Here is a 144,179-nt window from a genome sequence, read left to right as displayed (position 1 = left end):
GGGAAGTCACTGCTCTCCTCTTGACTTTTCTTATTCAGGAATCACTATTCTTATTCATCTTTTTGTATTCCTATGTTCATATCTTATTTTTTACCAATGTAGAGTTAAATTAATAATAGATGTACGTTGATATATTTTCAATTTTGATTTTACTTTCATATGATTTTCCTTAGTCACACTTTTGTTTCTTATGTCTGTTGCCTTTTGCTTTTCATAACCCAAGGCCATGAGACAACTGAAAGAGAAAGTGTGAAGACAAGACAGATTGAAGATTGAAGTTTTTATTCTACACTTCTTTTAATTTAATAGAAGTAACCTTACTGGCAGTTTATTTTTCCAACTGAATAAAAAAGCTAGTAGTGCTTCCCCCCCCCCCAATCTCTTTACAGTAGAACGAAACAATGTCCAGAGATATGGCTGTACACATAAGCTAAGCTCGAAGCACTGAGATGTTTATTTGATGGAGAGCTGGGGTTACATGACAAGCATCTTAAAATGTGATTTGAAGTGTGGCTTACTGACTTTTCCCTGAAGGAGGATTCTACTAATAGGAGGGCAGCTTGTATCAAGCGTTCTTTGTCGGCTATGGACGCAGGGCTAGCTGTAAGAGAACACCGGCCTATTAGAAACCTGGTACCATGTTATTCAAACAGTCCCTACTGTGGAGTGAAAAGTGGAAAGAGATGAGCTCAGCAAGTCAGAGGGAAGAAATCCTTCTGGGTCCTTTAGGATTAGGAATATATTTTCTTTTCTTTCTTTTTTTTTTTTTTTTTTTTTTTAATATTCTGAAAATACTTTCTGAAAGCAGTGGAGCCAAATTTGAAATTTTATAGCTCCTTTATAACGAACTTGATTTTAGTAAGCTAACACATTTATTTTGAATTTCCGTTTCTCATAATCTCTAGGGACTTGGTTAAAATGTTAGGGAAGTGGACAAATGCCTGTCCTATATTTGAACAAAAGTCATGTGTCTTTAAAACATAAATCAATGTTGTTGTTTTTTTAAATCTCATACACAATGTATTTTGCAGAAAACAGATTATCCCCCCAACAAGAATGAGTTTAAATCAATGATTTTGGATAAGATACTATAATGATCAAAACAAAGCAATGAGATTCTGATATTACCGTGTTTCCCCTGAAAATAAGCCCTAGCGTGGTTTTTTTGTCTTTGGGAGCAAACCTTAATATAAGACCTGGTCATACTTTTGGGGAAACACAGTAGTCTATCTGAAACTTCTGAACTTTGCAATAAAGTGTTCCATATTTGGGAAATCAAGTTATGCTATGTCTCTTAATAATAATAAAGGCTGCATGTATCTTAGTTAAATTCAAATAGAGTTCATGCAATACAAGGCACTGAGTTTTTAAACAGTAATGGCCATAAGCTGTTCGTCTTAGGAAAGGTTCATTGGAAATACCATGGTAATACCATCCTGGGAACATGATCAATCCTGTGCTCTGATCAGAAAGTAACAATTTCTTTCAGCGGAGCTTAAAGGTCCCTTCTCATTCCCATAGAAGCAGAAAGAATGTTGATGCTATTTAGCAAGACAGACACCAAAGAAAAGCATGAGCAAGGATTGTCTCATTATAGAACTGAATGATACAATGATGTTTCTTAGATATTAAAAAAAAAAATCTACTATTTTGCATAATGCAAGGTAGAAAATTGAAGTTTTGAAAAGAAAAAAAAGCAAAAAAACAGGACTGACTCAGTAGTTAGTTAGCCATTTCCTTTACCATAAACACATGTTTATCCAAAGCTTGCATCTGTGTTTGGTGTTAAGACCACAGTGATGAAGCAGACAACCAGGTAAAGCTGCTGCCTAGAGACTTACACCCCATTAAGTCGAGTTACAATGAAGGAAAATTAAATAACAACAGAATGCCGAAGGTACTACCCTAGGCTTCAAAGGGTATGGGATACCAGTCAAGTCTATGTTAGACTGAATGGTTTAGGATTGAGAAAGAGGAAACGAAGAATTCTAGGAGACAAAAGCTGCTCTGTGTGGCTAAAGCATAGGGTATAAAGAGTGGGAAAAGGGGAAGAGCAATGTTGACAAAAAGAGAAATACCTTGGAAGGCATTGTATGTTGTGCAAAATAAAATAAGAGGATGATGTAGAGTCACTAAAATTCCAAATCAGGAAATTGACCTGAATGAACTTTAATATAAAAGACTATTCTTGCTGTGATTTGGAGAAAGTAGTAGTGTGTCAAAAACAAACACAACAATAACAACAACAGAACAAGTAACAAAAATAGTGTAATGTCAGTGAAGATAGAGAGAAATGAAAAGAATAGTATCATAGAATTTAGTGAGTGATTGGATATAGGAATAGGTAAAAGGAGAGTCAAAAATGAAATCTTGGTTTCTGAATTGGGCAACTCACTGGATGGTGGCATAATTCCCTGAAATAGGGCACACGGGAGAAGCAGCTTTAGTTTGTGGCATGTTGAGTCTGTGATGCCTGTAGTTCTTCCAACATGAATTGATCTAAAGGCTCAAGGCTATAAGTACGGACCAAAATCTCAGTGAATTAAAAAGACAGAGGTGTATTGTTCATTTGTGTTACACCCTCATTATGGATAAGTTGTGTTCTCCGAATTCCAGATGCTTACTTATTCCAGTGGGATCCATCCTGAATTCAAATGTTTCATGGAAAGACAATCAGAGGCTGTAATTAATCCTATAAGAAGCATGCTTTCAGGAGCACCATGATTACTATGTTTGTGTGTTGTGTTTCAGAAGAAATTTGACGTGGGAACACCTATTCTTATAAACTTCGATTCTAGTCTCATTGTCATTATGTATTCCTGTGTAAATCACAATAGTTTTTAAGAGAATGAGACTGTTCCATCAACATCAAGCTCAAATATGCTTCACATTTAAATGTCCAACAGTATAATTTGCAACCACAATTTCAGTCATTTGTCTAAAAGTTTGTACTTTCATTGTATCACGATGGCTGCTCAGGCTCCACCTTAACACTTTTTGAGAATTAGAGTTAGATCAATGTACCTAAGTGCAAGAACTCATGTAGAATTACCAGACAAGAATTTCTTATCCTTCAAGGTAAATTTTCCTTTGCAGTGTTCTTCTATTCCAGTGCAATGGACTTGAAACAAACTCAGTGCAGAGGAGCTATTATTAACGTTGAACATTCAAATGGAAGCTTTCAAATTTTAGAGAACTTTGCTTCCATGACTCTTCTAGACTGCTATATGGGATTTCTCACCTCCTCTCCAAAAGCCAGCTGTGTGTGCTACTGAGCAGGGTACCATGCACCAGTTACTGTGCCCCATTTACAGATCCAAGGTAGGACTTCAAAAAATTCTGCCCATTGTATGTTGGTATTGATGTTGCCAAGGAAAACATAACACGTAAAACCCTGGATGGAATAGCACTTTACTCACAAAGAGAAGAGACAGCAAAATGTGTATCAGTAGTGGGAGCTGGTCCCCCATCACTTGCAGATCCATCCTGGCAGCTGACACAGGGCAATTTGCCTGTCTGCCTACACACACCCCTCTTGTTTCACACTGATAGGACATCGACCTCTACCCTTCCTAAGGAAGCATTTCACATCCACGGCTCATTTTTATGTGGCCATGCAGAGGCTGAATGACTCTACATGAGACTGTATTTCCCAACACATTCCAAGTGAGTTCTAAGACAGTTTTTTAAGACACATGGAAGACCCCATGCAGAATAAAATTTCTGTGGGTGAATTAAGATCTGCCTGATCTGACAAGTTAACTAAATTCTATACCTCAGTTGTTATTGTTTCTGTTATTGTTTTTAAATTTCTAAAATAGCAATAATATCCAAATTCAAAGAGTTGTTGTGAAGGCTACATATGCTAACTCATGGTAAATGCTTAGAATTATGACTGGCACATAGTGAGTACTAAATACATTTATTATTATTATTATTATTATTATTATTATTATTTTTATAACTATTGTTAATATTAAATGTGTAGTCACACGTGTTTCACGTAAACACTAGAATATCTCAAAAATATTCTTCCTGGACCAAACGACATCTGCTAAAAGATACTTGGCTATAAATATCAATGGGAATGAGTAGTTGCCAATTTTATATTATAGTATTATTATTAGTCATGAACTTAATAGCAGTGCTACTACTTACTATACTTTTTTTTTTATTCACTATTTTACCCCTTTGTTCATGGTAAAGCATCCCCCATGCTGTCATATCATCACTCACAAATCCGCTCCAAATCTTGAGTCTCTAGAGCTAAGAAAGAAACAAACAAATGAAAAACGAAACTTCAAATACATCTCTAATATGAGTTATTGGTAAAGAGTTTTCAATGTGAGATGTACAAACACATTTTAGAAATTAAATTGCTTGTCCACATACTTTAAGTTTTCTCTGTTTTCTTCTGTCAAACTAAGAAAACAGTTTATAGAAAAATGTGATGTATAGTTATGACATATAATTTTGCTTGTATCACTTAATTTAAAAATATTCAGTAATTTGATTTTAAAATGGGAGAAAAAACAATAATTATGTTTCATCATTGGATATTAAAAAGTTTAATTTAGTAAACATGGAATAATATTTCATTAAAATTTTGTAATTAAAAGAAAATACAATATTGACATTTGAAATAGTTTTAACAAAACGACTTAAACTGATTTCAAATAGTATTGTTATAAACTGATTTCAAATAGTATTGTTAATTCAAAGTGCAAAGTATTTAAAAATATACTTAAATTCAGAACTATTTGAGGCCAATAGAAATATAATATTTCATTAGATAGAGAAAAAGAGATATAAAAATGTAAAATCATGTCTTTCATATAAGAAAGATGGGAATGATTATCAATAAAGTTTATGTATTGATGTGAAAGGTGAAAAGAAATATGAGGCAGAAAAAAAGCAAAGTGTGAAGAATATTTCACAGTGGAGTGAAATGTGATTTTTGAATGAGTTGCAATCGCAGAAGACAATGAGAAAATGAAGTTACTCATAATCTAATTGCATATTGAAGCATACGCGAGTCTTATAATAATCTTCTTCTTGTACCAATGGATAGATTAGTTATCATCTGAGGAGACCCTGAACTGTCAGGAGAAATTCAGTGAAGAATAATTTTTTTTTTTTTTAACCTTTCAAAAGCAGACACAGGTCTTTCAATGCGGCATGCTTATATGGCAATCAAGTAAAGAGCAGGAGACTCCTCAAGGAATAACTGCTGGGAAACTAACTCACTCAGAATTTATAAGAGTTATCTAGCAGCTTGGTAAAATTTAAACTCAAACAATAAATTACAAGTACAGAATGCTGAGCCATAAAAGAAGATACATTGAGTAGACATCATAAAGTACCAAATCGCTCACATTTCTAATGACATTGATGGCTGGTATCAGCCGAGGAAACCAAGGTCATTTGACTTCAATCTGGGAAAATCACTGGTCAATCAAGGCAGTACATAAATGTTCATCCATCTTCCCCGGTCAGTAAATGCAGCCACCAAGGGGGAAATATTTCATATATATAGTCACTATTTACTCAAAGATGAATATTTGCTGTGATAGGTAAAATCTTTACTCTCTCAAAGACACAAAGATTTCATTTTAACTAAAACCAAAAAATAGTTATCAGGTAATAGGGAATGTTTTTGGTTTTAATGTGGGTTTAAGAAAAGTCCGTTTTCTACCCTAAGAAAGAATGGCTTATTGTGTAAATATTAATGGGTTCTTAGAGTTGGCTGTTATCTGTTTTGTAAAATTTTAGAAATTAAAAATTAGAAATTTTGTAAATTGAGGCTACAGTTTGTTAAACATGAAGTAATTCTTTTAAGACAAAAGCACAATCCACAGATTTCTAATAAGTAATCAAATAAAACCTGCACTTTATAATAGAGGCATCAGGAGAAAAGATGAAATGAATCAATACAGCAAATAATAAAGCAAATAATTAAACAAGAAAACCTATGCACAAACTGACAAGACATGAATAGATATGGGATTATAATAAAAGGTCTTGATAGGAAAATATGAGTAAAGAATCTGTTACAACTAACTGTCACATGTGCTGCTATTTCTACATTTAAAAACCCTTCTGATGGTATCAGTTTACCAGAATAATCCAGGAAGATTACATTATTTTAAGGATTAGCAATCTTAATTCCATGTGTGATCTTAATTCTTTCTTCCCATATAACATAACATATTCACCAATTCTGGGGAGCAGGGCATGGGCATCTTTAGGGGGTGGGAAGCAAGTAGTGGCATTGTCCTATCTAGCACAATTATTTAGGATTGGTAAAACAAGAATGTTTTATTGAAAAAAAAATGGAAATAAAGAAACTGACTATTTAAAAAATATGAACAGCTAATTGAGTGAGATGATATTAAGCACAGAGATGAAGGGCTTATTCATATAAAGACTGGAATCTATTCCTTAGGGATGTCCGTCATATATTCATAAAAATAGCTCAAATATCACTAATTATCCCAAATACAACATTTTCATTTTCTACTACAGTAATAAATAAACATTAATTATTAATCACTTAATTAGATAATCAATTTTCAAAAAAACATTTATTAATTAAACATCTGCTGTTTTAGGCTAAATGCTTGCATACAAGATAAGTGAGCCATAAAGTTTAGCCTTAAGAAAATTACAAGTCACAGAAATATGATTTAGTTAAAATAAATATGTGAAATCACATAAAGAAGAAATGTCACTTCTATCAAAAATTTCAAAAAGCTACAACCCTAAATTTTTAGTCTTCTAAGAAAGGAGATGCATGGCTATCATTATAGGCAATTTGGACCATTTCAAGGTGCTCACTCTAACTCCTTATACATAGCATGTAAGGTATAAAATGATGTGTGCTTCAAGAAAGTCCTGCTGTAAATTACACAGACAAAGCTTTGTGGTAGGCCCAAAAATGGTTCCCGGAGGTATCTGTGCCCTAATCCCTGATGCCTGTGAATATGTATGATACATGGGAAAACGTACTTTGTAGGTTTAAAGTTATAGGCCTTTAAATACAGAGATAACTCTGGGCTACCTAGGAAGGCCCAATCTAATCACATGAACTCTTACAGGCAGGTAAGTTTCTTAGACTGGAGTCATGAGACATGTGGCATAAAGTGATGTCAGAAAGATTCCATGTGTGGAAAGGATTGGATTTATTATTGCTGAATCTGAAATAGAGGTCCACATGTAAGAAGTAGAATCTTCTAAAGCTAAGGGAAGCCATTAGTTGACAATCAGCAGGGGAGCAGGGAGCTTCAAGGAAACAGATTTTGTCAAAGCCTAAGTGAGCTTGGAAGGGAGGAAAGTTTGCCCAGAGCCTCTCTCTACCAACCCAGCCAGCCAACACGTTGATTTTGGCCTGTGAATGATTGAAGAGAGAAATTAGTCAGGCCGAACTGGACGTCTGACTGACAGAACTGTGAAACAATAAATTTGTATTTTTAAAACCACCAAGGCTTAAGGAATAATACTAATCTTAATAGAAAAGCAAATGGAATGAAATGAAACAAACATAAATGCAAACATCCTTACAGGAAGTATAACCATCAAATTGAATAATATTCAGCAATAAAAGAGAACCATTTACTGATGCAAACATCAAAGGAGATTAATCTCAACATTATGTTGAATGGAAGAAGCCAGAAACAAGAGTGCATATGATATAATTCCACTTATAAGAAATCCTGGCACACACAGAATTTATTTATAGTGATAGAAAGCAGATGAGATCCTAGGCTGTTAAGGCTGGGGGTGGGACTGGGGGTTGTTTGCAAAAAGGCACAAGGAATATTTGAGGTGATACATGTATTTCATATCTGCATTATGGTTCTGGTTACATGGGTGAGTAGATATTTTCAACTCATCAAACTGTCTAATTACAATATATGTGCTATAGTTTATACATATATTATACTTAGGAGTGTCTTCTTTTCTTTTATTTTTTGTTGTTTGTTTGTTTTGTTGTTGTTCCATCCTCCAATCTACTCTCCCCATGGAGGGGAAAAAACATCTATTTTAAACTATAAATTAGACCATCTTAATTTATGATTTAAAAGTGTGCAGTGCCTTGTTTCATTAGCTTCTAAAACAATGGCATTATTTTTAATCTGCTCACCCTATGCTTGAAACATTCAAGTAGTACATGATTTTATTTATGTGAAATGGCTGATGTCACCTTGTCATTTGTGTCTCCTTACTAGACAACCAAATGCATAAGAAAATTGCTTTTCTAAAAATTATTTATTTTGTTTCTTTTGACCCTTCATTGAATATATCATGGATTGTATCTGTTTCTTTGATGAACTTTATACCTTTGTGTACGTCAATGTAAACTGAGTGAGTCAAAAACAATATTTTTACATTTTTCTCATCAACATATATGCAGTGCCTGACGCAGCACTTGCCATAAACATTTTCAAATCATATTTGTTGATTTAATCAACAAAAAGAGTGAATTAAAGAAGAAATATATTGACATAAGTACACTCTATTATTTTAATTATTCTCAACTTACTCTTTTTAGCTATCATCTTATTTATTATTTACCTGTGGAAAATAAAAAAGAAGCTTTAGGGCAGGCAGAGCTTATGTCATACATCTTCATCATTCTATAACCAGAATGAACAACATAGTATTCAATTCATATTTTTCTAATGAAAATAAATTAATGTAAACTGTAAACTAAAACATAAACTTCTAAGCTGTAATCATTTTCCTTTTTATAATCTGCTTAATTACATTTTTCAAACTCCCTACTCTCTAACATGGAATTAATTAAAATGTATTTAAACCAAAAACATTTCTAATTGTAATTATAAGTAGCTTACATTTTAAGATTAGTTAATAAAAATGGCTGTAAAATATATACAATGTTTGTCATTTGTTGGTGTGATGCTCAAATTTTTAAGCAGCATCAATTTAACATAAACAAGTTATCAATCTGCTCGTTCATATTGATATAAAATATTTTTTGTTGCTCAATGAACCATCAGTAGAAATTAATTATCAATCTCAAGTGATTTCTCACCAAGAGAATGATGGAGTTGGAAAGTGATAAAATTAATCTCATTGTTTTAAAGAACATGACTATCATTATAAGGCCTTAAATACTGGAGTAAGTAAAATGTTGTCTGCCAGTGTCCTAAGAACATAAGTTTTAGAAATATTTTTTTAAATTTTTTAGAAAGAAAAGGGAAAAAAAAATCAGCCTAAATTTTTATTATGTTTGTAAGGGTTGTTTAATTAGTTGTCTTAAAGCAATCTATACATTACATTTTCTAGACAGAGTTATATTGTCAGGTGTCCAGGATATCTTGTTCATATAGAAACTAAGTTTCATTAACATCCACCTTCAAGTATAAGGTGTTCATGCATTAGGTAACAGCAATATTCCCTGAAGAATCTGAGAGATTATGCAGGCAATGATAATGACTATAATGTTCTTTTGATAAGGAAATGTCATACCATAAATGTGTCATTTAGAATTCAACATGAATAAGGTCATCGCTGAGAGAGAATTTTTGTTTCCCTTTTTAGAAAATGACCTCATAAATGTCTTCAAGTTTCCATGTTCTGATATAAATGGCACTTCTTACTAAAACATGAACTTTTAGTAGGTCATTCAAAGTAAGTAAGTCCTGCAAAATGAGGGCTATGGAGACCATGGCCATAAGAGGTTCAGCACTTTCCTAGGAGAAAACAGTCATAGAAAGGGCAAAAATGTCAATCAGCAATGGTTTAAAAGTGTGTATATACTGTAGTATCAATTTATTATTTTAAAACTGTTAGTTAAGTCCTTAGTATGATCCAGGAATGATTTCAGGTGCAGGAGATTAAAAACTAATAATAAATGAACAAATGAATAAATACATAAATAATTAGTTGCATTTAGAATAAGTGATGCAAAAGAGATGTGGAGTGTTCTCTGAGAACGTACCTAAGGTAGCCTTAAGGGAGATGCAACAAACTTATAAGGGAATCCTACTCTAAAGTATTATGTAACCTGCATCTTACATGATGAACATAAATTATATAAATGGAAATGAGGATGGAATGGGTGCCACTGTATGTGAAAGTCATGCAGCAGAGTTAAAAATGTCACAGAAGTGTTGGAAGTATCAGATCATCTAGAGTTAAATTCAATAAATGAATTATTGGAGCCTTTAGGCACATTTGATGTGCACTGTTATTAAGAATCAGTTAAGTCAATGCTGTGCACACTTGTAATGGTGATACCTGGATTCTGTTGTTCTCAGCTCCCAATTCAAAACTTTCATTACATACAATTCTGAAGCTCGCCTACTGGATGGTTTTTAAATATAACTCCCAAGGTATAATTCACACATAATAATGTTCATCTGTTTTAAGCATACTGTTTTATAATTTTTAATAAGTGTACATATTTAGGTAACCACTAACCACATTCACAGTGTCACATTTTCATTACAAGTCATGCTTCCTCCTGCCTTATGGTTTTATATTAATAAGTCCGTGGGAGAGAAATCTCCACAGGATTCTTACATTTTTTCATATCATGTGAGTGAGGCACTGACTGCCCTTTGTTCCAGATTAAATTTTCAAAGATGTTGTTAGAGCAAAAGGCCTTGGAGAAAAGAGAGAGTACCCCGCTTCACAGTAAATGGCAAGCATGCTTACTGTCCAGTACAATAAAGATAACATATCCCACCAGGGGAAAAGACGGACATGCACATTGCCCGTTATAAAAGATTTAAGTTCCTTGAGCTCAGGCTGCCTCTCCTTTAACACAACTGAGAGTTTGCAGCTGTAGTCTGACCCACCACTCATGGCCATGTGGGAATTTGGGCTGAGGAAACTTCAAGGTAAAATGCTGATACTCTTCCTATTGCTATTTGAGCATGGTGAATAATAAACTGAATTTCAATTCTGACCCTGGAGATTTCTCTCTCCTACCAGTATTCATGAAATTGTGGCAGGCTCAATTGTTAGCTTTCAAATAGATAAGACCCTTCAGAGTTTTGTTTGTTTGTTTGTTTGTTTGTTTTGGTTTGGTTTTAAATTTTATTGGGGAATATTGGGGAACAGTGTGTTTCTCCAGGTCCCATCAGCTCCAAGTCGTTGTCCTTCAATCTAGTTGTGGAGGGCGCAGCTCAGCTCCAAGTCCAGTTGCTGTTTTCAATCTTTAGTTGCAGGGGACGCAGCCCACCATCCCATGTGGGAATTGAACCAGCAATCTTATTGTGAGAGCTCGCACTCAAACCAACTGAGCCATCCAGCTGTTCCAGCCCTTCACAGTTTTGGTGATAAATGACTGGTATTGGAAAAAGACAAGACTTTTTGAAAAGCAACTTTGAAGGTCTTACAAATTATTGGGATTTGAGAACAGGCATTTGAAATAGGTAGTGAACTTGTTGATCAAACTGGATGTTCCACCAGGCAATAAACTGTCCTTTAATTCATTGTCTTCTAATGAGAAGGTATTTGGGAAGTGGAAGTGGCAAATTACTAGAGGGAAGGTTTAGCACAAATATCGCCAAAGGTTATTTTGGCTATGCTCCCTCTCCTTTTGGTTGGATGTCTTTCTTGATAATATGGTTGTCAATCTCAGGTCCACCTAATTTTATCAAATAGAACCAAAAATTTTCCTAAGTGTGGAGAAGTTCCTCACCCATTTTCATATCAAATTGCAGATACACATCTACATTGCATGCAAAAGGTAGAAAGTTCATGAATACTATGGGCAGATACCGGGGCAATTATTAGAATTTTGACTGGTTTGTTTGGGAAATAAAGAGGCAGAGTGTGTAATATATGTTAAAAATGAATGCAACAACTGGGAAGTCTTACTGCTTAATCTCTATTTCAGTCTATCACACCCAACAGCATATCAACTGAAAGGAAGAATGAATATACCAGAAGGGTTTGTTTTCTGTTTTTCCTTGGGTGTTGTGTGTGCATGTCTGTGTGTGTGTATGTATGTGTGTGTGTGTGTGTGTGTGTTTTCTTTCCTAGTGGACCTAGTTCCTACAAGTGAGCTTTTGTCTTCACTGAGACATATCTCAGAGATAAACTAACTCCTGTGGGGAAACATAGACGAGGAATTGACTAGTTAGTGTGTTCTTATTGCCCCAGACTGGGTTTACTATGCTGATGAAGTTGACTCACTGAATAATGTGAAACTGACCAAATAAATCTGGATAAAATCTTATAGTCTCCCTGCCCTAAATACCCCTACCTCCCACCCCTGCAACATACACACTGTTTTTACTTTGTCATGAGGCAAGAACTTCAGAGATATGCTTTTAGTAATGGCTGGCAAATGGCCTGGATTTATCAGTCACAAAGTTTCTTCAGCATAGGCCAAGTTCATGTAGTGACAGTGCCCTTCCCTGTGGCTCCAGCCAGAAAACAAGGTAGCTATGGCTGTTGTTCCACAAGGTTCCCAAAGCTAAAATAGATGGTGACAGTCGTGAGTACCTTACCATTTGACAAGGAGTAAATGGAAGGTCAAAAACATTTGGAAGTTTATTTCAGTTATGAACCTTCGTCATACCACTTGAAACTAAAAGTATATCTAAAGCCTCGTTGAAGGGCATGGAGCTACTCTCTTTCTTCGCACTTCCTTATTTTTTCTTTCCCCTCTATCCTGATTTTAGCCACTTCAAGGGCAAAGATAATTAGAAGTATGGCTGAGGTCACTATATGCTCAAATAAGATTGAAGATCATACGGACTTATCTGAGTATGTTGAGACAAAAACCAAACGTAAGGCTCCATTGGATAAGAGCACAAAAATCAGGACTATGAAAAGAATAGGGAACTAAATTAAGCAAACAGCGTTTGTGCAGGGCTCACAGAGGGCCGGTCAAATTAGGGAGAACTTGAGGGTGAGGTCTTTTAGGTCATGCATATTTTTGTTTCTCCTACATCTTAATGTATATTTGGAATTGATGCATACATTGTATGTGTGAACTTCCCAACCCCATAATTGCCAAAGGGAATCTCCTGATTAGGAAGTGTCCTATATAGACAACTGAGGGTGAAACACATGAATTGTTCCCCAATATCCTCCCTGTCCCCACCCAGGTCATCAAATCAAATTAGTATGGGATCTTGAAAAAAGAAAGGGAAATCACAGGCTTAACACAGGGTTTAAAGAAATGTAATGTGTTTATGTGGCAGTATTCTCTGGCTGGTAGAAAGGTTAACTAAGATCTGGAGGTTTACAGTAGATTGTCTCCTATGGAATTCATGTGTTTCTTTTATGTTCCAGTCCTTGTGACTGTAACTGAACCATTACAAAAATTGAAGATACTTGTTTTTTTTGGTGTTGCCAACATCTTCTTTGTCACATCACTAGCAACATGACTATCACTTTGCATTTACTTGGCAAAATTTCCAATATAGATGCAGAAGGGTCAGGATTTAGTGTAAGTGACTCTACACTCAAATATCCAAAGTACTCAAAATTAACTGATAGGGTTCACAGTTGGAGATGGAGGTTAAGATGACTTTGGGTTGTTTCCTTTTGGCTGATTGAATGCAATTCTGTTGTTGCTTCTATACTTGAATGTTTTACAGACACTTCATTGTTCTTGGCAGTTCTCTTCTCTGTCTTTCTAGGTAGGAGATAGACTAAAAAGAAGTCTGAGTTGGGCATCAAATTTTTTTCATTAACTTCATATGTTATTACCATGCTGTTCTCGTCAGCTAATCTTTAAATTGCTATCACAATATAAAGATTTACCTCGTTTCTTCCTATATAAATAGGGGAATTTTGGAGGGGCATGGAACAAAGTCACATAGATAGCTAGGGAGGGGTGCTGAGATTAATAATGTCATATTTTCATATTTTGAGGCTTGTGGGTTTTAATGACATATGCTATGACAGTCAGAATAATGCCTCCCAATGTTGCCACCTCCTAATCCCTAGAACCTGAGACTATGTTACACTACATGGCAAGGAGAATTAAGGTAGTAGGTGGAATTAAGGATGCTGTCAACTGACCTTAAGTAGATAGAATATTCTAGATTATCCTGGTGGAGCCAATGAAATAAAAAGAGTCCTTAAATGTGGAAGAGGGTATCAGAAAAATGCAATAAGAGAAAGACTTGACAGGATGACGGTTGCTGACTTTGAAGATGAAGGAGGACATGGATATGAGCTGCCTGTAAAAAGTAGAAAATGCAAGAATATGGATTCACCTCTAGAAACTTTGGAAAGGAGTGCAATCTGGCTGATACTATGATTATTGCCCAGTAAGGCCCATTTCAGAGTTTTGACTTCCAGAATTTAAAAATAATGTAATTGTGTTGTTCTAGGATACTAACTTTGCAGTAACTAACTGCGGAAGCAATAGGAAAACCACATGTATTCCTACATGAAGGTAATAATACTCAAATCCAACCTGTGCAGCTCAATACCTATTATAAAAGTTAAAGCCAAATGAAACTTGCATTTGAACATTTTGATTAAGCTATAGTGTGTGTGTGTGTGTGTGTGTGTGTGTGTGTGTCTGTGTGTCTGTGTGTTCATGTGCAGGTAGCATTTGGGTTGCATATATAATGTCATTTATTTTGAGCTATTTCAGTACAGCAGTTAATGATTTTTTCCTAGTGTGATAGCTGTGGAAATAGGAGTATATATTTATATTACATGTATACATTATTAATATATAAATATAAATATATAAAAAATTAATATATAAAAATAAATATATAAAGTATATAAATATATTACATATTTACGTATAGAGTTGTTATCATTAAGTAAATTTTAGATAGTTTCTCCAAGTCCTGCTGTCCACCAAGTTGAAGGAAAGTTGTGGGGGTGAGAAGTATCAAAGGTGATTCCTGTGCATCTGGCTTGAACACTTGCATTAATGGATATTCAGTATAGAGGCAGACAAAAGACTAACACATTAATCAAGATAGCTTAATAATTGGATAATTAGGACTAACAGCAATTCAATATCTTATTAAAAAGTAGCATGCATTCAATGCACAAAGGCTCATAACCCTATACTAGATGGTTTGGGGGTATTCCAAATGTTTTGGCTTTCCTTGATGGAAAACAAAAAAACTTCACCTAAACTCACCATACTCTAGGTGGAGTTAGCAAAAGAGATGAGATCCAGGTGAAATTTAAAAGGAGGTAGAATCCTGCATAAATCACGAATATATGGGATCTCTGTCCACATTTAGCTCATTAAATACACCCTAGGAGAAAAATATGCCAGAACACGTGAGGACAAATATATTAGGCCCTCAAATCATTACAGTTCTCATTGCATTATACTAATTTGTAAAAATATCCAAGGTGTAGGGGAACAAGCACTGGGCTGATTGAAAGATTATCAGTTATGGAACTAAGTCTATGATTGAATATGGGAAATATTTTAAATACTGATTTCCTAACCTATAAGTGCAAGGAATAAATAAAACTGCATGTAATATTCTTTAAATTCTGCCACACTTTGAAACAATGGCTAGCTTGTTTAGATCAATAAAAATAAACCATGCCCTGGAATTATGTAAAGCACTTCTAAAATGTCTTATATATAAAACTAATATTAGAGTACTAATATTTAAGGTTCTGTGAAAATGATCCAATGTCATTTCATTTTAATTAGTGAAAACAGATGAGTAAAATTTCACTTCCAAAGTATTTATTTATTTTAGTTTTCACTTTTTTGGAAGTATTTTTTAAACTATAAAATTCCAATTCAATTTAAGATGAATTTCATTTTCAAAGCATCCATCTTCACTTCCTATGGCCTTTCATCAGAGGATCTAAGAATATTTCACATCTTTTCATGATTTGCCAGAGGCTGACAATGAGTCTAATTTCCACTCACTTCTGTGTCACAGTCTGCCCTTTTTAAAATGAACACCTGTAGCTTTACCACTGTGGGGCAAAATTCCTGACGTGTTATTCTAAAAACAAAGCATTCATTTGCTCAGCAGTTACTCTGACAGTTTTTACTGCCCCAGCTGGTTAGGAACATATCTAAATCCAGAAAAAAAAATTGCCTTTGTAATATGATTTCTAAAACCTCAAATAATCAAACACACTGTTAAATGGAAGACTGTGATCATTTTAATTTTTTTCCTTAGGACTCTTTTATTATTTTCTGATAGTTGATCCTTTTCATAATTATTTTCATTTAAATTGACATTCAAATGCAATTTTCAAGTATCTTTGGAGTCACCTTAACCGCTGTCCTGAGATGTTTATTAATAACATTTCATCCTTTCAATGTGTAAAATTAATGCACTGGAACAGGAAAAAGAATGAGATTCTACTCTACTCTCACTTCTCCAATTGTATCCCCAGGAAATACAGGGGCATATACTTGTTACTGTCTGTCAACCTGCTCCATCGTCTTGTTTTTGTTTGTTTGCTTGCTTGTTTGTTTTTGTTTTTTTGTTTTTATTTGTTTTCTTTTTTGTAATTTAACACATTTTTTGAAGTCTTGCTAGGGAAAGCATAGCAATAGAATCTCTGGTGTATATTAAGTGCTTGATTCAGTAATTATTTATTGTTACTCATGATATACAGAGATTATGATGAGATAGGGTATGATTCCCTATTCATAAGCAGTTGATATTATGAGGTAGGAAATGGTGGTACAGTGTTCTGCCACATATAAATAAAAATCAGGCAAGAAAATGTTCGCATTTTATAAGAATGAGAAAATAGTAATAGTTACGGTAGTGAATATATAATCTAAGTCATTATAAAATTAATTGTGTGTGTTAGGAACCATGCCACTACTTAGCACACCTTTGCTTATGAATTATACCCATGATAAAGGAATTTAATTAGGAAATTGAATTATATATTTATTCTTTATATCTGTACTGAGAATTCAGGTAATCCAGTAAATCTGAGTCTTAATATGACCTAGTTTGTAAAATTGGTTATCAGTAATCTCTGCTTTAAGAAACTCAGATGTATTTCATGAGAAATCAGTGGTTTTATGTGAAAGTACTTCACATACTGCAAGGTGATACAAATTTTTTAAAAAGCACTCGTAGGGTTATTAACAATCATTTATGGGACCCCTCCTGTTAGATGCTAATATGAGACACAAAAGGAGGGGTGCATAAGAATTGATTATATACTGAGTTTATTTAATAGGAAATTCCTCTCAAGGCTTTACACATACTGCAAGCTTTGTTAAATTCTATATGAAAGATGTTATGAGAATATATTTCTCTTAAAAATCAGGAAGTCATATTTTAAATCATGTAGAAGAAAATGGGCTGAGAGAAGTCAAAGCTTAAGAGAAAGGGCTTCTGAGAGAAGCTGAGAAGACATTAAGGACTAAAGCTGAAAAGAAGAGATATTTAAGTGGCTAATGTGAAGTAAGTTCCTCATGTCCAACTTGGAACTCAGGGATTTCTGGAGCAGTTAACAAGTCTCAGGATGAGAGCTTGAGGTTAAGGCAGTGAGTGGAAAGTAGCCTGTCAAAAACTTTTGTAGTCCCTTTGTCCCAGACATCTGTTACAGACATAGTCACATAGTTATCTTCAAGTAACTTATAAACTAGATCACTCCATATTGTGAGGTCTTTGTTACATACTGTTAAAAACAACCTTCTTTAAAAAGCAGCTAATATCTACAATAATATAAAAAGAGCATATATGTGTGTGTACACCCACCCCCTGCATTTACTATGTGCCAGATAATGTATTTTATATAGATTATCTCATTAACTCCTAATAACACACTTATAAAGTAATTGCTATTATTTTCATTTTAGAGACCAGGAGAGGAAACAAATAAGCAAACAAAAACAACAACAACAACAAAAAACACTGAGTGATTTTCCTAAGTTTAGGCAGTTAGTAAATATTTAAAACCAGGCAGTCTGGTTCCAGAAATAGGGATCTTGAGAATCATGATACACTGCTTCTCTAGATAAAGTCTAGTTTTACTAACCTCTGAATGTTCTTTACTTACACACTTATATTATGATGTTGGGCTGATTATCTTACTGTCTCATTCAGTGAGATTATACACCCACAAGCACACGGTATGTGTGTGAGTGCGATGGCAATAAACCTCAGGCAACTGCAACAAGAAAATTGTTTAAAAGAGTGTGGCAGGAATTACACATTATTTGAATCAATAATTTATACGTAAGGAACTAGAATTCAGGAGTGTTCTCCCTGCATCTAACTGAAAGTTATTATTTTCCCAGAAAATATCAGTATTTATTGTACAATTCTTGACACTCAGTGGAAAAAACAGAGAAGAAAATAACAACTTTCAGGTATGGTACAGGAATGAATTAAACACAGATACATTTCTTCGATTCCAACATTTTATTTAACTGTCAAGAAGTATAATAACAACAAAAAAGGCAATGACCCTTAAAATGTAATGTTGAGCAATTTCTAATGAAGTAACTCTGAACTCAATGTAATTGCTGTTTACACTTTGATAAAATGGAGAAAGCTTTGCTGATGGTAAAGAGTGTGGATCTTAAGGGCCATTTAGTTTACAGTGTTTGATGCAAGGAGACTAGGACATGAATTATACTAAGACAGAAAGTTTTCCATTAACAACATATGAATGAGACTCTCCAAACCTATAAATTTAAGAGATTAAAATATAATAAAATACGTGTACTATGAATAAAAATTGCCAAGGTGGAATCATTTGTGTCAAGAGAACTGAAAAATTCAGATGGGAAGTCATGAGGAAGTTTGTGTTATACGTGTTCCACCCAGCATGTGTTTTCATGAACTTTTGAACTTCTCAGCTGTGCTTGAACTGTATCTTCTCCACACTATGAAAACCAGCCTATCTGTGTCCATTACTTTGAAAGGAACCAACTCGTTTTGCCAACTGGCATCCTTCGTTTGCATATTGGCCTCAACCAATCCCTATTGATGAGAACAAAACCCTTCATTTATTTTAAGAGGACCAGATTGAGGACAGCACATGTAGCCCAAGCCTTTGTAAGTCCTGCTTTTCTTTCTTCTACCTGGAGCACTCTTTATGTTGCTACCTGAATCTGTGTCTTTGGATTGTAACCTCTGACCTCAAGGAAATGCTTTTTAGTTCTCTTTTAACTTAAGACTTTTTCTCGGTTAAGAGTAGTATATCTATTTTATGACTTGTAAAACTTTTTCTATTGATTTCTTTAATATTTCTTGAAATAGTGCTGTTTCCTTTTTGTCCTACCCCAACTTAGTCTTTCACTTCATCTTAACATGCCCTATCAGGGTGCTGTTAATGGGAATGTGACATTCAAAGCAGGCATGACTATCTTAAGTTCTTTACTCTTTCTGTATCCCTATCTATTCCCAGAAAGAAAAGTTAAAGCTATATTGTTGAAAAACATCCCATATTGTGTGTGTATATCACGGACAAATGGAATATTATCATTGACATTAATGTTCTTTCTATAAATTTACTTAGCAGTGGTTGACAGAAATATAAGTGGGTGTACTAAACAAGCACATTTCTTTCTCAGCATATATGAAGTCAGAGAAATGTTAAAGGCATTAAAAATTTGTTCCATAAAGAAGAACCTAATTCCTATTGCCCAAATATAACTGGGCTGCAATTCTTAGATATATGCTTTCCTCCCCTCCCACTTTACAGTGTTTGCTTTAATGAATGTAACTTTTAGAGGGACCTGTTCTTTTGAAATCACACACACACACACACACACACACACACACACACACACACAAAAAACACCCAAAAAACAAAATAATTAAAACAAAAACAAAACAGCACTACCTTAGCTACTTATATCAATCTAATTAAATTTTAATAATTTTATGGAATGATTAAATTAAGGAACAAAATAATTCTGAAACATTTAAAATCTTGATTGTGAATTTGTACATTTTTACTTATAACCATTTATTTACATATAAATCTACACATTTTAAATACAATTTTTAGAGCACACATTTGTGAAATACAAACTAGAGCAAAGTTGTTGTTTTTTATCAGTAGAAAATAATTACAACTAAACTTGCTACAAATTGTTAAATATTTGCATCTGATAAACTATATGTACTCTGTGTATGCATACTATACATGATGCACACATATACATTACTCAAAGGTATGTATTCAGACACATACACATATGTAGAATAATTCAGACAGTCTCTCTCATTGGTTTAAACTCCCTTTTGAGCAAAAGGCTATTTCTGATATTCAGATATGAGGATATGAATGTTACCTTATCTCTTGATAAATGCACCATGATAAAAGCTAACTGCTTCTGGGAAAAATGATAATGATAATAATAATAATAATAATAATGTTTATTTTAATTCTATATTAGTAAAATTAGAAATGTACATCTAGTAGCTTTTCAGTAGACCTATATATTGACCTATCACTAATTTAGCAGAAAAATGTGTTAATGTTGAGATACAACCTGGGTTCCTGAATAACGCTGTTTTATATTTTTAGAAAAGGTATAAGATTATGTCCAAAAAACAACTTCAAGAACAATGAGCTCTTCTAAATTTACTTTATTTTTTAAAGTTGACATAACCAGCTAATTCTATTTGAAAACTTGATTATGTGACTTGAAATAAAATTAGAGTGTTAATTTGGAAAACTATCAATTTTATTATCTCCAGCATTGGGAAATTCCCTGCCTTCCACTATTTTTTTGCTAGACTAAATGTCAATGGACAGACGTACATTGACACAAGGAAAAGTATGGCTTCGCTGAGAAGTCATAAATATTATCTTCAGTGAGGGCATGGATTCATCATTGCCCAAAGAATGTGGAAGTCCTTAAAGAGACAAAATTGTTTACTTGTTTCATTTATTACATTTCATATAATTTAGGTATGTTATAATTTATATAATTTATACATAATTTACTATATAGTCATTTAACTTGCTTAAACTAAATGTTTGCGTATTTTTAAAAATGAAGATAAAATAATACTTCAAGAAAGGAAAGAAAGCTACATGTTCAAGATTTAAAACTTCATTTCAAGGCTGGGCCAGAAAATTGTCATCTTTGCTCGATAATATTTATTATCATTTAAAATCACTGAGTTTCCATAATTAAGAATATGATTCTGGAGAGTCTAGTCTTGAGAATTAATGAATTACATTAGCTGTATTCAGAGCCTCACGAAATTAGTAAATGGAATTTGGAACATTAATATGATGAAATTTGGAAACCTAAATATTAGACTGGAGAAGTTTATTAAAATTCAGGTTTTCTAATTACTCAGAAGTTCCCTAAGATTAATAAGATTCAGTTGAGGACTAATTAGCTCTTCTCTCTCTCTTATGATGATATTTCTATCTTGCTTAAAGAATCATTAGCTACCTCACCTGAGATAAATAACTCCTTTACAACCTCAACACCCTCATTTTGGCAAACCCATTAAAGGAAGTAAGTGGCTCTTAGCCTATCCCAGAGGACTAATGACAAAGCATTACTCAAAACCAAAAGTTCCATGCTTCAAAAATTTCAACATTTTCATAATTTCCATTAGCAAAACAAGATCAGGGAAATAAATTTAGATAATTTACAATTTATAAATATGTGTACATTTTTGTACAGTCTGTTTTCAAAATGTTAGCTTAAGCAGATTGCATCTGAATCTTTGCTTCTATGAAAGAAATACTGTATCCCTGAAGATACTGCCAATATAAGCATCACTATCAAAACATGAAGGACTTAGGAGTGGCAGTTTCTATCCTTACCCAATTGCGTTGCCCTGATTTGGCCTGTCCTGATAGCAGATGGTCTTGGGATTCCGGCAATGAACTACTATCATCTGAACTACTACATATCCAATGTAGTAGCTGCCATTCTAGTTATGTCCTCTTTGCTGGAGAAAATCAGAATAGTTCCCTGGATTCTGCTTTGCAGCTATCAAGTGCCAAATGCTTTTGCAGATAACAATAAAATAAGTTTAATTTTACCTAACGGTGTAGGAAGTATACCTTAATTGCTTTGTCTCTGTGTCCAAATAGCTCTCCTGATATATACTATAACTTATTCACAGAGACTTTGAGAAATCATGCTGGTCCACTGAGTGATTAAATTATGTTTACAGAACCAGCTAGGCAGAAAGCATAAGATACACAGGATGTGTCTGTAAAACATCTTTGTCCTAGAGGGTGGGATGTATACCCCGTTAAATTTAGAATCTTCCCATCTCCACTACCGGCCTCTCTGGAGGATCAAATTGTCTAGAGTATATCAGGTTTCCTTCTCAAAAAGTAAGTGAACTAAACATAACTCGTATCCCCAAGACAGTGCTTGATGGTCTCTGAGCTTTGTTGGCAACATAACTATATTCAATTTTGTGATTCTATGCTCCATTTCACGTACTCTTTAACATAGCCCTTGTTGGTAAAGACTGCAATTTAGTTCATGGATTACAGGTAACATAGCAATTTTTAATAGATATGATATGGACATTGCTGAAAGATAGATGTGGTGACTAATAACAGTTAGATTTTCACTCTTAAGGAGTTAATAAGCATGCTTAATTTCAAGTAATATGGTTACTTGAAAGAACACAATGTTACACTGTGTGTGAGCATGCGATTGGCTTCTCTCTACAGTGGGAGACTGCAAGCAGGAAGAAGTCTGTCGGTTTCAGAGGCAGATATTTGGCCTATTGCTGATTACTGCATATTGACTCACTTCATATTGATTCTAGCTGTCTATATTCAATAAATACCTAGCAGCTTGAATTCACGTAAGTTTTGCCAAGCAGAAATTCAAGAGTAAGACAAGAAGGATGGAAGTGAACGATGTGCTTTGTGGCCACATATACAGAGACAGTTTCTTGCAGCAATGGTATTTGGTGACCTTGGGTTATCTGTGGTAAAGGGATTATACCTTGGTCCCTAGTATTACATTAGAAAGATGGTAAATCAGTAAGACTCTAGAAATACTAATAGTTTTTATCATAATTAGCAACATTTAATTTCTTACTGCTACAGTTATTTATTTATCTTTCTATGTGTATTTGTATCCCTTGAGGGGAAAATATTGCATATATATTTTACACTAGTGAAAATTCAAATCGATGAATTTCTAGCACTTTCTAGGAGATAGATATGCATATATTTGTGTATATACACAATATATCTCTATCTATCTATATATCTATATCTATCTATCTATCTATCTATCTATCTATCTATCTATCTATCTATGGAATGTTGGTTGGCTGTCTACATTCTAGTACCCCTATTATGTTTTAAAATAAAAGTTTTTATTAAATATTTCAAAGACTATATTTTTCACATAATTCCCTTCATTTACCACTTCGCTTGCTCACTAAAAGCGTTAAAAATTACCCAATGCTTTATCTGCATTAAACTTAAATGTGATATGTAGATGACGTATTACAGAATTGTACACCTGAAATCTATGTAACTTTACTAACAACTGTCACCACGATAAATTTTAATTAAAAAAGAAAGCTTACCTTCTAAATTTGATATTTAGTCTTTTCAACCCCAATTCATTTATCCTAGTTGAAAATTCTTTAATTTGGGACTTATCTACCATGTTTCCCCAAAAATAAGACCTGGCCAGACATCAGCTCTAATGTGTCTTTTGGAGCAAAAATTAACATAAGACCTGGTTTTATATTATATTATTAAAAAAGACCTGGTCATCTATTGTAGTAAAATAAGACCAGGTTTTATATTAATTTTTTGCTCCAAAAGACGCAGTAGAGCTGATTGTCCAGCTAGGTCTTATTTTCAGGGAAACACGGTAATAGCTATGAAAATATTATTCTTTTGAAGCATAGCGTAACTAAAAATAAAGTGAACTCTTTCTGTGCCAACTATGAAAGAGAATTTTTGAAGGAATGACGTTATTTTGTAAATTCTGTTCACTCTGTCTTAAATCACATTTATCATTATTACTTCAGATTACCTTTTAAAAATCTGCCAAGAGATCTTAAAAGCTAATGAGGCCTTTGATGGAAGATGTGAGACAAGAAGATTCACTCAATTACACTGTAATATAAAATGACAAGGCCAAACTTTTCTTGTTTTATTCTCGTGCCCTTGCTTGCCTGCTAACTTACTCTGTACACCCCCACACATGTGCATACACATACACGGATGTAGTTATGCCTACACACAGTCATAAATATTTGTAGTAACACTCATTATTATTAGGCAATACCTTCAAACTGTCCTGTAATTAAAAACAAACAAATAAAAAACGTGTTCACTGAAAATATTATCAGCTATCATTTATCAGACTACCATGAAGAAAAATGCGAGAACATATTTTGTGACTCAGAGTATTAGATTGGATTTGAAGGTGTTGAGTGAGGTATTGCACTTGCTTCTAGAAACAAAAGCAATGAGAAAGAAAAAGATAAAACAAGAAAACCAGAAAAGTTAACTGACATTTCCTCCATACCTAGGCGGTGAGTTTTTAAGAAATGGTCATTTTGTCCTTGGGCCGCCCTCAGCCACGGTGCTCACCCCTAGGTCTGGGTAACTGGGAGCTACTCACTTTTCTTTCCTGAGGTCAGAGCAAATCACCCCGATGTTCCCAAACAGAGCCCTGATAATAAACAAAATCCTGAAGTTCTGGTAGGTGAACCAATGTTGATCGAGCACCTAACACAGGGTAATACTTGACTTTATACTATCTCCTTATATTACATTACACAGTAACATGACACTGAATGCCAAATTCACACATTTACCTGCCACCTGATGTGGTGGCACTGCTTGTCACGCACAATGCTGGCAGAACCAGGGGAGATTGGCTTACTGTGTTATCTTCCTGCCCCAGGGTCACCTTCCATCACCCTCCAGCAGCCAAGCTCCGATGAGCTCCAGCTTCACCCAGGCTGTGCCCCCCGCTTTGCTAAAGAAGACAAAGGGTAAAAATTACCATGGGTGAGAGAGGTGCTGCTGGGCTTTTCCTGCCACTTAAAATGTTCAGATGTGATGTCAGATAGAAAAATGCCTGTATAAACCCATAAATAGCGCTTTTATAAAATGTAGTTCACTGGAACCTGAATTCAATATTTGACTTTAGCTATTTGTCTACACAGTTTACCAGTCTGCTGGGGACTCTTTGCTCAAATCATAAAGGCCACACGTTTCCAAATGTGTTTCAGTGAAAACATTCTTCTTAGTAGTTACTGTTTATTTGGTACTTCATGCTAAGCACATTATGTACATTGCCTAATTAAATCTTCAACAATTACTCTAGGTAATAGATATTATTTCAATTATCTTGCCTCCCTGTATTTAAAATCTGAAATAATCCTGCTCACGTGAACGTGTGTTGTCATGTACCCACAGGGATTAATCAGGAAATTCAAAAGAGCATGTTTGGTGACTTTCTTTAGTTTGACTCTTTATTCTTATTAACAGTTAAAACGATGTATTTGCTCCCATTTAGAATCTCTGCTTTTGGTGCTCTAATGCTGAGAGAGGAAATGGGCACTCAGTGGGTCCTGGTGGTAGATGCACATTGTATACAGAAGATATATGGCTCATCTATACTCTGCTGGGTTACAGGATCTTGGGAGGCAGCTGTATCTACCTGATGAATTTCATTTATTACCTTTCATTTAACAAAGACCATATGTTTTTCTTCATAGTTAATTTTGCCTGAAAGACAACTCATATGGCAATCATGTTCAAAATATGGCATTTGTTTCCCCCTCTATTCTCCATTTTTTGTAACTCCCTTGTCTATTTGGCATGTCAAAAAATGGACCCAGTAATGGAGGCTTCTTTTAATATGGGACTGTGTTCTGGTCATCTAGTCAGTTATCCCTTTCTGTATATAACAGACTCAGTCTGCTTTCCGACGAGAAATGTGTAAGACTCAGATGTGGGGAAACCATAAAGCCATATATCAGCTATGAGGAAAAATCTGCTCCCTGCATCTGTTGTGATATATTCTAATTACAATTGTTTATAAATGCCATACCTTATCTTTCTTTTAACAAACTGCACAATTCTGGCCAAAATAAATGGCATTATCTGTATGCTCAGACAATTCCCCAATTTCATTAGTGTGTATATAAAAAAGGGAGAGAAAAAGTGGTAGAGAGAGATGACTAAATATTTCCCAAAAGGAGAAAGTTCTTGCAGGGCATGGATATCCCTTTCTTCCTTGGTGATAATTAGGTTATTCCAGGAAGCACGGTGTCATTACTGAAAATAAAGACTTCCTGTTTAAAACATTTCAAAGGAGCAGTGCACATAGATAATTCTCCCTGGGGTTAGTGTGTGTGTAACTCCATTTCACTAAACATTTATTTTCTTCACTTTAAAGCTTTGGCTATAAGGTAAAACATGTACTAAACAACAATAACAACAACAAATGATTTGTATTTAATTTAGAGAAAATTGAAGGAGGAAAAACAAACGCTCAGTCTTTATGTGAGCTCCATTGTGTCAGGCTTTAGAGGGCTTTTCTAATTTTATGACAATTTGTACTACCAATTTTTATATACTCTTGTTGTTGAGATGAACAGATCTCTGAGGAAAGTGTTGAGTTACAATGGCATTTCACTCTCATTCTTCTCATATTCAAATCAGTTTTCTAAGCTAGTGACAACTTGCCTCTTTGGTTTACTGTTCTGCGAAATGTCAGCTCTACTTTCCTAGAAGTCGTGTGTGTATGATGAGCCAATGCTTTCCCTCAGTGTGAAAGTTATTAGTCCCCTTGATTTGGGTGCACGCGCTCATTAATTCAAAGTATCTAAACTTAAACTATAAACGCCCTCCTGTTAATTGTGTTATTGATTATTTTGATTATCTTTCTTGAAAATTATTTGTACTTTTTAATTCAATGGAAATAAAGTTTATATATGTATACACACACACACACACACACACACACACACAAAGAGGGTACCAAAAATGTATACATATTTTAAGAAAGGAAGAAATTATTAAAATTGTAATACTCAATATATACTGATAACAAAAGATGAATACAAGTCATGTTTGACTTCTGCAATTACAGTAAGTGCTTAAAGTGATTACCATCAGTGCCCAGGCACTTCTGATTACGGCAAACTACTGCTTGAGCAACGTTGACCGAAGTGTCCACTTGTATATATTGTTTTGGCACCCTGGTATAATGAAATGATCATTCTGACACCCTTGAGGGAATTGGAAATCTAGAAAAATAATAACTTTTCTACTATCAGTTACGATTAATTATGGTCATGAAATATAGAGCATTATGATGATAATTTTAAGTTTATACATTCAATCTTGAAATTTTAAAAACACACACACATATTTCTGCTCTGAAAGTTTATGCAATGTGGACTGAAATAGAAAAAAATTCAAAGTAGGACTCTGGGATGTCTTTAAGAAAAAATAATCTATGTGTGATAGTCAATCCAGGGTCTTATTACATTGACACAAAACATACTATAAGAGAAGCAAAAAACAAGTCTATTTCTTTCTAAATGTACAATATATTTTAATTCTTTCAACAACACGTATTCATTAAGCACTGAATATACACCATTGTTATAGGTGCTAGGGATCCATTTGAAATCAAACAGTCTCTTTTCCTATTTTCATAATGTGTGTATTGTTACAACAGAGGGAGATTTAACTATGCTGCTATAGTCCTTGTGTATATTATTCACCCTAAAAAGAAACACACACACACACACACTCTTCTGCTATAACTTTGCTTTGTAAATACGAACTAAAATTGCAATCTATGCGGTAAGATAATTAACTACTCTGGGTGAGGGAGAGATTTGGAGTCATTATTTTATGCAGTGTTTACTCCAGTTAGTTATTTCTTGCTTCCCATTTTTCTAAGTTGGCACCAAGAGTGAGCTCCTCACTGTGGACTTACCCATAGTTGTCAGCAGTTGTTTCCTTCCAGCCGCACAACCACTCATAATAAGCAGTTTAACTGTCTCTAGATGACTGTGAATGGTGCCCTTTGCCTTCATGTGGAAGGTAGACATGTGGATGGACATTCAAGTGTTCAGATAAAGGTTCAATTCTGCATAGGCCAGTAGCTGAAATACCAGGATATTTTCCTTCTTTTCGTCTCCAAATTTTGACAGAAAGAGTGCTCTCTTTTTAACTTTAGATCTACTTTTTCATGGTAATTCAAAAGAGAAAAATGGTTTATAAAAAATGGTTCTGGTGCAATGGCACATCAATAGGGAAAAAAATGAAATTTGATCTCAACCTCACATCTTGTAAGCAAAATAATTAAAAATGCATCACACGCATAACACTTGAAACTAATTTAAAAATTTGTATCTCAGTCTAGACAAAGAGTTCTTAGACTTGTCACCAAAAATATGACTTATAAGAGGAAATTTTAATCAGTTGGACTCTATTAAAATTAAAACAAAAAAAGAAGGTGACTGAGTGGGAAAAAAAAATTTACAAATAACATATCGAGCAAAGGATTTCAACCTATAATATATAAAGCGCACTTCACACTCATCAGTTAAACAAACAAAAAATTTACTTAAAGGTTGGGAAAATTATGAACAGACATTTCACCAAAGAGAAAGTACACAGCGTCCCAGTGCCACAGTAGCCACTTAAAGCAACAAGCACAACATCAAAGTGTTAAGTCTTTCTTAACTCTCTGTGATAGTGAAAACCAGAGTCTAAAACCTGAGAAATCACTGATTCTCCTTTTTCCATTTTCCTCTGTGGACCCCATGTATGGGTTGAGGCTCAGTTGGTCAGTGCAGACATGGGAGTCTCCTCACTGCTGAGCGAGCTCAAAAACAAAGTCCAGGCAGTTTTGTGGACCATAAGTTTGCAAGAAGGGTGAGGGGAAAGAGCTAGGGTGGAAAAGTGGTGGGTACTGAGACAGAGTCAAGAAAAGTATCTTCAAAATTTCCCCCTTCTCCTTCTATAAGATGGCCTCAGTAGAGGTGCCTGAAGAAGACTTCTGCTGGGGGACTCAGATAAAGAAACCTAGCAGTTAAGGCACCTGGGCTGGCAAGGCAAATATGAAAGAGTGAAAGAGTATGACTTGCCAGGGGGGTTTGAGTACTTGACTGCAGCTCCGTTCAGGGAGTGCACCGAGTCTGGTGTAGGGAGGACAGCTTTCCTATGAGCACTATCAGGAAACGCCTTACTAATGTCAGTAATCAGACCTGGAAAATCACAGTTTGTTAACCAGGAGCCCGGCTTCTCAATTTTTATGACGACGGATGAAGACTGTGTTGGGATAAGGCTGGTGAAGAGTTGGGGTACACAAAATTAACTCAAAATGGATAAAAAACCTAAACATAAGACCTGAAACAATAAACTGAATAGAAGAAAACATAGATACTAAACTTATGGACCTTGGGTTCAAAGAGCATTTTATGAATTTGACTCCAAAGGCAAGGGAAGTAAAAGCTAAAACAAATCAATAGAACTATATCAAAGTAAAAAGCTTCTGCACAGCAAAAGAAACCATCAACAAAATAAAGAGGCAACCAACTGAATGGGAGAAGATTTTTGCAAACTATGCCTCTGATAAGGGGCTAATATTCAAAACATATAAGGAACTCATACAACTCAACAACAACAAAAATAAACAATCGAATTAAAAAATGAGCAGAGGGCCTGAACAGACATTTCTCTAAAGAAAACATACAAATGGCCAATACACATATGGAAAAATGTTCAACATCACTAATCATCATAAAAATGCAAATAAAAACCACGAGATATCACCTCACACCAGTAAGAATGGCTATCATCAACACAAATAATAACAAGTATTGTAGAAGCTGAGGGAAAAAAGGAACCCTCATACACTGTTGGTGGGAATGCAGATTGGTGCAGCCGCTAAGGAAGCAGTGTGGAGGTTCCTCAAAGAATTAAGACTGGAATTACCATATGACCTAGCAATCCCTCTCCTGGGTATCTACCAAAAAATTCTGAAAATATTTATCCATAAAGATATATGTGCTCCAATGTTCATTGCAGCTTTATATACGGTGGCCAAGACATGGAAACAACCAAAGTATCCTTCGATACCTGATTGGATAAAGAAGTTGTGATATATATACACAATTGGATACTATTGTGCCATAAGAAAAGATGAAATAGTACTATTTGCGTCAACATAGATGGATCTTGAGATTATTATGCTGAGCGAAATAATTAGACAGAAAAAGTCAAGAACCATATGATTTCACTGAAATGTGCTATATAAAACTGAAAACAACAAGACAAACAAGTGAAACAAAAATTCATAGACACAAACAATAGTTTAGTGGTAACTAGAAGTTAAGAGGGGAAGGGGTTGTACATGAGGGTAAAGGGGATCAAATATATGGTGATGGAAAAAGAACTGACTCTGGGTGGTGAACATTCAATGAAATATATATATATATATATATATATATATATATATATATATATATATATATATATATATGATGTATTACAGAATTGCCTCCTGAAGTGTATGTAACTTTACTAACCATTGTCACCCCAATAAACTAATTTATTAAAAAAAGTTATATTACAACACTGAATTTCAGAAAGAGAAAATACAAGGTGTGACAATTAAATTTGCGAACTTTGTTGCAACAAAGTTGCTAACCTTGTGTTTGATATCAGAGGGATTATTCATTATGAATTTATACCAACTGGACAGTTAACCAAATTTACTATTTGGCAGTGTTGGAAAGGCTGTGTGAAAAAGTTAGACAACCTGAACTTTTCACCAACAATTCATGTCTCTTACATCATGAGAATGCACCAGCTCACATGGCACTGTCTGTGAGGGAATTTTTAGCCAGTTAACAAATAACTGTATTAGAACACCCTCTTTACTCACCTGATCTGGCCCACAATGTCTTCTTTATTTACCCAAAGATAAAGGAAATACTGAAAGGAAGACATTTGGATGACATTCAGGACATCAAGGCTAATACGATGACAGCTCTGGAGGCCATTCCAGAAAGAGTTCCAAAATTGCTTTCAAGGGTGGACTAGGCACTGACATTGGTGCATAGCTTCCCAAGGGGAGTGCTTCGAAGGTGACCATAATGATGTTCAGCAATGAGGTATGTAGCACTTTTTCTAGGATAAGTTTGCAAACTTAACTGTCAGACCTCATAGATATGCAAATTACTGAGCCAAAATAATAATGATAATAATGAATAAGAGTAGTAGTAGTAGTAGTAGTAATGAAGAAGGAGGAGGAGGAGAAAAGAAAAAAAATGTTTACTGAATGAAATAAAAAAGGCTAGTAATACTGGAGGCTATTGATCAAGTGAGAGCTAAGCAAGGGGATGATTAGAATGGCAATAGTCACTGCAGACATTGTTTCCTTAAAGGATCAAAATGGTTGGAAATTTTTCTATGAGCAACAGAAATCTATAAATGACTGCTAAGTAGGACAGTTACATACTTAACTTCACCATTTTAAAAGTTACTCCAACTGACTGTGGACATTTAATTCTCGTTTCACAACCAGTTGGAGTAACTTTTAAAATTGCCTTGCAGTGACTGCAGGGCAAAATTAGAAGTGGGATAACCAAGATAATACTTTAGGAGACATGTTGGTTCCTTAGAAGTAGGTGGAAAAAAAGGGGGGGGGTGAGTTGAATCAAGAAATATGTTTTGAGGATATTCTTTATTTTTTGGTGTGCAAGATTAAAGGACAAGACATGAATGATGACTGGTGTTATGGCATGATCAACGGAGTATGTGAAACTTTTTTGTTTGGTTTGCTTTTTTACTGATTTTGGAACAATGAAGGGAAATCAAATTTGAAAGAAAACAAACATTTTATTTTGGCCCGATTAGGGGATTGATATAGAAATCAGAAAAGTAAGGGAAATAGGCAATGATGGAAAACATATCTTTACAGTTAATACTGAATTGTAAAGAAATGTTAAACATATATAAAAATATTGAATAGTTTAGATTCATCTAATTTGACTTAGGACAGACAACTACAAAGTTTATTTCTATTTATAAGTTAAGGAATTTTAGAGCATGGTTGAAGCAATGGATTTAAAATTAAAAGTGAAGCTTAGGCCAGATCTTCATTTATCAACGATTAAGTTCCTTATTCAGTAGGGCAGGACATTGAACTTCTGTTAGATTTAAAGCTCCCAGAATGACCATTTTGAGAATTAGTTCCAAACAATAAATGCTTTTCGTTATGAGGTATGTACAAGGACAAATTTAAGGTGTGATTTAGTTTTTTTTCCCTAAGTTTTCCTTGTAGCATAGGCCATATACTGTGTGAAGAAAATATACTAAATCATCCGTTGATTACCTTTTTTCATGTGTCATGAAAATATGTAATTATAACAAGACGTTCGTCTTTGAGATGTGTGTCAAATAGTTTTATGGGAGAAAGAATGTAAGGTGAAAAATGATGAATTTCAAGGTCATTTTCTTCTAAGCTTACTTGGCTACTGATTTTTATTTTTATAGGCAAAAATTTTTTATGGTTACTCCCACTAATTTGGTATAAATTGCACAATAATTTAATGATGTGTATTTGAAACTCTGAAACATATCCAATTTTAATAACAATCTTGATTGCTATATGGTTTAATACTTTTTGACTGATGAAGTATTTGAATCTCAGAGAGAGTAGACATCTTGTTCAATACCATAGAAAATGCTCATCACATGGTATGGACTCACATTTAACTCTCAGATTCTGAATCTCACATTCTTTCCACTATTCAATTTTATTTAATAAATAAAATAATGATAATGGTAATAATAACAACAATAATAATTTATTTCCAAGCTCATTTTCAGAATTGTATATAATTTAAATTTCTTAATGGGAAATATTCTTATACTGAATTTTATTACTGAATATTTTCTTCTAAATGTTTTCTAAAGAAAGTTAACTTTATATGCAGTGATATTCATGTATGTATTGTGTGTGTGTGTGTGTGTGTCTGTGTACATGTGTATCTATAAAATTAATGATGTGGTTAATAAAATCTTTAACCATATTAAAATTTGTGGAAAATTTCATATATGATTTATTCCAAAAGAATGTAGAACTAAAAGGAAAATGTCTATTGAAATATATATATATATATATATGTAAAACATATCTCTACAGTTATGTTTTCCATATATATATTTATATATATAATTATATATATAATTTTTCAGTAATGTAAATTGGGCTCCTAATATATAACAATCAAAGAAAAAACATAAATGTTTCTATTTCTTACATGCCAGTTGAGTTCAATAACTAAACTTGGTAAGACATATAATATTAATTGTGAAAGACTCACATAAAAAGATTGCTACAAATCAGACCATAAAGGATGACCAAATGGACAAGCCCAATTAGATTTCCATGTGGACAATAGTAAAAGCTGGAATTTTTGTGTCTATATTTATTGCCTATTTTTAGTCAGTAACTTTTGTCAAGCAAGTATTTATATTATTGTGAATCCATTTTGTTCTTTGAATAATATCATTTTATAAAGAAAATAATTGGAATCTTGGAAAGCATTTGTTACTTAATGAAATATTTATAAAATGTAATATTAATAAATTATACAAGTAAGTTTTCAAAATTATACTGTAGAAATACTTTACTTAAAAATAACCATATAATTTAAGTTAAATAGTTCTAAATGAGTAAGTCAGGGAGTAGTCTGTTTCACAGTGAATGTGTAAGGTACCTTGACCTATCAAATCTGCCATTCACAAAGTAACCATGACATACCATCTCCTCCAACACGTGCATTTCATTATTTCCCACACTCCCATGCCCCCAAGTTGGATTTCTATGTCATATGTGCAATATCCTTTCAGTCATTTTATGAAATGCATATTTAATTGGCAGAAGATGGAATCAAACTGCTGCTCTAATGGTCTCCATTTAGGAAATAAAAATGGTAGTTTGCAGAACTGAAAAATGAAATGCAAGACCTAAGCAAACCCAATATAATTAGCAATACTTAGGAAATAATTAAAATGAAACATAGATATTCACCAATTATATTCTTCTTTTCTTTGCAATAATCTCTTACATTCATAATATGTCAAATGTAAAGTGACCTAATAATATTTTTCCAGAAAATAATTTATTTGAAAAGTGGAAGATATATATTAGGACACAACTTCTTTGATATTATCAATTTCAAATTATATATGAAGTATCCTCTGTGATTTTAATTTTCAGTTTATTTTTGACTCAGTATTTTTCATTTATAAAATCCCATGTGGTATAAGAGAATAAAGAACAAAACTATATATTTTGAATTAAGTATACTGGACATAATTTTAGATCCACATTTTGCTTACTTTATAAATGAAAATACAAATATTTAATTTTTATTGACAATATTCTACAATATCATAACTGTAAAAGGCCAGTCTCAGTTTACCCAGAATATCTTACAGAAAGCATTTTACGGTTTAACATGTGTCCTTTTGAATGATAAATGAGAACCTTTAGAAAGTCGCCAGAGTATGAGGCGGGGATTCGGCTTTATGAAATTCAGTAAAAATATGCATGTCTGTAGCAACAGAAAGGTAGACCATTGCAATAGCTAGTAAAACTTCAATAACAAAGATTCAATAGCAAGTTTGACATCTTCAACAAACGCAACTGACTCAATAATAAGGGACATTATCACATAAATTAAGAAAGGTTATGAAAATGGGGTGCCATTGGGTTTGAAGGGATAGAGCAGAAAAGAAAATTGTCTTAGCTCACATTGCTATAATGATATACCATAAACCAGATATCTTGAACAACAAATACCAATTTCTCACATTTCTGGGATCTGGAGAGTACAAGACTAAGGTATGATCTGGAGAGTACAAGATCAAGGTATGGGTGAATCTGGTTCCTGGTGAGAACCGTCTGCCTGGCTTTCAGATAGCTACAATCCCAATATGCCCACACACAATATGCCATGCCACAGCAGAGAGAGAGAGAGAGAGAGAGAGAGAGAGAGAGAGAGAGAGAGAGCTCTGTTTCTGTTCCTCTTCTTATAAGGACACTAATTCCATCATGACAGTCCTGACAGTCCCTACTCCCATCACTCCATATAAACCTATTTATTTCCCAAAGGCTACATCTGCAAGCACCATCACACCGGAAGTTAGGATTTCAACAAATGAAGCTGAGTAGTGGGAGAGAGACACAAACATTTAGTCTATGATAAAATAGAAATGTGTGCAACACACCATAAACCTTCAGATGGACATCCTCACAAGTAGAGTCAAACTTTATCCAGATTCAAAAACACACTGGAAGCATCCAGATTCGAAAACCCACTGGTAGAGAGGACTCTACCCCTGTTGCAAGCTTCAGACATGGAAAATGGGGGTCATGGGTCAAGAAATGTGTTGGACTCTAGGGGCTGGGAACAGCCCTCAGCTTACAGCCCGAAGGAAATGTGTATCTTGGTCCTATAATGAAAAGGAACTGAAAATCTGACAAAAATCTTAATGAGCAAGGAAATAGAGTCTTCTTTTGAAACTCTAGAAAGGAGATCACTAGCATCTTGATTTAAGCCCATTGAGATCCTAGTCAGAACATCTAGAAAAACATAGAGAATGTGAGATAATTAATTTGTGCTGATTTAAATTCTTAAATTTATGGTGGTCATAGAAACTAATACATATACTCACAGAAAAAATAAAATGTGGTAAGCTGTAAAAGATGCTTAATAACAAAATATGATGGTATTGTTTGCAATGTTTAAGAAAATATTTTATTTATAAAATAAATACAGGCTTTTATGGAGAAAGACATATCAGACAAGAAAGGACTTATAAAAAGACATAAATGAGAATTTTCTTTAGGCATTTTTATAGTTTTGCTCTTTTTATCCTGAGATATTTTAAAGCATAAGGTACATTAGTAAAGAATATAAGATGGTTATATATCCACCATCATGCTTTGCTACATCTTAAATACTGTAATATTTCCTTTATTATAATTTAAGTAAGAAAGTTTTCCAGATATACTTGAAATCTTCAAACAAATTTCCGTCCCGTATTTCCCTACATGTATCACATCCTGAACATGGTGTTCACTATTCTCACGTATGTTTAAAATTTAACTAAATATGTAGTTAGACATCGGAACTAGTATTATATTTCAGTAAAACTTTCTCTCCTCACCCTCACTATATTATTTGATAACACATATATTAGTAAATATGCTTCCATTTTGTTGATTCATGGTTAATAATATGGCCATACCATCTTCCACTGATAAACAGTTAGAGGGTCCCTTCTCTCTCTCTCTCTCTCTCTCTCTCTCTCTCTCTCTCTCTCTCTATCTCTCTCTCTCTCTGTCTATGTCTATATATCTATATCTATATCTATATCTATATCTATATCTATATCTATATCTATATCATCTATATCATCTATATATATGATTATTGAAGATAGTGCTACAATAAACATTCACATACTAGGTTTTCCTCTTTTGGCACATATGGAAGCTTGTCTGTATGTTTTAATAAAATAATATAATTGAAAACCAGGTGATATGCTTATCTTCATGTTACTAGATGTTGGCAAATTGTTTCTCCAAGAGGTTTTATTATTTATACACCAAACAGCAAGTATAAAAGTTCTCACTTTTACAACACGTATTCATTTGATTTGTCATTTACTGTAAAGATTTGTGTTTAAAATTATGTTAGAATGCTTATTTCTTTGAAATAAATTGAGGTAAGTTATACTATTTTATTTATGTTCTAAACATTGTCATTTCATAACTAGTATTCATTCTATACTTTATTCCCATTAGATAGATAGATAGATAGATAGATAGATAGATAGATAGATAGATGATAGATAGATAGACAGACAGACAGGTAGAGAGATTCTAGACACCTACACTTTGCTGTTTAGATGAGTTGCAATTGACACCTCTAAGTACATTTTTTATTTGACTTTATCTGAGGTATATTTGTTGAATAGATGTTTTTAATAAAGACAATTCAATGCATCTGTGCTATAATTGTTTTTATTGTTTTGTTTTATTCTGTGCAATGTATTTATGGATGAGAAATGCAGGATATTAAAATGAAAGTGAATTGCTAGACTCCTAGTCATCCTACAGAGAATAGGTGCTGATTTGAGAAATGCAGTTACTTTCAGATTGTAACAAAACAAAGATTATATGTTCCCTGTGGGTCACAGAAGAAACTGATGCCAGAAACTGCAGTTTAAAAAAATTGCCTCTTTAAAAAAATTATCCCACTTGTGGGAGCCATTGCCTATATCAAAGAAACTATAAGTGAGAGACCACCTTGTTAGAGGTCCTCTGATATACCTACAGAAAATACTGCATAAAAGGAAAAAGAAATAATTATTTGAAATATGCCATAACTACAAATAAACAGTGAGGAGTTGACTATCTCAGTCAATTATTATATTCCCTAGCTCTCCTGGTCCTCTTGTTCCAAATGTGCTGAAGCCCAAAATAACATCTAGAATAAAGAATGAGCTTAAGTGAGAAAAGTGAAAAGACCAAACATGTTCACCTCCCATGATGATTTTTCAGGCTATGGATAGCTTTGAACTTCACTTAAGTTAAATGAGTTCAGAGTTTTCATATTTTCCTGGACTATTTTGTATTATTTGAACAACAGACTATGTCTTCTATTGACTTGCAAAAACAGACATTTCATCCTAGATGAGAAAAACAAGTTGAAAGAGTAATTTTGGAAAAGAATACAGCTGCTTTATGCTTACCCCCTATGTAGTTCAGATCAATCAATAAACTGAACTATATGCTTGGGCCAGGAAGACCTCATAGAGTGTAAACAGTCTTTCTTTTCCAAGCAGAATGTTACCCGCATGTTTAATGGAATTCTTTTAACTCTCTTAGGATGCAATTCCCACTGGGAATGAAGGGGTTATTTGAAGATACTTTGCTTCCTCCTCCTTAAAACATGTGCTTTCAAACAGACTTTCAAAACATTTCTATTGCTCATAATGAAACTTAGCATGAAATACATGAAAAATGAGCTTTCCACATGAGTCATACCACGCTTGATTTTACACTTAGTAGGTTCTGGATATAATTAGTGAAAGGAGTTGTTATTAGTAGAATTTTGTTTGTATTGTCACCTTCTATTGGAAACATATTAAGTATACTACTACTACTAGGTGTTGCGGCACAGAATTATTTCCAAATAGATCAATGCTTTTGTGTCACTTTTTCCCTGAGTGTCCGCACGTATCTTGGATCATTAAAATAACTTAGTTGATCCTCAAATGTCCTAATAATCACTTTAGAACCTGTAAATGGTATTTCTGAGGCCAAGTGCTACATCAACTTATTTGTGAGACACTATGAGGCCGTTCATGTTACCACATTAACTAGTGATTATTTCTGCCACTTCTCAAGAATCTCATATATCTTTGGAGAAACCTCACATGTGTTACAAAAATGCCTGTTTTGCTAATATTATTGTTATATCTAATATTGCTACCTACACTTATTTATTTTATATTGTATTCAGTACGCATGTAACTTTGAATGTTTCCCATGAAATGCATTGATAACTGGGTTATAGCAACATGTTAAATATTTCATAGTAACAACTACTGTGGTTACTGTCACCAAGTAAAGAGTTGAACATATTCTCCTCAGATGGCTTTTCCACATCATGTAGAGTGTGGATGTGATGCAATGGTCATTGGGCTTAGACACAAATCCAAATGTTGAAAAACACTCCTTCAATTTTTCTACTAAGTTTTCGGTTCACACAGTTCCCTATCTAATGAACATCAACATGTCTCTTCTCTCTTTGTCGTCTCATGTCTTTTCTATTTGTTCTTTGGTTTCTGCTACATATAAGCCCTCATTTATTTCTCCAGCCATGATAGACATTAGAACTCTCAGGCCTAATGTGCAACTAGAAGAGAGATGACATTCTCCTGAATTGAGTATGCAAACACACATACGTTTTCTGCTAATAGTAATTGCCCCATATCATTAGAAGGCATACGTGGAACGCCAAGAGGTAGCCACATTTTATGCTCTAAAAGTTTCTACATTACAAAAACAAAAAACTCACCAAACCCAAATTCTAAGCAAGCAGTTGTGAGAAAAAAAAAAAAAAAAAAATCAAAATGAAGATGGGAAACATTTCTATGTGGCATAGATGCACAGAAACGACCCTACGCAATTGATAGTACTATGAGTAGAAGGTAACATTTCTTGGAAACTATCGTGCAATTAATTTATTTCAATTTCTATAATATCAAAACTGTAAACAAATTCTGTATCCAAGAATATAATGCAATGAAGTAACAATGATATGATGGAATTCTATCCAGCCTCCAGTGTGTGTTGAATTTGCATGGAGAAAAATGACCACAGCGTGATCTATATGAAGGAGACTACTAAAAATCATGTTAATATAAGAAAACTTGGTGGGAAAAATTGTCTGTTTCTTGGTGTCGCATAAGGATTTTAAGCCAAATTTTTTACTTTATGCAAATATTTGGTAAGTTTTCACTCTATCTTATTATTCTGTATTCCCTCAGTTTACTTAATCTAAAATAAAAGTGATGTTGTTTTTATTAAATAAAATTAATTCAAAGATCAAGTAACTGAACAGAGAAACAAAAGGCGAGTTGGCACAAAATTATGAGAGAAAAAAACAAGAATCATATCTATTCTACTCTTTATTTAAATATTTGGAGATATATTTATTATTTCAAACACCAAAATATATGTAATTAATCATAAATTTTGCTGAGATAAACATAATTAACTTCCAAAACCAAATTTGATCCATTTTATTACTAGTTCTATTCAGGGAATCAATTCTACAAGGTATATGTATTTAAACTTCAGGTGCAAACAGCTATATATAATTATATGTTCATATATATTTTGAGAAGTCCTCACATAGAAAACATGTGTATTAAATTCAATTTATTCCAATTATTATCAAATCAATATTTAGTATGCTGTATGTACCAGGCCTTGTTTCTTTGCATCTCTCGTAAATAGATTGGTGATATTTTATTTTGAGCATAAATTATACTGGTGGCTAGAGGTGTGAAAATTACATACTAATAAAATAAAGACTGTAAAAAAATTTTTGACAAGGATTGTGTGGACATTTCTAACGTAAATTGTATGAATCAGACAAGTCTGGTAAACAGTGATTTGAAAAAAAGAACATATAATGCTTATTTGATAAAAGTCTGGGATATTTTTCTCTGTTCATTCCTTGAATGTTGGCAGTATTTTTTCATATTACTTTATGATCATAAGGTATCTTCCTGTGTTCTAGGTATATCATTTACAGTAAAGACAGGAAGAATTAGGTAATTGCAGAATCAACTCATTTTCTGCTCAAATCTGTCCCTTTTATAAGGCAACAGAAACTTCTTTAAAGCACTTCCATGACCTCACTAAGATGCGTGGCCTATTCAGAAGCCTATTCAGAGTTGAAGAAGAGTAAAAGGGAAAAGGATTGGGATTGAAGAAAGCTGTGTGTGCACACAGACACATATATGTGTATGTGCAATTACAAAGGATAAATAAAAATGTATATTGGTTCATGTATCAACCTAAGCCTACATTAATCTTACATATGAGAAGAAGGAACATCATATATATTTATGTGAAATTATATGTGTTTTTATGAAAATTTATGAAACATATATCCTACGTTAATTTTGGGTAATTTGTAAAATGGAAGAAATGTATTACAGCCTCTCTCAGCATTATGATTTGAACTACCATACTTTATTTTAATACTTTTCTCATTATCATGAAATGAATAACATCAGTTTAAAGCTGCTTTTTAAAAAATATTAGAATTTGTTAATTATTATTATGTAAATTAAGAAAAATAGGGCTGTTTTGTTTTATGCCATGCTATATGATCACCATTTACAACAATGCCTGTAACAAATAAGTATGTCTCGGGTGAATAAATGAATAAACACAAACATATCAGATAATTATCTTGTTGCTGGGACCTTATTATTAGTATTAAAAGTGTTATCTATTTCTCATTTTACTAATAGTTCTATAACTGTGTTTAATCTATAACAGTAACCAGAGGACATTGGCAGTAAAGTTTTTGAAAGGAAATAATAGAAAAAGAAGAAAAAAGAATAGTAAAGAAAACAGTCACAATAAAAAAAAAACTGATTAAATTATGAACTTAAAAATTTTTGACAACCCAATAAATTTAATAAAGAAAAAAATATATGTTGGGAATAAAAAAATACCAAAAAAAAGTATTTAAAATTTTTACTGTGAAGAAAAGTCATATACATTCAATAAAAAGTCAGTTCACTAAACTGATTATATTGAAGAGAAGGCAGTCATATTTTGATAGCTTACATGATCTTTGTATGATAACTAGTGCATTGTAATAGCATTTTGAATTACTGTGTTGCTGACAATCTGTGCAAACCTTTGGAAGATAACTCAGTGTGTGTCTCCTGTCATCACTGAAGGCTAACAAGAGAGATAATACTTCATAGCTCTATAAATGTGAATACAAAATAGTAATTGAAAGAAAATTTCAGAACCATGTTTTAAAAATCTTTGCTGAAAAAAATATAGTTTTCATTTAATTCATGTCTTCATCAGATGTCTTTAAAAGAGATACACATACATGACAGCGAGAAAGAGCTAAATGTCTACAAAATATTATCCTCTCAAACAGAATGCATCATTCTTTTTAAAAATGTTGCTTTACTATACATTTGATGCTGTATATAATGAACACATCAGTACTCAAAATACAGCAGAGTGGTATATGCAGTGACAGATTAAAGAAAAATAATAAACACTACTAATAGCAGATATGTAGAAAACATATACAGGACATATAATAGACAACATTATAATTTCTTTGAGAGAAAAGAAAACAGAAAATACAAGAAATCTTACATAAATAAAGGCTTGAGTTTTCCTTTGTGATAATGCTGCACAGTGACCTAGACAAAATTAATGAAAAAAGAAATAGCTCTAGAACAATGTGGAAGTCATTTCTGAATCCCATGTATGAAGAGGAATGTTTAGAGCCTGTATACATAGATAGTGGTACCTAATAAAGAAAGACAATGAAACTCACATAGGATTACATCTTTAAAAATTAAAACTGAGAACTTAATTCCACAACATTTTTGTTTCTATTAAAAAATAATTTATAATGTCTAGAAGTGTTGAGACAATTGTACAAAGAACTTTTTTCTTCATCTAGTTGAAAATAAGCCACTGAAATTAAGCTCTGTCACCTCCTATCTCTTTAGTGGGATTTTTCTACAAACAAGAGGGATTTTATACAACGACAATACACTAAAATGAGGAAATTAGATTTATCCATTATACATGCTTATCTGCAGATCCCAGTCAAGTTTTGGTGATTGTTCCACTCATCTCCTTTATAGAAAAAGGAAAGAAAAGAAGGAAGAATAGGAGGAAGATAGAGAGGGAGGAGCACAGGGACAAAGTCAGGGCTGAAATGTAATAAAATTAAAATTTTTTGAAATAAAAAGACATACATATTAAGAAGAAATATACTCAGCCAAGGTATAATTCACCTGCCAGAGCAATGGTAAGACATCTCTGTACATGCAAGCATCAGGTAACTACATAATTACCTGATGCATTAGAACCAAACGAAGATCAAATTTCAAAGAGGGAGTAAATTGATAAAACAATATGTAAAAAAAAAAATGATTAGCATTTCTAATATCATGGGCTCAATCTAAAGACAAATATAAAGACAAAAATTATGACTATAAGAGTGTACACTGTAATATAACTGCTAATAATGGACACCTTAAAGAAAAACATCCTCATAAGGGAAAACATAATAGCATTTTAAATTATGTCTCAGAGATAAGCAAATAGATGTGAGTTGGGCTGGCCAGGAAGAAACGCCTTCTAACTATTTCATCTTAATTAAGAGCAAGGGCTATATCGTAATACTGTACTGGCGTTCTGAAATGCTTTGATTGGGAGACATGTTTGTTATTTAATATTAGATTCTTCACATAGAAATGTTGATTGAACCATGTCTGTTCTCTAGGAGGGGGACATTGTAGGGGTGGATGAAATGTGGAAACAGGAACAAATATGATAAAATCTGGGACACAGGGAAATACAAATACATATATTAATCTAGGATGGTACAGATAATGATTGAAAAGAACAAGAGTAAAATGCAAATATATATATATATTTTATACTAAATGAGTATATATACTAAATGAGTGGAAAAAAGTAAAACACTGAAAACTAAGAGCTATGAAATAAACAATATATATTCACTAGCATCACTTTTTGCATTCTGTGGTTCTAATGAATCCCTCAGAATACTGTGGTTTGCTGGTGAATAGGGCTTTTCAGCCACGAGAATTCCCATTTTCTAAAGCCCTTAATCCAGTCCTTTTCCATAGTCCACCCAGCAGGTGCAACATCAAATGGTTGTCACTTTGATTGACAAACACCTGCCCCAAATTTTCTAATACATCTTCTGGAACTTGAAAATAAGAGACGTTCTCCAATTTATTTCTTGGAGTTCTCAAAGAGTAATTGAAAAACACAAGCTAATTTGGGGTGCCTGATATGCACTGAGAAACTTGCTTACAATGCTCCAAGTTTCTGATTTGAGTTCTTCCTCTAGTCCACTGACATTCCTACAAGTTCAATTCTTCCTTCATCACGGATGTTTACCCGTCACTGACTGGAATCCCTATTCTTTTTGACATACAAGCAAAGAAAAAAGTTTTAGAAATCATTCATCAATGCTCCTTTTTGCTCACCACATCTCTGTCCAAAATTAGGACTTAACCAAATCCCACTGATTTAATCTAATAGGTGACAAATTCATGTTATATCATTTTGTTCTTTATCCTCTACAGCTTAATAACTGTAGAGAATGGTAAAAGATACTTAAACACTGATTGAAAGACTGTTTAGAGTAACTTTAGTGAAAAAAACACTACTTCAAAATTTTCTTTTTAATTAAGTTCATTCTCTATAACTTGAAAAAATAAGCCGAATAGGGTGATATTAAAATGATTTTATGAAATTTTCATTAATATTCTTTTTATTTGGACTAGTATAGTCCTTGAAGTTAGAAACTTTTTTGTACCACTTTATATGCAGTGATAACTAGATTATTTTTCAAAGAGAGTTGACTGAGTTAGTGATTGAATGCTCATATGAATACAGAGTAAATTTATGCACAGTGATTGATAATTACATAAGGATAAGATAGGTATAGGAAAATGGCAGTCTACTTTTGAAATTTTATTTGTCATTTTAATCTTAATGGAAAATAAGCATTGAAGTAGTCTACTAGGTAGTGCAATTCAAGTCTTAGAACATTTAACTTTTAATAATTTTGTTTTCTTATTTGATAGATGACTATATGTTGTCTTCCATGAAATATTTTTAAAATTCAAACACTGTAATGCATATTAAAAATGAGTGTAAATAACTATAAATGTGAAATAGCTTACTTTTTTTCTTTTAAAGAACTGAGAGTAAATATATTTACATCTATATGAGTTTTTCATCAACCACATGTTCAATCAACTAAAACAACGGGAGTCCTAAATAACACCATACTATCTTGTATATTTCTCAGCAAATAAGAAGACATTTTTTGAATATGTTCTTATTTTTCAATACTGTTAATTAACTTTAGGATATATAAAATATTTAATTTTATTATAAAAATACACAATAAGGCAAAAATACTTTTTCACAAATGATACTGATTAAATGTACATATATATAAATCCCTTCATTTAGGAATACAAATCTATAACTAAAATTATTGACTATATTGTAGAGTCTCTAGTATATTGTTTTTCAATTATACAAGAAAATTATATGTACCACATAAAACCCATACATGACACACACACGCACACCCTCTCCTCTATCTATCCATCCTTTCTTTTTTATTTCAAATCTACTTAATAAGCTATGTTGACTGAGTTTGACCCTAGGATCCTACTCTGTAGGTAGAGTAATGACTAGACTATTATATGCACTCATACATGGTTTTGTGATATATTGTTATATGTACTGGATAAAGCAATGATCCCCCAAAAGAAAGATCTACCAGGACAATAAAAGGATGGGACTTGTACTCCAGGGAGACATCCATAGGAGGAAATGTAATGACCTTATTGCTGTCACATGGGTAGGATAAAGATTAATACTGATGAAGTATTACTGATTCAGGTGAGTGGAAATTGTTTGTTTTTTATACTAAAATATTACAATAAAGTAACATTAGTAATTTTACACTACACACTATAATTGTCTATTAGAATATTTACTATTTCATTGATTAATTAACACAACTCTTTCTATTAACATATAGAAATACATCACTTTCTGATTACAGACCAAGTTCTGCATTTTGGAACTTTCAATATTCTCTGAGTATAATAACATTGTTATTAATTTCCATTACTTTAAAGACATTTTGTACATAATGTTATATAATTCCTATAACAAACTAATGAGATAACTATTCACAAAAGAGAAACATCTAGTTCAATATAAGAACTTTGTCCCAAGTCACACAGTTTTTGGGTTGTAACTGAGTTTAAAATCTTAGGCGTGTAGAATTAGTAGGCAGTTATAGCAGCATGATTACATTGTTTGGTAGTAGAAACACCATATTCAGATGTGGTGTATACAGATTGTAAAGGAAAACGAAAAAAATAACACCTAGTGTGGGTTTCAATTTCCTCCAATTTCCTCTACACATGACTCACTTTGGGCTTTACTCAATTCTGGGCTTCAAGATTCAGAGCTATCTAGGGGAATTTTCCTGTGTGGAGCTACTCAGAGGGGGTTCTTATCTTTCCCTTCATGAATAAATATGAAACAAATAGTATGTTTACTTGTGAAACAGTTCAATGTAAGCATCAAAGTGAAACACAAACGATGAAACAAAAACATACGTTTTAGTAGCAACATTTCACTTTTCTATTACATTTTTGTTTTGTTTATTTTAAATAAAATTGGATTCATTTACTTTATGTTAATAGAAAAACTCTCTAAAGAACACAATTACTTTTCATGTCTTGATGATGGTTGTTAATATAATAGCAGTGCTTTACCAGGGAAGCAAATGACTCAAAGAGAATTCCATGCCCCCTGCTGAAATGGCACTTTTTAATAAATAAAGTTGATTTCTGAGTTTGGATCCTTAGAATCTTCCACGTAAATTAAAAGTTGATGTCTACTTCCTTCTCAAAAGCAGCTTGATATTTTTAAATTATATTGAATCACCACCAATGCCTAGGACAAATATAGCTATGTTTTCATTTTAATAAATTTCACTTTTTTGTTTCTTTCTTTTTGTTTTTTGCTTGAAAAGAGCTCAACTTGGAAAAGTCAACCATTTCATTTAAAAGACATGCTAGTTTTGAAATAGTTTAAAGATAACATTTTACACTTTTTTCATTTCATGTGAACATAGGGATAATATATTTCTATGAGTAATGATGGATATTGGATATGATGATGGATGATGATGAGATGAAGGATTATGAGATTGATACATTTCAGGGAGTAAATTCAAATTTAAAATACTGATTTTTTTCCCCTGGAGAATAGTCTACAGAGCTCCTCATGTGACTATTCTTGGAAGTAAATACCTCCAAGTGTTTATATATGTATAAGTGTTTATATCTGCATAATTATATATATATATATGTATAATTTTAAAAATATATCCTTCATAGTAGCATCTATACTGGTGTTTTACCAAACACCATAGCCTAGTCAAGTAGATGCATAAAATTAACCATCCCATTTTTATAACATTTTTGCTACTTATAGCACAATTCTGTCTTTGATGACATAGATTACCTTCTTTAGTCCTTTGCTTATTTGTCATTTAATGTATTTTTTAAAATTTTAGTACCACTCCATGCTGCCTTTCATTTTTTTCTATAGGTTTGTATTTTTATTATTTATTTTAGGATTACTTTATATTGTCTTAATATAAGCTCTTTCCCTTTAAGTTACTCACAGATTCAAAAATATATTCAGCCACATTATATATTGCATTGTCACTGTATTAATCATATCTGTTAATGAACAGGCATTCTTTATTTTTTATGGCTATTATTTTATTAGACATATTTAGGCAAGAACACCAAATGGTGAAAAAAGGAATATATTTCCTATATTAATTTTCAGAATTTTAATAGTTTACCTTTCACATTTTGATCTACAATTTACTTGGAATTGATTTTGTTTATGGGATGATGACATTGTCATGTTTCCCATTTCCCTGGTATTGAAAACCCAACTGACCCAACACAATTTATTTGACAGTTTTTAATTTCCTCACTGTTTTTCAATGCCAACAGAAGAAAACAAAGAGTTCCTTATGAAAACATTATTTCTAATGATTATTTTGATAATCCTTCCACAATATCATTTGCCTTCATTTCTATATTGCCATAATTAATGTTATTTTTTCTTGAAATTATATGTTGGTATAACACACACTAAATCATTCTTCAACTTGACAATATTTCTGGTTATCACTGTCACTTTGCATTTTCATGTAAATATTAGACTGGCCTTCCCATTTTCCACAAAAATGGGAAATTGACTGGGTTAACATTTAACTTAAAAATCAACCTGGAGTGCATTGGCATCTTTACACCTTAGAATTATTAGTACGACTCTTCCTATGAATATTTTGTATGCATTTTTCTTTTAACAATTCATATATTTCTACTTCTTATAGATTAAATTATATGTAAGTAATCTTGTCTGTATGTTTTTTTTAATAGAATGTATCAAGATGCATCTTACTGTTTGTTTGAAGTTGCTGCTTATTCTCACTGCTTTATAATTTCTCACTGAATAATTAGATTATACTTTAAAAACTATCACTTGATGGGAAAAGAACTGAGCTACTATCCATACTATCAAGAAAAATGAGAGCTGTATGTCCAAACAAATGTTCCTAATCAAATCACCTTTATATGAATCTTTGAGTGACTTGATCTGGGCTCACACTTACAAATTTAATGAAACATTTTTATCTCATAAAACTTCCTTGCTTATTGTATGTAAATGTTGTCAGATTTCAAAACATATTTATGAATTCCTAACATTTTAACCTCTCTTACAGTCTTGTTTAAGTGATATTCTTAAATTGATAAAATGATTAATTTACAATTTGTTACTTGACATTACAATCAATTTTGTGTTCGATTGCTGATAGAGGTATTTACTCTTTCCAACATTTAGATCTAGTATTCTGGACACTTCTCAATCTTTGCTTTATTTTCTGTTTACACATTAAGATCGGGCAATAATTATAATGTATTTCCAAATACTCATTACAAATCTTTCTCTTCTGCTCTTGCCATACATTGATATTGCCACAGTGTATGTAGTGGAAGAAGAGAAGGTAAAACAAAAATCTGTATTAATTATTTCTGATAATTCACTGAAAATTATTTGCTATATTAACCTATTATCAAAAATCTTACATTTAAATGCACTGTGAAATATTATAAAAAATGAGCTTGCTTATTTAACAGCATAAGCTGATGTCAATATTTAAAGTGTTTGAGGATATTAAATTTAACAAGAAGGGAAAAGTGAATAACTAACTTTAAAATAAATTATTTTAATAATTATTAAACATTTCACACTGTCTCTTTTAGTGAATTTGAGCCCATTCTACCACTTTGAATATTTTATTAAACAGTTATCTTTAATAGTACAATGTGCATATCTTTTAGTTAATAAAACCACAATTAGACATTTCAAATCCCTCAAGTAAAAAAATAGACACAAACTCATATAGTATTGAAACATTTGTTTCATAGTCTAAATCCGTACCTAATTTACTCAAATACTAGAAACTACATTATTGTGAGAGCCAGTGGTTTAAATCTAATATGAAACTTACCCTTTCTGGTCTTACTTTATCATGCTTCCTCTCTTCCTTTACTACATTTAAACTTGAAAATGCCAAGATAAATTGAAAAATCAAACACTGTCTAACATTCTAACATATCCTCAAGAAAAACAAAAATTTTACCAAGGTGGAAATGGGAGTTGTGATTTGCTGGATGCTACAATTTCTACAATATATTTACAGGTATCATTTTTGGCCTTATTGTGTTATTTTCTGAGGTATAAATCTTTGAAACTACTTGAGGCATTGAATTCCTGGACAATTGCAAATTCTATTCTCTTTGTGATACAATCTATTGCCTGAAACATAAGTGTTTGAGAGATTTCAATATTTCTTATAGTTTTCAGCATGATTTAGCTGTTATACTAGAGGAGGTATTCAGCAATGAAAAGTTTTAAAAAACACGGTATTTTTTATTTTTCTCCAAGGATATTACTTTGTGTTATTTTTTATTTATTTCAACATTTTAATCTTATCATATAAGCCTGCCACAGCATTTGAAAGCAATGATGAAATTTATATATACATTTTATTGAAATAAAAACTATTTAAATGCACAAAGCTAAATGTCTAAATTACTACACTGAAGTTATAAGAAATTTCCATATTCACTTTGTTCAGTTTATCAAAAATAAAATAGTTTTACTCTGTAATACTTTCAATTATAGTGAATATCAGTAATATTCATAATTGCTATTGTCATGAAATATCTAATGTTTAATGACACTCAAAATAACATTTTCTTTAAAATTGATATAATTTGTTAATGGCAGTTTTGAGGACTTTGTTTCAGCAGATATACTACTTATTTATATGAAAGAAATTGTGAGAATAATTTTATTTCAAAAGCTTATTGGTCGTAATATATTTTTAATGGTTTTATTAATTACTTAGAAAACATGATGCTATTTTAACTAATTCTTGCACTTTCCCATTTATAGTGCTATTTGCATTTTAATCAGTCTTGATCTTAATCATATTAAATCATTTTCCCCCACAAACACATATTTATTTGAAATAGAGGAAGAAGACAGCTCTAATGAAATGTGAGATATGCACCTGATATAGCAGTATGCATGATGCCATGACATTTATTTTATACTTTGTTATTTATTTTATATTTGGGGATAAAATCTAAGACTTTTTCACTTCATTGCTCTAGCTATGGCTTTTCTTCTCTATGACCCCTTACAGTTGGTTGAATGGAGAATGGTATCAAAGCCAAAGATCTGGGTGCAAGGTGTGCTCTTTGCCATTTGATTGCTGCTGTTTCTAGACTTTCAAATGACAGAGCATGAAATATGTACGTAATATAATGTGTATATTAATATTACTATTACTATATGTAACCACCTGTATCTATATTAACCTAAAGAAAAGTACACGCTAATGAGTGAAACTCTAATTCATAATTGCATGGGTTATTCAAGCCTCTACTCCTTTCTTTTTTGTGAATCTTGACCCCAATGATGAAAAACCTAGCTCTTACCAACTGCCATTCATTAAAAAAATAATTCAATTCCAGTATGCATGTATAGCGGTGCGAAAATTGTTAGCTTATACTCCTATAATAAACATATATAGCAACTAGACTACAATGCTTATGTGTAGTTCTTTTGTGTTTAGTCTTAGACTCCACTCATTTCCAAAGTTGGAAATGACTTAGGTCAGCACTTTCCCCCACCCTCTTCAGTGAGGCTATATATAAAATTAATAACACAAGTAAATTTATATATATAAATATTTTAGAAAATATAAATTATTTAAAAAGTTAAAAATACATAAATAATTTTTAAGGAATATGATTAAAATTAGACTAAAATGAAGTGATACTATATACCATTTTATAAAAAATGATGTTAAATATTAGGTAAAATGGAATTAGTTATTGAGTTTTTTCTATTTGTGTTACCTAATGCTTTCACTGCAATAGTTAATATATTGAGTATTTTATTATTTGCCTGAATTTAACAGATAAACTTCTACTTTCACACATCAATTTACTAGCTCATAGTAAAGGGAGGAAAGGGGGGAGATGGATACAGGGAGGAAGAAAAAAATCAGGGAGGTCTTTTACAGAAAAAAACACGTCATTCATGTAATTGAAATATTGAAGATCACCATTTTGAAGATTTTAATGCAATAACTATATAGTGAAATAATTATAAATGGAAGCTAACAGAATAAATGGAAAGCCACTGAGGCATAGGTTATTCACATTGTTTAAAATTATCACCTCACAAGTTACTTTTTAATAACAGAGGGTAACATTGCCACACACGATGAAGAGATCTGGCATTATCATAATCCAGTGAAAAAACATTAGTTAAATGTGTGTGTATATACATATATATGTGTGTATATACATATATGTATATGTGTATACACACATAATTACATATATATATATATACATACACGCACACACATATATATATATATATATATAACTGGAGGTGCCAAAACATTGTATACAAGTGGACACTTTGGTCAATGTTGCTCAAGTAGTAGTTCCCTGTAATCAGAAGTGTCTGGATGCTGATGGTAACCACTTTGAGCACCTCTTGTAATTGCAGAAGTCAAACGTGACTTGTACTCATCTTTTGTTATCAGTATATATTGAATATTACAATTTAAACACAGTTTTCCTTTTTTAAAATGTGTATACATTTCTTTGGCATCCTCTGTGTATACATATATATATTTTTTCTTTTTTTGCATTATTTTTGGAATGATTTTGGGCCTTTTTTTATAGCCTGTGTACTGATAACATTATAGAATGATGTTTGATATTTCAGTTGTGATAATGGCAATGTCATTATTTGGGAGAATGTTCTATTCTTAAGATACATATGCATACATATTTATTGTTGAAGTATCATATTATATGTCAGCTATTTTGAAAACATTCAAGAAAAATACTAGAGGAAGGCTTGGGGAAGTAGGACAGAAACAGAAAGACAGAGACATAGGAAGGGAGACAGTGTCTGAAGATGGCTTGTATAGCAGATTTTGCAATTTTTTCAAGTTTCTCCATCCACAAACTAAAACAAGTGAAACAACTATCTAACAAAACAAAATTGCAAAACATGTCTACAACAAAATTAAATGGTTAGGTAGTCCCAACAAAAAAAATGCAAGCATATGGGTCAAACCACTGAAAACAACCAGAACCCTGGAGTATCATCATCTGTTCAGGAGAAACTGAAAGGAAAACCATGTGACTATTAACGATCCCCAAAATTACCAACAAACATTCACCCTGTCATTTCCGGGATCACTTCTCCTAGTAACCATGAAAATCCAAACAGAAAATAGCAGCTGAATGGAGAGGGGGCTTTAATGGGTAGGGGAAATCAGAAGCAGTAAATATGTTAGGTTCCTGGGTACTAGGGACTTTCAAAATTTTTGAAGGTTACGCCCAGATCAAAGATTTACACTGAGGAGAACCTTCTAGAAGTGTATAGGTAAGGATACAGATATAGATATGCAAAACTTCAATTTATATTTGTATTGTTCATATTTAATCATTATTTTCCAGACATTGGATAATAGGCAGCACAGGGCAACAATTAGCTGAGAAGGGAAAATAAACAAGGTAAGCCCTATGATTGTGACACATGATCAGTGTCTTGTTAGAGTTTATACAGGTTGCAGGGCAGGAAGGGGAAAACAACAGGCAGATGTCAGTGGTCCTTTTGTACTGCAGAGGCAGAGTCAGGTTGAGAGGGCAAGGCTGGTTGGAGTTCACAGGATATAGAACGAGAAGGTAGAGCGATACATGCAGAAAGAGTGCTACAGAGATTTTCAGAAAATCCCTCTAGATTCTTTATTTGAGTAGATATCAGCACATGGATGTGAGGAAAAATGCTGACTCCATGTGAAGAACCACACAAAAGCAGTAGGTGAAACAATTCCTTGTGCCCACATAAGGATCAAAATTGTTAAGGTTTTCATCTAACCAAGTGGAAAACACCTCATAATACAAGGGTCTTCAAGTAAATACTCAGAATAGAAATGTGCTATTAGTAGGGCAAAATTATTACTGAAAGACTATTCTGGTCCTGTCTAGTAAATCTTGAAACAATCGTAAGAGAATCAAAGTTTTTACAATAACTTAAATCAGAGGAAAAAACAAACAAATACACAGACTCGTATGTTTAAAAAAGAAAAAAAGGATAGATACGACAAATAGATACAGATGATAGCTAGATAGGGAGATAGCTAGAAAAACGGGTATCCAGAACCTAACAAAGGTGGAAATTTACAATGTTTGACATGACATCCATTCAAAAATTATCCTGCATATACATTGTATAAATGCCTAACCACTATGCTGAAACTAATATACAATATTATTGAACATCAACTGTAACTGAAAAGGAAAAAACATCCTGCATATTAAAAGCAGGACAATGTTAAGTCATAATAAAAAAAATAAAAAAAAAAAAGAATTACATTCCCTCAAAACTGACTTGGAACTGACATAGATTTAAAAAGTAGACAAGGGGAATTACAAAACAGTTATTATAACTATAGTCCAAGTGTTTCAAAAAGAACAGGAAAAACGTAGGTAGATATGGAAAGTATTAGAAAGATCACTGTTCCCCCAAAAGAAAACCTCAATGCTTGAGATAAAGAAATTCACCACTTGGGATTAATACAGATTACATTACAGAAGAAAAGATAAATTGGCTTCAAGATATAGCAAAGGAAATTCCATAATGAAATATCAAAGAAAAAAAAAAAGATTGAAATAAATGCATAGAGCATCCCTGAGCTATGAAACAATTTCAAGCAATCAAATATAGGTGTAATTGAGGTTGGTCACCAAATAGGAGGAAATGGAACAGAAACATAATTGCAGAATAATGATAAAACATATCAAATTTTGTGAAAACTATAAACCTACAGATCAAAGCATTTTAATAAACTGCGAAAAAGGAAAAGTTAAAACAGAAAAGGTAAAAAACAAAACAAAACAACTATGGTAAACAACTTCATAATCAAAATGCTTAAAACCACTGGTATAGAAAATGTGTTGAAATTAGTCAAAAGGAAAATAGAAGATATATAAAGAACAAAATTAAGACTAACAATAGACTTTTATGGAAAAAATAAAATCTGGGAAATAGTGGATAAACATACTAAAAAACAACAACAACAATAACAAAACTGTTAACATAGGCTCGCATCTCTCATACTTAGCAAAAATAGTTTCCCAAAATAAAAAAAAAAAATATATATATATATATGAACTATATAGTTATAAAGGGAATTGTTATTAAGAAGGAATGACAGTCTTAACCATTTAGAGCATTAATAATAAATTTATATTTCATTAGGCAACACTTGCTAGAAGCTAAAGTGCTACAATTAACAATTACAGTCAGAGGTTTTAAAATTCCTCTCTCAATAGTCAAGAGAAAGTCAGTTAGAATGTAGGAGAGATGAAACATATTGATAACCAAATTGCTTTAATTCACATTAATATGTCTCTACTCAAGAACAGAAAAAAAATAAGTTTACTTTTTAAGTGTATACAAAGTATTTACCCAGACATACTGTATTCTGGGCATTGATTAAATACCAATAACTATAAAATGTATCACATTTTACAAGTATATTCTCTACAATGAAATTAAATTAGAAATACATATCAGGAAAGTACCTGGAAAATCCTCAAATATTTGAAAGCCAAATAACACACTTTTAAATAATACATGGGTTAATAAGAAACTGAGGAAGGTATTATAAGGACAAATTAGGATGAATTTTTAACTAAATAAAATTACAAACACATATGAATAGTTGTATGACATGGCTAAAAGAGTGCTTACAGGATAATGGATAGTGCAAATCTCCTAGGTTAGAAAAGAAAAAAAAATATCCAAAGCCAACCGCATAAGCTCCCACCTTAATAACAGGAAAAGAGCACACTGAATCCATAGCAAGCAGAATAAAGAAATATTTAAGATAAGAATACAATAAATAAAACAGAAAATGTTTTAAAAATCTACTAGAGAAAAATGAATTAATCAAAAAGGTGGTTCTTAGACAAGATGGATAAATCTCATACATTCTAGTCGGATTTGTGAACAAAAAGGAAGAGAAGGCACACTTTACCAGTATCAGGACTGAGTGAGGGAACAACACTGCAAATCCCACAAACAGTAAAAGTATTATAGACATACTATTTAACAAATGTATACAAATAAATTTAAGAACTTAGGTGAAATGGACAAATTTGTTGACAGACATAAGCTATCCAAGTTCCCCTGAGAAGTTATAGGTAATCTAAATAACTACAGTTTTTAAGAAAATGAATTTGTAGTTAAATTTTTCCAGTAAACCACCAAATACAGATGACTTTACTAGTGAATACCAGCAACTATTTAAAATGGAAATAACGCCAAGCATACACACCCACACAAACTGACACAAACAAATATACTGAGGGTGCTAAAAAAAACACACACACGTGTACACATTTTAAGAAAGGAAAAAAAAAAGACGGTATTAAAATTTTAATATTCAGTATATACCAATAATAAAAGATGCATACAAGTTACATGTACACATTTTTTTGGCAACCCGGAAATTTGATTTAAATAACTATTCAAGTATAACTGAAATTCACATAAGTTTTAGAGACATGAAGATAGAATAACAACAGCTCACCAAATATTGGGTTTCTGACACATTTGTGTCTCCTATTTTCTTAGTTTTTTTTTTTTTTTTTCAACTCTCTCTCCTACTACTTCCTTCTCCCTCTCAGAAGAAATCCAACTTGTTTTCTTATTTGTTGCTGTTGTTTGATTTGTCTGTTACCATTTTATTATCATTAGAATGATTACCAATCATTCTTCTGGCTCAATCATACCTTTACAATCTTTATTCTCTTTTACAACCCAGTTATCAGATTATCCCTCCAAATAAGTGCTGTATTCTGTAAGTATAAAAAATGCAATCTCAACTAGATACCTTCCTAAAATTATCAAATCTAGAGAGCAGGAAGAAAGAAGGGAGAAAGAGGGAGGAGTGAGAGAGTAAGAATGAGAATGACAGAGATTTGATATTCTGCCTTTTATACTTGCATACCATATGAATCGGATATAAATTTATATTGTCCACTGCCTAGTAAAAAAATAAAGAGAAAACCAACCTTCAATAGAGATATTTAAAACTTTTACATACAATTTATTATTTATAATTATCATGTATATTATAATATATTCAGATTTAGATGTACTCATTTGTTTTAGATTTTTATTTTCTATGTGTTGTTAATCTTTGATAATTTTTCTGGGTAGCAATTGTTGAAAAATATTATATTTTCAGTTGTTGCTTATGGATTAAAGAATGCTCTGTGTGTATGGAGGCACATCAAATTATCATGTCTATTTATTTAAACACCATTTTTTTCTTAATTATACAGGTCATAGCTTCTAAAGTTCTACTTTACCTGAATGCATAAACAGTATAATCGGATTCTGTGATAAGTGTTAAAGCATTAAAAAAATGACAAGACAACATTTCCTGAACTATTGAAGCTTAAAAAATTAACTCTGGGAATTTTTGTTTTGTTATCTTATGACAACTCCAGATGACTAATGTGTCAAATAATGGTGATGCTTAAATCCCTGGTGTCATATATTTAACAAACAAAATATGTAATCAGCCCTCTAATGTACTGATTTGTGCTGTTTGTTTTATGTGATTGTGTTGGTAGTTTAACATTATTTGATGTTAAACTTATGAATTTTTGAATAGAGAGCTAAATTTAAAATAAGTTTTTTGAGTATATGAACAGGAAAATAAAGCATAACTAGAAACAATACATATTTCAAATGTGATAATATATTCAAAATCTACAAAAAATAAGAGACATCACAGTCAGAAAATATATAGTTTCCTACATATATTAGATTCTCATTTCTTCTGTATTTGTTAATCTGTGTTATTTTATTAGGCCTCAACTCCCGTTTCAGTACCTAGAAAATAATCAGTACTAATATGTACCTGTTCAGTGAAGGTGATATTAAAGTGCTGATGGTGGAGGGGCGCACAAAATGTGACTCCATCATGGAATCTCGGGTGTAGGCATCTCCACTACCAAACCCATGTGCTCCACCGGCTGGTGTCCATGGCACAGAGAGAGTCAGAAAAGTCGATGGCTTTCTCCAGCCACCCCATGCCTAATAGCTGTGGAAATCCACTAGTGCTAGACTCACCAGGTGTTAAATCCCCTTGGCCATGACCCAGCTAATTCTCTGGGGAACTGCATTGGAGGAAAAGCTCCATTGCTCACCCATCCAGATAGAGATCCAGTAACTAGTCTATGTATTTTTAGATTTTTTTTCTTTTTCTATGATTATTGAAAGCTACTGATTGTTCTCTAAGTACACGTTTAGCAGCAACACAATCAAGGGGACGTGTAAAACCTTTATTTTATTTTTATGCTTTCCAAATACACTATGGTCTTTAACAATTTAGCTATTTAGAAATACTTGTATGATTTAAGTAATTAATGATTGTTTCCTTCTGAACTACTTGTAGTTTAGAGTGAGAAATCATTTCATAGAGTATTAATTCCTTAAAATTTGTAGATTTATGGCCTTATATTTTATCACGTGTAGTTTTTGGCTACACATAGCTGAAAGCAATTGCTAACCTATATACTGTCTGTATGGGCTAGAGGCACACTTGCTATGAGTAAGTACATCTGAGCCTTGGTTTCTCCTTTTAAAGTCAGGTATTGGGATTTGTACCATATTTACCAGTTACTTTAAACTGAGGACAGGCACAAAGACATCTGCAGAATTGTAGTGTGGTTTCTCCAGTTCCAAAACTACTTACTAAGAATCTTTAATTAATAGGGTACACATCAATATAATTTTATAATTCCCCATAAATGACTGTGATGAGAAATCCTAGTTATATACCACCAGAACAAGCAAACCAGTATGTTTATTTTTCTGCACTTTTTATTTTATTATTCCCTTTGCTTTGAAGGGAACTAATGTTTCGTCATCCTAAAACTGCCTTTTGGGATATTGATTTTAAGCTGCTTATGAAGAAAAAAGACTCATAAAGAACTTTTGAGCCTCCTCCTTCCTACCTAAGAGATTCCATTCCGATTCCAGGAAAGGAGTCTTAGGATGCTGCTTTATCCTAATGTGAATTAAGTGCGGTAAATAGGAGGGCTTCAGGTAGGGTCCTGCTACCAGGATAACACCTGTGTCCCAGTGTTCTAGAATTGCCTAGGAAGAATTTGCCTGACGTGTGTGTTCTGCTCTTCCTCAGCTACCTATACTTTGCCCATTCTCAATCCCCCCACCCTTTTCTACTTTGTCTAAAATGTAATATATACCCAATGTTGCCTCACAGTCTTCGGAATTTTCATGCTTATGGGAAATCCCCACATGCATGCATTAAAATTCTCACTGTTTCCTGTTAATCTGTCTCTGTTAATTGATTTATTCGCTCAGCTAGAAGAATTTAGAAGGTGGGAGGAAAAGTAGCCCCGACAACTGCACAAAGAAAAATCAAATTGAGTCAAAGATAAGCATATAAATTACATAGGAATAAATATCAAGAAATATTCTATTACATGAAGAAATTAGTGACCTTTTTCTATTGCATATACAAGGAAAACAAGAAATGGATAACTTTGCATCCAAGCCACGTTTCTGGATTATAAAATATATTAGGAAGTTTATATTGTAAAATAAAAACTACGATCTTTTCTTTCTCTTTTTTCCCTGAAGACTCACTGAAATGCATTGGCTTACCAACATTAAAAAAATATAAAAACATAGTCATATAAAATGCATGGCATTGGTATGACATAACATATCAAAACTACTGGAAAAGAATAAACAGAATAGAAAAATAATAAGGGTATCTAAGTGTATCTAAACTTAATACATATTAATCAAGTACCTCATATAATTTGTCAAAAGCATATGCAATCATAAAATATATAATGTAAAGAAATAGCGTATCAGAGAGAAATGCTCAGTTTCCCACTCCATCTTGCTCAAGCCTGCCTTATTCCCATGGCCTTCAGACTAATAGGGAAATTCGCCTCCTGCTTTCTCTTGCACATATACATGCTAATCATTACTGGGATTTTGGTTGGGGCTTCAGTTTTACAAGAACAGCCACTACCATTTCTCCTTCCCTTGATGTAAAAGAAGGCTGAACTCTGTACTTTTCTTAAGATGGATTTGAAGATTAGGTCTCCCATCTTCTCGGTCAATAAAACTTTCCTTACTCTAAACTCTGACATTTTGAGTTTTATCCTTTCAAAGTGTGGGCTTTGGAGCAGTGACAAGAGGACTGAGAAGTTACCTAACCTAATAATTTTTTTGTATCTAGAATGATAAGGCACATAAAGTGGAATAGATTTGCCCCAAATCACATTATTTAATACTTAAATAAATGAAGAAAACAAAAGTCTTCTGATACTGTTAACCTAGGCAGAAAGCACAGGCCATGGGAAGACAGGGGGGAGAAAGGGAATGAGGAAGTACAGGAAACAAAGAAAAGGGGAGATAAGATCATTCTTAAGGAAAGGATAGCATTGTGGGCAGGAAAAAAAAATATCCGCCCCCTGTGTTGCCATGACAGTTCTTACAAGGGAATCCCACCCCACAAAGGAAAGGAGTGGTCACAACAACCAGGACCTGCCCTGGGAACTCCTGTTAGGCCCCCCCTGAATATTTTGCACCCTCATTTATATATAATCCTGTTTCTTTGCTTTTCTATGCAGTTGCCCTTTTCCCTATCCTGTCCTTGCCCATTATTTTTGGAGTGTATTCTTTTTTCTTTTTTCTTATTTTAATAAATCCTCTGCTTCTTTGGCTTTGTTTGTGTGGCTTTGTACATCCTAGAATGCCTTCCTGATGACACAAGAACCCCCTTTTTCTCCAGTAACAAAACTAAGCACTACCCATAATATCACTATAAGCTTCTTAGTTTTGTATTTCATATTTATTACTTAAAAAATAAATTATTATTTTGTAACAACAATTGCATTGTAGCATATTGGGATCTGATATTTCAGATCTTGTCAAAAACTTCTTTAATCAATTCAAACACAATTGCTAGAAATATGCATTGTTCCACAGGTGAAAAAAGATGGTGTAGCACCAAAAAGAAATAACATGAGGAGACTCAGCAGCATCCTTAGACCTGAAGGGTGAAGGGGAGGGAACGGTGTTTCTAGAATCTGATATTTTTCCTGGTATTGTTAGACTATTTCATTTGGGATCCATGTCATAATTTTTAGTTTTGCATCATTCAATACTAGAAATTTGGTTTCTAGTATTGGTTTCACCCAAGGTGAGTGCTTAATATTTAATGATGTAGTTACATATGTTAAAAACCACAGGCTCCAAATGGTGTCACTTTCACTATAACCCATAACAAACCTAGATTAAATACCTGACATAACTGCAGTTTCCATCTCTCTTAGTAATATAACCTTAGTCAACCAGTCTGGAATTTTCTGGCCAACACCAATGAGGTGATCTGTCATATGGACCCTCTCCATTCCCCAAAGAAAGAAGAGGCAGTCTGCATACTAAAATCCCTTGCCATTCCCTTCCCCCCACAAAGATGTCCCAACTAAACACAAGCCTTCGTTGTTGTTGATAACTCCCTTGCTCCCCCCTTCGTCATATAAAAACCTTCCATTTTGTACAACCCCTCAGAGCACCCTTCTATTTGCAAGATAGGATGATGCCTTGATTCATGAATTGCTTAATAAAACCAATTAGATCTTCAGTTTACTCAGTTGAATTTTGATTTTTAACACCTATTAGATATACTTTATATTTACATTGATCATTTCAGAAATTATATTTCACAAAGCCTGAGTTACCAAAGTAGTGATTATTTTGAGAAATATGACATTAAACAGATACATTCCTTACAGTTCTTTTCAAATATATTATTGACCAAGACAAATTGTACTGAACAAGATAAACAGGCAAGGGAGACTTTATTCAAGACTATTGCAAGAGGAGGGAGAGACTGATCTGAACTCCTCTGAAACAAAAGGACAGCTAAGAGATTTTATGATCACAGTTGAGCTAGTGAAAAAGTTCTGGAAGACACAGGCAGGAGGTTGGCCGATATCACCAGACCCTTTGCCTTTGATAATTGGCACTGATCACTTTAGGCTCCAATTCTCTCACAAAGACTGAGAGACAGAGGCCCTGCTGTTCTCGGTACACACATTTCAAGAAATGGTCCCCAGGTTCTTGAAAAAGACATTCCTGTGTTGTAAAGCTGGAGAGAGCCTGAGAGAATATTTACAACCCAAAGGGAAAATGGTCAGTTGCATGTTTTCTGAAGTAAATGTTATAAGAAAAGTGATATCAAAGACCTAGAGTCAGGAGGAATCCTGTCTAAGGTTTAGTTAAACTGAGGGGAATTAAGGCTTTCTTGGTCATTATACCATGTATGGAGTTAATTTCAAAGCATGCAATCATTATAGTCAAAAATCTCTATTTTTGAAACACATAAATATTAATGCAGAGTTTTTTAAAGAGCACTAATACCTCATGGTGAACAATTTGGAAAATTTTGACATGATTTATATGGTTATTGATAAAATGTTACAGATGCTATGTGAAGGGGATAGTTAATATCTTCCAGGAATAGTTTAAAAATGTAATGCTTAATAACACTAAAATAAAAAAATACTCTGAATTAATTTTCATTAATAGCATAACGTTAAAACCTACATATTATGAAAAATGTATTAATCCTTCACAAAAGCATTTTTACCACTGTAATGTCATTTCTCATTTATTCCATTATTACCTATATAATTACTATTTTGCATTAAAAACAAAAACATACCTATAAATGGAAAGGAAAGTGAGGGATAAAGTAGGAAAGAACACATTTGAGAAGACAGTATTATTAACACACAGCTGATAAGGAAATGAATAAAACAAACACATTTATTTCTTAATTCTTACACACTCTGCTAGTCTGCCAGCAGTAATTTGAAAGAAAAATTTCAATCCTGAGTAATGGCAAATTCATACATATACTCATACAGAAAAGGATACCTTACCTGTAATATACACGATCTGTGCTCTCTCATGTGTTAAAAACAAATTTGCTTGCTAGACATGCTTTATAATGGCAGTTGAAAATATAATTGTATTGAAATTGGAAATATTTTCCATAAGAACTTAACATGCCAATGAATGCACTAAAAGGAAACTATCTTTAAAAATTTAAATGGTAGGGTTACTAGAGAAAAATATTATATAAATATATTTTAAGATGCTTTTATTGTCTCCTAAAGATATCTCTCTTTCTCAGAGAACAATTATGTGGTGTTGTAATGTTAAGGTAGAACTTGGATATGAACAAAAAATATACTTATTTTATTATTTTTTTTAAAAATTACTATCATATAAACAATAATTTGCAGAATTAAATTTGATTAAATACAAATTTTAAGAATATGGACATTTCAATATAGTACAATACAGACACTTCACCTTTTTAGCTTTAATATTTCTCCAGTGGTCTTATCCATTCTCTTTTCCAACTAGTAAATAAATATACTCTGAAATATATTTCCATGAATATATGGTCTAAAATGTCTTAGTCAAATAATTTTCTAAATTGGACTTCACAATTTTAGGAGCATGAAAATTGGTCTTAATTATTGCAATGAGAATATAAGCATGGATAGGAAAAGGGTGACCAAAATTTATAAGAAAAAACTAACAAAAATTACATGGTAAATTATGAAGTAAAATTATTGAAGTGATAATTACCTGGGGGAAAATTACTACTATAATCTCAGAAATATGTAGACAAATGAGTGTAGGAATAAACATAGGGAAAAAAAATCAAAATTTTAGAAAATTGCCAGAAATAATCAATATCTGATGGTTCAGTAATTTGACAAAAATAAATAAATAAATAAATTGTCTACTATAAAAACTATAAAATAGAAAAATGGCATAAAATATTTTATGTTAACATTAGCTAGACACACAGCAAATCTAATATTTTTAAAAGCATGCTATTCTATGAAGCAGAAGGGTAATTTTTTAGTAAAAATGTCAATTTTACAATATTAATTATTCAGTCTATATTATTCAATAAACATATTGAAAAAAATTTATATAAAATTATATAAAAATTATTTACATTAACGTTGAATAACAATATGGAGTGATATGTGCAGATTAATGTAAAATATTCATGTTATTTTCAGTTAAAAGATTATAATGGAGATATGCAGTTACCACAGCTGAAAAAACTTACACCATCATTCAGAAATGTATATCTAAGAACAATATGAAAAACTAAACTACAGAAATTGAGTTAATTACTTATAATAAAATATGAATTCATTGGGAAATATCACATGTTCCTGAATAGGAAAATAAAAACAAATGTAAATATATGATCAATATTCACCTTCCAGACACAAACACAGATCCACACATACACACATGATTTTAACTATACTACATTACTACTCCTGTTTCTAAGATTACATTTTGATGATAACAGAGAGATTTTTCAGTTGTTAATACTTTAAATAACAACAAATTGCCACGAACTGGTTGGAATTACAAAAGCAAAACTATGAGATCACTGATTCAATATACTTTACCATAATTAAATTAGTATATGAGCTTCATTGATACTGATTGTACACAAATTGATTCTTTAATCAAGTCTATTTAGTGTATTAGTTATTTAGAAAAAAATGTTAAATAATAGTAAAATAATTGAATTATCTATTTGGGGGAAAAACATTGCTACTATAAATATTTTAATTCTGAGAAGTTGTGAATGAGATATTTGAAAAGTTTTCTTAGAGATAAATATTATTGTAATGAACCAATAATCATTTTTTGAGAATTTGCCTAATAAATGAGGCTTATAAGTGTGTACACGTGTGATATTTTGTGCATGTTTATATGTATGTATGAGTATACATATGTATTTATAGCATTAACACTTTACACAGCCTTTTTGAAACCAAATCACGGTTTCCTGTTCTCTGTGCTTTCTCCATGATAATGGAGAGGGCTGCAGTAATTTAGATGTAGTGGAAGAATAAAAGTAGGGTAATTCATTCTTGCAGGTCCCTCTCAGGAAGGTTTGTGTGAATTGGGTGTGTCATAGCACTTCTCAAGTTGCCCAAATAATTTCTTCTGGATTCTTCATAAAATAGTTTTCTTCTTTAATTGCAGGACATAGGGGTTATAATAGTTCTCCTGCTACTAACCTCTGGGCTTACAGCTCTGTCTCTGAAATATCCATACCCATACTTTTGTAAATAACCTGTTTTAAACAAATTCTACTCAACTTTCCTTCTTTCAAGTATCCAACTTATTTTTTATTGGGAGCCTGAGCAATGCAGTTACTGATACTAGAAATGGCCTGAAAAACAGAACACCTGAGCAGGATTTTGGAATTGTCTTAAACACTCTTAGTAGTTTGTCTTGCTGAGTCTCTACCTCTCCCTTAATGCAAATCTTTGGCTGCAAGGGTAGGCCTCTACTCACAGATAAAGCAGGAGGAAAATTCATGATCCTGGTTCAGAGAAAGATCAAGTAAGCATGCTGGCTAGAAGCTTTGAGTGGATAGCCACTGAATTATAATAACATCTCGATAATGCTTCTGAAATTAGTCTTAAAGAAGCATTCCCCAGTTAGCACATATTTGACATGCCTAACTGTTTTTTCTAATTTATGTGATAGGAGAAATGATCTTTTTAGAAATAAAATTATGGAGACTGATTGATGGATTAGCTGTCTTGTCAGAGACCTAGAAGGAACAAAACTGGAATTTTTTTTTCTTTTCTTTTTTTTTTTTGTTTTTTAAGTTTTGGGAAAGAGGCTTTCAGAGTGAGCACTCAGTTTAAAGTAAACACTCCAAATTTGTCATCCATGTCAGAATAGCCCCTAAATACTTAAGTAGACAAAATTACTCCCCTGTGAATATATATGAGACTTCTTCCCTAACCACCTCTTTCTTCATGATTGGGCCCAGACAAAAAAAGACAAAAAAGAAAAAATAGCCATGGTGAAAGGAAAGGCATAGATTTAAAAACCTTTTCTTTCCATCAACAAAGAAAATTGGGCTTTGTCACAGCTGCATTCTCAACACAATAGAGACAAATCCTGTGCTGTTGATATGACACCATCCCCCAGAGTGATAAGTTACCTTGTTAGAGAAAGGTGGATTCTCTTGGATTTGCTTTCTCTGCTTACAGTGTTTCTGCGAGCACTTATGTTCCTTGGCTGACAAAATTTCATATTTATTGCCAAAATGATAACCTCTACAATATTTTTACCTTCCATATCGAATATTTTTGGCTCAATGAATTTGGGTATTTTAGGACAAATGTTCCTACTAAAAAAATAACTAGAAGCTAAGACTAGTCCATGAAGATCTTCTATTTCTCATGCAGCTGAATTATGAAGCACCTTAACAGGGTTACTGTGGTACATGAAGTGATCGATCCCCTTTACCAATGTTGTTTTGCTAAAATACAGTTGGAACCAGGAGAACTATATTTGGAATCTGAAATTACTTTAGGTTTTTCTCTTAAAAGCTACAGTAAATAAAGGCAGTGAAAACTAGGGTGATCCGATAAAGACCACATCACTAAGTCTCTAATCCTGCATAAGTGAATGAGTGAATTTTGCCCTTTTTAACTAATGTGCCAATGGAAGACAGACGGATATAAAAATGGGTGGTGGAAAAAGTCAGGTGTGATTACCAAGGGTTGTGACCAGAATTTAGATGGGTATGTAAAATTTACGTCTTACATCTTTAATTATTTTTATATATGTATGTATGTATGTATGTATGTATGTATTTATTTACAATAGTCAAATTAGTATATGTTTAACCCTATTTGAAGAACACAGTGATGGTTAATATGTTAAGTTTTAATTGGAGTGAGACTTGATTGCTATTCACCTGTCAATGAGATTGATAACAATGTATCTTTGTGACTTCTTTTCATTGGTAATGCTTTATATTTACCTAAAGTAAAAGCAGCATGGATAATAAAGGGAAAAAGAGCGTGATTATTCCAGATATTTTTCATTTCACTTTCTTTACCCACTTTTCACTCTCCTTGATCCTGCTCTCTTGTCTGGAATACTGACTTTTCTGAACCACACTGATATGTTCCCAGGTTTTTTGACTTCACTTTGGTGTTAACCTTGGACAGTCACATGAGAGTATCAGAAAAGGAGGGGAGAGAGTTCCTGCATTGATTTCCCTGGCTTCCTTCCAAATAAGGATTTAATAATTATGCATTGATTAATGAAGCAAATAAAACTATAGGCAAATTATAAAGTTGTCTTAAATCAAGGGTTATTTTTTACAAGTCCTTTGGTTAAAACATAAAGAATATATACTTAAGAAAAATAATTGTTCATAAGTTACCAATCATTTGTTATTTATCATCTATTTTCATATTTAATAAGGACAAATTCATCATCAATCTGTCAACATGATGTTTAAACCAGTAAGGGAAACTGGTTTATCATTGATTTGCTTTTAAAATAAGATGGAACTACTTCCAATAAAATTAGTTACTCACAAGTCCCTCTAATTTATATTTGTCACCTGATGCATATTAATCTAGACAATATTTTAAGAACGCCTTAACACTACTCCAGTAGGGAAAACTATTAATAATGATTTAGTTTGCCTTCTTTGTTCTGTTAGCTTTTTTTTTTTTTTTTTTTTTTTTTCCAGACAAGCTATTTCCACATAGTTTGAAACAGACAGACATGTGAAGTTCTTAGAAGGGAATACCTTTATGGATTACTTCGGGGACTATCCACTATAGACAGTGACCCCGGGTAATATAATTAAAAGGCACAGTTAAAAACTTATAATTGGAATAGGGAGGTGGGTTGGAAAGGGGAGTAGTACCGTATTTCCCCCAAAATAAGACCTAGCCAATCAGTTGTAATGCGTCTTTTGAAGCAAACATTAATATAAGACCTGGTCTTATTTTACTATAAGACCCGGTCTTATGTAATGTAATATAATATAATAAAATAAAATATAATATAATATAATATAATATAATATAATATAATATAATATAATATAATATAGGGTCTTATATTAATGTTTGCTCCAAAAGATGCAGTAGAGCTGATTGTCTGTCTAGGTCTTATTTTCGGGGAAACATGGTAGCTCTAAAAAGAAGAGATGGTTCTGCTCTCAGAAAAATGGAAAATTGCTAGTCAGAGTCAACAAAGAATTAAAGGTGGACAAATATGATCAGTATATATATATATTTTTAAAATAAACAGTTTTAAATTTAGGAAAAATGCTTTACAATATAATATAATACCAAGCATATTGGTATTTTGTACATGTAAACATTTAGAGCACTGATTCAGTTATTATCTATCGATATCTATACCTTGGCAGTATAAATTATTTTATGTTTCATGTGGAGCCAGTGGTAAGGAGTGAAAGTGGATGAAATGACCTTCAGGGCAATTTATAAATACACTAGGAAAAATATCAAAGATAAACAGATGAAAATAAAACACTTTATCTTACAGAAGCACATTTGCCCTTTGCTTTACCTGTTTTGTTATAAGATATTCAGAAAGAAAATATTTTGTTTTGAAACGTTCCTCTTGATACATTTGTAGGTTTTGCTGATGTCAAAATGATGTTTGGCCTTTTCTCTTAGTTGAATGGAGACTTGACGAAAAATTACCCCACTTATCTATAATATTACTTTATACTAACTTTCAAAATTTTGAGGGAAAAATAAACTTTTTTTTTAAAGATGCAATCATGTGTAAGGTTGAATGATTGTTGAATTATGGTTTTGATTCAGTTTATTTTGTAAACTGCTCAGTTTGCAACAAAATGCTCAATACAGAGATGGTCTATCTCTTTTCATTAAAATCCATATCTTTAAAATGTTGTGATTTTATGCCTTCACTGTTCCTTAACTTTTCTTTTATGTCACTGGTAACAGCTTACATGTGGGATAAACTGTGATACCAAAAATATGTCATGATGTTGTTCTATTTCTTTTTTAGATAATCAGAAAATATGCTCTTTTTATAATCACTGAGTTCCCATGCATTGTAGCTTTTAGAAAGTCAAGTATTGTCATATATATATATATATATATATATATATATATATATATATATATATATATATATATATATATATATATATATATTTATATAACAAAAACAATTTCATAAGAATAAATTTCTAAACAGCTTATTTAAATGATTATATTTGACATACAAATGCTGTAAAGAAAGAAGCCATTGGGGGCCAGATCAGGTGAGTAGGGAGGGTTTTCCAATAGAATTACTTGGTTAATGGCTAAAAACTCCCTCACAGACAGTGCCCTGTGAGCTGATGCATTGTCATGATGCAAGAGCCATGCATTGTTGGTGAAACGTTCAGGTCGTCTAACTTTTTCACACAGCCTTTTCAGCACTTCCAAATAGTAATTTTGGTTAACTGTTGTCCAGTTGATACTAATTCATAAAGAATAATCTCTCTGATATCAGAAAAGGTTAGCAATATCACTGCAATCAAGTTTGGGAACTTAATTGCCCCACTACACACACACACACACACACACACACACAGCACATACAGATGGTGCTAAAAAATTTATACTCATTTAAAAAAAGGAAAAAGAAAACTGTATTAAAATTGTAATTTATATATATTCAACTAAGAGAAAAAGCATAGCCTCTTTCTGAATGTCTTATAACAAAACAGGTAAAGCAAAGGGCAAATGTGCTTCTCTAAGATAAGATGTTTTAGTTTCATCTAGTTATCTTTGATATCTTTCCTAGTGTATTTATAAATTGCCCTGAAGATCATTTCATCCACCTTCACTCCTTACCATGGATCCACATCAAACATAAAATCATTTATACTGCCAATGCACTTAGAGAGGGTATATATATATATATATATATATATATATATGGCATCCAAACAAGTACTCAAGATAGCAGAGCAAAAAATAAAAGTGAAATTGAAGAAAGGCAATACTACTGAACACACTTTTACATTTACTGTGAAATCTGGTACTTAAGAAGTAATTTTCAATAGATAATTAGATCTATATAAATATACAGATGTTGTAAGAAACCCCCATGATATGTGAGATTTTTAAAGATACTTCTGTTTTCTCATATGTATTTATATCACTTTTGACAACTGTAGTTGGTTGAATTGTGGTGCGGTGACAAATAGAAAACCAAGGATTGGTGGCAACAACCAGAAGCCTAAAAGAGGCTAAGAAGATTCTTCCCTAGAGCCTTCAGAGGGAGCATCAACATGCTGACAACATAATTTCTGAATTCTTTCCTCCAGAAATGTGAGACGATAAATGTCTGTTGTTTTAAGGCACCGCATTTGTTGTAACTTTTTATTGCAGTCCTAGGAAACAAATACAACCATCATTATGAAGGTTGACAAATGTATAGATAAATAATTACTTTTTGTTTTTGAGAAAAAAAATACCACATGTTATGTTAAGTAGTGATCTATTTTACTCTGGTAAGTGAAATAGAAGAGGAAATTGTGAAAATGCTGTCACTAAAAAAAATGTGTGTGTGTGTGAGTGTGTGTGTGTGCGCGTGCACATGCACATGCATATATGGATGTATATTACAAAACAGACATGATAGGTGAAATAATTCACGCACTTAGGTTATTTGGGCTAATTTTATTCAACTTGAAAAATGAAACTTAGTCATCTAGGGATATATACGTGTGTGTATATATATGATATGTATATATAATATACAAATTTAATGTTTAACTTGCTATTTAAATATTGATTATTACAGGCCAGTTCTTAAAATTTTAAGTTTTGATTTTCAATGTACACCCAGTGAACATCTCATGTCTAGTACAATGTAAGGTCCTAATAAATATCAGTGGATTTTTACATATAGTATCTATTAAAATAAATAGGAAATCCCTCGTGCACAAATAAAAAAGAAAACAGAGAAGCAAACATGCCTACCCCATCAAAGTTCAAGTAAAGCCAAGTTTTTAAGTTTTCCGTTTATTTCCCCAATAAAGGAATATGTTTTCTCCTTCTTCTACCTTCCAAAAACACAAAGATGCTTAATCAAATGGGAATTATTCTTGCCTGTTGTTTTCACAGATCATATTCAACTATTTAGATTATCCCTGCCTCTGGAATTTAATGTTGTAAAACCAATTCATGCCTCCATCAACATTAAATTCACACAAGCATTTCATATAACCTGTACTTAATATATGTTGATGATTAAGGTAAACATTAATAACAACTTTTATAACTGCCCTCTAGAATCAATACATACATATTCCAGATATTTCTTGTGTCCAAAAGATAGACACTTTATAACTGAACAAAATGAAAGTGATTAACAATGTGTAATAGGCATTATCAGGGTCATTTTAACAATAAATTATTTCCAAGTTTATTTAAAAAAAAACGTGAATGTCTATATCATAAAATTCACTTAGGCTCTCCTACTTTATCACCGATTAGAATTGGGTCATGTTTGAAAAGATACACTTTTTTTCCAATCCATATTTTTTCTTTCTCAAATTAATAATTATGAAAACTAGTTTAATTATGGTTTGCAACATGCAGAATGTTGTATAAAATATGACTTGCTATTTATAAAAATATCCTTGTATAACCACTACTTGCTATTTACTACCTCACAGCTGGCATTTTCTAGTCTTTTGTATTTTTTTTTTCCTTGGAGGTATCAATTTCAGTGTTCTTAATCTTTTTAGTATCCAAAGTATATGGTTAAAATAAATGTCAACTAGTAACAGGGCGACATGTTTTTTTGTTTTTTTGTTTGTTTTAATGACAAAAACACAATGGAATTTAAAAAATGAAAATGAAGCATATCAATTTCATTTAATAATTGATTTCATTTCATAATTTTCAAACTAATTCCTAGAATTGATGAGAAATAGCATTTATATTTCAAAATCTGAACATATAGATGCCAAACATGAACGGTAAGTATATATAATATTCAAAATAATTTGAATGAATTCCGAATTGCAGGGATTATTTGACTCTACCTCTTCTTGCATTTTGCTATGTGTATTTTAACGTTAATGTGAGTTTTTTAGAATTAGAACATGTTAGGATAGAAAAATATCATAAATGTCTTTGTAAAAGTTTTTTCTGTCTAGTTTGAACCAGAAGGTTCCCAGACTCCAAGATCATTGTGGAAGTAGTGTGGCTAATCAGAATTATCACTTACAAATCAAAAATTCAATGTTTGTACATTTCATCTTGGAAAACTATGAGGAAAAACGAGGGGCTGGTGGGGAATGATCCTAGTACCAGTAACACAGAAGTTTACTTTAAGGATCAAATAATAATAAATTATATGTTAAATAAATATTAAGGACATTTTATGTTAACAATAAGTATCATACAGTCTTTATAACAATGTAGAAATCTGATAGAAAAAACAACCAAGACTATTTCTTTTAAGTCATACATTGATTCATAATATTTTAATACTTTTACCCTTATTAATGCAATTGACATACAAAGCTTTAGAATGAGATATTTATTGGAAGATAAAATGAGATATCAGGCTTTCTTGTATTTGTTAGGATGTATTTTGTAAAATAAAAATCATTACCATTATATGTAATTATTTTTATATGCATGCAATTCAATTAATGTCATAGAAAAATTTAAATGTCAAGTACTTTTTTAAGTCAATATGCACAAACATATTGATACAGATTTTGCATATATATGATTGTTAAATTCCTACCCAAAGAGTTATGAATGCATCCTTAGCAGCTGCTACTTCTTTTTTGAGGAAAGTGTGAGAATACAGTTTGACATGTTGCAAGTCACATGATCCAATCCAATAAGGTTGATTAAGGCATGAAAATGAGTCACTAATACCCAAATTAGTAGATTATTAAGGGATATGAATAAGCATGATGAAGAGTTAAATATATTTTCAAGATTTCCAAAGCTTAAAATATCTTGAAAGCTGTCGATAAAAAATCTTTACAATATTAAAAATCCACTTAATAAAATATTTTATAATGTTGGCAATTTTCTTTTCACTAAGCTTTTCACTATGACTTCAAAAATATTGTTACAGCATTGTTCGAACACTGTAGACAACTAAGTAAGTGTTAAAACAGTCAATGTTCATTATTTTAAATCTAATTTTTAAAACTCAAGAATATGTAAAAATGTACCTCAGTTTTGTTACTGCTTCCATATATTTGATTTGAAGTTATATTATCCTTTATATTTTGTGTAAGTAAAATATTTGTGGTTACCACTTATCTTTTTAAACTGGACATTAAAAATATATAAGCCATGCATTGTGTATATAAAGTGTGTATATCACCTGAATATATAATATTTAAGGTTTTTGAGCAATTCACTTAACATTAAAAAAAAGTGTTTGCATAATTTGCATAACTTTAAAATCACCTAGCTTTCTTTTCAACTCATAATCATTTTACTTACTTTATTTCATGATTCATATACCTTTCAATTACCTGTCACATTGAGTAACAAAATTCAAGATTTTCCAAGATAAACTTTAGTACATTGTCATTTTTAAAATTTATTTTTGAAACATTTTTCTTAGTATTTTTCCTTTTGCCTGAAGAGTGTATCTTACTTCCTGCTTTCTTTTCCCCTAGTTACTCATCATTACTACAGAAAATCACAAATATTTGCTGACAGATTTCACTATTAATTATAGTTGTGTGGCATATGAACTCAGCTGACTGTAACAGCCAACAGCTACAGCTGACCGGGAACTAATCTGTCTCTGTTATTCTCTCTCTTTCCCCTCCTTTTTCTCCCACCCTCCCTTTTACTTCCTCTCCCCTTCCACTTTCTCCCTCTCTCCCCCTTCCTCTTCTCCGTCTCTCCTCCTCTACCTCTTTCCCTCTCTCTCTGCACAACATACCCAAGCTGCCAGTATCCATTTGGAGGAATGTTTTTCTTTTGCTGGTATTTTTGATGGTGATAAAGAAATACTAGAATAATTTGTGATAGTCATCTGACCAACAGTGATTAGAAGATTTTATGGAAGATACCTATGTTTTCTAAACAAATTGTTTAAATAAAAATGTACAGATGTATTAAACATTGTTATTTTTAAATGGAATTGTAATGACATTCAATGTCGCGTCCATCCATCCATCCTCCTATCTTCTTCTTCTTCCTTCTACCATTCACTCTTCCCTACCTTCCTTCCAATCTTTGTTATATCTTTATTAAATTATTTTTTTCTATTTGAAATATCTATGTATTAAGTTAAACTCTTGAAATATTTTGCAATGTAACATAACTATAGTTATTTTTAATAATCTAATGTAACAAACTTCAAATTCTCCTTTACATGCTAAATCATTTCAAACAATTTGTGATATCTCACCACTTTAAACACCAGCAATATGACTCAATTCTTCTTACTTTCCTACTTTTTTCCCCATCTTAACTCCTCACCGCTTTCCTTCTTTCCTCCTTTCCTGCTTTCTTCCTTTTGAATAATTACCAAAGTGTGCTGAATGTGTTTTACATGCCCAGTACAATGACAGTCAAAAATAATATTTATAAATTACTTAGCATTTGGGCTAGACTTTAAGTAATTCACTCTTATGATGATGACATTATCAATGGGTAGCACAAATGAATCTGGTAAGGGTGTAGCAGACAAGTTTAGGTACATAATAACTACTATGTTAATATTGAATCTCACTACCCTTATTTTTAAAATATATAACTTATTGTCTTTTATAATAGGAAAGGCTGTGTTTGTTTATATAATATAGATAATTTATTTGCAAACAAAATTACAAGTAACACAATTTTATATGTTTTTATCAGTGCATGTTGATTATTTATTTTATTGGCAAGTCAAAATCAGATTTCTAAGGCATGATCATCATGTATTTATGCATAAAATAAGAAAATCATTCTATTGCTCCATCATGAGCTCTACTTTTGTTGGCCTAAAGAATCACTGTTCTTCATTCTTACCCACAACTTCCTTTAGTGTCCCAGCTGAAAGTGACACTCAAGACTGGCAGGAGTACTTATATTTGATATTTTGGTTTCTGAAAAAGACCCTCAAATTTTTTCTTCATGTGTTTAAAAAACAGGCTCGAAGCTCCATGGAAAAAAAAAAATGGCTTTATAATTCTGCAATGTTGCAAATGAACAATATATCTTTAATATCTAATGAAAATAGAATTTTATTTGTTCTCATCTGATAAATAACTTCCCTAATATTTGAACTGTGTTTACCTTAGCATAAAATTATAGGGTGATAGCATGATTTAATTTTCTTAGCACTTCAAAAAAATAATTATGTTGTAACTGATCTACCCTTGCTACTAAAATATGTTTTCAGTCTAATTGTTGTTCTTTCTTAGGTACTCAGATTTTATGAATAGTTAATTTTTGTGTTTTTTTCCCTTCACTCGTTGTTGTCTTACAGCTGCCAAACCGTTTATTCCCCCACGCTCTTCCCAGGATTTCATGAGGGAGTGCCTCAGCAAACTGAGGCCCATTGGAGAGATATCAGAAAAACTCCTTTGCGGGGAAGTCTCAGCAAACTGAGACCCAATGGAATCATATCTGTCCCTCCCCTTCAATGGATGCCTTGGAGTTGTGCGCGTGTGTGAAGGCAAAAAGTACAAGCTGGAACACAATGGGAACTTTCGAAAAGACAGCCAACAGGCTATGTCACACACAGATCTTGAGATTAACAATCTTTCACCTCCTTAGAAGTTAACCAATAAAATCTATGTGTTGGCCCGATTCGGCGCTCAGTCCTTAAGGCTTGAGTCCCTTGGCCCACTTGCACCCTACTCTTGACTACTGTCTTTGTTTAGCCCTGCGCTGCCCTTCTCCCTTCCCACAGCTCGTGTTGTGCTGGACGTGACAACTTTTTGTGTTTGGAGTCCCTCAGTGATATATCTATGGATATACTATTAATAGTATGCTTTTTTTAAATTCTTTGTGAAACTTGAGGTTGTATATTTTCAAATCCGGACCACATCTAGATGGTTCTTCAAGAAATAAATGGAAAAAAAAAAGGCTTTTTAAGCTAAGTAATTTATTTACACATGATGAATTATTACATTCTAGATATCCAGAGGTAATAATTATCTCCTACAGTTTAGTGTGTTAGAGTATATTTGATTTGTTATTTTTTTGTTTCATAGGATTTTATGCACTAATTATTTGCTTTAATATTCATTGGAAACAATAAGAACAAAGTGATCCTATATAAAACCTTATTATATAATAGAAAAAAAGTTTAGAATTAAAAACAGATAGAAACCAAAAATTGTACCAGTTAGTGCTAAAAGACATCTATTCTTTAAACATTGGAAAGATCATTCTTAGAGAGCAGATAAAGAGTCACATCAGGAGATACCTACAATGACGTAATACCTTGAAATCAAATTGCAACTATTGATCACCTACTAGCAACCCAATTATCTAGAATTACCATCCCAATAAAGCACCTGTCTTTATAGTTGTGTTTTCTGAGGCTTGATAAAATGGGATAGTCCAATTAAGAGGAATCCTTAAGTAAGTATGGTATATGTAGAACAGTTTGATTACTCCAAAATTATAATTTTTGTGTGTCCTAGCTCAATATAATTTAGATCCATTATTTATTATACCTTTTTGCTTATGCAGTTATGCAAAAATTTTTATCATAAACATTTTATAACACTATGGGAAGAAACAACACTTGGTAGAATTGTCCCAAGTATAGCAAAATTGTTTTCTCTAAATATTAAGCTAAAAACAGTATATATAAGATTCCATTCTCTGATGATTTTTTTTCTTAATGACTTTCCATACAACACTTTAATTTTCACTTACATTATTAGCCTCTTAGAAATCATAGGTAGCTGATCTATTTTGTGTAACTTCCATTAAGTTAACGGAGCAATATTTATCTACCACATATTTCACTACTGTTACATTTTACAACTTAATTAAAGCTGGTAAGATAAATTGGTTAAAACTGTGATGTTTTCAAACTGAAATTAGTAGAGTTCTAACTATATGGAAGGAACGTATGCATTGTTAACTGGAGTGAGATATGTCATTAGAAGGGATTTAAATCGTGTGAAGACTTGTCTCCAAAACTTTTACCCCTATTGTATCAATAAAAATATACTTATTAGGTAATTTGAAAAAAAAGAGTATGCTTTGGAAGAAAGGTTCAGAGGAAGTGAGCACAGCATGTATTTATTGTTGCGTAACAAATCTCTTCAAAACATGCTGGCTTAAAACACCAATAATTATTTATTACCTTATATAGTTTCTGTGGGTTGGGAATTTCAGTGTTGGTTTACTGGGAGATTCTGATTAGGGTTTCACATGAGACTGCAGTAGATGTCAGCTGGACTGCAGTCTTCTGAAGGCATATATGCATCTGCAGAAATAATTTCCACAGAAGTCACACAAGAGTGACTTTACCTATTGGGCAAGTTGGTGCTGGCAGCAGGCTAGGAGCCTTATATCATCTTTATGTGGGCGTTTTCATGGGCTTACTTGAGTGCCATCTTAGTATGGAAGCTAGCAAACAACCAAACTGGAAGTTTCATTGCTTTAATAACCTAGCTTCATATTACATGGATTATATGGGGACAGACAACCCTGATGCAGGGTAGAAGACAATGACATCACCACATATGGCAATTGTTATGTGGACCATCTTGGAGGCTGCCTATGTCAATAGCTTAGTGTTGCCACCCCAAAATTCTTTTGCCAGAGTTTTAGGCTTCAACTTTCAATTCTGCCATTGATGGTGTGACTTTTGACAACAAATTTAACCTCTCTATCCAAATGTTTGTTTTTTTATATTTAAAATAAATATTATGAAATAAATTATATTGTATTTTTATGAGGATGTAATGAGCTAATATTTGAGAATTGTTTTTGAAATGAGGGGAAATATAGTAAGTTTTCTATTATGCTTGCTATTTCTATTTTTATTTATATAGTTACATCAAGAATAAGCAATTTTTATGTGCTTTTTTAGAAACAAAAGTGTAAAAATTGCCTAAACATCCCACATTCACATACTATTGGTCATCAACATAATTCTTTCCGTGTCAAGAAGCTAGTAAATACATTATCTATTATGAATAAAAGGAAAAACATAGTGAAATGAATGATCTTATGAAGGGACACATTTTTATAGAGAGAGAATCAAAGCATATATGGAAATTAAAACTCAAAATAGTATCTTTTTTTCATAAAGCAAAAAAAATACTATGTTTAGAAAAGTAATTATGTTTATAACCAATATTATATTTTTCATCACCACCACATGCATTGTCACGCTTTGAGTACACTATACACTGTATATCATGAAACATGTTTATGAATCAAAATATTCAAACAGGTGTGAGCATGATTGAAAATACAGAATCAACAATTGAAAAATCAAATGAAAACCAAAGCACGAGTTTGTGGTTAACTTTAATACTCAGTTTTGAATTTGAGGTGAGGAGAGGGAATAGCAGTCTTGGAAATAATTTCTTGCTCATGCCTGATATAATTTCCTGACAAAATGAAAATAGGCTATAAACTAAAAATAGTCTCTATAGTTTATGCTAACTGCAGATGACTGCCAAGAATAACAATGTTAAATAAAATACTTTTTAAAAACCCACTGTCATCACTTTCCTTTGCTATTAATCTTAATTTGCTGGTGAATTGGCTTAGAAAGAATCATATATTTTCATAACAATCATTAGCAATAGGAAAGATTTAGAAACAGTACAGCAAACTGATATGAATTTATAACTCATGAAAATATATGGGAGTATTTAAAACAGAAATATTGAATGACAGTAAAATTTGCATCCATTTGCAATTCATAAGTTAGTAGTTTACTGATGACTCCAGTAAAATCAAATTCCTTGTTGTAACCATAATCAGTTATCTTTTACATCAACAAATTTTGTATCTCAACATCTATCACAGAATGAGGGAATGCTTTTTTCTGAATTACAGTCACCTCTGCAAATTACACAATTTATAGGTAAAGTTGTTGCAAATGTGTCACCAAGAATTTTTTAAAGATGATTGAAAGGAAACCACAGAAACAACAGTGACAACAATAACAACATTTACACATGCAAACATACACACAATCCATCTACCTGTACTCCATCTTGTTCTGTAGATTGGTCTATGCTAAAGACTTAGCTGAGCAAAATAAAAAGTGATTTAAGTAAGTACCATGTTTTATCAAAAACACATTATAACTACACTCTCTTCAATTTGCATTTTCCTGTTTTCTCCAACTCCACCCCCTCAATATGCATGTAGGTTTCCAGTTGTTGAAGTGTTGTGCTTTATAATATGTAAGCCTTTATCTAGGGTAGAACATTATTCATAAAGGTTAGTCAATAAGAGTATATAGAATGAGTAGATGTTGGGCTTGATAAAAGAATGACTCCATTAACATTGCCATCGTAAATCATTAAAAGCACAGTGCATGACCTGCACCTGATGAATAAATTGGTGCTTATGAAGTTTAATATATCCATTCAATAGTGCTTCATTTTATAAACATATTTTATTTTAATAGAAAATGTGGCATGCACTATCAGCCATAAAAATTAATGTTTTCCTGTGTCCTCCAACTTTTCATTTAATTAAACCATAAAATATTGTAATAAAAATACTAAGGAATAAAAGTCACTAAAATCAAAGAAGAATGCTACTTTTTTTTTCCAAAAGTATTTACAAAAATATCACATTGATAAGAAGCAACAGTCAATGTTATGTTACATATGTTCAACAATAACTGAAATAAAGTATTAGAGTATATGGCTGTGTTCTGTATTATAAGAAATTTCATGACGCGTTATTTACTATTTTTTGCTTTAATTGCTAGATTATTAGGATGCAACATGTTATCTTAAATGTAGTCAAATAATTTGCAAATATATCATTTATATTCCTATTTTGGGTCACAATTAACATTTTATAACACCTCATAAAGCAAATCAGTCTATGTATCTCATGATACATCGTGCATCAAAGAAGTGACAGAGACTCTTTAGCTTTATTGTATATGTATGTATGTATATGATATGCACTCATATATACACACATGTGTACACATATTAGTAATATAAAACATTTTAAATGACATACATTACTTAGTATGTCTAATGTTCCTGGTACTGATAAAAGGTAAGTGGATCAAACGTGTAAAATACATAAAAAGCAATGATTCTTGTCATGAAATATTCTACAGTGAAACTGAAAAAGACAACAAAAATATACTTGACGATTTTCAGTCAGCAGAGTACTTAGTAGTTATTTAACAATGGTGATCTCATGGTTTGATTTATACTTCAAATATAAATATTTGTTTTTTTATAATTTATTGAACGTCAAATGCTGACTTTGTGATCAAGATTGCCAATGTATATGTCAATATGTGGGTATAAATACTTGATTGTACTATGTTTTAATCCACACTAGCTTAAAAGTAGGTCAAATTGAAATTTGGTAGACATTAAAATATGAAGAAACAAGTTAATAATGATATAGAACTTCAACTGAAAGAACCGAGCATAGAAACTAATGCAAAAAATAAAATAAAATAAAATGTGTAAATCCAGACAAGTAATGATAAGAGATCCTCGATGAAAAGAGTACAAGAGAAATAGTTGGAACATAAGCATAAAATGAAATATAATATAAAGACACACACCTAGGTAAGTCTTGACTATTCTTAGGAACACCAAGAGTAAATCCACACAAAAAAAATTCAAAATTTCAAGAACGTGTCAGAATCAGTGGAAACACCTCCAAGATGGTATTGTATTTTTTTTTCTTTTATATTATAAACTATAAAACAAAGATTATTTTTAGAAGATTGTATCAAAAGTTATTTTGTCCAATAATACGGTATGTGCAGTAGTAAAAATTCCAATATCCCACCATCATTCGAGTCAGTAAAACTAAAGCTTGCTGTATGAAAAACACTTAAAAGATAAAAAAAAAAAAAAAACTTTAGAGAGAAAAACTTAAATAGTTGGGAATCTCCATGAAAATCGTATAATAGTGAACCATATAATAGTTATACAGCCAAGATTTATTTTGTATATTTTACCAGACACTGTTCTAAATCTTTAACGTACAACACATATTGCATTTATTGTGAGACTTATTTGAACAAAATATTATTACTAATAATATTACAAAATATTATTACTAATTTTCAAGTTAGGATAACCAAGCTTAAGAAATGAATGTTTTCTTATGACATAAGGATGCATAGCTCATACAGAATGTAATCTAGTTATGAAACCATTCACTTGGGCTTTACAGTCCGAGACTTTTACCACTGTTCAATGAATACTGCCAACACTGAAATCTACGTCCCAGTATAGAACACATTGAGAAAAAACAGGAGTGGTCAATGAATCTAGAAATATTTTCATTAATAATCTAATCATGATAAAATATAATCCTATAATCTATAAAATAATAATTATTTTCTTATTTTAAGAAGTATTTATAATAAAGGGAATGACAGAAAAATTAACTATAGCCTGACACCAGAATTAATTAAATAAAGCTATTGAATTTTGTTTGCAAATTAAGTATGAGTGATGTAAAGATAAAACCATAAGAAAGATTGCATCTTACTAGAGAAAGGTGCACATTGCTCTATAAATATAGGTCATACATATATATACATACATGTATATTGATAGATAAATAAACAGATAGATAGATAGATGATAGATAAATATAGATATAGATATATTTAAAGGTAGACATTATTTAAATAAATAAAATAAAATAAAACAAAATAAGTTAACGACATTGAAATCAATCAATCAGTCCTCACAGTAAGGACACATAAGCTGAATCATTCTAATTATAAAAATTGTATGTTGTGTCCCTCATTGTTCTAAGCATTTTGCATGCATTAAACCACTAGAGATACACAGCAAATTTATAAGTTGATTTTTTTTGTTACACGTTATTCAACTGGACCCACAAAGGTTGTATAGTCTGCCCATCTTCAGGGAAAAAGAATCATAAATCAATCTGTTTTTTCAGTGAGCATTCCAAATGCCTATTGCTTCTCAATTAGGAGACAAAGAAGTTCACTATGTATAGTTTTAAGTGACTGCATTCAAATAAATATCTTCATGACCTCATAACTTAATTGTCAGATATTGAAGCAGCTAAATCCAGGATTGCCAAAAGGGGCCAAAAATTCTTGGAACTGGTACAAAATTGGCATGGCAATAAGAAAAGTGACCATTGCCCTTCTTTAAGATATTCTTCAGAATCTTAACCTAGGTTTTATAATAGGATAACACAACCTACCTTGTTTCCCCGAAAATAAGACCTAGCCAGACAATCAGCTCTAATGCGTCTTTTAGAGCAAAAATTAGTATAAGACCCGATATTATATTATATTATTATATTATGTTATGTTATGTTATATTACATTATATTATAGACCAAGTCTTATAGTAAAATAAGACACGGTCTTATATTAATTTTTGCTCCAAAAGACGCATTAGAGCTGATTGTCTGGCTAGCTCTTATTTTCAGGAAAACATGGCAAAAGGCCTTCTTAATCTAAATAATTATCTTTATGCTATGAAAATTCCCAAAACTATAAGGATTTTAAATCAAAGGGAGAAACATCACTGTATGTGACTAAACACCAAAAGCGCACAATTTTGCTGCACAGGGAAAGATGAGATACTCATAGATTCACCATTGTCAAAAGTCAAAGTTCTTCCTTAGCTCCAAGAATATCTCTATGTTGTATTCTGGACCAAAACAATGGAGTTCATTTTGGCAAATGGATAGTCTCCAATTGTTGCAAACCACAACATTAATTAAAATATCCGAATGAGATAGCTGTTTTATCTTAGGATGTAGAGTCACTTTGAAGATTACTTAATGGTCCTGGATCTTCTCCTAGACTGATAAAAAAAAACAAAAAAACTTTTGAAACTAGAGACAGGGTGATTCCATAACACTGTGAATATATTAAATGCCACTGAATGTACTACATGCCACATTAAAATAATTCATTGTATATTATGTGAATTTCACCGGAGTTAAAAAAAATAAAAATCCAAGGTAGTCAAGAAAAAAAAAAAAGTAATCATTTCATACTCCTTAAGTCTTCAATAATAAATTAACAGTAAAGTATGACTGTGCATGGTGTCACTTAAATGAATATGCTTTGAAAAATCTTTACCACAGAAATACACAATTATTATCTGAGTTCTTGTAGTAACCCAGTCATTTGGCCTTACCCAGTATCTTTAATAAGAGGTATTATTCTTTCAAAAATCTAATCTATGCAATCAAAAGCAGAAAAGAAAATATCCCCTTATGAAAATTACATTTTTATTTTTGCTTCTGAGGCACTTTAATCATTCAGTGTGTATTGTTGCTGGACTTAACAATCATGGTTTGTTGGCAAAATAGCTCTAATTAGCTCAATGTTAAGCACTAAGCTGACTGGCAAATATCTTAAAAGGGTTCTAAATTAGCACTAATTTAAATCACCTCTATTATCAAAGGCTTTCTTTTGCAGCTCTGGGAAGTTTACGTAAGATTTTCTACGGGACTATTTAAATAACAATCTCTCATCTTTATAGAGTATTATATAACTAGCAGGCTGGAGTAAATAGCAAATTGAGGATTTTGCCAAAGTATATTTACATATGAATTTTTACACACAGGGGCAGAAAAATGATAATCAAAAGCTACTGAATTACTATTTAATTAACATGGAGATTCCAAATGTGATGAAAAAATAAGTAAATCAACGTGTGCATTTTAGTATGCTTTCAAAGAAACTAGAAATTCTTTCAATTGCTATCAAACTATTATCCAAGTATATGAAACATGTTTCTATCATACAGTAAACTCACTTATATGGAGACAATTAACTATTTAATTACCAAAAACTTTAAACAAAATTTGTACTAGTAGCATTTATAACTTTAGAAAGATTTTTATGAAGAAACTGAAAAATAACTTATGTATATAGACATCTATTTTGCATCAATTAACTCACATTAAATTTCAAAAGCATTAAAATATAATTAAAATAAAATTTAAAAAGTCAACAGTAAAAATAAATGCATCTGGACATATAATCTATAAGGTTCCCATTACATATAAACTAATATTAAAGAAATTAGATGGTGCCATCTATATCATTCTAGCTTTTTTCCCCAGGAGTGTAAACACAAAATACATATAATTTATCTTTAAGCATTAATTATTGTTAAACCGATGATGATTTCTATAAGAATTTAGGGAAATAAAAATATAGTCAAATCACTTAGATATGATTCCTCTTAAGAATTGTTGATGATATGTAATAATTAATGTAGGAGTTAAGAAAAATAGGCAGGACTATCTGGAAATGTCTAAATAACACTCATCACACTCAATACTACCACCTTGCACCAGCATACCATCATTTTTATCCTGTAACTTTGTAATAATCCTCTTACTGTAACTTTTCTTCTGGGTTGCTCCCTTTCATTTCTTCTTATTGCAGTAGCTAGTATAATCCTCTTAAATTTAAAGCAGATCATATCACTGCTGCGCTTGTAATTATCTACTGTCATTTCACGCTGTAGTTATTACCATGACCTACAAACTACACAACAAGTTTGATTCCATGCTATTTCCTATATCAGTGACTTGATCTTCCATTTTACTTCCCCTTATTCACGTTACTCCTAGCAAAGTATAGTCAAGTTTGAGAGAGATTTTTGCCGGAACAATTGGAAGAGTTGATTTGTCCACAGTTTATTATAAAAGACTACAATGATGCCATTTTCATGAAATGTAAGGAGCTCAGTTTTCCATGTATTCAATTTAAGAAAATCTAAACCTTCAAATGCAAACACTGAGTTTGCATATGGGTGTATAGATGTATGATTCAGGAATTGAGTGAAGAGTTATTGGTACTGAAATGTATATAGATGCAATATACATGGATCTCAGAATAGATTTCTAAGTAAAATATGACTGCTGTATTCCATTTTTAGGGTTTCCATATCAAAGTACCACAGACCAGTGGCTTAAAAAACACAAATGTATTTCTCACAGTCTGGAGGCTAGTAGTCTGAGATGAAAGTGTGGGAAGGGTTGATTGCTTTGTATGCCTCTTTCCCTGGCTTGTACATGACCATTTTCCACCAGTGTTTTTACATGGTCTTCCTTTTACTACTCCCTGGGTCCAAATTTCTTTTTTTTTTCCCCCTTTAATAAGGAAACAAGTCATATTGGATTAGGGCCCACCCTAATCACCTCATTTAATTTTCTTCTTAAAGACCCTACATCTAAACACAGTTGCATTCTGAGGTATCGGACATTAAGACTTTCTAATACATGAATTTTGGGGAGACGCAATTCATCATATAACAGGTGATCACCACTAATATGTGTTTTCTGGGAGAGCCAAGAAGATATTGTCTTCATAAAGACAATAAGGTATTCACTGTAAAGTGAATAAGGGTATTCACTGTAAAGTGTGGTATAACACAGCATCTCTGAAAAGTTATGAGCTACTTTTCTACAATAAGTTTCAAATAACATTAAGAGATACCGTATGAAACAATGAGTGATGGCTTTCTGGAATGTCAACATCCAGATAGCAGCTTACAACTGTCCAAGGAAAGTAAATATTCATAATGGCTATCAAGGCAGGAGTGGCAATCAGCCATGTTTTGTTCTTAAGGTATCTAATAGAAAACAGTATTCTATGCAGTGAGGCAGAAAGTCAGAAAATACAGTAAGCAGAAGGCTGATCCAAGCCACCATGGTAGTAAATAACACTGCTTCACAAGGTTTCCCAACTTAAGTCATTTTCCATTGATTGAGTGGGGAAAGATCCTCTTGAAGGAGAGTCTGTCTGTGCTACTGTATATGCCTCGGATTGTTTTCCAAATGGGGCTTTTGTAATTTGCCACTGCAACTGTGCACCAGAGAAAGGAGTCACTAGAACCTTTTAAAATGATTTTCAGATATAATATCTGAGCTGACACTAAAACCAAATGGTAAACTAATTTGGCTTGACTAATATATAAGCACCAAGTAATAAACGGTTTTAGACTGTTTACCACGTAGGATATCTTGTGTGTCCTTGGACACTCTATGTTGATTGTCCACTCCTCGATATATACCTGGGACAGATATCCTTAGTATATGGAAGAAGCTTCACATTGGACATTTGTGTTAGGAAGCCATAAAGGAAGCTTTTGAAACTACTAATCCTCTGACCAAGACAGCATATCCAAAGCAAAACAACATCTAAAAAGAGTTGCAGAGAAAACATCAAAATCAAGGATTTTAAAGATGCATAGAGACTAGTATCCATAACTGCTCCTTTTAATTCACTAGCTGAACCTGTATGAAAAGCAGAAGAGTACCATAACATTAATCATGGGATACAGAAGATCAATACAGACTGACATTTTGTATGTAGCTTTTACTTTGGTGATTTTTTTTAATGCTCCTTAACAAGAAGGATAATTAAAAAAAACAAAAAATAAATCTTAACCAGGCAAGTTCCGTAGCACATCTTCAGTGTCCTGCTGCAGGACTGTTTGATCTCTGCTCTTGGACATAATATATTCTGTAGGGTTCTTAATCATACTGATATGCTGTGTTAATGGCATTATGCTGTCTTTGATCTGATGAGTTGGAAGTGGCAAGAACTGTAAATTCTCTACTAAAACAAAATGCTTGCCAGAGTGTCAAGATGATTTCTCAGATGTTTAAAAAGGATTAAAAATTGGTGACATTTTTATGAGTATAGGATTTTGAATAATCTCAAACATCCTTTCTAAGGATGTAAAGCTCTTCTACTCCCCCCAAAACTGATTTCTACCACTAGAAATAGACATGTCAGGCATCTGTTTGGGTTTTGGAGGCTGTATATATCAGCATGGGACTATTATCTTGACTTTTTCATAAATGACTAGAAATTCTGCTCGTTCAGAAAGTTCCGCACGCAAGAAAGTTTGCTGTAGTAAGAACAGGCTACAGAATGTAGTGTTTTGCTTTAGGGCCATGGACTCAGCAGAACCAAGGTGAGATAGATGTGTGGTACTGATGCAAGTTGTGTGGGTTTTCTGTTACAGCCCATTAGGAGAACAGCTTCCCAGGTTCCTAGTGTGAGGCAACAGGGCTATGCCCTCTGTGGCAGGAAAAAGGTCCTCTTTAGAAACAGCTCCTAGCTTGACAATGGTAGAGATTGTGTTTTATCATATGGCATGTATTGAGTATGTAATAAGTATGTAATGATAGCTCTCCATTTTCACACTGGGTGTTACTGAATCCACTGATTTATAATTTTAGGCAAGCATTGTGAAGGTCCACTATACCATGGAAGTGGTACATTTGAAACTAACTTTAAGTAGATGTAGACAAATGAGACTCACACTCCCAAGTCACTTATTTCTTTTGTACCAAGACCCGTCCTTCGACTTTCATCTATTGCTGTATGGCATATATCCCATGACCCACTGAGGGGAGGGAAAGAATTGGGGCCTAATTCACATACAGATCATCAAAAATGCTTGGTGGGCAGAGTAAAACACATTCAATGTTTTACTCAAATTTAATCGAAAGTGGCCTAATGCATGCTTTAGTTTTGATATCTCACTCACTACAGGAGAAATAATGGTTTAGCCTGCATAGCAGGGGACTTGTGTAATACAACCTGGAATTTTGGGGGGAAAGCGACTTGGGAAGAAATGTGCATGGACCAATGAGAATGATAAAATCTTTATAACACACATTATATCTCACATTAATATTCACCAGAGATCATCATGTAGGGAATGCAATCAGGTAGACAGTATGAGTGACCCAAATGTTCCATATCCCAAATGTTTGCATACTAGGTGGATGATAAGATTGGCTATAATAGCATTGGTGGTAGCAATGCATTTTCTTAACGTGGACCCCATTTTACCCAGGCTTATTTAACAGCTCCACTACTAAATACTAAATTCATCAGCAGTGCTATTCCCAAATCCTAAGCATGACACTAATTTACAAGGTAATAGCATAGAAAGCTTGCTTAAGCAACACAATCTGAGAGTTTATAGGATGCCTTATTCAGACCAAGAGACCCATTTTACCATTAATGATGAACAATAGTGGAATCACAGTGATGTTTTTCACGGATCTTACCATATATCATATTACTGAAAAACAAAAGACATATTAAATCTAGACACATATAGTGGCCCATTAAAAAAACACACTTAGAAAATTCAGATGCTGCCCTATAAATGACAATTTATGTCTTTCTAAACTATCAGTCAATGTATGATGTTGAGGTTCAAGTACCACGGTTTACAGGGTCCAGAAATCAAAATGTTGAAGAAAATGTTTTTTCTTTCACCATCATGCCCTAATTATAAAAATTTTTCTTCCTGTCCTAGAAACTTAAGACCTTGGAAGGTTTATTTCGTGGTCCCTTGAGGAGCACAGGAAATTTCTTTGCATGGAAAAAAGGACTTTATAGATGTGGAAGTGAAGTTGTGATGCTGACCTGGCAACTTTGGTTTCCTCACGCTAGTAGGTATGTCAGTGTGCTGACACACACATTGACCCTGAGTTCCAGGAAAAAAACAAAAATAGCTACAAAATACTGGGCAGGGTGAAAGCATATATGAAGTTCAGTGGACGTTGTTTTGGTGACTGTATGTTAAATTCTAATTATGAATAATGAATTACAGCATTCATTGTCTGAGAACTGCGTAGGTACAAAGGCTCAGTGCCCATAGGCAAGCAAACAGTATCATCTGAAATGCTACCTGAGTATACGGAAACTCTAAATTTATGGTTGAGTAGAGAAATGATAAATATGCATTTCAGGTTTCAGATTGCCTTTGGCAGCTGGCTATACCTTAGGCTGATATCTCACTTTAAGGTATTGCAATTGACCACTTCCTTGAAGAATTGAGTTTTCACTTAATCTATCATGGAATATGTGTGCACATGCTATTATCATATTATTAGAAGAGAGCCAAAATCCACAAGAGAGTGTTAATTGGCTCGAGTGTTTTTAGGGATAGACTGTACCTCAATCATAATTCTCCTCTTATTAATTTGGCCCCTCCAGTCTCTTCCTCTTGCTCAATGAAAATCATCCACTGCTGCAATCATGATTTAATTTCTGATCCACACTAGCACTGATAATACCCAGGGGTGAGGGAAGGACTCGCTGCTCTACCTTGCAGAATGCAGCCAGAGCTCCAGCAGTCATGGTTTCCCAGTCCAGCTAGACCCAAGGACCTCTTTTTCTAGGATCAGAATACACGTCACATCTCAGGTGAACAATATGGTCACCCAAAGGGAAACTCAAAATGCTCATTAAACCTAACCCAGAAGAGCAAAGCAGTTAGTGCATATCAGGCAAACACTGACCAAATAATTTTTTTTAATAACAAAAAAGCAAAAAGAGCTAGGAAATACATTTTAAAACATACCCAAATAATATTTGATAAATATACCTATGATTTATTTGTATGTAAGTACAGGTCTCTATTTTTACCATACAATTTATGTAGCACAATTCTTAATTCAAAATTCCTTAAATTTTCAATCTAATAACACTGCCTGTAAAACTGTGGGGCATTTACTTCACCTTGTTTTGTTCATTGATAAAATAGTAAAGTTCTTAAGGATTAAAAGAATTGTTACATGTAAGTTATAGTTTTTTGTGTCTTTTTTTGTTTTGTTTTGTTTTCTTAAGTAATGCATGTAACAAAGTATGCACTCAATTAGTGTTAGGTACCATGTTAGAGGTTTTAAAAACATTTATCCTGTTTTTTCATAACTCTGGGCATATAATTTTACTTGTTAGTTCTCTACTGATCTCTACCACCTCGTAAGAACTCACTTCAATTTATATATGGTAAAGAGTCTGGGAAAGGGCCAGTTTAACCTTTCCATCTCAAGTTAACACCACATCTTCCAGTCTAAAAAGTAGTAACTTTTACATAGTTTATCCGTTATTCCAGGATTTAAATTCAGTCAATTTAAAGTTCATCTCCTTTAAAAGGCAAATAGTCATCCTTCCCAGTGGGGTGTATGAGTAGAAAGGAGGTTATATAACACCAGGAGGCAAAATAGTGGTACTGTCTTAACAGATTCTAGGGAGAGGCTTCACCCAAATTAATCTTTGGCTATTGTCCTCTGTACTGCAGCATCCCTTGGTTTGACTACTCCAACACATACCCTTCCGGGGTGTACTGACATTTACTGCTTTTCTTTATGGTCCTACAAAAAACAATATATGGACATTCTGTACCATCTTTGTTCCATTCCTACAGCTGTTCACATTTGTCAGCTATCACTACCTTGCTAATCTCTGCTGAGCAAAAACAAAAGACTTGAAGCAATAACATAGGGCTTACTTTTGCCTAAGTACACCTTCGTACCTTTTTTTATCTTCTGAACTGACAGCCTATATTGATGCATGCCGAGCTAAGAAATGTTTTGTCCCTAAATTTCCAGATGAGTCATTGGTCATCACTGACTTATACCCTCAAACCCATTAGGGGGGTTTCTTTCTATCCTTCAACTTCCAAACCTTTTAGGTTTCAACAAATGAATAATAAGAACCAAACTTCTGTTATATATGCTCACATTTATAATTTTACTTTTTAATACCTATCATTCCAAAAAAGACATCCATGTAATTCATATTTGAAGTAGATGGTTATGTGCCAAATCCTATGATTTTCCTAGTAACTATAATAAATTAAGTAAGAAAAATATAAAGATTTCTGAAGTTATTTCTCTACATTCACTGATCTATTCTTCAGTTGATTTTGAATTTTTCAATATACCATGTTTTTAGCCAATGATTAGGAATGCAAAATTAATAACAAACTATTATATCATCAAAGACTTCAACATTTTTGTGGTATAAAATTGTAATTTGACTCTGTAGTCAACGATACTTACAAATAAAATAAACTATGCTTATTTTGTATGTAGAAGATGATATGACTTTAAATTACCTTAAGTGACTGTAATACATTTCATGCAGTTTCCCTTAGAATGGAATGATACATAAATAAATACATCAGAGGTAAACTCTCAGTTTTGTGTTCATTCATAAAGAAATCACAACCTATTTTGACAAAAATGTTATAGTTTCCAAGGAGAAATGTTAATGCATTCAAATATATTCAATTATGTCTTAAGCAGCATATTTTTATACCAATATGCAGATTGTCTCAAATAATAGAATTCCTTATCCTAGCTGATTCGTTTAATTCAGTTTGCCACTATATAAATTGATCTTTTTTTAAATTTTATATTCTATTTTTAACAACAGTCAAATTCTGTATTACACAAAACATGAATAGAACTTAAAGTTTCATGCCCTAAACTTAATATATTTAATAAGTTTGAAATAGTCAGTGTATCAAATAATAGAAAGGAATAAATATATTTTCATTATACAATCTTGTTTGACTTCTTTCTCTTTTATATGCTCCCAGGATTTCTTATGGTTTGTCATATTTTATTAGCCTCGAACATTCCATTAGACACTCTTTTCTTTATCATCATCATTTATAGCTTTACTTGCTGCTTTGTGACTCTCACAAGCTTGCCTTATTTTTGAGCATTCATTTAGAGTATCTGATTTATGTTCTTCACAAAATTCTTTATTTTTAAATTTAGAAAAGCACACCAATTTCATGATAAATAGTTAACGATAAATTTTTAGTCCAGGTTACTTTTAAGTTTCTATTTTAAAATGAGAGAGAGAGAGAGAGAGAGAGAGAGAGAGAGAGAGAGAGAGATCAAGTATATATTAATTGATCCTGCCTGTAATTTGAAGCTCATACAAAAATCATGATTTTCCTTTTCCTCCATAAACTGACTTAACGTTAGAAATGTTATGATTTTTTTTTGAGTTGTCAAAATCACCTGATTTTTTTCCCAGATGGCCACAAACATTTTTAAACTTATTTGCTATCCTTAATTTTTGTATTGTACACAATTTAAAAGTCCAATACTATTTGATTATTTCTTAATTCAAGATGAAATATATTTAATTCCTTTTATGATATGGTGAACAGGGTTTAAAAAATAATTTGAAATACTTGAAAATTTGGACTATTTAATACCATCTCCAGTAGCTTCCAGTAGAAATAACTTTTCACTCATTTATTTAGAAAAATAAAATATTAACCAGTTGCAATTTTTGTGTGTACTCTACTGGCACTAAAGTTATTTTCATATTATTTTGGCACTGGTTCTTACTCTAAGTTATCTGGGATATTTCAAATGTGCTCATACCATTTATTCTTTCCCATTAAATCAAAATACATAAGTCAAGTTACAAGGAATTGAGGAAAATAATAGGGTATATAACTCTTTATATAAGTACATGTAGTGATTATATTCACACTAATGCAAATCTGATTAAAAAATATTTAATCCTCTATATACAGCCTATTATTTAGATTTAGATATCTATCATATTGGAAGAAATACATGTGGTCTACTGTTGAAGATGGATGGACGAATGGCTAGATAAATGATGATAGATAGATCGATAATAGATAGATAGATGAAAGATGGATTACAGATAGATAAGGTCCTTACACAATGAGTAGAATCTATGGGCATACTACTAATGGTGAAATAATTCACTGCAAGATTTTATTTTCTATTTATTTAGGTAAAATTTTATACTTTAATCAAATACACACACTTGTAAATAGTCATAAGATACCAAAGCTTTCACGGAATAGAAGAAGCTAATTTTTCCAGAGATACCACATTTTGATTCATTACCCTCATTTTTTTCCACTTCAACTATCAAATTACTTGCCAGAAATCATCAATACTTTTTGCTCCTGCACCTCACTGAATGAATTTTGAAGAATGAAATGAAAGTTTGCACACTTCTGAATTATCACAGCTTTTCAGTGTAAGATTAAATACTTCCAAATAATATGTTTTTCAGCATATTGTATATTTGGGATTTTTATATAAATTGGTTATTTACTAATTTAAATGTATATGGTGCATCTCAAATAATATTCATCGTCCCATATAATTTTTTTAACATTGTGGCAATTTAACATGTTTTTCTTATTTTATTCAACTAGGATTTCAATTCTACTTCTTCACAAAATTTTATACTAGTATATATTTTATACATTACAGTATTTTATTGATACTGTTTTACACATGTGGAAGAAAATTATTATGTAAACATTATCAACTGTTAAAGTAAAATAAAATTATTTTTCATATATTTGTATGCGTGACTATATCAATATCTGTATGAAGCTATGCAGTTATTGCTCCAAGCAGTTTTATCTAGTTCTACCATGATTGCCCTCAATTGTCCTGATTGGATCTCCCTTCAGAAAAGATCTTGAATTTATCTGTGAAGATGGCAGATAGCTGACAGTCTCAGCTGCATTTGGTTCTGTCTCAGCATTCGAGCTGAGACTGCACCTTTCCTGTTATTGGCCCCAGCCAATGACTGAACATAGCAAGGTTACAAAGGCTGGTCATTTTTGTCCAATGTGGAACTCCTCTATTGGGAGGGTAATAACTATTTCAGAGTTCTGCATCATGGTGGCCAACAATTTGTCAGATCTGCATAGTGGTCTCAAGTTCTACCTGCCTAGATTGTCCTCTTCCATCTTTTGTTTACAGGTTTCAGATCTCCTTTGCCACCTGAAGTTTTCCCCTGCGCAATCTGGCTTCCTCACCTTTTTTTTTTTTTTTCCCTAATAACAGACATTAAGTATAATAATCTTTCTGAATGCTTATGTTTACCTTAGGGTCTGCTATCAGAGATACTGAACTGACAGAAGCTCTGCAAGTCTGGGTTTAATTCTAGTCATTATTTAACATTGCCTAACAAGGTAAAAGTCTTACAATATTTTGCTTTAAATTTTGATACATGTGACAATGTAAGATCAATTTTGTTAATATTTTTTATTTTTGTGTTTTTATTTTGAAAATTTTTAAATTCAGATTTAGAGTTGTAAAGATAGTACAGATAGTCCTTGTATATCTCTCACCAAGCTGTTCCTAAAGTTAACATTTTACATAACCATGGTACATTTATCAAAATTAAGAAATAAACAATGGCACAATACTGGTAAAGTCCAGATTTTATTAAAATTTAAGATGTTTGTTAAAAGATTTTCTGCCTAATACACTTTTTCAGTTCCATCATTGATCTAAGATATCAAGTTGCACTTAGCTGTCATCTCTCCTGAGTCTTCTCAAATTTGCGACAGGTATTCAGTATTTCCTGTTTTTTTTGTTTTTTTTTACTGAACTTAACTTTTCTGGAAGACTACCCGTCAAGAATTTTATAGAATGTCCCTGGTTTGGGATTTTTCTGATGTTTTCTCATAATTATACTGGGCTTATGGATTGGGAGAAGAACATCATGAGACAAAGTTCTCTTCTCATTGCATCATACCAACAAATAGACACACGATATCTACAGGCATCAAGGTCTTGTTTCTGTTAATCTTGATCACTGGTTAAGGTGGTGTCTTCCAGGGTTATCCACTGTAAAGTTTCACTTGTTGTTTTCTTGGTCTGGTTTTGGTGTTATAGTAATGCTAACCTCATAAAATGAGTTGGCACTGTTCTCTCCTCTTATGGTTTTTGGAGAAGATTTTGTAGAATAGGTATTATTTCTTTCCTATGTTTAGTTGATGAAGGCTTTTGTGCTAAAGAAGGAAGAGGGGATGTGAGGTCTTAATGGAATTTCTACAGAGGTCGTTCTTCTCCTTTCCCAGCAAGCACCACAGCAAAGCTTTCTGAGGTTTCTCCCAGTTCTTCCGTATGTCTCATGGAGTTCTTGAATGGAAAATCTGTAAAATGTGCAATCCTCCTCACATGAATGCTCTTCTCACTCTTATTCTGTTCTACACTTGGCCTTTCGCAACTTTTTTTTTTCTTTTTTCAATCACCAGAATCTTCTTTCCTGCTTAGATGGAATTCAGCAGCTTTTTTCGGAGGTAGGTAAATAAGCAATCCTGTTTCTACTTGCAGGCATCTCTCTACACATTTTAGGTTAGTGTGCTCTGACCTCAGATCTCTGATCTATTCAAGAAAAGTCATTGGTTTGCTGTTTGTCCAGCTTTGTTCTAGTTACAAGGGTGTCAGTGAAACTCTTTTCTGATCTCTGTATCTCTTACTCAACTTGGAAGCCTTCTGGCCTCATATATGTGTGTGTGTGTGCGTGTATATATGTATACACGCACACACACACACACATATACATATATACATAGATATACACACATATATGTGTGTATACATATATGTGTATATATATACATATATAGATATAGATATAGATACATGTATCTGTATCTATATATATACTATTGTATTTATTTTCCTTCATTGCTTTTTTATCAATTCCAATGGAAAGATGACTTAAACACTGAATGATTATTAGATTTGAAAAAGTAAACGATATGAAAAAGTTATACATCTATATAATCAAAGAGCAAATTAAATTATATTTTTAACAATGCAACTGTACTTTTTATAATATGATTTACACAATTATAAATGTAAGGAAATTAATTTCTGATTAAAATAAAGTAGAATCATCCAATTTGAAAAGAAATTAATCCAACCTCAACAAATGTGCGCTTCTATTTGAATCTGGATTATTTGGTATCTGAGTGAAACAAATTTCTGGAATAGGGCCCTTTTATTTTTTAGGTTTAAATTTGGAAAAAGAAAATTTTAGTTTAAACAATATTTCTTTTGTGGGATTAAATTAATCAGCAATTTCACTGCATGTTGTCCTCTTTTCATTATAACTTCAATTTAAGGAAATATACAATATATGGGTTTATTTTGTTCACATAGTAAAACATTATCATATGCATTACAAATATTAAAAGTTTTAAGGTTTTATATTATAATATAGCACTTGATTTACTATAATCATGTAACATTTCCCACATAATTCATTTGTTTAAATTATAAGTATTAAGCCACACACAGAGAGATACAGGCACATGTAACTTTTATATTCTAAAGTTGAGTTTAGGTTATATGATAAATGTTGTGTAGGCTTTTAAGTGCATTTTTAAAGCTATTTGTAGACATTTGTAACTAATGTTCAGTTATGTCATCATTACCAAGAAGAAAATTGTATTTTATCTGGTAGCAGTTAATCATTTCAGAAATTGACTCACAACATTACTTTTTTATTACTGAAATGAATTTAAAATGATGACACTTTTGGGAGTCTCCGTATTAAGAAAGCTTAGAAGCTTTAAGTAACTTGTTAGAGTGGTTTAAGTACAAAATTATCTTCCTTCCTTCCTTCCTTCCTTCCTTCCTTCCTTCCTTCCTTCCTTCCTTCTTTCCTTCCTTCATTCCTCCCTTCTTTTTTTCTATTTAGTTAAACTAGAGAGGAATAATTGTCTATATCAATATTTCCTTTTAAATTTTAATTCCAACTAAGATTATGTAAGTGGATTGGTTACTAAGATATATGCTAGGTAGTATATGCTATGTAGTATTTTTTATATTACTTTTCACTTCTTTACTTACAAATAAATCCATAATTTAATATCCTTAAAATTTACTTTTAATTGCATAAGTTACAAAGGAATGCATTTTCTTTTAGAATGAAAGCATTGCATATAAGGCTAAAGAGTTTCCTATTCCACCCTTATTCCTAGACACAGTTAAGAATTATTGAGTTTTATTTTAGAATTTTAACAATTCTGTGTGGTAAGTGTGTAATTGTGGGTGTGACTTCATAGGATTGTATACCCAGTGCTGTATTTAACTTTCAGTTCTATATTCTCTGATAATTTTGTAGGTAAACATTCTACCATGATAATTAGGCTTTCAGTTTTGTTTAGTATTGAATTAACTTAATTTTCTGGACTTCTATTTTTATTTTCTTTTTCAATTTCAACAATTATAGTTTTAAATTCCAAAATACTTAACAGCTTATTATTGTATAACAATTTATTCTTAATGGACATATATCCTTCATTTATCTCTCTGAGAAACAAACTAGATATACTTATTTTAAAGTTCTTTCTAAGCATACTCTTGTTTTGTGTAATTCAGTCTGATTGTATTTCTTATAACTCATTTAAGACAGCAAACTTATTAAAATGTTTATTGATTATTAAATATGCACTGAATTTCCAACACAATTCCTCTCCATGTGCTGCCTTTACTGAGGAATATCCCTGGTGAAAAGCAGTATTTTTGTAGTTGTTGTTTGCTCATTTGAAGAGTTATGAGGTGAATTTTGTGTGAGTAATCATTTAGCAGTAAATCAAGTCATACTCCAAAATCCAAACTTGTAGCAGTGAATTCCATATTCATATTGTGAGAAGCAATTTACCATTAAACAGTATCCAAAGCAGTAATTTGAATTGTGTTGCTTTATGATCATTATAAAATATGCTTTAAATTTAAAGTTGCACAAGAACTAAACCCCAATAACTTTGTACTATGTTTTATGATTGGGCATATTTAAATAATATTATAACGAAATAATATTCAGACTCCAAATCATTTTTTTCTTTCTTTTTAAAGGAAGCTGTTACTATAGTTTAAGAAACACTGAACTAAATAATAAAGCTAGTTTGAGAGACGTCTAGCTAAAAAAGAAGATTAGACTTCTGGGAAAGTTTCCCAGACATGGTAGAGACTGGGTTATATATTTCCAGTATTTGCCCTATAGTGTGCTTTACTTTCATTGATACATCAATAACAAATTATAGTAATCATCTGCCTATTTTCTGCATTCCTAATTAAAATAATAGAGCAAATACTTATCTATGTTGTTTACTATTTTATCTCCATAGTCTGGCACATGATAGCTACTCAGAAAAAGTTTCTGAATAAGTGAATAAATTGTAGAAATGATTCATATTGTTTTTAATTATATAGTGACTAAGTATTTTTATATATGCTGAATATTAAACAATAAAAATATATTTTCCCGGAATTAAAATAATCCAGAGAGATAACAGGTATATATCAAATAATTTATTTCTTTTTTAAACAGTGAATGAAGGATACATATTTTCTTTTATGGCACCAAATTGCACCCAATATAAAAACACAGTCTAGTGAATCAAATGGCCTAATGAATAAACGGAAGTTTCCACAACATTGATTATATGCATAAACTATCTCAGGCTTAATGACAGGCTGCCACTTGCATAATTTGTTGTTTATAGTTCTGTCTCTTTGCCTCCTAAGAATCCTTTGTTCTAACTGAGCCACCCTTTCACACTTTGCTACACAGGAGCATTGAGTCCAGGCTTCACTGATATTGACAACTCTATTCTATTGATTCAAATTATGCTTCAACACATCCTTGAAGGATTTCTTATGACAATCTGCTGTACAACTAGTTTTCTTCAGTTCCTCGTACACAGGTTTCTTTGGAATCGTATTGCCATCAATTTTCATCACATGAATAGGCTTGCAGAACAATATAAAATGAAAGTATCTTGGGTATTCAGAATCTATGAATATTCAATGACAGTACTGTTTGAAATTTTATCAAAGTATATTACTTCAGAAAAAAAAAATCTTGGTTGATAAAATGCTTTTTTAAGAATGGAACTGCTCTATGAGTATGTTCCTGGTTTGTTTGATACATCACAACCATTTTGAGGGTTGCCACAAGAGAGGGGATTAGGTGTATAGGTGAAAAAGCTGAAGGGATTAAGAAGTACAAATTGGTAGTTACAAAATAGTCAGGGAGTTGTAAAGTGTAGCATAGAGAATATAAAGTCAATAATATTGTAATAACTGTGTATGGTGTTGGATGCATACTAGATTTATTAGGGTGATCACTTTGTAAATTATATACATGTCTAATCAACCACTATGTTACATGTGTGAAACTAATATAATATTGCATGTCAGCAATTGTAATTTATATATATATATATATATATACATATGTTTTTTTTAAACATGAATTTGGGTCTAAATATTAAAAAATAATGGAGCTCATCAATTCTAGATTGTACAGATATTGCAGAACAGAAAGCATTGTCACTGTATCATCATCATCATCATCATCATCATCATCATCGGCATCATAACTTACATTTATGTAGCATTTCATAAAATTATTATTTTTTAAATTGATAATGGAACTGCCTTTTAGATTAGGTTACCTGATTAAAAAGGAGCTAACCTTAGACTGGAACCCAGAATTTTTGACTGAAGATGTTACCACTAAATGTGACTAATTATGGAGTTTAAAAATGCCTGGTGTACAAACTATTGTTACTAAACTATTACGATTTGTAGTTATTTTTTAAAAATATATATTTCGTGTAATATTAAAATACTTTGAAAATGTTTAAAGTGACTATGACAATTTTTCTTTTTTTATGGTCCATTAATCAGTCAGTAAACAGTTGTTGAACAAATAAAGAATGGATTAACTCACTGGAGTTAATGGAGACTATGCTATATAAAAATAATTTGTATTATGTTAACATGCAAAGTAAATATGTAAAAAATCATAATCTTTAAATAAATGTATATTATTTCATAAAAAGAAAAGAAAAGAAATCTGCACTTTATGCTACCCCAGAATTGTTTTCAAATGTTGAAAGGGAGTTACTAATAAAATGTTATATTCTATAGATTGGAAAATTCTTGAAGTTTTCAGGAACCAAAAAATTATAAAATATAACATGTAAACTACTTAGGAAAGATATTCTTAGCCTTTACTCAGTAAAACTCAGATCCAAGAAATGCAGAAACTTCAGTACCATTTTCCGGTGGAAAAGGAGAGGAAGCAGAAACATTCTATAGAAACTGTTGTCCAACTAAAGACCCACCAAATGTATACCACAGTCTGATGCACACTGATAGAAGATGGCAGATAGCATAAGACGTTTTTCTAAAAGCATGTTATATGTATTATTTCAATGTTTAACTAATGGAGCATCAGAAAAAAAAGTTGTGCCTGTTCTATACTATAACTCGCTGTAGGGACGATGTTGAAGAAAATTTGCCTTCATTCGTTGATGTGAGCTTTTGTTTATTAGCTTTTATCTGTTACTGTATGTGAGTTGATTTCTGTGCTGTGATCAGGGGTTGAGTAAATTCCCCCTTTGGTCTCATTCTCCCGAGCAGAGGAGATATGGGATGAGGTTGCTTTTTGTCCCACTTTGGTCTCATTCTCCTGAGCAAGGGCAGCATGAAATGAGGTTTTCTGTTTGGTCTCATTCTCTTGCATAGAGGAGAGATGAGATGATGTTTGTTGTTCTGTCCATGTTGTGAGGTGATGGTTAGATTAGGGTTAAAGAAATTCTTGATCAGGGGTTGAGAGAATTCCCTCTATTTTGTCTGTTTCATGCACATCAGCTGATGAAGAGAAGAAGTAGCTAAGTTATATCACGACGACATGGCAGGCACGTTACCAGGCTTTGGAAGACCTTGGGCTGATGGTCCCAAGCAAGAACATTAGATATTGTTTATCCGGATGAATTGGCCTTTGGCCACATGGGTAAAGTACATGTCAGTAACTGCCAGATCCTTCCGCCACTGGCCATTCCCGGAGGGGGAGGCAGGAACAAGAAACTTGGCTCTAAGGTACATCTCAGAAAATATATAAGACAGACCTCAGTTGGCAGTGTTATTGATTATTATTTCATCATTTGGTCATTTGTCATTGGCAAGTTCTCATCATTCTAACTTTTGAAGACTTCCAGCAACATGCAGCTTACAACACCAGGGGATGCCCTGACTTTCAGCCGCGATCTTGGTGAGGGCTGGCTGGTTCCTGGCCTCTTCAGTGTTGTTTCCCAAGGTTAGCCTTCTTGAGAACTTGTTAACATCTAGAAAACTTGTATGCAGCTTGTAGCTTACAGCATCTGAAGACGTCCTAACTTCTAACAACAAAAACAACAACAGAAGCAACATCCTTCAGATTGTTAACACCTTGAACACTTATATGCAGCTTACAGCTTATAGCAACAGAAGACACCTTGACTTCTAACAAGAACAAAGACCACAACAGCAGCATTCTTGGGAACTTGTAGCAGCGGTGTGGAAGACGCCTGAGTTTCTCTCAGCTACAGACCTGACAAAGTTTTGATTTATGACTTTTCCAGTACTGTTCTCCCCCAGTTTGGTGAGCTTTGGCATCTACTGTAATAGTTACTATCCTATAGAGCTTATTACTGCTTTTGGATACTCCTTATTGATGTTATTTGTGTATTTAGCCAATCGATTTTTGATCAATAGTAAGCATATGTTGGGAATCTCTTAAACTTATAAATACGTGTACTCCTTTGACATTAGTATCAAGGTATATAGTTTAGTCATAACCACCTTTACTTTCTGTCATTAACACATTCTATTAATTGCTGTTGTATTCTGCTATTGCATATTGTTAAATAAATTGATTAGATATTGCTAAATAAATTCATTAGCCCCTCTCTAGCGTGTGTCCCTCCTCCTTCTTTCCCCCACTCGTCATTACACTTGTCTTAGCTAGTTTTTATTTTATTGTATTGTGTGTTTATTTGTTTGTTTATTTATTCAAAGATTGTTAAAATCTTGAATTAGAATGATGAGAATCACTGTGTCCATATTATTAATACACAGATGGAATTAACATAATAATGTCAAGACAAATACCCAAAGGTGTGATCTTATTCTCTCTGTCTTCTTTTTGTAGGAGGTTTTGTTTTTTTCAGGAGAACATCATCATAGAAAGGAGAAAAAGAAAACTGAACTTTATGCAGCCTTTTTTTTTTTCATTTTAATGTATTTTTAGGAAGTGATGCTCAAGTAGGATTTTGCAGACATTAACTAAATTTATTCATCCTAGTTAGAGCAATAAGATATACTCTGTATTATTGTTCTATCAACATGAAAATTGGCAGAAAACTATCTATGAGTGCATTTTGTACTTTTCCTCTGTTTGAGGGCATATGCTCAGATATACATGTTTTTACACATAGGCTATATGGTAGGCAGTATTCTGAGAATCATCCCCAATATTCCTTGCCCTTGCATAACCTTATTCCCTTTAAATGTGGGTAGAGGTTGTGAATGATAAAATGTCACTCCATGATTCTGCTATTTTACATAGCAAAGGGATAGTATTTAGATGTTCTTAATCTAATCACACAAGACCTTTAAATTCAGAGCTTGTTTATTTTTACCCTGACTGGGAACAGAAAAGGAAGTCAGAGAGATTTGAAGGCATGGACATGCCATACCTGGCTATGAAGACAGAGGTGCCACACACTAAGGAATGCAGGTATCTTCTAGATGATGAGGGAATTTCACACTTCCAGTTATGAAATTCGGCCAACAACTTGTATGCTCTTAGAAGTGAACTCTTCCCAGAGTCTACAGAGAAGAGCCTATTTAGGTTGACATGTGACTGTGGGCTTCTGAAACTGCAGAGAACTAACTCAGTTGTGTCTACCAGGACTTCTGAACTACAGGAATGTGAGCTGATAAATGGTAGTTTAAGTTGCTAAATCTGTCATGCTTGTTAGACAGCATTAGAAAATTAATACATGTGTTAGATTTTTTTTTTTAACTATTCTTTATTGTGAAAATGTCAGATCCCATGGATTTGTTTTATGAACTATACTAATATACATCTTAAGGTCAATATATGTAGTTTTAATTTTGTTTTTATTGTTTTGGACTAATACTTGTTCTGTTTTGTTTTTGTTTTTTTCAAGTTAAAAATACTCTTCATGGTGATAAAAAATACATTACATAAATTTGCCCACTTAACACATTTTAAGTGTGTAGTACAGTCTTGTTAACTGTATTTTGTCATTTCTCCTTTTCCATTTCTAATTTTAATTATTTGTGTCCTCTCTCTTTTCTACTTGATGCATCTGGTTAATGGTTTATCAATTGTGTTTATCTTTAAAAGAACAAGGTCTTGATTCAGTTGATCGTTTGTATGCTTTTTTAGCCTCTGTTTCGTTTATTTATACTGTGATCTTTATTATGTCCTTCCTTCTACTCACTTAGGGCTTTGTTTGCTATTCTTTTCTAACTTCCCTTAAGTGTAAAATTAGATTGTTTATTAGAGATTTTTCTTGTTTCTTGAGGTAGGCCTGTATTGATATGAAATTCCCTAAGACAGCTTTCATTGTTACCCATTGATTTGGGGTCATTGTGTTTTCATTTTTGCTGATCTCCAGGTATCTTTCAATTTCGTTTTTGATCTCATCATTCACCCATTCATTGTTTAGCAGCATGTTGTTTATCCTCAATATGTTTCTGTTTTTTCAGTATTATTTTTTTTCTTTTCTTTTAATTGATTACTAGTTCAATACCATTGTGATCAGAGATGACACTTCATATGATTTCAGTCTTCTTAAATTCGTCAAGACTTGTTTTGTGGTCTAACATGTGGTCTATCTTGGAAAATGTTCTATGTCCATTTGAAAAAACTGTATAGTCTGAATGCTTTGGGGTGAGATGCTCTAAAGATGTCAATTAAATCTATCTGCTTTAGTGTGTTATTTAGGGCCACTGTTTCTTTGTTGATTTTTCATCTGGAAGATCTGTCCATTGATATCAATAGGGTGTCTCCAACTATCATTGTGTTTTACTGTCGATCTTTCCCTTTATGTCAGTATTTGTTTTATATATATTTAGGCATGCCTATTTTTGGTACACAGATGTTGACTAGGGTTATGCCCACTTGTTGGATTGATCCCTTCATCATTATGTGATGTTCTTCTTTATTTTTTATTACAGTCTTCATTTTAAGGTCTATTTTGTCTGATATAAGTATTGCTATACCACCTTTTTTGTGTGTGGCTGTCCCTCTAGCCCTCGTCTTGAACCATACACTCAGTCTTTCCATGTATGTTGCTGTCACCTCTTGATTTGTCGCCCCTTTTCTGGAACCCACGGTGAGTGCTTGCAAAAGTTTCTACACAAGCACTTTTAGAAGATGTCTGGGTTTACAGCTGACTTCCATCTCACTGGGAGGGATGAACTCCTCTCTGATTTTCACTGCCAGATATTGTAGGGACTCCTCTTCCCAGCACAGGTCCCTGGGCTGGGGATCTTGGTGTGGGGTTGGGACTTCTAAATCTTCAGGGGGACCTCTGCCACTGAGGTGTCCCTGTGTGGCAGAGTCCCTCTGCCACTGAGGATTTGGGGTCAGTAGCTTCGTGTCTCTAGCCCTCCTACCAGTCTCAATGTGGCCTCTTCTTTACATCCTTAAGTACAGGAGTACTGACTCCTATATTTAAGGATATAAAGACATCAGCTATTCTTCAGATGTTTCTTGAAGTTGATTGTTCTATAATTTACTTGTCATTTTAATGTTATCATTAGAGTCATCAGGCATAGCATTTACCAATTCTGCCATCTTGATCTTCTGACTAATGTTTGTTTATAAGGAAAAATGAATATATAAAACAATGGAGCATTTAAGTGGATGGAAAGCTCCTATAAGTCAGCAGTGTGAGTTGCTGCCAAAACCATTAAGCATATTACCATAGAAGTCTATTGCATAGGTTAGTGATGCTGCATGAAGAATACATCTCTTTCTCACTGTTCTACCATTAATGAGAGCCGGGATTTAGAGAGCCATTGGAATTGATATAATATGTTGTACCCCTTTTGGTGGTATTAACATTAATCATCATTTTCAATCATCTGTTATTCAGGTTAGCCCAGACCTCGTATCTAGGTCTTACATAAGTCTAGAGGTGATTTTTTCCCAGTGCAGATTTTACTTTATTTTAAATCTACTTCTTGGGAATCAAACTCTGAGGAGGAGATTTGCATGCAGGATGTGTCTTGGACTTTCAGAAATATATCCAAACCAATGTGGGGATAGCAGGGATGGGAATGGACAGAGAATTATTCCCTTATGGTGAACTTTGATTCAGTTGTAACAGAGGTTTTAGCTAATACTAAGATAGTTCAAATGTGGGGATGGCTCTTCAGAATTAATTCAAATATAGGTGAGATAGGGCAGAGGCAGGGACTCTAAGAAAACCATTAGCTGCCTTTTGGAAACAAAGGGCTAGTAAATCAAGATGAGACAAGGAGACCAACCAGAGTCTGCAACAAACAAGATGGCCACAAAAGCCACTGATAAATAACCTCCAGCCATATTATATAGTCATTGTAATACATCTACATGCTAAACAACCAGAGGTGCCATGACTCCTCTGGAGAGAACCATATCAAAAAAAGGGTGTATCCACAATTCCTGGAAAAACCTACCCCTTCCAGGAATTAATAGAAATATTCCTCTCTTTTAATCCCACACTAAAAAACTTAACTAATGAAAACCACAGACACAGGGAAGATAGGGGCTATCTCTTGCTAGGAGGCAATTTCTGCTCTACCTCTGGAGTAGATCTTTATTCAATAAACTATTTTCTCTTTATTTCCTGGCTTACACTTGCATTCTTTCCTGTGTAAAGCCAAGGAACCTCATTTTTTGCAACATAGGCAAGGGGCTACAACACACTAATTGGTTACTGAATACGAACTGCTCCCAGAGAAGGCACACACATTTATGAAAGCTCCCATGATCAAAATTAATTGAGAGCAATTTCCAGGAAGAGTCTTATCTGTGAGCCATTAGCATCTAACACTTAGCATCTGGGAAAATAAGGACTTTGGTTCTAAAAGGGTTATCTGGGTAGCACACCAGAGTCTGCTGCACTCTGGAATGCAGTTTCCGGTCCATTTGGTGAACGAATAAAAAATAATGTATATATTTGTAGTTACAGTGTAAAGTCTTTCCCCAAGTATAGACAGCCACACCTTTAGATCTTTGGGTCTGGGAACTGACTTATATCTAGAAACTGAATGTGACAGGTGAAAATACATAAATACCTTCTCCTGGTCCCCACTTCAAAAAAAAAAAAAAAAAAAAGTTAAAAAAGTTCTGCTCTACTCAGAATTTGTGAATATGATAAGAAATCACTTCCATGGTTATTTAACATTATATGACACAGTTGACCATCAGCTAGGGAAGTTATTCAGGTGGATTTGGTTCAATCACCAAAGGCCTTAAGCTCAGAGAGCTTTCACTGGCTCATGGTACAAGGGGAAAGTAGAGACAACAGAAATGTGAGAACTTAATACATCAGGCCCTTGGATAATGTTTCATGCAATGATGTTTCCTTAACATGTTCATGAAATGCCATAGGAACTTTACTCTTATTTGTGTCAATTCGCCTATGGTAAGATTAGTTTCATTATGCAGTGTTTCACTTAAAGTCACAGAACCTATCAACAATACTTAGTGAGGACTCACTGAATGCTGTTGCTAACTTTGAGATAGAAAGCTTCCACATGAACAAGAATTTGGGCAGCCTTTAGGAGGAAAGCAACCCTTGAATGACAGCCAACAAAAAAAGGGAAACCACAGACCAACCGTTATAAGATAGTGGAAGAACCAATGACCTGAATAGTTTGGAAGTACATTTTTCCCCAGATCCTTGAGACAGAATTCCAACCTGGCTAATACCTTGATTTTGATCTTGTGAGACCCTAAGCAGAGAACATGTTTGAGTTCACCTGGACTTTTGATCTACAGAACTGTGAGACCATAAGTGAATATTGTTTTAAGTGTCTACATTTGTGATGATTTGTAATGGTGGAAATAGAAAATTGATAGAGGAATTGAATGTTCCATTGTGGTCAGCCTTCTGTTGGGCAAATTTTTAATCCTTTAAGTATACAAATCAAGCAATAGTTAAACGTATATCTATTTTTCCTTGTGCATACAATGAGTTTCATCCATTTCCAGAGATTCCTTTGTGTTAAGGTGCCCTGATATCAACACCAGCATTGCTGTACATATTAGGTTGTGAAAAAGTAATTGTGATCTAAAAGGTTAAAATAATTGCAGAAACCGCAATTACTTTTGCACCAACCTAATAGTATTAACTTTCATGTTGTCTCTGATTGTTGATTTAGCTGTGCTCCGTCATTCTAAAATTGTATCAGCCTTATGATTTAAGAAAGTTCAGTACCAGGAATCATTGTCCTAATACCCCAGCCATCAAAGAAGTTTGCAAAAATACTGGTGCAACATCAGGGTATTTCCTATAGCCTAATGAAGGGGAGGTGTCCTCTGAGCTCTCCCAAGTAATCTAATTGGGTGGTGGTTTTTCTAATTGGGTGCTGAAGGCCCAGAATCTAAAAAAAAGTTCTAGAGGTATGCATTAAACATTTATGACTGACCAAAATAATGGTTAATTAAACAACAAACTTTAAAGGAAAATAATTTACAGCCTTTTTAATTATCACTATAGTATTAAAGAAACCTATTCAAAATTACTAAAGTTCAGTAAAGATGATTGTTTACATTCCTGATAATGTGTTCAAGTAATTCAAAGAATATTTCACTTGTCTATTAAAAATACCTGAAAAGTCATTGTGTTAAATTAAGAGGTCATAAATTATATTCACTTGAGTCAATTAACGGACACTCAAAATAACGTTAAAGGGGTTTTAACATACATGAGTCCTTTACCAAGGTTAATTAAACCATTTCTATCATTGTGTCTTAGTTTTAACAACACCTAAAATTCATAAAGTCACAATATAATAATGCATATTTAAATGACTGAATTTGGGATTAAAAAGTTTTAATGAAATTAAGTTTGAATTTAATTTTTACTTTATTTTTCATTGTGTGAACAACTGAATCAAAAATATTTCAAGTTAACATCTTTTATAGATGATGTATTACAGAATTATACACTTGAAACCTATGTAATTTTACTAACCATTGTCACCCCAATAAATTTTAATTAAAAAAAAACATTTTTATTAACTCTTAAAATTCTCTCCAAAACATAATTTGCAAATTTGATTCATCCTTTCCTTTAACTCAATATTTTTCTTTCTTTTATTTTTTTTAGAATTTAATTATTGTTCTTCTTTATCAGCGTTACCATATAATACACTGAAATATAATCTGGTGTACTGTTGTATAGAACATAACCATTTAAAATATCAGAACCCCAAACAAATAAATTGTGTTCTTTAATAGCAAAAAACAAAAACAAAAACAAATGAAAGGCCTTAGGTACACCAATCAACAGTTTGGTAAAAAATATCAGTTTTCTGCTTGTATATTTTATCAGACAAAATGCACTTTTCATGGATTTACCTTATCAATTTGTAGGTTAGTTGATTAATTTCCATCTATCTGCAGAAACTTAATAAAGTGGTTCATTCTACTCTACATGATAAAATCATTAAAATGGTCTCAAACTAGAAAATCAGATTCAGGTTAAAGGAAGAAGTATACAATCAAGACATAAGGTAGAAAATGCAGTTCTTATAGGAGTAGCTCTGCTTCCAAAGGAAAATATAACAAAAAATATCTATTTATTTTGAGAGAAAGGAGGCGCTGTCTATTTTCACAGAAAAAGCATGTTTCTTTTATCTTTTCTTTCTTTTTTAATCACTGGATTAAAAAAAGGGTTTGGGGTGGCTATTTAGGCAGAAGTTATTTAGAAGTATAACAGTCAGCAACATTTTTGAACTATTTTGTAAAACATAATATATTGACTTTTGTAGAAAGATAAAGGCATAAGATTAAGATGCAATAAAATATATATGTGGAATTTTAAGATATAGTCAAATAACACATTTTTGAAAGGCAAATGTGTATCAGGATAAAATTTGATATTATTGTATATTGTAGATGTATTGTGTAGCTTTCAAAAATGTTAGCAAATACACAGTATAATTCTCAGAAAGCATTAAAGAAGGCAGGGGGAAACACAGATGGAGACTACGCATTTTTTAGTCATGAGTGGGTATGCTATGTTGCTAGATGACAGCCAGTATATATGTCTAAGAAAGCAAATAAATGGTGAAAGAATGCCAATAAATTATATGCTTTGATAAGTTTACAAATAATCACTACTAATTTATGTTTACAAATAATAACTAATAAGTTTACAAATAATAACTACTATATTTTTAGTTTTCAAAGAAAACAGAAAGTATTCCTCCTCATTTAGTATTCAAAATATTTTAGTGTGTTTTCTTTACTTATTGAGCTCGTTATACATCATAAGACTATATATATGTATATATACACATATATAGATTATGTATACATATAGATTTATATATATATACACCTATGTATATAGTGAGTACTGCACAAATTATACACAAACACACACACACACACACACACACACACAGGCATGGTATATAATATCACTGGCACCTTCCCTAATGCACAATGCACAAAAAACATAAAATATGTTTTATTTCAAATATATAAAATACTTTTAAATTCACATTTAAAAGATAATATACTAATAAAGTTTGAATAAGTAATAAACATAAAATTAACAATATTCATATACACCTACTTTACTGCTCTTTATATCCACTGCCAATATTTTTATAAAGATCAATATATAAATATTATTTTTTCTGATATGTATAAACACATTTATATAATAACTTTATAGTCTTTATCACTTATTTTATATTAATAAATATAGGTAACTGTGTAGATTCCTTTTACTTTCTAAAAATGGGGAAATAATTTTTAAAACTTTAAATTAAAACCTTAAATATTTTGAGGTTATTTGGTGTGTGTGTGTGTGTGTGTGTGTGTGTATATGTGTTTGTGTATATATGTTAGTGTGTATAGTTTTTATATTTTGAAAGCATATTTCTGCCTGCTATATAGAACTTTCTCTCTGTAAATTGATCTTGTGTTCATAATAAGTCCTTGTGCTTTTATAAAATATTTGTTTAATCGTTAGTTGAATAAAACATGAATTACAATGAAAATACTTTATAGCAGTATGTGAGTGTTACATATATTATTTTCCAATGTCTCATTGATTGAGAATTATTTGTTTATTGAGTGGATTAGTGCATACTTTCTCTGAGTCGACAAACCTACTTATAGTTTCTGTCAGAATGAATGTTCATTTTAGCTCCATTTTGTAACCGCACATTAACTTCATTTCTTTAGCATGCATTTTTGCTTTAATCCGTGCTAGCTTTGTTTAGCTGGAAGAACTATGAATCACTTACATTGTTTCCCCAGATCTTCCTACCTATACACATACTGCATTCCCACTCTTTTTAATCACAAAGCCCTTAGAACGTTAGGTTCTGGTCAACATTAAATTTACATAAGAATAAAGCTCCAGGTCTACCAACTATGACTAGGATCTGAATCTGCTCTAACAGTTTCTCACAACAAGAAACATCCACAGAAACATCCACTCAATTTCCCCGCCCTTTTTTTTTTTTTTTTTTGGTCGTGATATTGAGAGGAGATCTCTGTAAAATCAAGCAAACCATTATCCAAGTTCATGAGTGCTTGAACATGTATTGAAACACTTTGTTTTGGAGACCTGCGTCCTGCATGCCAATAACCAAGCAAATCAAAAAATTGTGTGAATTATTGTGACTAAGTTGGGCATATTCGTAACAGAATAACAAACTACCATTAGACAAAAACAAAACAAAACAGAAAATTTAACCCACCTACATTGTGGAAAACATAAAAAAAACATGTTGCCAAATAGGATTCTGCCTCTTTTTTCTCTTGTACAAAATTTGGCAATAATGCATATATATGATTATGCATATGCTATGTATGCATTCTTATATATTATATTTATATATATATGCAATATACATTATATTATATTATATTATATTATATTATATTATATTATATTATATTAGTATATATTATATATATAAATTATATATGGTGCCCAAAAATGTATTCACATTTGAAGAAATGAAAACTATTAAAATTGTAATACCCAAAATAACAAAAGATGAATACAAGTTACTTTTGACTTCTGCAATTACAAGAGGTGCTCAAAGTGGTTACCATAGGCATCTAGACACTTCTTATTATGGCAAACTACTGCTTGAGCAAGAGGTATACAAGTAGACCAGGTCTACTTGTATACATTTTTTTAGCACTCTGGTATATATACACATGTGTGTAGTGTGTTTAACTCAGTGTCTAGCTCGAGCTCCTATTTCAAGGTTTGTTGTATGGCTTGTTTTTGCATAAATGGAAAAATTTAAACTTCTTTATATATACATAGATTAGAGTATTTATGAGTTTTAAAACCTAAATGAAAACTGTGGCATGAAAATCTCTACATAGTACAAAGAAAATAACTTATAACTTGGTATTTTTTAGAAGCTATCTTACCAAATAGGTTCTACTTCAATGGTTAAATAAATACAGATATAGGTAATGATAACTGCTATTAGGCTGTCAGAAAAAAAAATTACTGACAAAATTCTGATGGAGAGATTTTAAATAAAACATTTTCCTGAAACAGGTCATTTCTTGTATTTTTTTCTTTCAACCATATATTTTGTGGAAAATTTCCATTATAATGTATACTTTGAAAATAGAAATGCATATCATTTCAAGAATAAAGTCTGTAGTCAAGAAAAAAAAAACTGATTAGTTTTGGACACCTATGAGTAACTTAGCATAAACATGAAGAATATTTCCCTAGAAATAAAGGAAATGGATTTGTACAATATAAAAATAAGTATTTTTATTTAAAAAAATTCATATTTGCAGACTCATTAGGAATTAGGTAAAATACATGGCCAAAGTTATATTTTTAAAAAGTGACTGGCTAAAAAGCTCAAGGAAACATTTAAGTACTTCCATGGAGCAGCAGAATAGAATCTCAATACAGAAATCCAAAACCCAGCAGGTGGCATCAAATGCTTCTGAAGCATTGGAAGCAGTGGGGAGCAAAACCTCAATGAGACAAACCACAGCTTTGCTAACAGTGCCCCAGGGTGTATCGGCAAATATAACTGAAATACTGACTTTCATAAAGTAGGCAAACTTTGTTTGCAGAACACACATTTCCTTTCATAACTATACCTAAGAATCTCTCCTAAGACAAAAGATAATAGTTTCCTCTGTGTCTTTGGCACACTGTTAAACATGACAGTGATTGGGAAGCGATGGATACCTGAAAATATAAGGAATGAAAATCTTTATTTGAAATCACAGAGGGTCACAAAATACCCAAATATGACTTCTAAAGTTAGTCTCACTTTACACTTTTATAGAAACAATGATAAATTACTTTTCCAAAGATTATATCAATAAACTTTTTCTTGACTACTTCACAGATATGGGGAAAGGAAGAGGTACATGCATTCCACTGAAAAACCATTTGTGAGAAACAGTGACCTTGAATAAAAACTATTTTGTGCTAAAAATACAGAGGATGCCAAAAAAATGTATGCACATTTTATGAAAGGAAAAAACTGTATTAAAATTACGCTGATGGTAACCACTTTGAGCACCTCTTGTAATTGCAGAAGTCCAACGTGACTTGTATTCATCTTTAGTTACTGATATATATTGAGCGTTACAATTTTCATACAGTTCTTTTTTCCTTTCTTAAAATGTGTATTCATGTTTTTGGCACCCTCTGTATTTATATGAAGATGCAAATAAAATATTCCCATCCTTTTATTGTAACTATTACATTCCACCGTGGAAATACAGGTATCCTATTTCTCCCATTTCATATCAAACATATAATCAGTGCTCTTAGTTTCTTTACAACACTTCTAAAATTATAATATGCAAATGGTTCACCCAAAATCTTACTAAAATTCAACATAATTGAGGATGGTGAGATCTCAATTTCTAAATTTCTAACAAGTTCCCTGTTGATTTCAAAGCCGACCTCTCTCTGGACTACTCTGAAGAGAAAGGTCTTAGCATAGAGTTTTCCAATGGAAATACTAGAGCACACAGGAGAGTCCCCAACTGATGGCAGGTTTGCCTACCCTATTGATCTCATTTGTTCTCAGTGTTTCTGGGTGACGCTTGAGGCAGCCAGAGTCAGGGTCGTTCTCTTCCAGCTACACTGAGTTTTATCCATATTTTATTAACACTAACATCATATGTATTCTGGCATGAAAAAGGTTTAGATACACCACTTTGCCTAGTGTATGACTTAGTACCAAACATACCATTTTTAAAAAATTCTTTAAAATTAAAATGAGTAGTTCTCTAAAAGCCCAGCTTCTTGAATATATTGAAGTCACTAAAAATATATGTGAATATTTTTTCTTCTTCTTGATTACCAAATGCATTTTAAGAGTATGTAACTTTGAAATCCATCTATTTCAAATATTCTATATGGTTCCAATTATATCTTAAAAATCCATTTGGGCATATAAAATTTGTATAATTGATTACTTTTGAGGTTTTTTAAAAATATTAAAGATACTTTTCTTTTATTAAATGGTTGTCTTTTAAATCATTAAATTAATATTCCTTCAATCAGATAGTAACATCTTCTGCAATGGAGATGAAAGACAGAATCTCCCAAATCACCAATGCTTAGTTGAAGCTTTATGAAGACAGTCACAGGAATACCTGTTGTAGAATTTCATTTAAATAAAAAAACAAAAGGAGGAAAATGTTTCATCCTGTTAGAAGTTAGAAAATAATTTTCCTTGGGACATAGTGGCTGAAAGGGAGCACTGAGAGACATCTACGGTGCGTGTAGCATTCAATTTTATGATCTGAGTAGTGCGCTTAGGTTGTAAAAAAATCAGTATAATGTATTCTTATGTGTACTTTTCTGCATTAATAATAACATTTTAAACATATAAGTAATCATATTTTTTCAAGATTTATTTTTGGAGTTTTTCTGAGATTCTTTTTTATTTAAAATATTTTAATTTCTATTTTATTGATTCTATATCATGCATGGTTGTTGCTCTTTACCAGCTATCGTATATGCTATTTTGAGCAATTTCTAATGGAAATTTTCTGTATAATATTTAACGGTAAAGGATCACTCAAAAGTTGGACGGATAATTGTATGTTTGTGTTGGAATATCTAGGTGTGTATGGTGCGTATGCTCAGTGAAGGACAAAATATAGACAATTTTATTTAGCAAATTCTAATTATAACCCTTAAACCTGCTGAGAGGGTAGGTTGCAACTATGTATTTAGTGTTATGCTTTAAAAAAACAAACAAACAAACGAAAAACGTGGAATGCTTTCCTAAATCATTCTTTCCACAAACAGGTTTGATTCCAGATAGAGAATTGCACAACTGAGAACTTTCTGGCTGAAGAAATGGCTGTTTCATCATGCAGAACATCCTGATAATCAGAATTATAAATCACTGAAAGATAGCTTGGCTTTGAATCATTGATACTCTACTACAAAATACACCCTTTAGTCATGATAATGAGATCCACTGAACACTCTAGGCCTTGTATGAACATACACTTAAAACCACCTTTTCCTGACTTTCACTATGGTAGTCAGACATAGAACTGAAATATGTTTCTGGCATCTAAAGCTGCTTTACCCTGATTAAGAAAAATAGCTTTTCTAAAATGTCTATTTATGAATATTTGTCAACAACCATTTTTCCCTTTACTCTAAGGGAGGGGTTTGTAGTAAATAAATGAAATTAGCATTTGTTACAGTAAACAGGAAATATTTTACCTTAAGTACGAGTGAATATATAAATAACCCCAGTCACTTGTCCAATAACAATACAAAATTAATTAATTTTATGGAGAATTTGTTTAAAAATAGTCAGCCCAACTCCTTATGCTGAAACTTAGATTTGAAGGACACAAAGGAACTATTTTTCCCAGAAAAAAATCATTCAATGGATCTGGAGTAATTCATCCATATTTTCTTTCTCATTTGCATTTTTGAGAGGTTTGTGCTTTCTGGAAAGATTGCCTTGAATAAGAGTTCTGAGAAGTAGGTAGAAATACATGTAAGTTTCATAAAACACCACAGTATCTAGGAGTAGGTAGATTTTATTCATTCATTCTCTGGTAAAGTTCTGAAATTATATTTTTGCCTTCAAAATTATCAGGGGTTGTCGGCTGAATGATGGCCTCCCAAAGATTTTAACATCCTTATCTCAGGAACCTGTAAATATGTTATATGTGGGAAAAGGGACTTTACAGATATAATTAAATTAATAATCTTAAATGGCGTGATTATCCTGGCTTATCCAGGTGGACCTACGGTAAATCACAAGAGGGAGACAGTAAAGTTAGGGTCAGCTCTTCAAGATATGAGGTTGGAAGCAGTAATAAGAGGAAAGAAGATGCCACACTGTCTGGCTTTAAAGATGGAGATGAGAGGGAGGGGTGAGGAAATATGAGCCAAGGAATCTAGACGCTGGGATAGAGAAGAATCAGATTCTCACCTAAGCCTCCAGAAAAAAGCAGCCCTTGACCTTAGGCCAATGAATTTGATTTCAGAATTTCAGTGTCCAGAATTGTAAGACAATAAATTTGTCTTGCTTTAAGACACTAAATTTGTGATAATTTGTTACAGCAGCAATAAGAAGCTAATACACATGGCAAACAGTAACTCATAACTCCCTACCATGCCAATGCAGTTATTTACTCTTTCATTTATTATATAACTCCACTGTCAGAATTCACTATACTTGTAATTCTTTATGTAAAAGGCAATATTTTCTTTTAGATTTCTAATTGGATCCTGTGGTGACCAGGCTTTAGCCCTTTTTATGTCTCCATATGTGGAAGATACGCATGTTTGCACTACATCTCCTTAGGTTACAATTGATTTATTTCAGTTAGTGGTACTGAAAATTCTGTATGGACTCAGGCTCATTTTGCCTTGTCAGTCTCTCTCCTGAAGTGACTATTGTTCATCTTTCTGCATTTGTTCTGGGTCCTTTTTTGATACCTGGATCAAACCCAATATACACTTAAGTCACTGAACTTAACATTCATGCAGAATGAACTGCTAGTGGCAACCCTGAAATGGAGCACAGCAGCCAGAAAATGAATATCCCAGCTGCCAATATTTCAGGTGAATACATGTGGATTTCATTGTGGAATTTGCTCAGATTTGGGAAGGAACAACTTCTATAACCTATAACAAATTTCAAAAGGTATCTTGTTTTGGCTTTTAACCTTGTCCTGTCTCATTCTCACCACACACATACTCCTACTTCCTGTGATCACTTCTCAACTTCTTGCACTAAGATTTTGTCTCAGGCTCTGCTTGCAGGGAAACCTAGATTAACATAACAGGATAATGTCAACAGTTTTGAATACAGCAGTGTTCAAAGATTTCTTGGGTGATTTGCATTTCAAAAACAACTGATTAATGACAAGGATTTAAAATACATTTTAAGAATTGTCGTGATTTTGTTTGGTACTTTGAATTTTCTTCCATAATGATGATTTTTTCCTTCTGCATGCATGTATTTAACATTAACAAGAAGTATCATTAGCATGCTGGTAAATCTTCTCCAGTATATCCACAATGAAAGATATTTCTAAAATGTGGTTATTAAATGGTTGCTCCAGTATTATGAGTTATTTTTTGGATAGGCATTACATGAATTTTATTTAAAAAATGTTTTATAAATGAATAATCCAATTGTCACTAACACATGACATTTACTTAAAGATTGCCACCTTGTCTTTATAAATTCCTAACAATGCTGATTATCATACTCTGCACTATCTATTAATTAATGACTATAAAGTTTGTGGTGAATACTAAGTGTTTTAATTTAATAGAAAATCTTGTCATTTAAAAATTCTTCATGACAATTTCTCCAAATTATAAAGCTCTGAAAGGTGACAAAAACGAAACTGCTTTGGTGAAAAACTACAACACTGAGATTTTATTATTATTAAACCCAGTATTAACTATTATAAAGAATCTGTGATTACTTGGCATAGGAAATACTATATTTGTGCTCATGTGAGTCTATAACCTTTCCATTACATATTTATTTTTTCCCATCATAGTCAATACCATTTCAGGGATGGTCATTTATTTTTACTAAGCACCTACATTAAAAACGTTTTGCAACATAAAAGATGCTCCACATTATTTCAAATAGATTCTAATAAGTACTATACTTACTTGTACTTATGGTGTTTCATAATGCTCATGACTCCTTATGAAATAGTAATTTATTGTGGCACACAACTTGCTCACTGGTAAATTATTACGGTAGCAAGTTAAATATTTCACTTATACTGAGATTTTAAAACACAAAGAGATAACTTTTAACAATGTAGACCATCAAAAATGAAATAGGAATAATAAATAATTCAGATTTTAATTATATAACTGTAAAGTTGATTTAAAAAGGTGGTTAATCATTTTTATTTTAATTCCGCAAAATACCATTAATATCCATTCTCTTTTCAACATAGAACAATAAGAGCTCAAAAGAAATGAAACTGCCAATGAGCATCTCAAAATACATAAAACCTTTGATGTTTTATCAGAATGACAGTTGGAAATTCTACACAATTTTTGAATTGAAGTAATCACATAACCTATAATCACATAGTAATTATGGACATCAATTAAAGATATATATACATATATAGTGCCAGACGACAAATTCATATTGTGGAGTAATCATTAGTAAATGAGTGGTTGATAACATCTTTCAAAATTTTTCTCTACCGATGTGTCTAGCCTTCCATTTGTGATTATTGTGTACATTCTTCCCTACATATTGTACCTGAAAAATACCAAAGTGTGACCTCAGAAGACTTGCATTCTTTTCCTTTTTTTTTATTCTTTTCTGAAAACTGTACCATCAGATAGATGGATAGAAAGACAGACAGAAATAGATATAGATATTTAGATCAACTTAATTTCAATTTTCCTAAATGTATAGAATTACTTTCTCTCTTGTTCACTTCTTTGCAGTGAATAACCTGTTCACTGTTGGACAATGACACTTCTGAATAAAATCATTCTCTAATGATGTTGAGATATCTGTTGTAAAGAGCAAAACTGACCACTGAATTTGGTGAGATTGAGGCAGTTGGTGACCTTCATAGAAAAGTTTAAATGCAATCCTCATTATAAAAGCCTGGTAGGAATCATTATAACAAATATGGGGTAAGGAAGAGTAATATCTGATAGAAATTATCCTCTAATGTTATTTTGAACTGACTGAGTATCAGAGAAATAGGTTAGTAACCCAAAATAAAATGTGAATTTATGGGAATGGTTGTCTCATTTTTCAATTTTAATTTTATTTTATAGACTATGTATCTGCTGACCTTTTAAAATGAAATAGGTTAAGAGGAGGAGATTATTGATAGAGGAGAGAAAATGAAATAAAAACAAGAGTAAACAGAAAAGTAACTATAAGAATACCTGCACTGTTTAAGTATTGGTCAAAGAAATTACCACCTGCTGCCACAATGACACTTCCAAAAATCTCAGTGTTAATATGATGATTCCTCCCCTCCCAACCCATGCTCTGTCAAGCTTTCTGCACCACACAATATCTTGGGATTTTTTTCTAGGTAAATATGGACACAAATCTTTATTATCGAATCCTGATAATGTTACATGGTTTAATGGGGGATGGACGATTTTCCATAGAAAGGTATCCTTTTTTTGGAAAGTGTGTCTTTTAAATCTGTAGATACAATACCCTTATGCTTCAGTATAAGAAATTTTACCTTTTATTACATACTTCCTTTTTTTTCTCAGCCATTCATTATCATTATTTCACTTGAGATATACGTGTGTGTTTAATAATTTGTGTTTTGCTTAATCTTAGCTAATCTTTATAAATTCCTTAGTATTGTATATTTTCCACAATTATTGTTTGAAGTAATGGAAATTATGTCTCCTTATAATTTTTTCAATGTAATCATTTTCTTTCTCTCATCTGATTATTTCCAGAGCACTACTGGCTAAACTTCACTGACTTCTGTTGTCTTAGCTCTATTCTTTGAAAACCTACCATCTTGAATTTCTATGATATTAAAATAAGTATTTGTTTATAAACTTAACTTGTTTTGTGGAGTAAATTTTGTTTCATTTTCCATTTTTGATTCTTTACCCATCTTATTAATGCTGTTGAGTAGGTCCCATGCGAGTCTTTGTAGTTGTCAGTCTCCATTGAATATGTAGCATTTATTCTAAACCATGCATTTGTAAGAGTATAGAAAAGATCATCTCATGGAGTGAACTCAGGATGCACATCATTTAAATTTTGCTACGTTGACACCCAACACAATCTCACAAATACTCTGCCTTGTGGGTATATGTAATTTACTTCTATCCAGCCAGATTTTTGTGTGGGTCAGAGTGAAGGACCAGTATGTTACAGATCCTTAATATGATTTTCTAATACTTCAGTTCCTTTCACCAGGAAATTTAGCTGGCAAACTAATTACCACTTATTGTTTTCTCCCCAATATATCACAGAGACAGACAAACACATTTAGATGTTTTTTTGGTTCGTTGGCTGGTAGGTGGTTGGTTGGTGGTTGCTGGGTTGTTTTGGATTGGTTTTGTTTGGTCTGATTGCTTAAACGTCATATACATTTCCTTACTGAATCTGATCTCATTTGCAATTTCACGTTTTCAACTTAGAATTTCAGTTGACGATTTAGCTTTGCCTTAACAAACCAGCTAGTTTCCATAACTTCCTTATTTTTTCTGGTTTGCTGTTCATTCAACAACAACAAAAAAACTCTCAGAACTGAAGTTTAGAGTTATAGATGACTTTTGGTTTCATATGAGTTTCTTTTTTCTTTTTTGTGATCCTTGTTGATCTGGGTTGTTTTCTGAGAAGATATGTCTTTAATTCAATATTATCATTGCATTTAATTAATTATTACCTATTTTCCATTTATCCTAAAATTCTATCTGATTATACATAAATCTCATTTTGCTTACATGAAATTAATTCTTAAGAGGTAATTGAAAAAGGACAGAAATTGTTAGCATATAGAATATTAACAAGTGTTACTAACATATTTTGTGTTTAAAGATTGATATATTTTCTTTATAAATTCCTAACAATGCTGATTATCATACTCTGCACTATCTATTAATTAATGACTATAAAGTTTGTGGTGAATACTAAGTGTTTTAATTTAATAGAAAATCTTGTCATTTAAAAATTCTTCCTGACAATTTCTCCAAATTATAAAGCTCTGAAAGGTGACAAAAATGAAACTGCTTTGGTGAAAAACTACAACACTGAGATTTTATTATTATTAAACCCAGTATTAACTATTATAAAGAATCTGTGATTACTTGGCATAGGAAATACTATATTTGTGCTCATGTGAGTCTATAACCTTTCCATTACATATTTATTTTTTCCCATCATAGTCAATACCATTTCAGGGATGGTCATTTATTTTTACTAAGCACCTACATTAAAAACGTTTTGCAACAAAAAAGATGCTCCATATTATTTCAAATAGATTCTAATAAGTACTATACTTACTTGTACTTATGGTGTTTCATAATGCTCATGACTCCTTATGAAATAGTAATTTATTGTGGCACACAACTTGCTCACTGGTAAATTATTATGGTAGCAAGTTAAATATTTCACTTATACTGAGATTTTAAAACACAAAGAGATAACTTTTAACAATGTAGACCATCAAAAATGAAATAGGAATAATAAATAATTCAGATTTAATTATATAACTGTAAAGTTGATTTAAAAAGGTGGTTAATCATTTTTATTTTAATTCCGCAAAATACCATTAATATCCATTCTCTTTTCAACATAGAACAATAAGAGCTCAAACGAAATGAAACTGCCAATGAGCATCTCAAAATACATAAAACCTTTGATGTTTTATCAGAATGACAGTTGGAAATTCTACACAATTTTTGAATTGAAGTAATCACATAGCCTTCCTCAAATTTATGGACATCAATTAAAGATATATATACATATATAGTGCCAGACGACAAATTCATATTCTGGAGTAATCATTAGTAAATGAGTGGCTGATAACATCTTTCAAAATTTTTCTCTACCGATGTGTCTAGCCTTCCATTTGTGATTATTGTGTACATTCTTCCCTACATATTGTTCCTGAAAAATACCAAAGTGTGACCTCAGAAGACTTGCATTCTTTTCCTTTTTTTTAATTCTTTTCTGAAAACTGTACCATCAGATAGATGGATAGAAAGACAGACAGAAATAGATATAGATATTTAGATCAACTTAATTTCAATTTTCCTAAACGTATAGAATTACTTTCTCTCTTGTTCACTTCTTTGCAGTGAATAACCTGTTCACTGTTGGACAATGACACTTCTGAATAAAATCATTCTCTAATGATGTTGAGATATCTGTTGTAAAGAGCAAAACTGACCACTGAATTTGGTGAGATTGAGGCAGTTGGTGGCCTTCATAGAAAAGTTTAAATGCAATCCTCATTATAAAAGCCTGGTAGGAATCATTACAACAAATATGGGGTAAGGAAGAGTAATATCTGATAGAAATTATCCTCTAATGTTATTTTGAACTGACTGAGTATCAGAGAAATAGGTTAGTAACCTAAAATGAAATGTGAATTTATGGGAATGGTTGTCTCATTTTTCAATTTTAATTTTATTTTATAGACTATGTATCTGCTGACCTTTTAAAATGAAATAGGTTAAGAGGAGGAGATTATTGATAGAGGAGAGAAGATGAAATAAAAACAAGAGTAAACAGAAAAGTAACTATAAGAATACCTGCACTGTTTAAGTATTGGTCAAAGAAATTACCACCTGCTGCCACAATGACACTTCCAAAAATCTCAGTGTTAATATGATGATTCCTCCCCTCCCAACCCATGCTCTGTCAAGCTTTCTGCACCACACAATTGCTCAGGATCTCAGTATATGGAAGCTACATAATCTTGCAACTACACCATATATAGGAACATTTGTGACAACATGGATGTTCCTATATCATCTTTTCTTACCGCTGAATAGTATTCCATTGTGCATATATACCACAACTTCTTTATTCATTCATCTATCAAAGGACATTTTGGTTGTTTCCATGTCTTGGTCACCGTAAATAAAGCTGCAACGAACATTGGAGCACATGTGTCTTTATGCATAAATGTTTTCAGATTTTTTGGTAGATACCCAGGAGAGGGTTTGCTGGGTCATATGTAATTCTATTCGTAATTTTTTGAGAAACCTCCACACTGCCTTCCATAACGGCTGCTCCAGTCTGCATTTCCACCAATAGTGGGAGATGAGGGTAAGGGGGATCAGATATATGGTGATGGAAGGAGAACTGACTCTGGGTGGTGAACATACAATGGGGTTTATAGATGATGTAATACAGAATTGTACACCTGAAATCTATGTCATTTTACTAACAATTGTCACCCCAATAAATTTAAAAAATACATTTAAAAAAAATGAGAAATTATTGAGGTTTTGCTGAAGCATGTCACCTAACGTAATTTTTTTTTTTTTTTTCAGGAGACACCTATTCCCCCTTTTCCTATCCATGTGTTTTTACTGTGGGGAGATTATAATAACTTTTCTTTTTGGGGTTTATGTTGTGATTTTTGGAACAATTTGGAGTCTGCACTACAATTAAGAGAGGAGCCAAAGTGAAATCCCTCCAGGGTTTCCTTGCTTTTTTTTCTCTCTCCCTCTCCTTCTGAGAATGCTTTCTGACTCACCTGGTCTCAGAGTAAAGTAGCTGTGTGAATAACTAAGTAAATAAGTCTGTTCAAATGAAACATGATGTATTATTAACCACATTAACAATACATCTAAAGTTACATTATATAATCAGAATTAATAGTAAAAAGCTTACATATTTTTTTCTCCCAAAATTCTGACTACTTGCTATCTGTTTCAATCTTGGTAATAAAATATTATTTTTCCTTTTTCTGTGCCCCACTAAACCCTAAAGATTCTCTCTGTAAATGGTCCCAGAACTACTCTACATAATTCTTATAAACTATTTTGCTCTATGCACACATTTAGCTCTAACTACTCCATTTTTGGCTCATAAATTATTCCATAAATGTTTACAAGAGCTTTTTGAATGGCTTAATTTGTAAAACAAGACAAAACAAAACAAAAAACAATTCCCTTATCATTCCTAATGTAATTATTTTTGTCTGCATATTTTTCCTTTTGAACCTAGAATTATCCCCTCCCCATGATGACTGAGGATTAGGAGCCCCACCTTTCCCCCCAAGGCTAAGGTTGGTCTCACCCAAAAGCCCCAAAACTGTCCCAGCAGAGTATGACTTCAGTATTTCTCCTCAAAAATCTGAATTATTCAACAACAGATAATGAATAATTAATATAAGACATTAACAGTACTATCCATATGGAACTAAGACAGCAAAGACTTGTCTCTATATTCTTTCTTTCATAATGATAATGAAAATGGCTTCTCATATATTGTGAACAATAGCTGCAATTAGGAAAATACGATATCCATAAAAAATAAAATATCATGCATACTCAATGCAATCTAAGACATACTTAGGAAAAAAAAAAAGAAATCTTTCAGAGAAACACTACCTTAGGAGATTTAGCACTACATATATTTCAGGGAACTTTTTACATTATCTTGTACACAGTTGATAGTCGTGATTGTTCCACAAAATCTCTGTTTCTAATCACAGTTCTGGCTTTAAATTTACATAAGATTATTCTTACATAGTTTTCTTAGAATCCAGAAAAATACCTACGGTATACAATATTCTGATGTGTACAACACTCTATCTCTTTTAGAATTGAAAAATACTTGTCCTTTTGAAATGACTGTTGATTTTCTGGAATCCAATTGTTAGCCCTTCCTTCACTGTTTCACATATCTTGTCAAAGTTAATGATTTTTAAAAGATCTAATAACTCAAATTAGCTATTATTTCCCTTTTCTGTTTTCAGGCTTTAGAAAGTAGTTTTTTTTTGTTTGCTTGTTTGTTTGTTTTTTTCTAAAGCTTAAAAAGAGAGAGAGAGAGAGAGAGAGAGAACTTAAAAATGATAACTAATTACTGTGATAGTGACTGTGGTCTTTCATGTCCTGATCCAAGTATCTCTAAATTTCCGTGTTATAAAAATCCATGTTACGTGAATGAAAAGACTATGTTTATCCATGTTATTTTAAAATAAATACATATATTTAAAATCATATATTATATATAAATATAGATCTGACATGATGATATAATAGCAGTTTAACCTGAAGACTGTACTTGAAATGCATATTTTAATTCATCACTTAAAGTAATGCGTGCATCCTAAAAGGTCTATTAACTGACTTAAAAATAATATCAGTTTCCATTTCTCCTTTAATACATACTACATTTTCTATTTAGGGTTGTGATGGGAAACACAAATTTTTGCTATTGTATTTGAAGCACAACTCATGGTAATTGTTGTGTTATAGGGAACGATCTATAATTCTTTAGTTCACAGTAGAAGTTTTTATTTTTTAAATTCTAGAGATAACAAAGTTTCTTAGAAAGAACTAATCTCTAGGAAAAAAATTGAATGGATTATAATCAAAACAGTATTCAACTCAAATAAACGTCCACTGTGATTCTAAACTTTATGTAGGACATCATATAATTTATTTGTCTAGGTAAATATTTTCTGGGTCTTTTCTATTTCTATTAGAAGACTAAACTTGTATATTACACAAGGTCAGACAATTAAGTTTGAGAATTCACTCTAGAAAAAGTGCTACATACCTCATTGCTGATTATCACTACAGTCACCTTCTAAAGACTCCTCTTGGGAAGCTACTGTGTTTCCCCGAAAATAAGACCTAGTGGGACAATAAGTTCTAATGGTTTTTTGGAGCAAAAATTAATATAAGAGCCTATCTTATTTTACTATAAGACTGAGTCTTATATAATATAATATAATGTAAGACTGGGTCTTATATCAATTTTTGCTCCAAAAGACGCATTAGAGCTGATTGTCTGGCTAGGTCTTATTTTTGGGGAAACACGTATACGCATCATTTAAAGTTTTGATGTTATTTTCTCTCTGACAAGTTTTCTTCTATCAAGACTGCATCTCTGACACTTGGTCATTTGACTGATGTCATGAAACCCCAAAAAGTTGTGTGCAAGAGGTCTTTTAAAACTCAATCTTGGCATTCATAGACAGTGTACAGGTCTTGTACTGATTTGCCACTCTGTACTTTCTGTATCTATAAAAGTAGCACATCAGCAAGTTCAGAATATTCAAAATAATTTTGAAATGTTAGTTCAATTTCATAAGGCATTTGAAGCACTGAAGGGAAAATTAAAAAAACAAAAACAAGAACAAAAACTCCTGGCTTACCTGATATTTCTCAAAGGCCAACTGAGGGAAAGCTCTTTAAATTCTTAAGACTCAGGAAAAAGGGATTAGATAGACCAAAATATGCTTGGGGCTATATTAAATTAGTTTGAAATAGACAAAACAACATAATGAAAACAACTAAAGAAATCAAATACAATATATATTAAGTATAATATCTATTTGAAAACATTGAAGAGTCACCAAGACAACAAAAAGTTGAGGGGGTTAATATTTCCATTTAGGCTTAAGCTTGATGTTCTGTGCTACTTTTATCCTCGTGCCATTAGCTGATTTCAATACTACCAGAAAGTGGCAGAAATGCTGAGAAAACATGTTCATAATTATACAAATGTTATAATAGATTCAAATAGACCTCGGGTCCACATAGGGTAGAGGGAAACTATTAACTACCCAAGGTTTTTCTTGTAATCTCTGACAGGATATATTTGAGGTGCAAGGTGAAACAAAAAAATAATTTTCACAAACAGTGAATTTCAGGTTTGAATCTGCTCAATTTCCAATGGTATAATTGTGATGTGCCCTTGTCTTAAATGGAAATCAAGAGTCAGAGGACTTGAAAAGAATTTCCCAAATTATTAAAAAGATCGGGAGGGAAAAATCAGAGTTCAGGTGTAGACATCTTAGGGGTCCATGATAAACAACCCAGACATCTGTTGATAACCATGGAAATCAGCAAACAAGGAGCCAAGTTGTGCTTAAAGTAGAGCATCCCTCATAAAAGAAAAACCCAAATGGGAAAATAATATATTCTCAATTTGTTAAGGTTATCTGCCAGAAATAAAAGTGAATTATCTCTGGAAAGAAAAAAACTATGATAGTTCACACACTGTTTCTAGAATTACTTTTTACTTATTTTTTTTAATTAAAATTTATTGGGGTGACAATTGTTAGTAAAGTTACATAGATTTCAGGTGTACAATTCAGCAATATATCATCTATATATATCACATTGTGTGTTCACCACCCAGAGTCAGTCCTCTTTCCATCACCATGTATTGGATCCCCTTTACCCTCATCTACCTCACCCCACCCCCTTACCCTCTGATAACCACTAAACTATTGTCTGTGTCTATAAGTTGTTGCTTCTTCATTTGTTTGTCTTGTTCTTTTGTTGTTTTCAGTTTTATATACCACATATCAGTGCAATTACAAGGTTCTCTACTGTTTCTGTCTGACTTATTTTGCTTAGCATTATAATCTAGAGATTTCTTTTTTTCCAGAATAAAATCTGCTTCCACTTTTAACATATACTTGGTATACAAGAAGCATCCTTGTTCATAAATCATGTAAAACTGGGCAAATATATGTAAGGTTATGTGTTTAGGCGTTGGATACCTGAGAAAATTGATGCTCATAAAGTGAGCTCCATATAAATTTACCTCTGACCGGGGACAATTCCCCAACTATAGTATAGCAAAAATCAGACTTTAGGAGTCCAAGCAGAGTGCAGTGTTCTCAGTGAGAGCAGTGGAGGAAAGTTTTCAGGAAAGGTGGAGCAACCGGCACCTGTAGAACTTCGACACTGAAAACAGAAATATGCAAAGGGGGAACCAAGGGTCCATTCTGAGTTCTTGAATAAGGGTTTGGCTACTTATGCCCAGACAGAGCCCCCTGAAGCTTGTCAGAGAATGAGTGAGTTGAGAGAAGAACAGGGATACTGGTGGTTGTGCAATTCTGGAGGAAGGTGGAGATCTCGTCCCAGCAGAAATGAGAGTCCATACTATCACTTCTTCAATACTCAAGGCGTCGAGCACCAAGACTTCAATACACAAGATCTAAACACAAGAAAGGCCTTACCTTTTGTGTAAGGAACGTGACATGATGTAAGTTCTATAATAGTTCCACACTAACACAGTCTAAAATTATACTTAAAAAATAATTTTACAGTTTAGATATAGGGCTTTTCCAAGTTGTAATTGATTGAGAGACATTAGGCTTTCCATGCATTTATGGCATCATACATTCAAGGATACACAAGCTCAGAATGAATTCAAATGAATTGAAATCTATGACCCAAAATCCCAAATCATATATTACCGTGTTTCCCTGAAAATAAGACCTAGCCGGACCACCAGCTCTAATGCAAATTTGGAGCAAAGATTAATATAAGACCTGGTCTTATTTTGATATAAGATGGGGTATAATATAATTATAATATAATATAATATAATATAATATAATATAATATAATATAATAATGGGTCTTATATTAATTTTTGCTCCAAAAGATGCATTAGAGCTGATGGTCTGGCTAAGTCTTACTTTCAGGTAAATATGGTAGCTATCATGAATAATGTTGTGATGAAAATGGGAGTACAGATATCTCTTTGAAACAGTGATGTTACTTCCTTTGGATATATACCCAGAAGTGAGATTACTGGATCATATGGTAGTTCTATTTTTCAATTTCTTGAGGAACCTCCATGGTATTTTCCAAAATGTAAGTGTCCATCAGTGAATGAATGGATAAATAAAATATGGTGTACAAACACACACATGCACATATACATACTCTGAAATGTTATTTGCCTTATAAAAAGAAGGAAAGCCTGCCATTGTGACAAAATGGATGAACCTGGAGGGCATTATGCAAGTGAAATGAGCCAAACAGAGAAATATAAATATTGCATCACATGACCTACACTTGGGACCAAAAAAAAAAAAAAAGAAAGAAAGAAAGAAAAAAATAAATAAGGTCACACTCATAGAAATAGAGTGTATAACGGTGGTTTTCCAGGGCTAGAGAGGGGCAGGTGGGGAAAGTACAGAGTTGGTATAAAGTTATAAACTTTTAGTTATAATATGAGTGAATTCTAAAGAAATAGCATGGTGACTATGATAATACTACATTGAATTATTGGACTTTGCCAAGAGAATAGATCTTAAGTGTTCTCATCAAAAATTAAAAAAAAAAAAAAAAAAAAAAAAAAAGTTAAAACGGTAACTATTTGAGGTGACGCGTGTGTTAATTAACTTGATTGTGGGAATCCTTCCACAATGTATATACTATATCAAATTATTTCACTGTATTTTAAATGTAATCTATTTATCTATTATGCCTTAATAAGCTTGGAAAAACGATCAAAACAAGTCACTAAAATATCACAGAATCCAAAAGTTCTAAAGCTTTTCTTTCAATAAAGAGTAAGCAGAAAAAAAAAAAAGAAAAAGAAAAAAAAAAGTCAGAATTGTGAGGAAACAGGAAATATGACCTATGAAAACACGGTCTCTAGAAACCAAAACCAATATAGCCTATATGTTGCACTCAGCTAACAATTTGAGGTAGCTATTATAAATATTCAGAAAAATTAAAGGAAAAACCAATGATTGAAAATATAACAAAGAAATAAAAACTTTTCAACAAACAAATCAATAAACAAGATCTTTCCACATCTACACCATCTCAGGATTTGATCTGCATCCAGAACATATACAGAGGTTGGCATGGTAGTCTTTAGATATCTCCAAGCATTAGGCTTTCTTGTTCTTTTTGTTGATATTTTTATAATTAATCTGGTGGGACAGAGTCGGCATAGCATCTTTTGAAAACTTGAAGATCACTTGTTTAACTAAAATCATTAAGACAAGGATTTCTAGGAGTATTAAAGTTTTCAAGTTACTTCAAAGTCATATTCCATGAAAATCATTCCCATTATATATTTTTCTATCTTCTTTAGATAACCCCTTAATTTGCATGTAAATTATTCAACTTCATGAGCAACTGTAGAATTATCCCCCTATCTGGTGACTGTTAGGTGTAAGCACCTTAGGAACACAAAACTTACAGGATCATGTGCCCATAAACAATGTTTTGTTGTGAATAATTAGAGGAGAAAATAACCAAGAGGAGAAAAAAAGAATTAAAAATGTCAATCCTTGACTGTGATTTCTGATGGACAGATAGAAAGACCTTACTTTATGTTGTCTTCTGTCCTCCTGTGTTGTAATCCTGACTGATTCACAGGTGACTATCTGTGGCAATCATATCAACAATATCTGTACATTTACTCCCTTTTCTATCAGTAATCCTGAATGTCTAGTACAAGCCATTTAATGACAATTTTTGATGCTTTTATTTCTTTGCTTGTTTCCAAAAGGAAAACAAAACAAAACAAAACAAATCAAAATATTTCAACTAAAGATATTACCACTCAGACCAAAACTGAAAACATAGTTGTTACGTGATGCTACTGAAAATTTTGCCAATGTTTCTTCTAGATGAAAGAAGTCCCCACAACGACTGCAGCTAGAATTAATCTACCTGATTCTTGCTTTCTCACAGCACCAGTTTTCCATACTGTGACTCATTTTAATCAACCTTTTTACATTACCATTCTTGGTTCACTTGAAGTTCATAAACAATCCCATTTTGTATTCTGTCTTGGCATAGTAACCAAATTTTAATTTAAGCTATATATGCAAATATACAAACAATAGTGAAGGCTTTTTGCCAAAATGGTTCCATTTTAATTTCTGATATAGCTATAGTTCACAAATCACATAAATATTAACAATGAAGTATTCAAAATTGAAATTAGACTTAGTAACACCATCCGATATCGCATATCCTTTCCTGGCAGACACTTTTATTTCCTATTCCTTTAAAGAGAAATCATGACACAAATGCATAACAAGTTCTAGAAATTGAAATCAATGAAACAGATAAAATCCCATTAATGATTTATTACATGATTTTCCATGGTTTGTTACCTGTACTACATGATTAAATTACACCATTAGGATAGTCTGAACATTGCTATTTTGAGAATGTGTAACTTTAAGAAATGGCTTTCTATTTATAGCAACACTGTTTTATAATATTAGCTGTTTGCCAACCCACTAAGTACTTCATAAATAGCATTTAATAGGCACTTCTAATTAAATATTCAGTTTGAAACTAAAGGTTATTTTTATCCTTTGTTCTAAAACTACATTAAAATGTAAGCATATAATTCAGAGTTTTGAAATCATATGTGGAAAATAAAACTGAATGTCAGTTAACTAAAGACAAGGTGTGTAACCAATTTAAGAAAGATGAAAAGTGAATGAAGAATAGGCCAAAAAAAACCATGGGATATTGCGCTCCTGCTCAAAGTGGATGAGAAGCAGAAGCTTGATGATGTTTACTCTCAAACACAAGAAAAGCCCAAGATTTGGATGCATGGATGACGCAAGCCATGGGTGTGGGATAAAGATAAAAACTTGGAGACTTACAAATCCTAAGAGGTACAGTTACATCCTGAGGTCTCTGTCTTTATTACAGAGGCCAGATATCCCAAGGCTAATTTATGGATTAAAGGAGCCAGAGAGACTTCTCTAAGAGAATTTTAAATCGGCAAATAACAGGAAGCAGCAGACTTGACATTATGTCTCCTTAGGCATCACTGTGTCCTATGAACAACCTCCATGTTCCCATTCCCTCACCAACCCTCCCTCGCCCATAAGAGATACCGAGACAAATTTAATTGAATTGGATCAATCATGATTCTTCCACTTGGGCTGTCTAGGTTTGCTGCCTGAGCAAAGACCATGGATACCTTAGAAGAAAATTGGATAGGAATGCTGGGATTCCAACATTGTCTTCTATAGTAAGTTGAAGTATTGAGTGTTTTAGTTATGGGGTCCACAATTAATGTTTCAGTTTTGCTATTGATCTCTAATATGATGACAATACAGAGATTAGATTAGCATACAGAGAAAATAGGCTATAAAATTCACATTTTTGTCATTTTGATTTTCAAAGTAGCTAGTGTAAGCTATGTGCAAAATTATCTTTGCTTATTTCTGAGTTGATAAGTTCTGGTACCCCATGGCCTACTTCACACAAATATTTTGAAAGAAAAATAAACCCAAGGAAAATATTCAATTATAACTTGTTTGTGAGATGAAGAAGGTAGTCATACCAAATAAAATACTTTCTGTAAAAAATGATCATATTTCCTTTCTGAAGGTCCTCACAGAGTCATCACTATGAAAATTTCTAAATAAACAAAACAATTTAGTACTGACATTTCTCCTGGTACAAATTTTCAGAGATATATGCCTTCCTGACAATTTGTTAATTGCCTCTCCATATAAGTAGTGCAAAATAAGAAATGTCTAAAATTGAACTTTGAATCCTCCTACAATATGCTTCTATGTTTTTCACCCATCTCAAGAATTGATACTATAATTTACTTTGCTGTCACTAAAGGTAAACTGAAGTTGTCTTGACTGTTTTTTCCTATATACTTCAAGCAATGCATTGCAAAACATTTTAATACTACCTAAAAATACATTACCTCATCATTATATCTCACCACTCCAATTACTACATCCTTAATTCTAATTTTGAAGTCCTGCAATAGGCTCCAAAATTATCCCTTTGCCTTCATCCCTGCCAAACCGACCCCACAAAGACAATTCTCTTATAGCAGCCCAACTGGTACTTTAAAATTCTAAGTCAAGCAAGGTCATTAACTCCCTGCTTAGAACCCTCCCATGACTTTCCTGCTCCTTACTGACCTTCACATGGCCAATTCACATCAAGTGGTTTTACACTTGCTGTCTCTACCCGCTGCAGATATTTGCATGACTCAAAAGCAGATTCCATTACTTCCTAATTTATATATATATACACACACACATTTATATCATATATATCATATTACATATATTTTACATATATGTCTCTTTGCAATTTTACATACCCTATGTTCTATATTATAACATATATACATACATATATATTGTGTATATATGTGGCATATATAATTTTTAATAATGGATGTTACATTGAATACAGATTTTTAATAATGGATGTTACATTGAATACTGTCTAGAACTTCCTGCATTTGGTAGGCTATATAAGAGAAGAGACTTTCTTTTCTTATACATTGCCATATTTCCAGTGACTAAGATAATAGCTGGAACGTAGTAACTAGAGACTCAACAAATATTTTTATGCTTAAATAAATGAAAGACAAACATATTGATTCTATATTTATAAATACTTAATTTTCAACTATTTTTGAGTGTTACTTATATATGGAAAATACTTTAGTGTACCTAACCACATTAGATTTTAAAATACATTAGTCTCATGGATTATTTGTCAAGATTCATATTTATACTGCTTGACAAGATAATTTCCAGTTATTCAAAATATTTTCATGTTGACCTAAAGTAATAAGGACAGTTTATATTTGCTACAATATTCAGTTTTTAAATTATCCTATGCTTTTTTTCTTTAATAAGATATCTAGAGAGTCAGTGTCGATTGGAGATATGCCATTTTTCTTTTTTGCAAGCTAACAGTTCACGTACACGGCCTTTACCTTGGCATTACATGTATTTTTGTCTTGAAAGACAAAAAATAGCTTTCATACATCATTGCAAAATATTGAAATCTTAACCTCTTTCCGTGTGCTCTGCATGGTGACTTCCAAACAGAATGCAAATTATACTAAATAACACACATTCATTCATTTGCCAAATTCTAGAGTGAAAAATGAAATTGCCTACCGTTAAATCACTTTGATCTTGTAATACGTATCTGGTTAATCAATACACTGCAACCTGGAGAGAAAAAAGTTAAACAATTAGTCATTGTTAGCAGTAGTGCATTTTTTTTCATTTTGAATATAACATTAAATTGAAATTAAATAATTGATTGCACTAATATAAAATTACTAGAATAAAAGTAATGTATACAATAAAACTGTAGACTGGCTGTCAGGTTTTAATCAGTTTTGGGCAGACGTTGCATTATGGCAGACATTCCTAATGGTGCTCTATTGTCAGAATTTTAAATGACTGTAATCCAACTGACTGTAGGTTAGCATAAACATATACACATACAAATGCCTTCAGTGATTTTAATACATTATTTTCTCCCTAACTTTACACCAGTGATTTGCAATAATAATTGTCACTAAGCTTTGAATTATTGATTGATGTTAAAAGTTAATTCATACTCATTAACTATTTTAAAACATATCTTATTTAAAAATGAAATATCTTATAAGGAACTTTTCTAGGCAAATCTTATAAGGAAGATTACCCGACAAATTATCCGTATTTCCCAATAGATCATATTTTAATAAGTTTTCAGCTTATTTTTCATGTTAACATATTTGTCAGTGACTTAATTTGATGTTTATGCATTCCTGTTTTCTGAGAAATTATAAACCACCAAATATATTATAAATGTCTCTTTTAAAAATATATTTTCTCCAATTATTTTTAATCATAATAAATATGTACATAGTTTTGTTTCTAAAAATCCAGATTAAGTCATTCTTTTATGCTTTATTTTATAAGTCTGTGGGGTAATTTTCATTCTATTATTAACTAGTCATTGTAAAGAACACTTAGAAAGACATTTCAATAACATTTTTGCTCACTATTAAATTTGGAAGTGTTCATCAGGCAATTATATGATAAGTGGCAAATTACTTCTAGTATTTTAATGAAGTCTCTTTTTACTCATAATACTGCTTTATTTATTGTTCTCCTATTTCTTCTGTATTCATTTGATATTATGCATTAGTCATTCAAGGACATAATTAACATAGATCGTCTCTTTCTAATTTTCAGGACAAACTTTCCATGCTTTTTATAAATGTATCAGAATTCAGTGGATAAAATAGAAAAAAAAAAGGCATTGAGTGGTTTTCTGGGATAAAGCCATATAGATATTTTGAATCAAAGCCAACAACTACATTATGTGATACTATAGATTAACACGATGTTGAATTAGAATAAGAGTAATAAAGGAATAGTGAATATTTAAAAATTGTTCTGGAGAAATATAACTTTAAAATTACAGTGTTTAAATTATGTCATTTAATGCAATCATCTTTTTGCAATAATAATAATAATGATTACTTTCAAATAAATCTAAACGGCAAAGCAAAAGGCTAAAAAATTTATCTTGCACTCATATAAATATATACTTTTCAGTCTATTCTTACATTAATCACAGTTTAATTTATTTGCAATTTAAAATCCAAGCTTCAGCGTCATGTAGGCTCCTCCTTTATGGTTTCCAAATTGATGTAATTCCATGTAACATCAAAATGCATGCAGTATATTTTTTATACATAAGAAATCATTTATTTTCTTCTATTAGGACACGTTTTATCCATAGTGGCTATTGTACTGACACAATTTTTATCATATATGTTACCATGGAAATTATCATTTTCAATACCATAAATTATCAGTTAGTGTTAGGACATTTCTTTCATATTTCAGATGGGGTGAGCATGGATCTTAGCAATTTTATGACATATCCTTCAGGGACTCACACAGTTAAGAGTCAGAATTGTTTAGTTTCAGCTTAAAACTTCAATAATTTTGAAGTCCCTTGAAATATTTCAAAGGCAGAAAACAGATAATATATTTCAGTGTTATTAAGTATTAAGTTATTCAGTATTATTACCTTCCAGTAGGTAATGTGAATGTTATTCATATTTAATTTCATAATTACACTAATGGGCACATTAAACAGAGCAGAATAAGTCAGTACACTTGAGAATAAATCAAAGTAAATTATTAAACAGAGAATAAATACTGGATAAGTAAGAGACTCAGTAATCTGTGACAAATGATAAAGTGGGTGTGATGGTTAATTTTATGTGTCAACTTAGAGGGTGTTGTTTAAAAAAGATTAACATGTAAAACAGTGAACTTAAGTAAGCAGATTGCTTTCCACAATGTGGGTGGACCTCATCCAATCAGTTAAAGGCCTGACTAGAACAAAAAGACTAGCCTCTGCAAGTATGAAGAAACACTCCAGTAGATTTCCATGAGACTGCACCTGCACCACAGTCTCTCCTGAGTCTCTAGCCTGTGGGCTAACAGCCTCCATATTTGTATGAGCCAATTCCTTATTGTAAATCTATATACATGCATACAATTGGTTTTATTTCTCTGGTGATCTCTAATGCAGTAGTCTAATAAGTATTATAAGGAAGGAAATGGAAGCGATAGAGGAGGCAGGAGGGAAGACTGGCAGAAATATTATTAATTATGTAATTTCCAAAAATTTTCAAAGGTAAAAATGTCATAAACTCAAGCAAGATAGTTAAAGTTGTTATATATTAGATGATTCAGCAAAGTAGCTTGCAGTTTCATCATAGATGCATTGAAATTCCATATATATATATACACATATATATATATACACATACATATATATTATACATATACATATATATTTAAAAATCTCATTATATATGTGTATATATATATATATATAATCTATATATATAGATTATATGTATGTGTATGTATATATACATATTGAGTCAACACTAAGCTATAAATGGAAATGTAAAGATCTTGGAGGCCAAGAACAGTCTTGAAATAAAACATTAGAAAAAGTTGGAGAACTTGGCAATTTATTAATGTCAAATCTAACTACAAAATATAAACTCATAGAAATCAAGGGAATATAGGATGGGCATAAAGGAATAAAAATAAATCAATAAATCAGAATGTAGGGTCTATATATAGAAACACTGAAAACATCAATAGATTTTGTAAAGTGACAAACAATTTATTAGGGAAAGAAAATTATTTCATAAAACAATGATAACACAATTGGATGTTCATATGGAATAAATGAATCTAACTGCATCACACCTTATGCAATGTTTAATTGATATGCATTACAGACCTAAATGTAAAAGTTTAGGTTGAAATCTTCTGATCTAACATACAGGAAAAACTCATTGCAATCTTGAAGTTATTAAATATTTCTTATAAACGATATTGTGAACAATGATTGTCAAAATACTGTACTACATTTAAAATACATTTAAAAAACTGTTCATCTAAAGGCACATATTTACAAAACATAATTTTCAGGGATTCATACCCAGGATATATAATTCATATAGACAAACAGGGCAATGACTGGAACAAAAATCTTCAAAAAGAAAATCATACAGATGTCCATTAACCACATGAAAAAGCAATCCACATCATTGGTCAGTAGGGGGATGTCATTAAGTAAATAATTAGAAAATGATGCTGACAATGAAAAGACAACACAAAAACTGGGTAAATTGTTTTCCATATGTGTATAGAAAACAAAGAATCACTATCAATCACTAGGTAACTATTCACAGTAAACAAATCAATATAAGTAAACATGTGAAGAGATGCTCAACTCCTTTATAAATGTTGAAAATGCAAACCAGACCAACAACAAAACTTAATACCCAAGAACTTGGTAAAGAAAACATTCTTATTTATGTATAATAAAGAATTATTATACATAAATATGTATGTTTAATACTACATTATACTCACAATAATATGCCAATAGGTAATCCTTAAAACCATAGAGAAATAGAAGGTGACATTTCAGGAATAATCAAGGGAAGACAAATATAAATGGAAGTCTGAATTCCATTTTTTCTGATAACTTATGAATATGATGACAAGAAGATGATTGATTGTCTCTTACATTTTATTTACCATCCACAAATTATAAATTATGCCACACATCCTTTCATTCTGGCCTCTCCAGTTCTGTCATATCCTCTTTATCTTCCTACTCATTCTATTTTACTAGAGAAGAAGAAAAAAATAAAAAAGGGAACCTGATGGAATCGCAGAACACTCATGTAGGAAATTCCCAATATTTATTGTACTCCATTTGATCAAATATCCCAGCACCAACATTGTTTTTTATAGGGAATAAAGTGATTCTAAATTACTGGAAATAATTATTATTAATTCTTATACTCAATGAATGCACATGAATTGAAAATATTCAAGTCTTCTCACATACATGTATTAGTCTCTAGAGAAAGAAAGGAAAATCTACTACCCTGTTTCATTATTCTTAACCTTTACAAGACATGAAGGATTTTAATATTCAAAATATATTCAAAATCCTTAACAGTAGTTGTTCCACCCTCCAACAAAACAGTATTACATTATTTCAACTGTGATATTGTTATTTTGTACTGTTACAAAACAATTTTATTGGTCTTAGCTATTAAAAACATATAAATTTTAAGTAATCAATACTGAATACTCTCTATCATCAAAGCTCATTAGACTAGAAGTACGCAGATAACGTGTGAAAACAATGTTATCGGACACTAAAATAGAAAAATTCTAATTCTTACCACTCCACATTTACAAACATACAAAATACCAAGAATGTATTGGTTTAACTTATGTTGTGACATAAGACGATAAATGCAGAGATAGTATTAAAATTTTTACCTTCTCAAACAAGCAAATACTTATGGCTATGATACTGATGAGACTAGAAAACAATAATGTAAATCGTCTAAATGAAAAGAAAAAATGGCAACAAAAGAGTAATAATAATAATAATAAATATTATTATGGAGTTTTAATTTGATTACCTTTTCCCTCTCTTCTTTATCCTCCAATGTTATGTATAACTTTTTCATAGGGATTTTTTTTTTTTTTTTTAATCCTAGAACTATCCATTCTGTACTTAAACCATTCTAGAATTGATATCCAAACTCTTTCTAAGGACAAGGTATTTAAGATTTAGGAAAACATTCTTTACAACCCATCATGTTTTTTCTTTCCTACTGAATTTTGAAAAGAAAGATTAAAAAAAATAAAAATGGAGTAAAATGAAACATGCAGTACAGGTACTTACAGGATTAACATTGTTACATGTTCCTACCACAAAGTATTTGGTAATAGAGCATTGTTACCAAAGAGAGTACTATCCTCTTACCCACATACTGGGGGATTAGCAAACTTAATAGTTCATATGAATAATGGGTCAAAGGAAAAATATCCCCACTATACATAAAATGAAATCTTAGTTGTCTCTCTCTATGAAGACTTGGCACTATTAGTTTCAGTGTGTCTTGAGAAAATTCTTTTGGCAACCTTGCATATATGTACCTGTTTTGCTCCAGTAAACCGTATTCAACTACATGGACAATCTGCTGTCAATCATACAGGGAGTTTTATTGTCGCTTGTATCACTTGTGTCAGAAAAATCACTTCTATATATATATATATATATATATATATATATATATATATATATATATATATATATCAGTGAAGAGTTAGATAAATAAAATTTGGTGAATATTGATGCAAATTCAAGGAACCCATATTACATCTTTATCTAATTTAAATTTAATGAGATACAACTTAGATAAGAGAATATTCAACCTTTTTATCTGTATAGTTCTATGAGTTGTGGCACACATATACAATCTTGTAGCCAACGAAATAACAAACATGTACAATAATTTTATCATCCCCGATTTTTCTTCAGTCCCTAAACAAGCCCCAGCAGACCATTATTTTTGTGTGTTGTTTTGTTTGTTTGTTTTTTCCTTATATATTTGTCTTTTCCAAAATGGATAAAGGGAAACTACAGTCTGTAGGCATGTGTCTCAATGATCTAATGATTTTTGATAAAAGCATCTGGAGAAAAAGCTTTGTGTCCTCGGTTACTTCCAAATTAGAGCAAATAATAGCAGACTTGAAATTGGGATCTTATAGAAAACCACCACTCAAGTAAAATGATATTCTCTCAGAATATGACTTTGAAGTAGATCCAGCCTTGTTCATCTCCCTTCACTGTTGCCAGGGTGCTGATTTTCACTCTATTTGTAGGCTGTTGGGGTTCAAGGCTACTACAAAACCAGAAAAAGGAGAATGGAAATGGGGCAAATTAAAATGCCACTAAGGCCATAGTTCTTACCAAGACTTAGCAATTTTCTTGAATAAATACTCCCAGATTGCTGAGTCTTTGGTTAATTTTCAGAATTTTGAAAATATTGAATATGATAATTTTGGCAGTTTTCACATTGATTTTATTTGTGAGAGCATTTATGAGATAATTTTAGAGTTCCTTGCTCTACCACTTTCAGTGACATCATACCCTCACCTTCCTACCCCTAGTCCACTGTTCTTAACAACTAAAACATAAACTTTCTGAAATAACTAGGACAAGGCACCAAATTTGATATGTCAGTTTTGGGGTTTGCTTCTTAATATCAAGAGTTGTAGAATATCCTTAAATTGGACAATTTCTTCCCTTTCTGGAAAGCAAGAATATAAGATATTATGATAAATTTGTTTTTCCTATTCTAAAATAATACAAATCATCTAGCTTCTTTACCTAAAAATGCATCCATTTTTTTTTTCATTTTTATCTAACAAGAACTTACAGAACTTTCAACTTTGTCTAAGAGGTAGGAAAAAAAGAAAGAATATTTTCTCCTACTCTACGAAGTTTAAGTCCTATGTCTGACAACGTAAGTCAATTTATTAAAAAAAAATAATAAAGTCAATACTTGTATTACTCAATTTTATTAATTTAAAAATATAATTGTGTAATTTAGTGTAAAGTTTTTAAGCAACACTTCAACTTTCCAATTTCAAAGTTATTTTATTCAAGAGAATTTGCAGGGGAACATGCCGTTGAGATTAAACATATGATGTAAATTCATACCCAAAAGAACTAGTGACCTATTATTAAAACACTTGGAGACTAATGGAGAAACCATATAATAACACTGGTCTCACCAAGATATTAATTTAATTTATAAAATGCATGTTTCTGAGAAATAACAGGCTGTTGAGAATCTAACATTCAACATACAAAAACTGTTCACTGCATATTTTAATCAAAGGTAAATTAAGGAAAGTTTGAAGTTCCTGCTATTGTCAGACATAGATCTCTCTCACATTTCAATCCCTTGTTCAGTTTACTATAAAATGTAAATCTCACCAATCTGTATTCCCACCAACAGTGTATGATGGTTTCTTTTTCTCCACAGCCTCTCCAACATTTTTTATTATTTGTCTTGCTGATGATAGCCATTCTAACTGATGTGGGATGATATCTAATTGTGGTTTTTATTTGCATTTCTCTAATGATATGGTATCTACCGCAAACATCTAAAAATACTTATCCATAAAGATATATGTGCTCTGATGTTCACTGCAGCTTTATTTACAGTGGCCAAGACATGGAAACAACCAAAGTGTTCTTGGATAGATGATTGGATAAAGAAGATGTGATATATATACAAAATGGAATACCATTCTACCATAAGAAAAAATGAAGTAGTGCTCTTTGTGGCAACATGGATGGATCTTGAGATTATTAAGCTAAGCGAAATAAGTCAGAAAGAAAAAGTCGAGAACCATATGATTTTACTGATATGTGGGATATAAAACTGAAAACAACAAAGGAACAAGACAAACAAATAAAGAAACAAAAACCCATAGACACAGACAATAATTTAGTGGTTACCAGAGGGTAAGGGGGAAGGGAGGTGGTAGATGGGGTAAAGGGATCAAACATATAGTAGTGGAAGGAGAACTGACACTGGGTGGTGAACACACAACATGATACATAGATGGTGTATTACAGAATTATACACTTGAAATCTTTGTAACTTTACTAACAATTGTCATACCAATAAATTTTAATTAAAAACAAAACAAAACACCTCATTATAGGCTCAAGGAATGTAAAATGCCAAAGTGATTAAATTAAATCCAAAGTCTCATTTCATTGCAAAAAAAAAGAAAAAGAAAAAAGAAAATATAACATTAAAACATGTGTAGAACTATGAATAAAGCCATTAATTTAAATAAACACCTTGTATCTTGTACTGCGTCCCTCCATTCCTTCTGAAGAAATATGATTTTAATTTTCAAAAGATAATAGTTTCCTGTGTTGAGATATTTAAAAACCTTTAGCAAGTCATGTGTACAGATTTAGCATAAATTTGCTTTGGAAGGGGTTTCATAAAACTGTTTTTCATCATAAATAACATGTATGAAATTTGAATTCTGGGTGGTCTAATTATGAGGTTGTTAATTATTTACCATAAAATATGTGGATAAATAAAATGTGTTGGTATTTCAACAAAAATAAAAATAAAAACAAAAAAACAAAAACAAACAAACAAAAAAGTGTATACTTTGAATGGCTTTAAATTATCATTTTAAGTTCAGATCCAACAAGGATACCTATTATGGTATTAATAATACTCTCTTTTTGTAAAATTCCATGGAAATATTATCTCAAGTACAGGCTCCTCTCAGAGAAGGGGCAGGATGATTCCTCTAGTACCAGATAGCTCATTTTCCAGGTAATCTAGAGTGAACTCTCAGGGTCATGGCAGACCATTTCATTTATTGAACTACTTTGAATCTGCTGCTTTCACCAATCAAACTCAATATTTCAATTGACATTAAAAAATTGAACAATTTTTGTTTCCACTTTATTTTCCTCTTAGAAACTGACCTAGTTATGGTGATTGTCACTGATGTCAGTCTTAGATATCAGATTTTTCATAAGGCTAGAAGGTCATGCCATTTCATTTAGAGTTTACTCTCCGTAGAGTATGCAATTGTTTTGAATGACATGTTAAAGATGATTTTCCACCCTCCGAAATTAGAGATCAAATAAAAAAAAAATGTAGGTGTCAGTAAAATTTTATATTGGACAGTGTCATTGCTGAAAAATAACTTGGATTGATATACGCACCTTTTTGGATTTACAAAATTACAGAAGGTCTAATTCAGTGATAGTGAAAAGAGCTCAATAATTGGTTATATTGCCTATGCAGTAAGTTTTTTCTAAGGGGTATCATAAATATTTTCATTCCTAATCTCCATTTATTCCAAAAACCCTATTTAAGGTTGAAATATTTGTAACTGTAATTTAAACAACATTAGAGATATTTAGTAATTTATTCACAGCCAGATAATTGGCAAAACAAGAACTGTGGAGTCTAATTTTGTTTCATCCTCTATATTAACTCTCTGTCCTCCAATTTTGAATCCCAAGATATCCATCCGGGATCATCCCTTCCCTTGCTCTTTCATTCTTTGTTCCTATCACCACTGCCTTACCTCAAATTTATTTTCCTGATTATTTACACCTGAGGATTAGGTGTAGTTATTTCCCTGGTGGGTATATTTGTGTGCCTTTCATGTTTAGGAGTGACATTTGCTACTTCTATAGCTGTCTGATTTTTTTTTTTTTAACTTGGAACTTTCTCGGAAAATAGATCTCTAAACACAAAGTCCTACTGAAAAATATTTTAATAAAAGTCTTACCCTTAGTCACTCAATAATTGGCTGGTAACAGAGGCTGGCCAAACATAATATCCAGGCATGCCTCTCCAAAAGATCTTGGTAAACTTTGACTGCTTTTGTTCATCAGTGAGCTCCTTTGGGACCATTTTTGCACACACCCGTCTCATGCCAAGATTTTCAGTTAAGATTTTCCTAACTGTTTTTCTATCGAGGTTTACTTGGCCTGCTATGCTTCTTACAGTTAGCCAACAATTTTGATGCACAATTCAACACATTTGTGCAATGTTTTTGTCAGTTCTGTTAGTTACCAGCTGCCCTGACTTCTCTTCATCAGTGACACATTCTCTCCCCTCAGAAAAATGTTTAATCCATTTGCTCACTGCCATTTTCTTCATATTATCCAACATGTATAGAGATTCATTTAGGGTAATGGGACACAGGAGGAAATGTGCAGAGTCATCTCATGGGGATTGGCATTAAGCAGGAAGACTGCTGGATTTAACATATATGCCCTAGGTGATTAGGGTCTGTAAAACAAACAAACAAACAAAAAACAAGTAGATGGAAATAAGGAGATGTTTTTCAAATGTAAATTCTGATTTAAATTAAAATAAAGCAATGTTACAGTAAATCTCCATTAAATTAATGGGAAAAGGATTCCAATTTCTTGCAATTGAATTTCATGCTTTGATTATCTTACTATGTGGGAGCAATATTAATTCATCCCAGCAGTAGACCCTGAACATAGTTTTGTTTCTAAGATAGCTAAAGATGAGTTATGCTGAAGGGAAAATTATATATATATATATATATATATATATATATATACACACATATATATAAATATATATATATATACACACATACAATGAAGACTGTTTCAACTTCTTTCAACATATTTACCATCCTTAGCCAAGTTATTAATTTTTTAGAGCAGAATATCAATGCCAGTTTGTTCTTTCTTATTAATATAATAGAAATAGTGGAGAAGAAATATGAGATATCTCTAAGAGCTGTGGAGCATGGAAAACCGCAATCCTGCAAAAATAAATTGCATAACATTTTAAGACTCTATAAAGCACAGACCAGAACAATTGTAACAGAGTACAAAATACCCAAAGACTAACAAAGCATAGAGCTATTACAGAGGTAAGATTACTCTTAGCCATGGGATCCCAAAGGGGCTTACAGCCTAGAATGAGTAATCACAGGGAGTATGGTTGACACATAGGCCAATCCTCCAAGTCATTATTTAAAGAATGACCTATACCATTTATTTGGCCATACATAATTATCCTACACAAGATATTAATGACAAATAGTGTTTGTTTCTTTGACTTTAAATTAATCATAAACATTCTCTCAGCAAAGTAGTGATGTGCCTAGGGGATCTGGAGGTGAACAGAACAATAAAATTAAGCAGAACCCAGTAGAAGAGTAACTCTGAAATGTAGCACAGTGTTACCCCCCAAAAACAATCAGTAAAATAATGGAAGTTTCAATGAGAATTGAAAAAAGAAAACTCTTAAACTGTAATGTTTAAACTTTTAGGTGTGAGCACTGCCTCCTAATCATGACTTTTATTTACATAAAAGTCAGCCTGTCAAATTCCTTGCCAACTAATTTAAATCTCACATTAAGAAAATGATTAGTACACACAAAATAATTACATCATTAAGAAAACCTATCACAGTGATTTATTGTGATTTTTATAGATTATGATTTATAAGAAGATTAAACAAAATTAACCATCTTAATTTTGAAAAAAAAAAAAACTAACTAAATAAATAAATAAATAAAAGATTGACATAGAAATTAAGATCATGAACAGAGTGTGGTTGAAAATGCAATACATGTAAGGGCATTTTTGAAATATGCAATTTGGATCTTTGAAGAGATTTTTAAACAAGTAAACGGAGGAAATGATTGGATAAAGATAATTGCAAACAAAGAGAAATAAGTAATTAGAATAGATGAATATCATGAAGACTTTAGACAAAATTAATACTTTGAAAGGTAAAGATGGAACCACCTTATATATATAAAATGACAAGACAATAAATTCAAAGACATGGCATTCTTAAGAGAAAACAAAAATAAGAAATTGTGAAATATGGAAGATAGTCCTGGAAATATACTATTCAAATAACAGAGTATTCTGAAAGAAGAACAGAAGAGAGTATACTAAGCATATATGATAATTTTAATTATGGAAGAAAAAATTCACACAACTGGAATTGACAAATTATTTCTGAATAAGAATGATAAAAACGAATACACTTTAAAACTACTACTATAGAATGAACGTTTGTGTCTCCCCAAAATTTATGTTGAAACCTAATTTATAACATGATACTTAGAGGTGGAACCTTTGGAATGTGATTAGGTCATGAGGGTAGAGTCCTCAAAAGTGGGATTAGTGCCCTTCTCCTTGTCCTTCCTATCATGTGATGATGCAATGAAAAGATGGCCATCTGTGAAGCAGGAAGAAGAAGTTCTCACCAGATATTAAATCAGCTGGTACCTAGATCTTGGACTTCCCAGCCTCCAGAACTGTAGGAAATTAAATGTTTGTTCCTTAAGCCACTGGTGTATGGTATTTTTGTCATAGCAACCTAAACATGCTAAGTGATATACTTTTAAAACTTCTGATTTCTCAGATTGAAGAAAATAAAGCTTAAGTCTTTTTGTAATTGGAGATAGAATAACCTATGAATAACTGATATTTATATTAGCCTAATAGTTCAAATTGACAAGTATTAAAAGCTAATAATGGATTATAATTTGAATATATAATTTAGTTATCTAGGCAAACTATTTTCAAATATATGAATATATTAGTAAAAGGAGTTGTTATTCT

Source organism: Rhinolophus sinicus, linkage group LG04, assembly GCF_036562045.2.
Source record: "Rhinolophus sinicus isolate RSC01 linkage group LG04, ASM3656204v1, whole genome shotgun sequence".
Lineage (NCBI taxonomy): Eukaryota > Metazoa > Chordata > Mammalia > Chiroptera > Rhinolophidae > Rhinolophus > Rhinolophus sinicus.
Note: the sequence above shows the minus strand (reverse complement) of the source record.